This window comes from Cygnus atratus, chromosome 14 (genome assembly GCF_013377495.2).
Source record: "Cygnus atratus isolate AKBS03 ecotype Queensland, Australia chromosome 14, CAtr_DNAZoo_HiC_assembly, whole genome shotgun sequence".
In the NCBI taxonomy this organism is placed as follows: domain Eukaryota; kingdom Metazoa; phylum Chordata; class Aves; order Anseriformes; family Anatidae; genus Cygnus; species Cygnus atratus.
This window is the reverse complement of record NC_066375.1, coordinates 3,735,084-3,877,438: the sequence shown is the minus strand read 5'-3', so window position 1 is coordinate 3,877,438 and position 142,355 is coordinate 3,735,084. Positions and strand designations below refer to the sequence as shown.

General features: G+C 46.0%; 5 protein-coding genes across 7 annotated transcripts in view; 2 read left to right on the top strand and 3 right to left on the bottom strand.

Moving 5' to 3' along the window:
- Nucleotides 1-30,419: 30,419 nt before the first annotated feature.
- Nucleotides 30,420-52,562, bottom strand: TGFBI (transforming growth factor beta induced). The gene is made up of 17 exons (XM_035560823.1): nt 52,271-52,562; nt 48,299-48,397; nt 41,587-41,651; nt 40,723-40,880; nt 39,757-39,921; nt 39,126-39,272; nt 38,308-38,449; nt 37,534-37,746; nt 37,222-37,359; nt 36,827-36,972; nt 36,350-36,486; nt 35,677-35,807; nt 33,698-33,822; nt 32,636-32,738; nt 32,190-32,269; nt 31,594-31,618; nt 30,420-31,446 (listed from the first exon to the last, which is right to left on the bottom strand). The coding sequence occupies exons 1-17, from the start codon at nt 52,390-52,392 to the stop codon at nt 31,391-31,393; spliced, it is 2,052 nt and encodes a 683-aa protein (XP_035416716.1). The 5' UTR covers nt 52,393-52,562; the 3' UTR covers nt 30,420-31,390.
- A 24,998-nt stretch (nt 52,563-77,560) lies between these two features.
- On the top strand, nt 77,561-79,982 carry LOC118254870 (leukocyte cell-derived chemotaxin-2-like). Its single transcript, XM_035560582.2, has 4 exons — nt 77,561-77,633; nt 78,838-78,934; nt 79,140-79,285; nt 79,816-79,982. The coding sequence occupies exons 1-4, from the start codon at nt 77,588-77,590 to the stop codon at nt 79,980-79,982; spliced, it is 456 nt and encodes a 151-aa protein (XP_035416475.1). The 5' UTR covers nt 77,561-77,587.
- Nucleotides 79,983-84,542: 4,560 nt separating this feature from the next.
- Nucleotides 84,543-89,680, top strand: LOC118254925 (myeloid protein 1). The gene is made up of 7 exons (XM_035560708.1): nt 84,543-84,624; nt 85,218-85,350; nt 86,321-86,475; nt 87,036-87,206; nt 87,989-88,112; nt 88,659-88,813; nt 89,350-89,680. Exons 1-7 carry the CDS (start codon nt 84,576-84,578, stop codon nt 89,538-89,540), a joined length of 978 nt encoding a protein of 325 aa, XP_035416601.1. The 5' UTR covers nt 84,543-84,575; the 3' UTR covers nt 89,541-89,680.
- Nucleotides 89,681-90,979: 1,299 nt separating this feature from the next.
- LOC118254979 (F-box/LRR-repeat protein 21-like) lies at nt 90,980-103,762 on the bottom strand. 3 transcript variants are annotated; one of them, XM_035560807.1, is made up of 7 exons: nt 103,605-103,762; nt 100,535-100,630; nt 99,716-99,856; nt 96,935-97,372; nt 95,339-95,461; nt 94,420-94,591; nt 90,980-93,325 (listed from the first exon to the last, which is right to left on the bottom strand). In XM_035560807.1, the coding sequence occupies exons 4-7, from the start codon at nt 97,292-97,294 to the stop codon at nt 92,682-92,684; spliced, it is 1,299 nt and encodes a 432-aa protein (XP_035416700.1). In that variant the 5' UTR covers nt 97,295-97,372; nt 99,716-99,856; nt 100,535-100,630; nt 103,605-103,762; the 3' UTR covers nt 90,980-92,681. The 3 variants fall into 3 exon arrangements, with proteins under 3 accessions (XP_035416700.1, XP_035416699.1, XP_050569577.1); XM_035560806.1 differs by having other exon boundaries at nt 100,535-100,634; nt 103,605-103,740; XM_050713620.1 differs by lacking the exon at nt 100,535-100,630 and having other exon boundaries at nt 103,605-103,716.
- Nucleotides 103,763-128,280: 24,518 nt separating this feature from the next.
- SLC25A48 (solute carrier family 25 member 48) overlaps nt 128,281-142,355 on the bottom strand; it is a 14,262-nt gene continuing 187 nt past the window's right edge. Inside the window, exons 2-8 of the mRNA XM_035560581.1 lie at nt 140,585-140,628; nt 137,444-137,515; nt 136,375-136,627; nt 135,094-135,342; nt 133,516-133,649; nt 130,829-130,958; nt 128,281-130,258 (exon numbers count right to left, since the gene is read on the bottom strand). Coding sequence (XP_035416474.1) covers nt 130,836-130,958; nt 133,516-133,649; nt 135,094-135,342; nt 136,375-136,627; nt 137,444-137,515; nt 140,585-140,628 — 875 coding nt within the window. The 3' untranslated portion in view covers nt 128,281-130,258; nt 130,829-130,835. The remainder of the gene's footprint in view (nt 130,259-130,828; nt 130,959-133,515; nt 133,650-135,093; nt 135,343-136,374; nt 136,628-137,443; nt 137,516-140,584; nt 140,629-142,355) is intronic.

Here is a 142,355-nt window from a genome sequence, read left to right as displayed (position 1 = left end):
GTGCGGCTGCTCGGGCCGGGGCATGGTGGCTTTTCTGGATCAGAGCCTTGTCAACGTCAAAGATCTGTGAGGCTGGGGAGAACCTCCTCTTGGTTATCGAAAGCTATATTTGACATGTTGATGGGATGCCTTTTCCAAAAAGAGGACTTACATTCGCAATTCCCCTTGAAAAAAAAAAAAAAAGTTGCGCATCAGAGCTTTCTTTCTCATACAACACTGCGAGCTCTTCGCCCTTCACGTGAGGGTGTCACAGCTCACATCTCCACTGAAGTTGCATTTAAACCTATAGAAAGCTCCCTCCAGAGAGGAGCAAAGAGGCTTTTAAAGAGGCTTTTCCCCAACATGGAGGAACTCCCTACGGTTTCTGTGCAAAAATGCATCAGCACAGCCTTTCAGGGGAAATACCAGCGAGAGAACGCAGAAGCTGTGCACCAAAACGTGGGTAAGGGAAAAGGCAAAAATTTCCCCTTATTAAAATAATTAAAAAAATCAGATGGCTGTATTTCAGTCTCAGTTTGGGTATTTTCCAGAAATACCCACAGCCTGGGTCTAGTGCTCTGTCCTGTGGCTGTGCTGGGGTCAGCGCAAGGCAGGAGGATCGTTCAGAGCTCTCCTTCCCTCCCGGTGATCCTGCTCGACCCTGCTGAGTTTGTCATAGTTGAGGGCATCCCAGCATGAAGCGGTGTGAACACAGAGCATTAATTGTAACAGGATGTGGTTAGAGGCTTTTTGATATCCGCATGCCCGTAACTGTAACCCGTATTCAGCTGTTTTCAGCCCTCAATGCAAATAGAAGTAACATTTGCATCCAGATTGCCTTTAGTGCATAGATGTGCTGGGTGATAAGTTAAAACTACAGCGTAAGGGGAATGCCTATCTTTTCCATGTCAAATTTATTGTTTTTTTTTTTTTTTTTTCTCACCAGGTGCTGGAGATAAGCGCCCTCTGTCAGATTTCTTTTTAGGCAGTTGCACTCACTGCTGCAGAAGAATAAAGTGAGTTGAACCGAGATCTTAATCCTTTCCCGCTGCTCAATTTTTGAAATTGCTGTGCTTTGACCAGCTTCCTTCCCCTAAGGAAAGATCTCGGCCCGCTCTCTTTTTCCTTTGCACAAGTCTGACATACACTTTTTGTCCAGGCGTATGGAAATATCCCCTCGCCTGCAAAGTGAGATGGGTTCATAATGTTCCCTTTTCTTATTAGTTGGGTTGCATGACACTCTCTGAACCTCATGCGAGCCCTTTCACAGTAGTTAGGCCTCATTCATGGGAGCACTCGCCTTGCTGAGTGTGAAAGAGGCCATTTATGCCTAATAATGATAATAACCAGCAGTTGGAGGCTGGGAAAAGAAAGGAAAATAAAACGCCACAGAAGTTTACAGGAAAGGCCGCTCAGCGCTGCCAGGAGGGTGAGAAGGTCAGACATCTGGTGCTCGGTCCTGCTCTGGATCACAGGCAGGAATGCACGGCCGTGGCGGTGGGGCTGGGCCGCCTGCCCCGGCCAGGAAGCTGGTGGCCGGCAGGGCCTGGGGCGCGCTGCCCTGGGACCTCTTTCCTTTGGGGTCCCGCAGCCAGATCCTCCTGCCCAGCCAGGCTCCCGGCAATGAGAAAATCTGGCACAGAGGAGGAAAAACGCACCCTGAAAAAGTCACGGAGAGTAAGCTGGGGTGAAGACTATAAAGGAAGTGTTTGTGAAATCCCTCAGAAATCATGCTATATTTATCTTCATTAACCATAAAAAAAAAAAAAAAAAGATTACAGTGACCTGTGTGCCCTAACTCAGCAGTCCCAAGCTTTCTGGGCACAGGCTGCTAATGTTCATATAAAAAGCATGTGCTTCTGGGAAGCCAGCTGCAAACCACCTTGCCCTTGTAGGTTCTGCTTTAAGGGGCCACAGACATTACTGCTTTATTCTGCTCCAGCAAAGCCAAAAATTGCAAATATGCAGAAACTGTATGAAAACCATGGCTCATTCTGGATACACGGAGCTCGCCCAGATGTTGGTATCTGGACCTCTGCACGTGTGGCACACAGACCGGGGTGAAGCTGTTTTCAGTTTCATGGTAGAATTTGCAAATGCAAATCACCAAGCAGTGCCCTAGCATCTTCCTGCTGTGAAAGCAACGGGAGAGACCTCTCATGTAGGTGCAAGTCACTGAAACATAGAGAGTAGCAGGACCTACAGTTTCCTAAAACCTAGAATAACACTTGAGTTTAACCTTCAAGGGCTCAGCAATCCACAAGAGGAGGAGTATCTTATTACCAAACCCTGCAAGATCTTGGAATGTTTTTCCTTTGATGCTGCAATTTCAACACCTCCAGCATTTATTGTAAGCTATCTCAAACCTTCACTCTGTTGTTCAGTTTACGTTCATCTCCATCTATTTTTAACGAAAAGTAAACTCAAAAGCACATTGGAGAAGTATGGTATTTCTCCTGAGTATCGTAAGACTGCTTGATCACATCTTTTCCTGGCACTTAGTTCATTGGTTTATGAATTATTTTGTTACACTGAGTGCATAGTTGATAGTTTAATGGTCGAAAGTGATCGTTCTTGAAATACGGATGGAGTTGTCATGGTAATACATTGCCACGAAGATTAAGGCATGCTTAAATTAAGGCATGCATTGAATTCTCAGTTGTTTTAGCTACTCTTTCCTTGCCATGTTTGGAGAACATCATATCTAGTGAAATCCTCCAAGACATCTTACTGGATTACCCATCCAGCAGTGACTAACCAATGCCTTGAGTCACCAATTTGCCATCCTTGGAGCCAGGCCAGTCACATGCAGCGTGCGCCCTGGCCCTCTCGAGCAGGCAGGACAGCCATTGGGCTCCAGCACTGTCTGTTGTGCAATACCAGGAATTCTTTCCACCCCCTTTGAACTAAATCTCGAGCAGATGAATGCTCTGCTGGAGCATTTGGCTCAAAGACATGCAGGAAGATTTTCAAGAGCAGAGAAGAGTTCAGACAACAAGGAGAGATGGGTTTTGAAGGTTTGATTTTATTTTTTTAAGGAGCTTTAAAAACATCACTAGCAGTAGATGGGGTTAAGAAGGCTTTCAGAAACACTTGTTGAAGCATCACCCTCGGAGTTGCCTCCTACACACCTTATGCAGCAATTTGTTGAGGAAGAAGTCACCACAGTGATGATTTCTATCAGAAACTCTGACAAAGAAGATATTAGTCAGGTGTAGAGTATATTTGATATCCTGATAGCATTTCTGACTTGAAAGAGATCAGCTGACACCAGTTAAATGTCTGGTCATGGGTGACCTGTCACTGGGGACTTTTCGTGCAGCGTGTCCTCCCACTGGTTCACTGACAGGGGCTGGGGGGAAGGATGAAGCATCATTTCCCCAAACCTAGCTCTCTGTAACCAGCCTACTCCAGTGTTCGTGGTAGTTCACAAAGATTTAGTCTGTGCCTCCCCATCTACGCAGTGGTGAAAAACATATAGTAAAGTCTTATCTTTGACAAAATTTGTATGGGAAAGGAGCATTATTGCCAGTCCCATGCAGGGTCTCAAATCCATGCTGGTATTTGAAACACAAGTAAAGAGAAACCTCCAGGCATTCAAACTCAAAAGAAGAAAAAAAAGAAAGAAAGAAAAAGGCCTAGTCTATTAATACGTGGAAATACAATTTTCAGAATTGCCTAAGTAAGACAGAAGCCCTATATTTATTTCTAAAGCTCCTATCACTTTGGAGGAAGCAAATCCACAGCAATAAACATTTGCAAAGAAAACTGTTGTAAAATCCACTAATGCACAGTAATAACACGTTGTGACTGCAGTCAACACCTTTCTCATCAATCCAGCAAATAAATATTCACTGCCCTGTACGTGATCTGCAGCTTGCAGCAAAGATGACCCCAAGCACATGGGAAAAGGATCAAAACAAAAATCACGTGATGATTCTTAACAGAAACTACATTATCCATGGAAGAGACAAACACACATGGCCTTCAGATTCTCGTAAAACAATACCAGGGCTGCATCAGGACTGAAACTGGGAAAAGCAGATGCTGCCCGAAGAAGAATACGCTGGAGATGTTTAACATGCACAGCACATATCAGGAAATCATAGAAACCTCCATGTTCAACCACAACTACCTCCAGAATGTCTGTTCACCAGATTTCAACTCCTCCATTCTAAGAACACAAAGGCCACCACAATTTCCTCAACTGTCATCACCGAGTACAAAAAGGTGATGCTTGGAGTCCCAGCTCAGTACAGGCGTGCTGCACCCGTGGCCCTCCAGGCACATCCACCAGGCTCTTCCAGAGACACTGCAGTGCCACGTGAACATCAGGTGAACAATGGCAAAACTCAAGCCAAAAGTGACAACAGAAACAGCTGGGTCCTACGGAAGGGAGGTGACTGCGCCAATGATGTTGCTGTTGGCCACGGGCCCTGCTGCAGGGCAGCTGCAGCGCCTTCTGGGGAGCGCAAAGGCCACAGCTGCCTCGCTTTTAGGCTGCAAACTGTGCCTGTCAATGTGAAGGAAAAGCAGCTTGTGCCCTGAGTCTATTCTCACCCTTCCTTCCTCTTAAAGGAGGAAAAAAAAAAAAAAAAAATCAAAAAAACTCTCCCCACATAAAAAAGAAAAACAGGCGATTAAAATGTTGGGGCTGACACTTTGTCTAAATTTTTGTTGTTGTTGTGTTGTTTTTTTTTTAAAAAAAACACCTGGTATTTTAAAGTAATATGTCAGGGGGTGTTAATTATCCTATAGGCATCAGATGAAGCCCAAACCCCCTCCTCACCAGTAGTGTGAAAACATGCTGACAAGCACCATTCACACAGTTAATGCAGCGCTGGCGTGACGTGCGAGCTGCCCGCCAGAGAAACACGTGAAGCAGCCACTTGAAAAACAAAATTCCCCACTTTCTTGTGCATGTGGAATGAGCATGATTTATCTGGGAAGGAATTTGCCCTCAGTGTTGATCTCCTTAAAAGAGACTGCAACTAAAATAGCTACAAGGCTGTTCAAAAATTAACCAGTTGTCGTGTGCAGGGACTTTCACAGATTTTCCCCGCGCCATGAGCCAGGCTCTTCCCAGCACTGCTGTCAGTGCCTCATGAGCCCTCATCCCACAACAGATGGCAGCAGTGGGTCTGAGTGGGGTAAAGAAATCACCACTTTCAGGTGATTTCTAACACAGGAGGTCCCAGCCAAGAGCAGGATCCCAGCTAGGAGCAGGCCACAAGGGCCCAGGCCTTGGGCAAGGCCTGTGGTGGTTTGGAGGCAGGGCCGGAGCCAGCTGACACAAATCACTCCCCCAGCCAAACAAGGAGGATCGCAAAGCTCAGGAAGCAAGATTAGAATCACAATTCGTTGGCATGGACAGCATTGGCTTCGTAGCATTTGCAAAACCTAAAGTGAATTGCTGGGGGGCACCCAACCAAAAGCCTCCCAAACAAAACAGTCTCTCTTTTGTAGGTTCAGCGTACAAACTCTCCCACACAGCCCGGCCCTGAGCTTTGGGCCAAGCTTGGCTTCCATTTCCAAAGCAAAGCAGCAGCAAGGCAGGGGTCAGGGCCGGGCTGCTCAGTGACCATGGGCAGGGACAGACAGACCATGTTCCACCCCCCCCCTCCCCCCGGGGCCCGTACCATGGTGAGACGGATTTCACATCCTTTTACTCCTGTTACTCACAAAAATCTTCATTTTGGTCTCTTACATAGAAAAAATAGGAGTTCATTGAAGGGTTTTAATGAACCTTTAAAGACATCACTGCAAGGAATGCTGAATTAACCTGCCAAAACAGCATTATTGAGCTCCTGGAAATTCATGACAAGGAAATGCATGTTTAATGTACCTCATTTAAGCCATATTATTCAGGGGAATCAGCAGGTGTATTGCTCTGAAGCACACAAGATGCTAATGGAGACAGCGTGCAGTCATTCACCCTGTGCCTTTCTAGAACTGAAGAAAAACAGGAAAAAAAAAATACTTTCCTCTCTTCCAGAGACAACAGGGGCTTTTAGTCTTTTTTTCTTTTTTTTTTTCCCCCCACACACAGGACAGGTCTGTGTGTGAAGCAAGGGGTAGCAGACTAGGTCAAGTCTCCTGCCATGCCAGGGACAGCCCAGAGCCCATCTACTCCTAGCATTTCAGACCCAAACCACGACCCTGAAAGCCCTGACTTCCCTGCTGCCTCACACCTAGGAATCACTGTGATGCCATTGAGCCCTTAAAACTTCCACGTGCCCCAGATTGCTGCCAACCCCGCAGCCTTGCTTTTCCTCCTGCGTGAAAAAGTGGGAGGTAGAAGATGTGGCTTCCCGAGAGAGTGTCTGCACCACCAAACTATCAGCAATTATTTCTGAATGCATATTTTTTCACGCTGCAAGTAAAGGTGCACAAATTACTGAAGATTCACTGATGCCCAGAGCATGCTGCTGCAGCACGCTGCCAGAATGGAAGGGGAACAATTCTGGTCTTTACTTCCAAAACTGCTCCATCTGATGGCGAGCTGATGTAAAACACAGCCAGAATTTTAGAAGCAAGTGCCCAGGAAGCTGGCCCTTTGCTACTGACATCCACCTCAGGTCCCAGCTCCTTTCCTAGCATTACAGCAGGGAGCAAATGCTTGCACCCAACAACTGTCTTCTTCAACAGCACTGATTCACTGAAATAAATCCCTCTAAATTTAAGTTCCTGACATCTTTATGCCAACACTGCTTCTCTATAGTGAAACCTTTCTAACAGTGTGGACAGCACATTCTCCCTGAAGACATATTTTGCACAGAAACAGCAAAGAAATTGCCCATCTCTCCAAGTGAAAAAGGAGTAGGAATAGCTACAAGTTGCCTGTCAATCCATCTTCGCTGGAATATAGAAAATTGCTCCATTGTTTAGGAGGCTGTGGAAAACCTGCCCGGCTACAAAAATACTGAGATGCTCTTATCAGAGTGGCGTGAGTGCATAGAAAAGGAATTGCATGAAATTGCCCAAATGCAGCCACATCTGGAAACGCCTGCAAATAACGGTGTACTCCCCAGACTTTAGAAAAGAGACATCCTCCACAGAAATGTTTCTGGGCACATGAGGGCCAGAGGGGTGACAGCGCAGTAAGAAGTAGATCTTGACCAGCTTCACAGCTATGGAAGACAGAACTGGGGATTTCTCACCAGTTGGCCTCTGCTCACTGTCCTGCTGGCAGCAAAGACTGGGATTTCAAACAGAGCCTCTCACGTGCGCTGTAATGTAAGATGATGGAGACAGCTGGAAGAGATAAGAAGGGGATTATTCTCTTATTTCCCATAATGTGAATGAAGAGATGAGGACACCTGTAAGTACAGCAGCTGGAAGCAATAACTCCATGTCCCCCATTTCAGACTTCCGTATTCAGTACTGAAGAGGACAATCCTTCCTGATGCCCTGCAACCACACTGCTCAGTATTCATGCCCCCTTTTCCCCCACTTGTCTTCATTTCCATGCAGGTATTGGCAGAGCAGTGCCACCAGCGGGGAGGGGACAGCAGGAGCTGATGGGCACGAGCTCCCCAGCCTCCATGCTGCGGGTTTCTGGAAACAACGTTGGATTGCTCCCACTTACTAAAACAGGCGCAGTTTTTACAGCACCATTTAAACGACTTCCTCAGGAAATTTCACAGGCACACTGGCAGGCATTGATTTCAAGCAGAAAATAACCCAGCAGGAAACTCAAAGAGGAAAGATGTGCTGTAATTATATCTCTTCGGGGCTTGCAAGACAGAGGAAGACAAGACATAAACTAGCACATGCACCGAAGCTACAATGTGAAGCAATGCTGTAATTAATACAATCAAAGCTTTCAGAGTGCTTTTCTTACAATCGGAGTTTCGATGCCTAAGCACACAGTTATCCCTTTGCTTACACACACGAGCTCAGCAGCGTCGTTGTTAATTGGCACGGACTGTCTCATCTCTCCGCAATCCGGTTAAACAGACAAGCAATTAAATACCTGTGACGATTTCTAGCTCACAAAAAGGGCCTGGGATGCAGCTTAGGCTTTCACTCCATTTCTAGAAATAAACGGTTTAACAGAAGAAAACAGCACAATGAATGTAGGTAACGGCTCTGAGATCTGAAACTGCTTCACACCATCACAAGAACAGACGCTCCTTTTATGCAGCTTCTCTCAAATCACCTTTTCTCAGCCAGCTTAGGATCTGCACGCACACTCCCTCTCTTTAGCTAATTGAAAATTAACCTGTGGTGTCTTTTTGCTTCAAAGCACATGATTTACAAAGCACGGATGAGTTGTACGGTGATAATTACTTTCAGCATATCCAAGTGAAACTCTCAATGGAGAAATAGAGGTTGGAGGAGGGACTAAATTCACAACTATTATTTTTTCATCCAGTTTCAATGAAATATATTTCAGGACATGTGCCAGAGACCCCAGATATCTTAGCATAGGTCCCACGGTGAGGCTGCAATGGAGCCCAGCTTTCCCATGGCCCAGGCAGCATCCTACCTGTTGGACTCCACTTTCTTTCTACAGCACTCCTGAGATGCTGATGTCCTCTGGCTGCAGAGGAGACAACAGCTTGCAAGTCTCTCGATATTAGCTTGCTCTCTGTCCCTCCGTTGAAAGGAAAGCCTCCTTACCACAAAGGGCCATCCCAGCCCTCCAGCACCGCAAAGCCACCCCATCACATGGAGCAGTGATGTGGACAGCCAGTCGGGAGTCAAACGGCACAGCTGCTTGTTTAGTGAGGGCCTAACCCTTGCAGCCAAGGTCAGGCACGATGAGGCTGCAACCACAGGTCACATCAAATGTGCCGTGAGCCGGCACCAGCAGCTGCTGAACAATAACTGTTTTCACTTTTAGCCACCCAGGCTGCCCTTCAGCTTGCGCTGCAGAAGACAATAGCCCAACCCCAGCTCAGCCAGGCCCTCCCTGAAGAATCAAAACCAATGCTTTCACCCAAAGGAAGACCATTTTTTTCTCTAGGTTTTGACTATATTATTGAAAAACAAAACAAAAAATTTCTACCCAGTTCTTGCATCTGAGAAAGTGTCAGACAAGTCTCAGATTTTTTTTTCTAAACCTGATTTTGCAGGAGCATTATGTAAGCAGAAGTTTTTCATCTCCCATGACTATAATTTAACACCTATTTTGACTTTGCCACATACACCCAGGTACAAACGCAACGTTTGTTTACGGAAGGGGAAAACACTTATTATTTTACATTTCTCCTCAGTGCAGATTTACCCATTTTGATTTGCAAGAAGAAAAGAAGAAAGAAAACCCTTTCTATTGGTGCAAACCCCAAGCCTGGGCACATTTTTGCACTTTCCCCCGCTGCCGCCCGGTGACTTCTTGCACTTTCCCCACCTCGGTGCGAAACACGAAGCAAAGCTTAAACACGAAGCAAAGCTTTCATCGCAAGGCTCGGGTTTGCGTTGTTACCAGCAGGGCTATTTATATTCCCTGGAACAATAGCTGACCTTGGCCCAGCTCGAGCCCTTGGATACCCCGGGCTCGCATTGTCCCGCGGCATTCCCACCCAGCCGCCTGCGGCCGCCTTCCCTCCCCAAAGCTGCCAAGCCCTTGGGTGCAGGGTGGGGACGTGGCAGGCACCATAAACAAGGCGAGGCTCCACGCTCAAGGCTCGAAGCCCAAAGGCGAGGAGAGGTGCTGCTTTCTCCAGCCTCCTGCAAGCGCGGAGGAAAGGTCACCACTTCCCCAGTGACCTCCGCCACGAGATTTGCTTCGCCACGAGTTTGCTTCGCTAGCAGCGATCGCTTCTCGGAAACAAAAAGCGAACCGTTCTCCCTAGCGGCTGGCTTCCTTTCTTTCTGGAAAGAAAGAAAGGAAGGGGCCCGGCGGAGCCCCCCGGTGCTGTACCCGGGCGTGCTCCAGCCGGCCCGCCGGGTCCGCCCGCCCGCAGCCCGGCGGCGAGGGCGCTGCTCGGGGCTGTGGCTGCGGAGGGGCCGCCAGAGGGACCTCGCGACCAGCGCTGGGGCAGCCGAGCCCAGCAGTGCCCCAGCACCCCCGCAATGCCGCAGGACCCCCGGCACAAGGGGCAGGGCCGGGGGGCGAAGCAGGGTCCCCCCCCTGTCGCCAGCCCGACGCGGAGGCGCAGCGGAGGGGATGCGCTCCTGCGCCTCCATCCCGGGCGTCGCGCTCCTCTTCTGCCCGCTGCGGAGCACGCTTTGAATTCACAGCTTACAGCCAGGCAGGGGGCACCTTTCATCCCCCACAGCAACATTTTTGAGTAGGAATAATTCCCTCTGAATTTGGGATCTCCCCCGAGAATGAAATCAAATCAATATACGCGTATAAAAGCGTTTGAGAAACTGGGATCCCTGTCTCCGGGTAAAGCCATTTCGTTCTGGAAACTCCTGACACACACCTGGGAGGACAGGCAGGTACCTGTCCGTGCCATCAGCCCCTTCCTGGGCAGATCCAGGGCTGCACAGCCCAACTGGACTTTATCAGAGCAGCTATTTAAGGCTGAATAATTTCCTCCTCCCTCTTCTAACAGCATCTTCAGCTGGCATAGGGCCCGGGGGCAGGAGGAACCTGCCAAGGAAGTAGTTCTGAGTTGCAGCAGCTCTGCTGGGAGATTTTAATTTCTCTCTAGCATGACTCTGAGTATAAATAAGGTCCAACAACAATTAGATTAGAGGTTAGATTGCCTCCCAAAGCCCCAAGAGAGCAGCAAGAATAACAGGGAGAGGATACGGAGCTGCCTGGTAGGCAGCTCGTGCCAGCACACACCTGCAGCAGACCCCAGCCAACACCACAAACAAAATCCATCAGGTCACGTAACAGCAGGACACGTCCCAGTAGTGCCCAGAGCAGCCACCACTTCTTTGGGTCCATGGAAAGAGCTGAGGCAGCTCTGTCCGTGCTGCACAACCCTTTTTTTTTTTTTCCTACCTCTGGGAAAGCCTCAGATTCATGCTGTTAGTCCAGGGCAGGAGCACTAGTCTCCAGCATGTCCTATGGCACCTCAGTTGGAAACAACTGGTTAGCCAGCACTCAGGTCTTGTGCAGAGCATTAATTTAGAGTTTAATAGCAAAAACGTAGGCATAAGGATTTTATTGTTACTTTTACTTTTTGTTTTATGACTTATTCTTTCAGATCAAAGATGCTAAAACCTTGGGAATGAAACCACCATGAGGAGCAAGAACTTTCCCTTGGAGTAGGCAGTGGAAGCAGAGAGGCTCCGTTCTTGAGTTGGTTTTGGTGTTGTTGTTTGAACCACAACGCCATGGTGATAGCCGTGAGAAAACCTCCCACAGTTTGGACACAGATCCTACTGACTTAAGCAATTTCAAGAATACCCAGTGCATTTTTGAGGCTTGGAATGACTGTGGCTATGTTGAAAGTTTGTTCCTTTGTTGAAGCAGGTTCATCCCACGTGCCCGCTGGACCGCGGCCACCCCCTGCTCCCACGGCCATGCCCCATGGCCTCTCCTGCTACACCTGCTGGGAGGGTGGGTGGACTCTTTCTGTACATCACTCCCAATTTACCCCTGCACTTCCAGCCTCTTCTTTCCATTCACATTTTAAATTTTAATTTTTATCCCCTTCTGCCGAGTCTGAACATTGTTTTTAGAGATGCCTCCCACCAGTCCTTTCCTCTGCCCCCGTGCTGCTGGGGACCAGGGCTGCCCCCCCCCCCCCCCAGAAGCCCTTCCCAGAAGTTGCATTTTCCTTTTTGTCCTGAAAGTTCAGATGGAGAATCCAACCCAATTCAGTTTTTAAGTCATATCTCCATATATTTTTATTACACTTTTCCTCCATTTATTTTGGTTGGAAAGATATTCCTGAGAGCAAAACCAAACACCTAAGGCCACCACAAATACTTCATCCCAACAATATAACCCTGATAACACACTGACCTACCCCATTCTTGCCTCACATACCCCCTCACACATTTCTGCACACATTATGATGCCTGCTTCTCTGGTAAGCCTCGGGTTTAGGCGGTGTTCTTGTATGCTTGGGAAAACTATTCCCATATTATTTAATAGATTCCATCAGTTGCTTTTTTGCACACCCCTGATCACACCACACTTCAAACGTGCTCTGAAAGAGCCATGAATCAGCTGTTGATATTTATTTTTATGAGCAATTTCATTGTGGACCAGTTTTCAATGGTGCTGTGCTGCCTTCAGCTCAGTTTAACCCCCTGCTCCCACCAAGGAGGAGGCAGCTATGCACATGCACCTCTCCACCTGGTTATTATTAAACATTGTGCTGACAACTGAAATCTTTAGTAATTATATGACAAAATTCCAACCTCAAAATCCTCCTGCAGCTTCCATAAACATCTCCCACTTTTCATGAGACAGCAAGGCCCAAAGCGAGTGGGGAAACAATGCCTGCGAGCTAAATCACCAGCGCTCTGAATTATGTGCAGATTAATTCTCGTATTGATGTTAAGGGGGTTTCCTTTCTTGATATGATCATTTCCTTTAACTGCTGAACTTGGAAGGGAGCCGTCCCCTTTGCCATTGTGCAGGACCGAGCCACACTGGCCTCCCCAGCCATGTGCCTTTGTGCGTGCAGGGGCTGCCGGTGTCCCCAGGGCCTCTCCTGCCCTCCAGGAACCCGCACGCCCCATCCCTGCCAATGCCACAACCCCGTGCCAATTCCCTGCCCTTCTTCTATAGGACACTCAAGTCTTTTGCTGTTAGGTTTTAGTTTCCCTTCTCTCAGGCAAAGGGCAGCTCCGTGGCCTTGCCTGTGACCTCAGAACACCCCGTCCTTTCCTGAGCTGCCCTTGTTGCTTGTTCCAGACTCGTGCTCCTTCTCCCTGGTGCCATCCACAGGCTCTGGGTCCCTCTGTAACAGCAGAGCTTTTACAGCAGCCTCCAGACAGCACCTCACCAACATCTGCTTTACCCCTGTTTTCTCAGGGCCGAGACGTGGCCTCAGCACAAAGCAGAGTTTCATCATTAGCAGGAGCTACAATGCTCTAAAAATTACACAGCTGCCTCATCGCACTGCTGCTGATTAATGCACCGCAGCCATGGTGGAAACAATTTTTGTTTAAAAAAAAAAAAAAGCGCTACAGAGGGAAAAATACTCCCTATGGCCAAGTTGAACTCTCACTGAAATTCCCGTAACTCTCTCCTCTGGCTCCAGGGGGAACTGGACCAGATGCTCTCCAGGAAACAACCTATGAATAGATGAGATTTCTGTACAAGTCATCTATATATACACGCAGTCAATTCTAGCTCCTTTCTCCTCTGAGTCTTTTGTCTCATAAACAGCATTAATGTGAGAAACGCTGTCCTCCTGTCACCTCAGTCCCTTAATGCCATAAGGCCAGATTCCTGCACATGGTGGCAACCACGGACTGCCACGTACGAAGCATCACCTCCTGACTTTGTTGCAGCATGGATTCGCATTTTCCTCTGTGTCAGTGTTTGCTTACAGGCATCAGTTCTGCAGCACTTGGAGACAGCCACTACCTGCCACCTGGGTGAGCAGCAAGGAGAGCAGTAGCTACACCAGCACCTTTGTAGAGCCAGGCATCAGGAAGCCATTAACCATCATTAACCAGTACTTTCTGTAGCTAGAGAGCTTCAGAATGTTTAAAGAGAAGTAAGCAGCCTTATCTGCTAAAAGGGTTTAAGCAAATTGAGGCCAAAAGAGCTCTTCAAGACCAACCAGAAAAGCAAGCAGACATGGGAAGTCTTCCAGATCCACCCTCATCTGCCTGACCAAAATACCCCAAATACCCCGCAAGTCCATTTCAGGGAATTTAGGAGCATCCAATGTGTTTTAAGAGGAGATTGCTGAAGACACTAGCAGAGAGAAGAAATGCAGTAATGACAGAGAAGCTTTAAGAAGCAGTGAAACCTCCCTCACACCACATGTCTGAGACAGAGGAACAAACAAAAGCTGTAATTACTAGAAGAAAACATTCCCAGAGCCAACAGTTATCTAATTAAAATAAAGACGGATATATACAGGATGGACCTGAGGACAAGCAGCCAAGTCCATGTCCCCAGACTGCCCCCCTATAAACAACACTTTCTGCCAGAAACCAGGCTTTCTGGTGTCTCGCAGCCAGAACCTAAACCACACCATACCAAGGCTTTTAGCAGCCACGTCCCTCCCCTCCCCAGGGCCTTGGTAGGGCTGATGACTCCAAAGACTCACAGACCCTATGCAAGACAGGATGCTGCCATGATCACGACTAGTGACACCTCGAGGCAGTGTGATAGAATCACGTTCTGAAGAGGAAAAAGATTTAAAAAACCACCAAAACAACAAAAAAAAAAACCTTCACCTGCTTAGTATACATTTTTCCTTTTGGAGAGAGGAAAGTTGGGTTCAGATGGCCACCTCCCACAGCTGAAACACATGCACCGGCCCTTAGGACCTGTCCAAGCCTCATTGACTGCATCACACTACATTACTTGGTGTGGTTGGCCAACAGTAATCTTAGGAGGTGTTTAATTCTCACATTGTCTACAGCCAGCAGCTTAGCATTAAGGTCAGAGATGGTCATAAAGTGCTGGCTTCACACGACGGAAATGGGGCACGATAGCTTGCTACTGCCTTCCAGGATCATCTTCCCAACGCATCCCAGTGCCCTTGCTCTACATCTCATTTCTTGAGATTAGAAATTAAATTGTCCTCACTCTGAAAGATGAGAGTACAGATTTTATGGTCTCTGTAGTTAGGAGGGAAAACAGACTAAAACAAACACCGATGTAATGTTACCTCTAGAACTGTGATTGAGCTACAGCTGCTTTTTCCCCTAATGTAATTTTCAACTTTTCAAAATTCCATTTAATAAACTTCATTTATTGCAACAAAATTAAAATCTAGATAACTAGGGAAATTTCCTTTCATTTACAATTTTTCTGCTTTTTTAATTGCTTGGCCCAAAAGCAAGCAGATCTTTTCTTATCAGCCTTCCATGCTTATTGTTAATTTTCTTCTATAAACTGAACTCCAGACGTCTTCCCAGTAAAAGCATGCCAGAATTTACAGTGGCACCAGGCTAAAGCAATAACTCCTGCAGAAACTAAGCAGATTTCATTACTGTCAGCATGTTTTTCGCATCAGAGGAAAAGGTTGGACAATTCAAATGTCACATAAAAGGTGGGATCAATTTACTAGGAGGGAAAGCTGGAAGATCTTGGTCCCCATGGTATTTCAACAGCTGTAATTCCTCCTGCAAGGCAGAGGAGGAAACTGCAGAATTCTGGAGACAAAAGACTGAAACAGAAGCTCTCTTAATTTCAGCAGAATTTGGACCAGCACAGGTATGTAGAAATAAGCTTGTTTTGAGTTTCATTCAGCTCCTACTGAAGGTATTGGCTCCTATTTCAGCTGGAGCAGACTATTGCTGCGTAAGAAAGGTCTGGAAGGTAGTTTGCCAAAGCAATGAAGAAGCTAATAGACCTTCGAAAGAGAAATCTGTCCTGTAGGCCAGTGTCTAAACTCCTTGTTAATTCTCTAGTTGCCTTGTGCAGCCCCCAGGAATTCAACCAAGTGCTCTGGGGTATCATATTTCTTTTGAAATCCTACCAACACCCCAGTTATTATTTAAATTAATTCTTAAGCAGGTCTCCTTTTTTTCCATCACTTTTCTCTAAATCTTCGTATTTTACTCCTCTTCCCAGATGAGTTGTTAGCCAAGGTCAAGCCCAGTCATAGCTTCTTCCCCAGTGAGGCCCGGAGGAGAGGCAGGCAGCCTCTAGGAAAGCCTGGAGGACTTTCATATCTTTGAGCTGTTTCCCTGCAAGAACAGCCAGAGAGAAACAGGAGATGGACACAATGCTTGCCGAGATCCTTGCCTTTGTCCCAGAGGAGAGGAGGTTGGCAGCAAGAGGCACCCATCTGAGGCTTTTGGTTACAGCAAGAAACTAGGCCCGAGGAGCAAACCTCCATGGTGTCCTCCCAACCTGAGAGAGGAGAGGTTACCTACAGGACATAGCATTTTATTTTATTTTTTTTTTGTTTGTTTGCCAGAGAAAGAGTATTGTCTGAGTAAAATCAGAGAAATGCTTTCTTCAAGACCTTAGGACCAAGCTTAGGTATTTTTGACTATGACTAGGGGAAGGAAAAAAAGGTGTGGCCTTAAACAGCAATAACAACAGTCAAGAATCCTAATAATTGTACTACATTGCTTTTGGGTTTGACACTGAATAACTGCTCCTCATCTCAACACAGAAGTACTTTTTAATTTTAATTCAAAATTAACTGGAAAAGCATCAAATTAATATGCAAACCATTAGCCACATCTTTGCACTAACACCACATTCAAAAGCTTTTGTCTGACTTCACCCCGATGACCTCACTGCTTTACTATCTGTATGTGTTCAGCATCCAGATACGTCAGAGTCCTGTCCCTCCAGCCCCTAAGGGCCAGCAAGAGATAGACGGGCTTTTGCAAAAGGAGAGCTTAGGACTCTTTCCAGGAGGCTGTGGAGAGTTGCCCCTGCATGAAGATCCACAGGGAGCAAACGCAACAGGAGTGGAAAGATGCTGCTGACGGACCCATACAAGATGCTGTGCTCTGTTCAGGACCCTGTGGAAAGTTAATAGGAAAGGAAGTCTCCAGCCATTGCCTGCCCTTAAAGCCAGCCCTGCGGCCACCAGCTCTGCAAGGCTAGGTGAGACACAGCCCAACCTGGGGCCAGGTTGATCTCTTCCTTCCTGAAGGTGACCTGTTTGGATGCCACCAACACCTCCACAAAGAGCAACTATGGCCTGGAAGGAGAGGTCTTGGGTCAAAGCCCAGTGAAGATCAGCCCTGATTTTGTAGGGCAAAGGAAAGGCACTTCTGCTACTTCGTATGAAGCATTGGTTATTGAGGAAACAAATCATGACACAGTAGCACATTTTAAACCGCTTTGCAGATGGTGAGTAGGCTGCAAATGAAAACCCAGGACACACAATGTTATAGACAAAATGAAAGCTTGAAACAGCAATAAATTTAAGGAAATGATTTTTGAAATCTCTAGACTGTCTGCATACAGTCTGGCCATATTAAAGTGACTGTGCTCTTTCCACAACTAAAATACTTGACATGCCTGAAGAAGCCTTATGCAAACAGGCAAATAAACATGCTTACGTTTGATCTAGCAAGCTGGCATTTCTTGTGGCACTGCACGTTGGCACAACAAGTTTTTAAAATGGAACAGAAAAGCGGAACAGGCAGTGGGAGAGACCCTCCCAGGAAAACCACACAAAACCATGCAAAATACCCTGACAAACAAGGCTCTGCAACACCTACCTTGCCTGCTCTGCTTCTATAGGAGAAGCCTCGATGCCTGGAAAGAACAGCCAGTGAAAAATCTACTGTTACTTGCTCTCAGATTACCTCTCTGGAATAAGCCAGAAATCATTACAATCCATTGGGCTGTGCACTCCTTGCCTCCCTATTCCTTAGCTTTACAACTGCTCAGAGTTCTTCTATACCAAAAAGCAATAGGAAATTCTAGCTTATTTGGTGTTACAATTTGCAGTTTTGCAATGAAGCATCTTCATTATCTAAGTGCTTCAGAGAGGCATTCCTTTCCAATTAACCACATACAATTTGCAGGAGATAGTTTCTTTGGAGAAAGCAGCAGCATGTCAGAAGCACGTCCAAAAGGCTATGGTTTGGACATCGATGTGAGAATGGAATAGCTTTCAGTATTAAAAAGACATTTTCCATTAATATTTGGATGTCAAGTGAGTAATTTCAGCATGTGAAAGCTACTGCTGAGGAGGGATGCCCATGTGTTAATGAACAAAGGTCATCTATCCTGTGTAGCCTCTGGAACAGACAGGCTGCTGGAGACAGGACAAGTGGTGCTTGATTCAAAATAATCATGGCCTCAACCCAGGCTCTGCTAATGAGTCATTTTTATCTGGGAACATCTCTTCAGCAGCTGCTTTCAGATCCTAGTGTTGACATGCATGGTTGAAATTAGTTGAAGTCTTCAGAGACACAGGGAATTCGGGCACGGCTTCCAACACCCCTCAAGAACAGGGAGTTCTCCAAGCATCAGGCTCCATGTACAGAGCCTTTTTGCTCAAGTGCCATGAGTGCATCCACGGATATTTCCCATGTTGAAGCTTAAGGAAAAAGTGAGTGTGGGCAGTGAGTGCCTTAGATGCTCAGCAAAGCTGAGGACTTGGCCTTCTTTCTGTAGTCAGAGGCTCAAACACCAGTAGCTCAGCTGCACTCCAAGCTCCCCACACTAGTACATGGCTGTGTTGGGCAAGCCAGCCTGAAGTAGCTTCAAAGATACTCCCCGTGGCTCCCAACATTTGAATGTTTGGGCTGAAAGTTGCTGGTGGCCACATTGTGCGCTGGTGGCTGCTGACAGCAGCCAAATGGCTTGGGGAAGCCCCAGGATCCCAGAGCAGCCATCCTGGGACAGTAAGTCTGTCCGCAGGATCTCTGGAAAGAGAGGAGTGCCACAAAAACCATTAGCACAGCCAATTGTCTGTACCAGACACACAAGGGAGACTGAGGATCTGCTCCCAAGCAGTAAAAGATCCCTGGGGACCCCGATGACCCATTTTAAAAGAACTTTGGAGCAACAGAACAGTTAGCAGCTGCCCTGTGGCTGACAAAAGTCTGCTGTACTTAGACTTAAGTATTATTATTTTGTTTTACCTTTCTTCCCATGACTTAATGAATGCAGGAGTAAGAGGAAAAAACCCAAGTGCCTCCTACATTCATCCAAACCTTCCATTTGCTTTGACATTCCTCCTTTCCCTTTTCCGTGTGGCCTCACAGGGACAATAACTTTTCCATGCCATGAGCTGGAAACAATTAACAGAGACAACAGAAAAACATCCTTTACAGATTAGTTCACATAAGTAATTGCATTAGAGTTCTCAGCAAAACCGTGTTGAAGCCAAAAAGCTCCTGGCTTTAGAGTGTGCAGGTGGTTCCAATTATAGGCACCTTCTTGCAAGTGAAATCACAGGCTTGCTTCAACTGACAGCAGCTCTGTACCTACAGTAATTGTGTGATACTTGTGATATATTTGACTGCCAGAAACATGGCTATCTAATCTCCAGAAACAGATTACCAGAACCAGAAAAATGTAGATGGAGTCTAGAGTAGACAGAATTATACTACTACCTTACAGTGGTGGTTTATTTTTTTTTTTTACATAAAACTCATAAAATGCAAGGCATCTGTATGTGCAAAATGTAGAGGGATGGAGAAAAAAACCCTCATTAAAATCCAGCAGATGAGGCACAGACAAATTCCAGAGGCTTTGCCAGTATTAAGCAAGCAGTACTTAAAGTCATGGGAGACTAAAACTTTACAGACGTCTGCATCCCATAAGCACATAGTGGCAAAAAGACATGTAATCGTTCACAAATAGACCCTGTGCCATGGTTTGAAAGGCCATGCTAACATGAACGTACACTTATTATCTGAACGGATCTGCTATAGATGTAACATTGGTGTTAAAATACCATATTATGTATTTATTTAGGTACTTATGTTAGGTGTGTTAAAATACATATAAAGTGATGTAGGCAGTTTACTCAAATGGAAAGGCACAGCTGACATTAGCAAAGGCATTTGCGCCTCAGCATCACACCAAGCACAAAGCCAAGGTCTGCAGGAGAGCTCGATGAGGTTGGGATGGGGAGGGAGGGATGAAGCCAGGAGCTGCCACTAGGCAGAGCCACTGCTGTCACTGGAGGGGCCGTGGGCAGGTGTGCTGTTGGCTAGCTCACACTTGCATATCCTCGAGTTCCTGTCCTGGTCAAAAATAACAAGGGAAACAGAAGGTACAGATTTCTCTCCATGAAGGAGTGGGCTGAGAGCAGATAACTCATGTACACGGAGTGTTACATCTATGAATAGGTACCTGGTGGGCAGATCTCTTTTGTAACAGCAGAACTAATAAATACATATTTTGTATTAAATATTTATATTTTTGTTTTGTTATGGCACATACAGATCACCACAAGGCATTAACATCCAGGATGTGTCAGCCCAGCAGTGTACATACACCACAATTCATATAACTGATGATAAGCCCAGAATTACCAGGATGTGGGTGTTCAGGCTGCTAACTTGGGCTGATGGCCACAGTCTCATTCTGCTTTTGTTCCCAAGCCTCCTGTCCTATCCTACAGCCCATGCCGCATGCTGTTGTAGGGATGTGAGTAGGAGCAACTGCAGCAGAGCCTTATTCTTTCTGATGGACCCAGTTCTGAGAGTCTAATTGATTAATCAAGGCTCCTATAAGGTAAAATCTATTTCAAGATGCTATCCCACTTGCAGCAGGACAGACTGACTCAGCTAAAGCCCCCAGCAGAGTAGAAAAAGCCATCCTTTGCAGAGCAGTCCCCAAACCAGGAGCTGGTCATTCCTCTTCTCCATCCCTCTCTAACCAGCTGCCATCCCTCGTGAGCAGCCAGTACTGATACTCCCCAATGTTCTGTTCTTGGAGCTTCCCAAACCCATGCAGAGAGCTGGGACACCTCCTGCATCTCTCATTGGAAGGACAAAATGTATCACTAATCTGCACCTGAGGCGTGGGTGAGCTCCTCGAGCCTAAATCCAGCCTGAAATACCAGCAGCTGTTTCTCAAACTCCAGTGGGAGTTGTGCTGTGATGGTCTCCATCCCTCGTACCACGGGTGGGCTATTAGGTACAATGAGAACGCTTGTCTCATTTTACTTTTCACCAAGCTATGGTTTCAGCGAATCCGCATTTCCCAGCGAAGAAAGGTTTCACTGGAAAATTCCTAAAGCAGATCTAATTCTCTCCTAAATGTCATAAAAATTCCAGGACAGCTCCTCCAGTGCTGTAAGCCCAGCGCCCAAGGCATGGTGGAGCAATGCCACCTCAGCAGGGACCTGGCACACGGGGCTGTGGCCAGCTGCTTTCCTCCTACTCTTATGGACATTTCAGTTTGCCTTTACCTTAAACAACCCAAGCCACAGTGGACAGCTGTAATATTAGATGCGTAGCTCGTTCCTTTTTTCGTGTCTTGCTATCCAGGCTGTCATGGTGATCCCTTACACTGAACCATCTGTAAGCTTGTGTTTGGCAGTGGGCAGTGCAGGGCAATGTATTCATGAGTCAGTATTTGTTGTCTGGAGCACTGGTTTACTGTTGTCTGCAGCTTTGGTTTTGGGGACATGGTTACCTACTTCCATGTGGGTTTACCCCCCCCCCCCCCCCCCCCACACACACACACACAAATGAAGGGGCTCTCAGCCTTGCTGTATCCCTGTCATTCCCTAGTAATCATGGCAAGATTGAGAGAATAAGTATGACAGTATTATTCTGATATTTCCATTAAAATAAATAAAAAGATGGGGAGGGGTCAGGCAATGCCCATTCAAGCTGATGGGCAGAGACTTAAAAGCAGTCTACAGCCCCAGACCAGACAGCATCACAGAGCTTAATGTAGGCAGCCAGATTTTTCCTCATAAATTATGCAGAAAAAGGATTTCATTGATGGCCTTTCAAAACTAGTGAAGGGACCTCCTCCTTGCCACAGCCCTGGTGTCTGACCTCAGCTGAATTGCTTTGTTTTACATGCGTGTGTTGCTGAATCCCTGTGGTCTGGGAAGGAGCTGCCCCAGGAGACATCTGCACACAAACACGGGTGACAGGACAGCGTGCTACAAAGGGACGAGGCTGTTCCGGCAGCACTGATGCATGAAAGCAGGGAAGCAGACATTTGGTCATCTCCTCATCTACGCATGCCCGCGAGATCCATGTCAAGGCTTTGACCTACCACCGGGTAAAACCATCACTAAGGCTTCTGGAGAGCCACAGCTCTGGAGGGAAGGTACATGGGCAGCAGCAGCCAGCTGAGCACCCCAGCCTAATACCAGCAAGTCTCTGTTGAAGGGAACATGAAAGAGCAAAGACAGCAGCAGTGAAATACCTTAACCGCTTTCACAAGCCTCACCTGGTGACACCTGGGGCCCAAACACTAACTAGGAGACAGACACAAAACATTTTTCTCTACTATGCTGTGCCCCTCCTGCCTGCCTACACATCTGCAGAGGCTCAGAGGCACACTTCATTCCCACCAAGTGTCTGCTTTGAGTTAGACTTGTTCCAGATAGCAGAACATGAAGAACCTATGACTCACACTGCCATGCCTGGCCCAGGGAGCTGGGTGTCTCAGTCAGGTGGGGAAAGGAAACCCAGGGATGCTTCGGAGGGGATGGCAGGAGGGTGCCACAACACAGAGCTGCCAGGGGGTCTGTGCATTGGCCATACCCTCAGACAGGACCTGAAAGCAGAAATCAAGCTTCTGTTACAGGTGATGCAAGGTCTCAGGTAGATATTCACTGTATGCAACAGGACAAACACTTCTGGACACTTCTCAAGGGAAAATTCACTCAAGCATGGCAGGCTTTGCAAACCTTAGCAAAGCCCTTAGCAAATCTGCATGCTGAAGGAGATGCAACATTAAAGGGAGCTGCAGGATTATGTGGTGACAAACAGCTACCAAGCTAGCCTGTTTAAAACCCCTGCAACTGAGAACATTTCTGTGGATACTGTCCAACCATCCCCACCTTTGGGCTTGGCTCCTAGGGTATCTTTCCAGCTGATGAAAAAGTTTTGTTTTCCATATAGTATCTGCAGTGACAGCATAAAAGTAAAGAAAAAGCAATTGCACAGGCCTGTTTTCTCTTGTGCACCCAGCATTGCCCACCTGGGTGCTCTAGTTTCCTCCCAGGACTGAACCAGATAGCTTTTCTACTCCAATGCACTCTATGAATAAATTTGCTGCAGAGCTCCGTATTTTATACTGTAATAAAGCCTTCCTGAGATCCCACTGCTGTTCGTTGCTGGAATTTACAGGAATCCTTAAAAGTTCATTTCCTTTTACAATTTTTTGGCCTCTTAACAGGCATGCTGCTCACTGAAAACCACCCAGACAATGAAGTGCAACTCAGCCTGTGCGCTCCTCCAGCCAAGCTCACTGCCCACCATTGACTCATTCAAAAGAAAATTAACTCAAATCATAGAAGTGGATGAGGATTTGCTACCAAGAGAATTTAAAAGTAATAAAGTCTCAGCATCAGAACAATATTTTAGAAAAGTCTTCTCTTTCCATTATTGCACCATAATAAGAGCTCACTGCTGAAGCTCTTAAAAATATCTAAATATGAAGGCTGTAGCAGGGATGGAGGAGGTTATTCCAATAAATACTCCAGTTTATAGCTCTGTACTTCTCCTCTTCATTTTGAGGATGCTTGATTTGAAGAGTATGATTTCAAAATATACAGAAAGGACATTGGAATCATTTCATCTCTACGTCAACACCTTTGACTATGAAGTGACATAAATCACTTTTTAAAAGCTTATAACGCCTTTTGCCTGAAGATGGAATTTTGTGACTTCATAAATGGTAGAAGCTGTTTAAAACAATTCCACAAAGATTTGGTGTTAGATTTTTTTTCCATTTCATAGAGCTCCAAAATATCATCTCAATACCAAATAATGAATGAGCAGAAACAAGAAAATCCTAGAAAATAAAAAGCTTCAGGGGAAAATAAAGCCCCAAACACGAAGAACCAGATATGAGCCCAAAAGGGTTAATTTCCCTCAGGTGTCTGCTGCTCACACTGGCCTTGTCCCTGACTCACTGCTTTCCATTCAAGTTCTTCATTGTTTTCCCTCAAAAGTACATTAAGGGCTTGAAAATGCCAGTCCCCTGAAATGGATAGCTACCATGAGAGCGGGTACAACACATACCATTACTGAAAGCTTTCCAAAAGCCCTTTTCTGGCCACAAACAGCCCTAACTTAAAGATTTTATCATTATCCAGCCTGTCACATCATACAGCACAACTGCTAACACTGAGGTATAACAGCTTTTTTTCCATTTTTTATTATTATTATTTTTTAAATTAAGATAACCTCCTTCCGTATCGCCATGCAGACATACTGCGTACAGACAATGGGCTGTCTGGAAGGGACCAACACTTCAAGAATCATGAACTGTTTTGAGGCTATGGAGCAGTGGAAGCCTGTTGCTATTTAGACTTTTTTTATTATTAAAAAAATAGATCTTAGCTACAGTTTACTTTCCCCACTTAGAAACGTGGAAAAGTTTGTTCAGCTTAAAATTTCCTGTTTGGCATTAGCAGCTGCTGGCTATGGTATTTATAAATATTTCAGCAGACAGTTCTAGGGGAATCTGGTTACAATTAGGCGGGGAGCGACACGGCTCCGCAGCCCTCGGCTCGCGGGCAGCCCCCGTGCCACAGGAGGCAAGAGTCACTGCTGGGCGAGCATCAGCAGCCAGGGCTGAAGCTTTAGGGGGCCTGTTTTCAACCAGGAGGGTGAAGTCACTCGCTTGTGGTGTCCAGATATAGTAGCTTGGGAGGAACATTTGGGCGGCAGGCCCGGGACCACCTACTCCGAGCGTTACTCATCGCATTTCCCTGGCTCCCCGGTGCCCTGCAGCATCCTCAAGTTGTTTGTGCGGGGCAGAAACACGCATCCCCCCCACCCATCAGCCCTGCACATCCCAGCGCTTTGTGCTCTCCCTGGGTACGCCCAGCCTCAGTTTCCCCTGATTCCCATTATTAGGACCTAAGCGTCATATTAAAACAAAGCATCAGAGAACAAAAGGCAGTAGGAAGAGCCCAGATGAAGGCAACCCTTTGATTTCCCAGGCACGTCCTCCCACAGGTTTCTGAAGCCTTCATCCCACTGAACCAAAGGCCTGCTATTTCTCCCCTGGCAGCCACCACCTCACTTCAGGGTTACCCATGGCCAATTTCTTCCTAGCATTTTTTTTAAAGGCTCCAGTATGATGTGGACTGCTCTGCTCAGTAAAAGAGCCCCCAGACATCTCAGCATCACCTTGCTTTCTGCAAGGCTTTATGCAGTGGGCACAGAGCATCCTGACGAGGCACTTCTGACCCTCAGTGCCATCCCTTGGTGACAGGCAGAGGAAGAGGGACACAGCTTCCCAACAAGCCAGCTTACTCAGGGGAGGGTCAGGAAACCCAATAAACAAAGAGGCAATGGCATTGCTTCAGAAACTGCTACGCTGGAAGCGAAGCTGCACTTTGTACCGTAAAGGTACTTAGTGGGGGCAGATTACTCAGAGAAGATGCATGTCAGCACATTGCTTTTCCCCCGGACCACCTGGTTTCTACCTCCCTAAAGACAGGGAGGCTCCCCAAAAGACGGGCACAGCTCCACGGTGGCAGCAGCCACACAGCCAGTGGTGGCCAGCACTCATGGCCTTGTCTGTGAGCCCCATGCAGGCCTTCTGCCAAGCCTGCCCCAGGAGCTCTTTGGGCCTGCACAGCTCCGCCATGGCTCACAGTCAGCACTGACGTGAACAGAACTGATCTGAGCTCCTGGCAGCGTGGCAAAGCTGCAGGGGCCTGCGGGGGACATAGGGACCAGCGAGCCATGGGCCTGCACACTCGCTTTGACACCTTGCCCGAGGTGAGCGGGTCTGAGACAAGGCTGTAGGGGCTTCTTGCTACAAAGAAGGTGAGCAAGAGCATCCTGCAACATCTCCCCAGGGTCACCCCCACACAGGTGGGACGGAGATCCTCATCTAGCCCTGTCTCTTCTGTGAGACTCTCAGTCTCTGTAGACACACTATTTTTTTTTCCTAGAGAAAGAAAGGGTTCGTTCCTGTGTATGTCAATGCAGCAGCCTGCCAGACCCTGCAAGTGAGCACCGTGGTGCAATGCTGCCAGTCCTGGGGGGCCTGGATGCTCTGGCACAGCCCCTTGCTGCAGAGACCCCAAGCTAACCCAGCTCAGAGTCCTCTCTTTTGTAACTCAACTCAGGCCTCGGTAGCTTCACAGGGATGTCAGAAAAGCTTGGAGCACACACCATTTTATCACTGCTTCCCCAGATTTCAGGGTAACAGCAGCACAAGAAGGTAAAAAGAGCCCAGAACAAGAAAACAAACAATTCTGCAGTCGAAATATCTTATGAGAAAAGTAGCTAAGTTCCCCGTTTGCTGGTTTTACATAAAAAGAGAAAAATATGCTGAGTAAATGAAAGGCACAGCAGCGCCTCACCCCCAGCCTGTTTCCGGCCATACCCAGTCACACCATGAGCTTGGTGAGGAGCAGCATTTCCTGACCCTCAAGTGCTCGCAGCTGGTGTTGTCCCAGAGCACTTTCTGCTGATGCTCCTCGGTTCCCTTTGCCTTGCATGACTGCTCTGCAGCTTTGCTTTGTTTATCCCACTTCTTCCTGCTCTTTAGTTACGAGCTAAGGAAAGGAACCAGCCACTTGTGCTCGTTTAGTTACTTACTGGTGCCAGTTCACATGTGTGGGTGATTAATGGGGTGTGTCACTGTCATCCACAGGAACCAAAACTGCAAAATCGGGTCCCTCTGAGTGCGGGGATGGACACACCACTGCCAGGGACCCATCTGTAAGTGTTATAGCCAAGCAGTCTGGGGTCTGCAGGATAAGAAGGCTGAGGTTCCCTGTCCAGTTGTAGGACCAGACTTGGTAGGATGCCCTGGCCAGCCCCAGGGTGCCCAAAGGCACCACGCTGGAAGGCACACCACCGTGTGAGCCTGACCAGTGTCCAAAGCAATGAACACTACTGACAGCACTGCATGCACACCGTGCCAGTTATATGAAGTAGGAAGCCTACTGCTTACAGCAGCTGGATGCATCCTCAGTCTGGTGTTATAAAATGAGCTTGAATTATAAGGTCAGGACTGCTGTGACCGTCATTTCACCTCTCTGCAGAGCCATCCTCAAGCTCCTTATGGAGGCCAGCAGCTCTAGGAGTGCTGTATGTGTGTGAATAGTGCTGCCATACTTGCAGGGTGTACAGTTTTCCACTTAACAGTCACTGAAATAGGTCACTTATCCCCTTTAAACCAAAGGCAGAATGCTAGAAGAGCTACACAGAATCACTGATGCAAGTCCTGAAATCTGAGTTCATCCACCTGCCTCCACAAAACCAAACATTCAACGAGCACCCTCAGAGGGCCTCCAGGTTCTGCACAATTATTTTCCAAACCGGAGATCTTGATTCTCCTCCAAAAGCAATGGTCAAAATATAACCAGCTTTGCATTTGTCACAAACAACAGAGCTTGATGCACAAGTGGCGTATGGAAAAAACAGGTGTGCCTTCAGAAGTCGGGCAAAGTCCCATTGGAAAGAACCGACTGAACAGAGAGAGAGAAGACAGGCTGCAAGCTCGAAGCCTAGGAGGAAGCCAACCTGTGAAAAACCACAGACACGTCAAGGGTAAGCAGGAAAGAGACGTGCCTGGGCCCACTTGTGAACTCTGTAAGAACTTTACCAGTGTCTTGAATGGCCATGTTCCTTCCCAGGAGGAAGGAACAGATCCTTCAGAGGGCTGGGCTGCCTCTGCAGGGATGTCCCCGTGCCATGCAGGCTCACTGGATACCTGCTACCGCTCTGTGTTCACAGCAGGTGACCTTTCTGGGGAACAGCGCTGAACTTCTGCAAAGCACTTACTCAAAAACATTACAAAACATTGAGGCATCAGTAGCTGTTGGAAGGAAAGTACCCTCAGATATTTTTATTCGAGGAATTTTACTGATTTCTGCAAAGTCTCTCAAACGTGTCATCGAAAAGCACTCCAAAGGAAAACCACACGTGTTGCCTGAGCCGCAGCTGGCTGCCTCGGATCCCGATGGCTCCTTCGAGCCCACCCTTCCCCAGCACTAACCTCACCCGGCATTTTCCTTTGCGCTCCCTCTGAGGCAGCAGCCAGCAGGTGCAATGGCTTCCAGCAAGCCACGTGTAGCAAGGAGCACTTCCATACAGCAGCAGAGCAGGGAGCACATCCCTAACAGCGTGTGGGTGGCTTCCCCCTGCCCTCAGGGGTCATCCTGCAGCACATCTGGCTGCGGCGCCTCGGTGGCGCTCAAGCCGCTGCCTCGCTCTGCCTGGCCTTGGACACAAAGCACACACTTAAAAGCTGTACTTTTCCTAACTGGACTTCAGCATACATTTAATTATTTTGTTGAACGGGAGCCACTGAAAGTACACAAATTATTATTATAAAGAAGTAAACAAGGGAGTCTGCACATTCCCAGAAATATTCAATAAAAAAAAAATCATTTATTTTTTTCCCCCCTTTTAGACTTAAATCTCCTTGAGAAGGCTCATACTTACTCTAATTTTTTTATTTTATTTTTCTGGAAAAGAAAGAGCCCTGAAAAGAGCTCCTGTGGAGGACAGCTCTGGTTTGAATGGCCACATGCACCCATCTGCTCTGTGTTTTGGGTGGCAATACTCTAATTGAGAGAAAGCAACTTTGCTGGTGCAGTACGTCCACGTGCCAAATACCCCAAGGGTGTTTGCCATGAAAAGGCCAATCCCAAACACCGCTCGCTGCTTCTCTGCAGCACAGGTAATGATGCCCAGGATGCTGCTAGGAGCATCCCTGCCCTGACACATGCAGAAATAGCCTTAAAAAGGCTTTTTTTTTCCCCCCCCCGCCCCTATATTGTTTCTGCCTGGAGACCCCCTGGAGCCACCAGCAGCCGGGCAGACACATGGGGTAGCAGCACAGCCCAGGGCTGGGACATGCCTCCACCGCCCCCCAGCAGCCTGCAGCACCCAGGCAGGCCGGGGGGAGCTCCGTAGCCTTCCGCCAGCACTTCCCCAGAGCAGCTGTGTTCCTCCACACCCCCAGCAACTTCCTTCTGCCTTTCACTTCCACCTCTCATAACATTGCAAAAAAAAAAAAAAAAAAGAGAGAGAGAGAAACCCTCTTTAGAAGATGGCAGATGAGTGGGACATTCCCATCGCCTCAGCACTCCTCATTTCCTCATCTCCCAGCTGCTCGCCTCTCGCTTCCCCCTCCTGGGAGGGGGAGCAAAAACATCTCCCCCCTGGGGGCAGCTGCCTGCACCGCCCTGCCTCTGGGGGTGGAGGGACCCCTGGGGGAAAACACCTCCGAAAGGAAGCAAGAAATGCTGCTGATCAACTAAAGCAGCTCAACTGTCATCTTCAATCTGGGTTTGCCCCTCCAGAGAACATCGGGGTGAGAAACCAACGTGGAGCTGGGAATTAGGTTGTGTCCAGAGTTTTCACCAGCACAAATCATCAACTGGAGACACCAAAGCACAGAGGACTTCTAAGAACAGAGCTCGTGGGAAGGCTCCCTGGGACAGCTTCCCAGGATGTGGGATCCCAGGGAAATTATAGGGGAGACAGAGCAGGGACATGGGCCCTGCGGTGAGCTCAGATGGAGCAGGAGGTGTGTGGGAGGGAGCACAGCCAGGGGGGTAGAGGGGACATGCCATGGTAGAGGGTGAAAAGGGAACAAACAGGGTTGAAAGGATAATCCTAACAGGGAAGACTGTCCCTGGAGGCCAAGGGCCTGCGGAAGGACTTCTAGCACCTACCAGCTGCTGTGGAAACCTAAAGCCAACAGTAAGGTTTCAGAGCCCTGTATGTGGTAGGAATCTGCACCTCTGCCGACTGCAGGTGTTGTTGGGATTCACAGGTCTGGTGAACTCCTTGAAGCAAGCCAAGCAAAGTCAGACCACGTACCCAACACAAAGACCATCACTGCATCATCGCTAGCCTCAAGGCCTGCCCACAAACCAGGCAGCAGGATGCCAGAGCTCTGCCAGCGGAGGGGACATCTCACAGTCACATCTAAGCAAGGCTTGTCCAGTCCCACCCTCTCTAGGGGCTTCATTTTGGCAAAGAAACACTCCACCAGCCAGGTCAGATACAAGGAAGATATCAGCAAAAGGCACTCACCTAGGTGAGGAGCAGATCTAGCTTCCAGCTTTGCAGACATCAAAGGATTTCATAGTGCTTTTTCTTGAAGCGTCAAGGGAAAACAAAATGAGACAAAAATAAAAAAGAAAAAAGCCCTCTGCAACTGAACATATTACTGAGCAAGCTGCAAAAACCTTTTTTTTCTTGCTCTCTCAGGCTTTTGTATGAGTCAATAATTGATTGTCCTAATTACAAAGGGCTGAGCCTTCCCCAGGAGCCTGTCTCCTGGTGCAGCCCTTCCTCCTGAGGCTGCTGGGAACAGGTGGCTCAAGATGTTCCCCATCACCTCTCAGGGCTTACCTAACACAGGGCTGAGCCACAGCAGAAAAATAAAGAGATGGGAGGTTGGGGAGGGGAAATAAAAGAAGAGGCTGGTTATTTTTCACACATTTGAATTATGCTGATGGCATTTCAATTTGGGCTTTTAAGGGAAGAAAAGGCATGTTTCTCAGCCAGGGTGGCCAAAAGAATCTGGATTTTTATTTTTATTTTTTTTTTAATTCTGCACTTGATACCTTTATTCTCTCTTTTTTTTTTTTTTCTCTTTTTTTTTTTTTTTTTTAACCCAAAATATTATATGAGCCCGGGATGAGAGAAGAGGGATGTTCACTGTTAGGTCTGTAAATACTGATGTGCCTCACGCCACTCCCCCTCCTCAGGTGGTCAAACTGCACCATCAAACAACTACACACAAATGAACAAACAAAACCAAGCATTACCAGCACTTCTCATATTTATATTTTTGATTTTATTTTTAATTTTTTTATTAAAAAAAACAACCCTTATTACAAATGAACCATTTACTGGAAGGCTTCTGCCAGGGAGAACTCGCATTTCAATCTTCCTTTGTGAATAAAAGGCAGCACAGTTAAAACCCATAGACTATAAACAACCCACCAAAAAAAAAAAAGAAATAAAAAAACCAAGAAAAAAAAAAACAAGAAAAAGAATGTTTCAAACCATAGCTTATAATTATGCAGTTTCCTCAATGTCAATAGAGAGGCTTTTGTTAAAAGCCTTCAATTCATAATTGTGTGGAAGACTTTTAAAACACAGGGGAAGAAGGAAAACAATGTTTGTTTCGTATGTATATATGTATTGCTTGGATACCGTTAGTGAATTCAACGAATTTACTTCCTCCAAAGCAACCACCAGACATTCAGTCGGTCCTGAGTGACGCATTTGCCCAGAAAGCTGATCACACACAAGTCATTCTGGCCAAAATTTCCCATTTCTGGCCCTGGTTTGGAGGAGGGTTTTCAGTGAGCTCACACCTGGCTTCCCACTTTGGGAGCCTGGATTCCCAGAGATGGGAACCTGGAAGAGGGGCTTTAATTCATCCTCTTCTGGTGTCCCCGAGTGAGGTGGCCCCAAGGCGAGCTCTGGGCAGCGCTGAATTGAGCCCCTGCCCTTGTACATCGTAGGTATCAAGCCCCAAACTGGGTATGTCAAAAACTGCAAATTAACAACTACTTTGTAAAAACAAAACGAACAAAAACAAACAAAAACCTATCCTCAGTGGGGGAACTTTAAGGTCAAAAACAAATAAAAACGGTCTTAAAATATATACATATATATATGGCTTTTAGTTTTTCCTATCCATTTCACTGGAAACAACAATAAATTTAAGGGTGATATTTGGTTTTTTCCCTGTAGCGTTCAGCAGGGCGGGTTGGATGGAGGCGCTGGCTGCAGCTCAGAACCCGCCCGAGTTCTCCTTCATCTTTGCTAGTAGCCTGGAGTAGACGGGAGCTGCGAAGGAGAAGAATGAGGTGGGTTGGACAGACACACAGACACCATCCCTGCCCGGCTATGCTGCATCTTGCTTGCCGCAAGACAACAGAATAAACTTTTCTTTAAGGGACAGGACATGCAACAGAAATTAGAAACAAGCCTTACCTAGTCGAGGATTCCTTTGAGACACCTACATGGAATGAAAATATAAAGTTTGAATAAATACAATAAATCTCCGGCAGCTATAAGATGACTTTACATGGCAATGTGTTCATCCTTAATCTCCAAAAACTATCCTGGAAGGTGTTGGGCTAGAGTCAAGGAGCAGCGCCGAGCTGCCTCCCCAGTGGCATCTGTCTGACCTGCGGTTACACAGGATGGCTTTAATAGAAGAAAGCCTTCTGTTTCGGACATTCAGGGAGTCATATTCGCTGCTTACTAGTTCTCATCCCGACACTGTCAGAAGTGCTGATGGATGAATGGCCCTTCCATGCCATAGGCATTATGGAGGTTGACACATACAGTAATGAGCCAAGGCTGCATCTACAGTGTGCTGCAAATTGTAGGCTTCATGTTGCAAAAAGCATTATTTCTTATATAATTTAATCGCAAGAGAGGATTGATAGGTCCATGAAACACATCTGCTTACTCTCTTTGGAGGTCAAAACCTGAATGTGATGTTATCTTCAAATCACTATTAGCAAAATGTAATTTCTGTAGTTCTACAGTGACAGGTTTTTTGCTTTGTTTTTGGTTTTTACCTTAGATAATGCAGATGCCTGTTTGAAGATTTCTAACGCGGGATCTGCAGGCTCGTCACCTCTTTCTTGCGGCCTTGAAGCTAAAGGTGGGACATAGACAGCACTGAAATTACTAGGTGCGCAGATATACAGATGGCATTCAAAGCACACAGGATGCTTCCTTCCAGCATTTCAGAGCACGTGCTGAAAACCCCATAACAGATTAATCCTCCTCAATAAACTGAAGGAACTGCCACATGTCACCTCCCCCTCCCCAAGCAAGGACGGAGATGATGCAAGTTGGGACCAAGGTGAGGCCACAGCTCCAAACATGAGCCAGCTGCAGCCCACGGCCCTTCCTGTCCCCTCTGCTCAGTTCCTTGCTGTTGCCCACATTAAACGAGAGGGGTTTGTGCTGCCAGCTCTGCCCTGGTGGTGCAGCTCTGAGCATCCCAACCATGACCTACCCTGAGGCTGCAAGACGGAGTTGACGGCGTGAATCACACCGTTCGTGGCCATGATATCGCTCTCTGCAACAGGCTCCTTGTTGACGTGTATTATGTGGTTTTTCTGTTCAGGAGAAGAAAGAAAAAAAAAAAGAAAAAAAAAAAGAGAAAATGAGAAACTTTTGTCATCGGTGCTTTCCAATTTTGTCTAAAAAAAGAAAACCCTCACACCCTCACTTTGCATTCATTCATTGCTGGCTGGCTGTAGGCATTTTCATCTTTTCATCTCTCTTGCCAGTTGAGAAGGGCATAACACCAAATGATAGCTGGAGCAGTCAGTCCCCGAGCAGCCAGCAGGTTTTGGAGCACAGACTTCCTACGTGGGCTGGGTGGGAGTGCTGTGCTGCCGTGGCAGAGCCCTTCCATCAGCATCCCAGTGCTGCTGCTTGCACAGGCAGGGATTGCTACAGAGATTGTGGCAGGAGTGAGCAGCTCGGGGCTGGACGTGGCAGGAGCCTGGCACAGAAGCTAGCCAGCTCGATGCATTTTGAAGCACCAGCCTTTCCATTTTTGTCCTGCTTTTTCTTCCTTGTGCAAAGAGCAGGCCATGAGTTATTTATTCTCTGAAATATATATTTTTTTCCTCAGCAGGGGATCCTGCATTCTCTTAATGTAGTGCAGAATTTCTGAGATAAAATTGTGCATCTAAATAAATCCTGCTGTGCTAGGGGAGCCCATGCAGAGATCATTTTCATTACACTAAAAAAGACGTGTTAGCTGAACAAGCTATGCGTCTAATTTATTTATGTTTTTTTCCCCATGACTCAGAGATAAATTTATAACAGCTCCTGGAAATCATTTGCAATTGGTCTTCTGGGGAGAAAGCTGAAGAAAACCACATTTCAAGGCTGCCAACTCGCTGAATTGAATACATGGCAAGAGTCTCTCCACTACAACCCTGAAAACACTGCCGATGGGGCCGTACGCGCGTTTAGGAGAGGTTCCCATAGCACCCACATGAGCACTGACATTCTTTGCTCCCCGACACGGACATCTAAACACATAACAGAGGCAGTGACTCACGGCGCTGACTTCCAGTTTGTCTCCCTGCATGGACTTCAGCCTCACGAGCGCGCTGACCGCGCCGCTCACCAGGATCTCATCGGCCATGTGGAACCGGAGGATGTTGCCAAGCTCCTTGGCATTACCTGGGGGGAAAAAAACATGTACGTTTGTGAAACCACATCAGAGCTTGCTTCCCGTATTGCATGTGCTGGAATGACATTACGTGGAAATACCATAATTTCCTAAAAGGGCAAGGAATCAATGTAAAATTAAAAAGACCGATCAGAAGCACCTCAGTTGGAGCTGGTTAGGACATGGGGGCTGTTCCTGCCTGTACAGGTCAGGATCCCAGTGAGTCCAGGAAGGATGTTGTCCCAGTGTCCCACCTTGGCACACATCAACCCTGCCCTACACGTGAAATCTCTATCTCTTGGTTATTCTGCAGTCTATTCTTTTTCTTACTGTGCATTATATTAACTTTCTTCTGTTGCTGCTTTCACTTCCCAAGGAAGTTTGAAGAAAAAAAAAAGAAGAAAAAAAAAGAAACAAAAAACTTATGTGAAATAGAGCACCCTACACTTGCAAACATCGCTATTTTCACCAACACCAATGACACTTTACATGGCATGATTCCTGGGTAGGAAGGGGAAGAGGCAGGAGAGATGTCACTGATGGTTTATAGACTGCCGGCCTGATCCCCGCCTCACTGAGTCTCTCTCTGCTCTTCTAGCTGTGCTTTGAACGAGATCTCAGGAAGACAAGAGGCTTGCCCTTCACCACCTGTTTTCCAGAAGAGGCAGTGATGTGCACAGCACGGGCCAGCAGCCCCGCTCCATGTTCTCCTTTAGAGGCTGTGACTAAAACCCAGAGCAAAACCCAGAGACGGGTGATAGAGAAGAGCTAGTGTAAAAACTGGCCTTCACATAAGAAACCAGAGAAGCTACAAGCAAGGTGGACTTCTTGTTTTGCTGCCCCTATCTGAACACACTGTGAGCTTTTTTTCCATTACCATTTTTCTATCGTGGCCACAGCTCACACTGCGTATCTTCACCAGCATGATTCACTTCTTCATCAGAAGCGTAAACTAAATATTTGCGTGAAAAAACAAGAACATCTGAAGTGCCCACATCTGGGATACTTCATTCCTGCAGCCGTTTATAATAGCTACAGAACAGCCCTGAAATATTTATACATTAATCACTAGGCTGGGTGTGCAGGCTGATATTACCAATTCCTTGTTCATGCACTTAAAAGGATAACCAGCCACCATGGGCAGATGCTCCACAAATTATGACGTCAATGTTTGGTTGGGCTTTAATGACGAGAAGACATTACACTCAAATACCTGGCATTGTTTCCAACCACAGCCATTTTCCAACACGAAGAAAACAAAAAAAAATCCTGCAGCTTATCCCGAAGAGGGTTATTAAACATTCTCATGCTTTTTTTTCCACAACTGGCCTACATGTCTGTGCTTTTCAGGATATTGGTCTCTGTTTATGCTAGACCGGAATATTTGTTGTCTTCTCAGGATCAGGTTGGACTTCCTTCTTTGTCCGTGTACAAATAGATGGAACAAGAGCTCCATCCTTTTACTACTGAAATTCCATACAGTGTAGCTTGAGTCTGAATGCGGGCCATGTTTTCTGTTTGCAAAACTTATTTTAGATACCCTGATCCTATGTTACCGACATCCATTTTCACTTCTCTCATCCCTGACTGGAATTTCATAGCACACACTCCAAACATTTCGTAGCACACACAAGCACAAGGGAAGTATAAACCCATGCCCACAGTTTTTGTGAGAGTTCAGTGCCACTCCTTTCTGTGCATCCTCAGCTTTATGCTGGCTAGGGCTTATCCTAATCCGTTTTGTAGGATGTCCATGCAACCAGAAGACAGACTCAAAGAATACGGCAGACAAACTGAGCCATTCCTCCGGTATCATGCCAATAATACACAGCAGCTGTTCACCTGAATGCTCTAAAAATGCTCACCCATTAGTTTGTTCAGTTCCCCTTGTGGCATGGCTCGGAAAGCTTCATTTGTTGGAGCAAACACCGTGTAGGTACCTGGCCTGTTCAGGTTCTCCGTTAGACCTGCAGACTGGATAGCAGCCACCAACGTACTGCAAGGCAAGCAAACGTACAACGTTAGTGGCTTCACCACAAACTACATTTGTTGGTTTTTGAGCAATAACCTCTTGTGTTCAAGAGAGTTGTGAAGTTACAATTGCAAAATCCTGAAAAATCAATTAACCCGAATGTTGATCAGGTAGGAAACCATCCCGTGAGGTCCAGCCAGAACATGTGAGAAATGGCAGAGCCAGCTGGGGATCCTGAATCCCTGGGGACAAAGTGGCTAGTGAGGAGACACAGAGGCTTGGCCACAGCACTACTGATGGCAGAGATGGCTTCAGAGCTGGCTTTTAAATGTGCTCACAAGGGGACCACACACTCTTGGCTCACACTTCAATAAAAGGTTACTGAAATCTCACTCCCTATAATTTAAGAATGAGACCATGGTTTTGGGTACTCTTTCCATGTAAAAAAAAAAAAATAAATTATATGTAGTCATGACTACAATCCGTAATAAATAGAATAACAAATAGAAAGCAGAACAGCAGCTCTTCTGCTCCTAGCTGGCACCTAGGAAGAGCAGAAAGGTCACCTGAAGCGATGGTCTGCCTTGAGAACATCCATCACAGAGCCAGTTGGTGGGGTCAGCATTTTGTCCACACTGAACAGGGTCCCAAACCTTCCTCTCTTGTCATGGGCAGCAATGCAGGCATTTTCAATACATAGGTTCTGCAAACACAATCACAGAAAAACAACCTGATTAGTATGTACTTTGAAAGAGAGATATTTACACATTTCATAATGCTGTTATACTTTTTTCATGTTAACTGTACCAATACAAGATGTTCAGCCTGCAGAATACTTGTTACTTATGGTAAGGGATAACAAAAAACAGCTTAATCCCCAGGTCCTGCTCACAATGAAGTGGTCATTTAGAGGCAGTGGTTAAACTGACCAATTTTAAGAAATTCAACTGGTTTTAAGAGGCCGAGGCCAGACCCCCCCCCAGACCGGGGCTCCCCACACGCTGGAGATCCCACCCAGAGCACTGCCAGCTGCAGGCACTTACGTTGCGGTACACAAAAACTCTCAGCTCCTTGTCACCCAGCGTCTGCAGTTTCTGCCCATGGTAAAGGTATTTAGAGGAGAGCTGATCTTTAACAATGTGGTTCAGAAGCAAGTTCTTCATGTTGCTGTCAACAGAGACAGGTTTATCTGCAGCAAAAAAAAAGTGTGGAAACAAGCAGTGATTCACTTAAAATGACCGGAGACACTAAAAACATCCAAACGCAGATTATTTCCCACACCAGGTTTTGATTTTGAAGCTACATGCCCCTGTCTGTAGCTGAGGCATTTAAGGGAGAGTTTGCATGTTTGCACACCGAAACTCAGCCAAAGAGAAACTGTCTGAAGCAGGTCTGTGGCCCACACTGATAGGAGAGAGGGATTTACTCCCCAGTTTACCTTTGAATACATCGTTCACTGGAGCAAGGAGGGTCACTCGCTCATTGCCAGTTAGATGAGAACTGAGCCCTGCTTGTCTGAAAAGGTTCATGGACTCAGAAACTTCAGATTCTTGGGCCAACTCAAACAGGGTCTTAGCTGAAAAAAATAAAATAAAATAAAAAAATAAAGTAATGCATAGTAACCTTGCATTAAAGGCAATTCATCCATTCCTACAAAATACATATGTCCTCTAAATCCATTATTTTTTTGTCAAAAAGAATAATAGACAAAAGAAAGGCAACACAAAGAGATGCAAAAAGCCTCCAGTACCTGAGTCAGGGATCAGCAGCTCATTAACAAAATGTACAACGCCATTAGTAGCCAGGATGTCCTTGTTGGCAATGATGGGCTTCCCATTGAGGGTCAGCTCTTCCCCACTGCAGCCCACATCCAAGGTGGTCCCTTCCAGCGTCTCCATCGTGAGGCCAGCGATGATGGCCTCAGCACACATGGCTGACTTCAGGATGTGGTGGTTCAGCAGGTCTGCAAGAGAAGCAAGTGCCTTAGTGAGCTGGAAAAGTCAGACATAGAGTTAATGAAGATTTAGGGGCCCTCTTCAAAGGGGAGGGCCCCCTGGATGGCATTGCTCAGGGCTCTACTCTAAGGGGTGTGCAGTCATTTCAGATTGTGCTGGCTTTAATTCAGCAGCCTGTGAAATGAAGTGTTCCAAAAGAATAATTTTTATACACTTGTCAACTTCGGTTTTGTGTGGTCGTTTGATTCATTTGTTAGGGGAAGCTACGCTGGTAAGTTCTCTTCTGTCTTTAGGTGAATAGAAATCAGCATCACATACAGGAATGCTAAAGAAAAGGGACTGCTCCGGCTCCCTGCTCCAAATCTGGTACCACCCTGTGCCACGTCTACACGCCTTTATCCCAAGAGCTCTGGGCTGTCCAGTTTTAAAAGATAGAAGCCGCCAAGCATGTTTACTGCAGCTGTCGTCAGATCGTGTCAAGGAGCAGCTCAGATCTATTCAAAAAGGAATTCAAAAGAAGTGCAGAGCTCTCTTCAGTCTTTCACTGGCCTTGGCAAAGAGGCGCTTACCCCTCAGGGCTTCAGGGTCCCCCAGAATCCTGTTCAGGGTCTCTCGTGGGATCTTCTCAAAGGCTTCGTTGGTTGGAGCCAGAAGCGTGTACTGCCCTTCGCTTTCCAGCAAGCTGTTGAGGTCAGAAGCAGCCACAGCAGCCTTCAGAGAAATGAGGAGAGAGGGTAAAACACGTCCAGCCAGAATGCAAAGGTCAGCAGCTTTGTCCAGGCAGTCACTGAGAGCCAGATTTATTACAGCTTTTAGAATTTCAGAGCGCTTACAAAAATCCTGAATAGCTTCTTTCAGCACTTTGGTCCCTTTATAAATTTGGCCTGGCCCTGTGGTTCTCTTGTGCTCCAGAAATCTGAGTACAAGAGCCTTTTTTTGGCCAGCCTCGGAGCCAGTTTGAATACCCTGGTATGCCTGGAAAGGGTCATGGTAGTTCCAGTGAATAATTCAGACCAGACCCTACTGCAGAACCCCTCTGCTTTCTACTTTTTTTCCTTAACTTGGCAAATACCAAAGCAAACAAGTTGATACTCATCAAATCGGAAGAGTTAACATCTCCTAAGGCCAAGTTTCTGATACAACAGCGAGGAGCCAGACTCCGTCTACATCTTTTTACTGACAACAGTAGCAGGGTGACAGTTATTCTCACAAAACCCTGCTTGCACTGATACCAAAAACATCTCTTCCTAAAGTAAAACAAGCTATATTGGTACAAGGATTTTATCAGCAGCTTTAGTCACGGCACTTAGGCACTGACAAGCTTCACTGGGAATGGGATGAGTGAATATCTTTAGGGATCCCTGGAGCACACGTGGGTTAGACTCACCCGAAGCGTTTCCAGGCTTTCCTCAGTCTCGACAATGTGCTGAATGCTGTTTGTGGTGGTGGAGATGACTTTGTCAATGACGTGAACCACCCCGTTGGTGGCGTGGTGGTCAGCTTTCAAAAGCCTGGCACAGTTCACAGTCACAATCTGCAAAGGGAAAGATGCAGGGGACATTATGTGCACTGAAACAAGAAGGTAGAGCAGCCACTGCTGCTTGTCTATTTCAAATGCAGTGAGCGCTATAATATTGAAGCAGCAGGAGCCAAAATGTGGTTTAAAAAAAAAAAAAAACATAAAGAATGAGAATGCCCTATCAAAAACCATTTGAGTGGTATCATGTTTAAAGAGCTTTGAAAGTAATCAGTGGTTTTGTCTACCCTAAGAAAATATGCAGCATCAAGCACTTCCCCAGTCACAGTGTTGTACAGCAACACGGGCAACTTCCCTCCAACAGCATCTATGAAACTAGCCTCTTATAAATACTCTTTTCAAGCTCCTTCTGACCATCTATCCTGAATCAGGAGTTTTCAGCCTAACCATGACATAGTCCTGGAGGTCCACGGACAGTGCAGAGGTGCAAGGCAGCAGAAAAGGAAGCCCCTGGTGGGTAGGTTTGATGCAAACATCTTACCCCGTTGGGATAGTGGTGAATCTGGATAGGCAGGTTCTGGTACATGGAGTTAAGCGTTGTCCCATGCTTCAGGTCATCCGTGAGGACCCTTTTGTTCACCATGTGGTAGCGGAGGGCGTTGAGCAACTCGATGTTGACATTACTGACCAAGGAGTCCAGCGTTTCCTGAAAATCAGCAAAATTCATTTTTTGTGCTGAGCCTGTTGGTGGGGAGAGTACAGAGGTTTGGCTGCATCAAAGGTCCCTGTGTGTTAGGTGAGGTGCTCAACCTCATGCCACCAGTGCAGCTCTGACTTCCATAAAGCTGCATCTTTGGCCTTCAAGCAGCAGCGAGCAGCTCTGGCAGCCCTGGCCTTGGCAGACAGATGGGCAAGGGCAGCAAGCTCCAGTGTGGGGTCACTGCATTCACGGGGATGCTCCATTTGGTGCATCAGAGGACAGCGGTGGCAATTTCAGAAGTGGGAATTTCACAAGACACAGAGTGAGAAAGCTGAACCCGATGTTAAGGAGATGTAGATGTAGCAGAGCAGGGGAACTCACTGATGCAAGGAGGCTGCGGGTTTTCAGAGGCTCCAGTTGGGACTGGGTACTTGTACCAGTTAGTAAGAACAACTGGAGTGGTGAAGTAGGGGCCAGCCAGAAAAATAATGAAAGGGATGGAAAATCTCTTGCTGTGGTCTTATTGCAATCCCTGACATTAAGAAACAGGGAAAACTGAATGAGGTGACTTCTACGTCCACCCACTGGGGAGCACCCACACCTCTCTCCAGTGCTGGGCTCGTTCAGAAATCAGGCTCTGGGGCTGATAGACCGGGACAGCGATCCCCATCTCGGAAACTTGCAGCCCTCCCTGCATCAGGACCGTGTCTGTTCTGCCAGCTGGGGCTGGAGTCAGACCCCTGCAGAGCTGGATCTCCACTAGAGAAAGCCAGAGGAAGAGGGGAACGAAGAGGATTTATATCTTACAGCAGACAAGGAAGCCCAGGCCTCATTACTTGGGGCAAAAATCGTAAAACTTCCAGGTCCTTCGATTTCTGGCCGTAGGTTAGACCGGTCGGAGTAGAGCTGCGTGGTGGCAGAGCCAACAACTCCCAGGGTTTCGTAGATGTTTGAAAGTGGCAGCGCTGAAAGAAGAGAAGGTTATGTTCCCGACACACCACTCATCCTGCTCTGCACTGCTGACAGCGCCGACCTCAGTCATAGCGGTGTGATCCAAGATCTAGTCAGCGGGCTTTGCTGGAGTCACACTGCATGTATACAGATGTAAATGGGGGAAAAGCAGACTCTAACTCTGTGTACCTGGCCCGATACACGCCGCTGCTCACTGCAGCCCTGTGGCTGAGTGCCAGCACCCAGCTCAGGGACAGGAAGCGCTGGGACAGCAGGAGCAGGAGCCTTGCTTCAGCAGAGCCACCAAACCCGCTCCCAGCCCGCCAGCAGCTGAGCTGTATTTGCTATTAAATGAAATTTTGCTCAACTCACCCTTGCCAAAACAGAAATGAGCAGAGACTGGCAGAACAGTCTGCTGCTTTATCGCTACCTTGCATTGCGTTTCCAACACAGCTCTATTACTTGTTGGACTCGGTAATTCCCCACAGCCCTCCTGTGCTTGATTGACTTTAATTATATCTGAGGTTTTTACGTTGTCTGGGACTTTCTGCATGCTTTGGAGCTGAGCTGGTGCTCTGCTGAGTCCGTTTTTGACTCGTTCAAAGCAAGCTTGTGCACAAATTGCAAAAATCAAATCCACTTTGAGCAATTTTCTAATATTTCCCTTCAGTGGGCCGAGGTATAATTTTAAGAAGTGTAAAAAATGTCAAATGTCTTTACCAGCTGGGCAGCCTTTCTCTCCAGGAACTTTTTCATATCCAGGACAGCATTCGTAGCTGATTACTCTGGAACAAGAGATGGATACGGCAGATTAACTGATAGCTCCTCACTGCTTTTTCTCTGTTAGCTACAGTCCTGTCTGCGTTCGTCCCTGTGTGGTGAGGTTTCCGAAGCAGCGTCTTCCTTAGAAACATACACTTGAACAAAAGGCAAACCACAGTTTTTATCGCCTCCAGGGCTGCGTGTTGCCAACCTCCCCACAGAACAAAAACAGACAATTTATTTTCAAAACCACACTTGCCCAGCAACTTTGTCAGTCCCTGTACAAACAGTGGCTGGAGACCGATGCCACGGTCCCAGCAGATGACCTGAGCAAGGCAGTGAGCGCAGCACAAGCTTGAATCAGGACCTCTACACAGCACAGAGACAGGCAAGGCAGAGACCAAAATATCCAACATATCTGAATTATTTATTTACTTAGCTTCAGGGGGAGTCCAAGTCATCGAGTTCAGCCTCTTCCTCGGGAGGATTTGGGGTTCTCCCAGTGTTACAACCTATCATGGTTTGGGCAGCGCACTGCAGCTCCAGTACGGCTGCCCTACAAATCCGCCGAGCATCCCCCTGTGTTTCACCCCATTCTTGTCTGCCACCAGAAAATATTTACTTATTTAGAGCAAAGTTGGCACGACAGGCCTGGAGGCAAAGGGGCACCTCTGGTCTTGGATGCCCTGGCCCCAGGACCTGGAATAAGCCCTGCAAGGAGAACTTCGCTGGGATGCCTGTGCCTAGGTGGGCATCCCAGGGGGTGATGCTGCACCCCTGGCTTTGCTACCAGGGGGCAGGGGTCCCCCTCCTGGGGACACAGGGAGCCCCAAGGGTGTCAGATGCTAAAGAAGCACGAGCTGCCTGAATGCTGCACCCATTGTCCGCAGCTCAGTGGGAAATGAAAGTCGTCTGATTCTCAAAGCTGCCCTTTAAAGGGAACATGTTTCCATACAAACAGGGAAAAAAAAAATAAAAATCAACCCAGAAGTTGCCTGCTTAATTTTCACAAGGGTTTCTTTCTCTTATTGCTTTTATGCTTGGTGTGAAAGGAGCGAGGCAATCTGGTAGATGGGCAGGGACAGCGAGGCACTAGGTGTTCCTCCCAGAGACAAGCCTTTCCTCTGTGCTCCTGGCTGGATTCGAGACAAGCCCGGTGCTGTAGTGCTGAGCCTCAGCGTACTCACTCAGAGAGAAAGGAAAATCCTCAAACTTCAGATATTTGTCATCATTTTAACACTGTTAACAAACAGTGGAAATGCCTGGGGTTTAAGAGGGAATTCTTCAGGGTAATTAAGAGCCAGTAAGCGAAACAAATACCTGCTTTTCTGTGACAGAAGCAAATAAATTCTGTGTCACGGTTTCCTAAGAGAATTACAAAGCAAACCCAGACTGATTGTCTAGACATTATATATTCCATGTGGGAAAGAGCTTGCCTAAAGCAATCCCTTCCTTTGACTACTGGAGATCTTAACACCCTGCTGCTCCACTTTCCCCAGCCCCCGGCTCGTGTTCATTAGAAACACACACTTTCTCCCCCCACCACTTCCCTCCCCGACCTCCAATTTTTCTTTTTTTCACCCTAGAAATTAAATCCAGTCTAGACAGTTCCCTCGGTTCAGACCTGTAATCAAAGACGACGAGCTGATTAAAAAGAAATCATTGCAGAGTTCAGCATAAATAATTCCCGAGTGCTGACGTGGGCTTTAAAAGGCGTATTTATAGATCGATCGGAGATTAATGAGCCGTGAGGAGGGGCAGGACGGGGCACACGCGGGCTGTAGCGCGGGCTCAGGGCTGATGCTACTCCAGCAGCAGGGTGAGGGCAGCGGGACGGGATGCAGGGACCACACCGCCGGATTTTTTATTATTTTTTGGGGGTCGGGGAGCATCTCCGGCACCACCCCACCGGGAAGCCAGTGGCAAGAAGCACCAAGGCCAGTTATGGGGTCGGTACAGGCCCCAGTCTCTGAAGCTGACCTACCAGCACCGCCTAGCTCCCTGCACCACGTATGCCATTCCCACCCTCACCTCCCTGTTCCTTCTTCCCATCTTGTCCTGTATGATCTCAACTGTGATTTTTTAATTTTTAATTAAAAGAAAAAAAAAAGGACCAGGTGAACACGGAGGCGCTCAGGCAAATGTTTGCGCCTACAAGGAGCCAGTCTCAGGGATCACGAAACCATCTTCAGCTTCAGCCACTTGCTCTCCTGTGGCTGTGCCTTGATGAAAGCACAAGAACACACAAGATATCCAGCCCCCAAGGAGCAGCATGGCCGTGGCTGAAGGCTGTTCCACCTCATTTTCAGGACTTGGTACCCTACACCTCCATAAGGGAGCACGGCTGCTCCTTTGACGCGTGCTCCTCCGTGAGGCCCAGCAGAGAGGGGCTTTCCCATGCCAGAGGTGGCTAACCTGGCCCTGCTGTCCACGGGCTTTGGCTGCACCAGGAGAGGGGTCAGAGGGCAAAGGATGCCCCACAGCACAGCCCCGTATGGAGACGTCGCCCCACCTGCGCTCCCCTACACCGCCAGGCAGGCAGCACCAGAGGAGCTGCGTGCTTAGGATCAGAGCATCAGCCGGGGGGCTGCTCTTAATGGCACGGGGAAACAGTGAGGGGATAAAGCCCTAAAAGCTCCCTAACCACGCAGCAGATTCAGCACAAAAGCCAAGCCAAGTGCTTAGAAACACTGTACTGCTAAACGTCCCCGTGTCCTGGTGCAGAAGCAAGCTCCCTGCCTTTTATTAGTCATTGTCTCACGACCGCTGCATTCTTAGGGCCTGAAATTAAAATTTAAGTGCATTTTTCAAGGTAATAAAAACTAGCTAAGGCATGTATTAGTGAATAAAGATCCATTTGTAATAATATCCTGTAATAAGTCCCATATGTTTTGTTTTTGCAAAAAGAGTGCCAGGGCTCATATTTTTTCCTGAATAGAGGAAAGTAAATCAGACAAAAAAAATGTTAAGAGGAAAAGAAAAAGAAAGTAGTAAGGGGCAACTTACTGCTACTAGTTGTTGCTCAAAGAAAAAAAAAATAAGAGAAAAAGGAGGAGATTGTTGCCTTGTTCACTACACAAAAAGAGCGCGTGCGGGAGGCAATCAACTGCAAACCCCTCTTCTAGAAGAATGAGTCCAGAGCATAAGGGAGACAGAAAAATATAAAAAGCACAGGCGCAACTATGAGAATATACCCTAAATAAACTATTTCTTTGGCCTTGGAATAACCAACAGTGGAAAATTACCTAATTACCAAAACAATCTTGTTTCAGTGCTCATTAAAATCAAAGCAGTGTCGGACTTCTTGCCAACTGCCTTATCTCACTTCATCAGAAAGTAATGCAATGATAAAATGTACATAAATCCTCTATCTAATTTCTCCCTAACCGCATGAGCCAATACTTTAGCAAAGAGAAGAAAAACAGTGGAAAAAGAAAAGCAGATAAAGAGGTGGGAGTCCCCTTCTGATCCATGAGTTGAATTTTCCATCGCGCACATCCAGTTCCAGCAGCGCACTCCATCCTGATGGACCCAAAGATGCCAGCGTGCAGAGCCTCAGCACCAGGTCTCATGTTTATGGCCATAGCTGACTTCTTTCTGGATTTCTTTCTGGACACAGCTTCTCTGCACCCCAGGAGCCCCGAGAGTGAGCCTGGTGCAGGCACTGAAGGGTCGTGCACATGGGGACAGGACCAAAGGCCAAGCACATCCAAGCCTCTCGTGTCACTGCATGTCTCTGGGCACAGGATGCAATTGTCCTAGGAGCATCCTATGACTTACTGCTGTTGGCTTGCAGCAACTTTTCTGCCCTTCTCTCTCAAAGCTGAGTTTCTTTTCTCCCAGCCAGCTCTGCGGGAGCTCACTTTGCTTCTCTGCAATACCTGTTCTCTCACTGACCTCTCTCCCTGCTACCTGTTTGAAACACAGCTCAGAGCAAGAAAAGAAATCAAAAATCAAAGCAGTCACAGCTGTCTTCCTAGAGGCAGGTATTTGCATCTGCAACTCACTTCCAACCTGTGGCACCACTGGCCCTTTAAGCAAATAAAGAGGATAACTGGTCAAAAGTGAAGTAGGTGAGATGGGAAAAGCATCTCCCAACCCAGGACTGCTCCTCTCAGAGGTGGAAAAAGCCTTTAGGAAGAGGAGAGAAAAGACCATGCTTATCCACAGGTGTTCCAGCTCTGGTGGGAGATGGGCACAGCGTCCCCTGCAGGGCTGCAGGAGTGGATCCAGCCACCAAAGGGAGGACCCAAGGACACAGCTTCGGGAGAGGGCTTCTGCCCCCAGGTATGCTGCCAAACGTGCCAAACCCTGACTCTTTCTGGGATTTAAAGGCATGCGGTGCTCTCAGAGGCTCTCCCAGCACCACGCAGAGGGCCAGTTTTGGGGTTCATGCTGAGCACCATGGACTATGCCCATGCACTCTCCTGGGAGCCCAGGCACCAAGGATGGAGCAGCACCAGGCCCCCGACACCGCTGTAGGAATCTGATTGCTGCAGCATAACGCCTAACATCCCGACCGGCTCCTGATTGCTTCCAGACGCCGGGAGCACCACGTCCAGTGGGAGCCATCACCAGCAAACGCCTGTAATCAGAGCTGTGTCCCGGGGTCCTCCGGAAAATCTGAGTCAAGGCACGTGTCCTTTGTTCTGCACAAGCACTGCGAAAGGGCAAAGTAAGGCACAGGCTCCAAAGTGACTAGGAAAAGAGGAAAAGACAGTAAAACCCATTGTTGAGATGATGCGAAGTGAAGAATGGTGAGCAAGTCCCACGTGCAATGGGAACATTATCTCATAGGTTAACACACAGGTTAACGGTGTGTATGCTTCATTCTCAGCAGTGCGTCACTGGAGAAGACATTTGGGGAAAAGCAGAGCAAGAGAGGTTGGAAGAGATCACCCCAACTCCCCCGACGAAATCCAGAGGTACAGCCAGATGCCAGGCCTTCCGGCTCCTTCTGGAGATAAGCAGCTGAGTTTGCCTCTGCCAAATACAGCTGCAGACATGGGTTGCTTGACGCTTAGTTTCTGATCTGCTTCCGAGCTGAAACAATCCTGGGGTGGAGCAGCAAAGCCACCCCACGTCCACAGCAGAGTCACATTTTGCTGGGAGGCCTACCATGCAGCTCTGCTATCTGAAGGGGCAACAATGATACCACATGGCCATGCCATAATCTGGTCCATTTTATGTTAAAAAAAGCCACTATTCAACCAAGATGAGAGTCTGAACTCTAATCATCCATGTTAAGTCTTACCAGATTTTATGGTTTTATAGAATTAGGGTTTGGAGGAGAGTGTTTGTTTCTTTTCACAATATTGCCTCTCTCTCTTTTTTACAAAGAAAATTGGACTTATGGGAAACCTGCCCAACACATCCTGCAACGCATCCTCCTGAATTACAGAACTGTCTTATTTGAGATGAACACATGGGTAGAACAATGAAAGGCCACGCACAGGGCCAATTTTACCTCCCTCCTCACAACACCAACCCAAAACCCACGAAACTAAATCTGATAGCCAGCAAGCACAGCTAAACCAACAAAGGCAACCAAAATAAAAGCAGCCCAGCTCACCACAGCTAAAGATCTGCTGTTTACTTCACAAACATGGCTTATTTAATCCTCACTAAAGAACAGCATGTTCCTATAGATCCAATTACAATTTACATTGGACCACACCAGACGCACACCGGCTGATTTCTGCTGTGCGTCCTAGATCAGCGGTTTCTTGCAGTCTGTGATTTTGGCCTAGAAGAAATCTCCTGGACTTTCCTTGCAGCTTTTGCTGTCTGAGGAGGGATGGTGCGTGGCCGGGGTGCCACCACCTCCTGCGACTTGTGTGGAGTCCCCAAAGCTATCTGAGAGCCATGGGGCCGGGGCCGGCAGCAGTGGCTAACGCCGTGTGCATGCTCAGGCCAGGGCCAGCAAATGTCCCCGAGAGCCCTGGTTGGCCTACACCAAGGAGAAAGCTTCCCCCGTGCTGCTCTACAGCCTGGCAGGGAGTCAGGCACGTGATTATCTGCTGACTGCATCGCTCAGAGGAATGTCCCGGGGCTGCCCGCACGGCTACGTTACGCGACAGCTACTTGAATATTTTTGTTTGCGATCTTAGATGTGGAATTGGCCTGTAAGTGTAATTAACTTTCCTGGTGGAGTCATCAGAGTGCTGGCTAAAACTGACACTTCTTTCCCCTTATTTCTCTTTCCTCTTCCAAAGAAAACACGTGTAGGTGAATTTTGTGTTTTCTCCAATAACCATCAGCTCTGGGTTGCCTTTTTTTCTTTTTTTCTTTTATTTTTTTTCCAGCGAGGCAGCATTGGGCCTAGCAGTGAGAGAGGCACAGCTAAGTGCTAGAAACCATCTGGAACCCACTTCATCACAGCATCGAGAGCTATACAAGTACATATAGAAATGCAATTAGAATAAATCACCAGGGTTTGAATTTACACGGTATTTTCCATTCTTAACATCGAAGTGTTTCAGAATCATGTTTGTCATTTGGAAAAAAAAAACAAGACACAATTTTTCTTTGGTAGTGAAAGGCTAAAGCAACCCTTAGCACACACAATACATAAGTTCACCCAGTGTCTGTTGCACCGTTCGTTTTCCCCACCCAGCAGCCGCCTCCGCTTGGGTCTTGGGGCGACCCTGGGGGGCTCCCGAGTACTTACGTTGACTTCCCGCAGATCTTCCTCTGGTACCACTGCTTGCAGTTCGTGAAGTATTTCCTGTTCGTGCCGATCAGCTTCTGCACCGCGCAGACGTTGGGGCTGCAGGGAGGGACAGAGCAGAGGAGGGTCTGAGAGCCTGGAAAGCCCCACCGTGGGTGTGACGAAGGGAACTCGGAGCTGCGAGCTGACTTTCCAGGTCTCAGAGTGAAGGAAGCAGTGAAAGAGACCTCTCTACCTCTCTCCACTCTGCAAGGATATATCTTCCTTCACTGAATGCAAAGCTTGGCTTCTCTCCATGTTCCACTCCTCCCCAGAATATAAAGGAATTGAGTTAAAGATAGCAGTTCAGTCGGGATTTCTATGGTGAACACCAACTTCTAATTTGGAGTCCTGAGTGAAACCCAATAAATTTCTGCAATATTTCAAATATTTCCCCCCCAACCCATTATTTTATTGTTTAGGTCCTAAAAAAGGACATATTTATCAACGCCAAAACCAAGATGGACACTTTTGCTGCCTGACAGACTCAGCCTATGCTGGACACAGACGTGAGCTACTGAAGGGGAAGACGAGCAAGCGGCACTGCCCTCCACGGCTTCGATGCACTACGCGTGGTGGCTGTAAGACCTCAGCCTGAGAGGCACCGATCGCTGCTAACCCACCAGGGAAGCCCATGCTCAGCACCACCCGTGTGACTTGTCCCACTGGAACCTGGCAGCAGCCTTCCAGCTGTCGAAGAAGTGGTGTCATGGGGAGCAAAGCTGTGGTCAGACAGGAACTGACTCGCATTTTTGGCCAGCACACCATTCCCAGCTCACCGTCTCCAGTTGCCAGCCTCCATGGTTTGTGTGCCAGCAGCTCTGGCCACGGGTGTGGGCAAGGCAGGGGACTTGAGATGTGATTTTATAGACCTGGGCTTCAAACAGAGGTGCAGCAAATGCCCCAAAACACTGCTCAGCCCAACTGCCCCTGGCTTCCCAGCACCAAAACCATGCCGTCATTGCAGCAGCGGCACAGAAAGTATGAGCAGAGTTGGCTGCCAGAATGATAAGGAGAAAATAAATAATTGAGTAAAATACACAAATCATCACTTTGGAAGCGCTCTGCTCTGCACCTTCCAAGGCACAACTCTGGATGTGGCACGGAGCTGCTGCTGTGGAGGTCTCACTGACCTCCTTCAGGAAGCAGACGGACATTTGTCCCCATTTGGCTGGGACACTGCCACTCACCTGCCCCAGCTGCCAAAAGCAGGCTCTGCAGCCCACCACCAAGTCCTCCTGCAGGCGTGTTTGCTTCGCACCAGCATCCCAAACCCAGCTCTCTCAAACAGGTCACCCTGCCCATCCTTCGTGTGAATTAATATGAGGGTCTCCTCTATGTTGGTTAAATCCAGCATCAGCCTCAGCAGGAGCTTGGCTTGCCTTCAGCAAGCTTTTGCTGATGTGACTGCAGCAGGGCCCTGCGGTGGCAGGATTTGGCCCTGCCAGGCCCTGGCACTGCCACAAGGGACAAAGTGGGGACCCGTGGGACCTCGGGGAATTAGGCTCGCTGCATCCCTTGTTACTGCCTTACCCAGTAAGGGTAGGTTGCTGCTGCATGAAAGCATTTAACTCCCTTTCTATACATAAGGTGAGGGACAAGGAGAAAGAATCTACTGAGAAAAGGTAGAAATCACAAAGCCAAACTTTCAGCTGGTGCAAGCTGGCACCGGCTCAGCAACTTCCACGCCAAATCCCGGCTGAGAGACACGTCTGTGCTCAGTGACTCAGCCCACCTCGGCTCCTCCGGCCCCGGCGCGCCTAAATGTGGTTCCAATTACACTGAAATTCCAAATCTTGCCTCGATTTCAGCGTCTGGCTGACGGCAGTGGACAATCCCTCTAATATTCGTCTTGACAAGCCTGGCTACTGAAGGACTTGTTTGATCACTTCCCCCATATCCCTGGGAGCAGCCTGCCAAGAAAACTCCTGGGCAGCCCCAAACCCCCTGCTTTGCCCCCTCCTCCCTGCCCGGGACCCGGCGCCGCCGGGCTGCTCGCTGACTTATTGGGAAAAACTGCCCCGTTTTAACCCCATGCGGAGCAATCCCCCCGAGGGCCGCGTTATCAATGATTCCCACAGGCAGGCTGTAGTAGCGGCTCCCCGCCGTGCCTGTTCTGGTGCTTTGCCCAGTCTGGCTTAAAATGAATTTGTCAACACTCTCCCCGCTCCTCGTTGGAGTTCATCACCTCTGCCATGCCGTTCCCAGCTGACTCGCGGATAAAACCGCCCATTGTTCGCCTGCATCTGAAGCCTTCCCCTTGGCAGGCAGCAGCTGGGAGCTGCCGGGGCAGGGGCAGCCCTTGGGAAGGGGCACCAAAGAGCAGGACCCCCGTATGACCCCCCAAGTCCCGCAGCAGCTCCCTGCCGTGACTGCACCCACACACCCAGATTTTCATCTTCAGATGTTCATACTCCTCCCCACATGCTTCTCATCTCGCCCGCCCAGCACCTGAGCTGATTCACTTAAAAATAATTAAGCTGTATGAGTTTTGCTGCAGAGCCAAGCCCTGCCACCCAACTCGTTCCCAGCTCAATGGGAGCATTGATGGTGCGGGGGGATGCTCAGAGCAGAAAGGGTGGCACTCCTGGTCGCACATCCCTCCGGAGCTCCTTCCTGCAAGCGAAACAACACGCCTCACATCCCAGAGCTTTTGGGCTGCTTTTCTGTTGCCGTGTCCCTTGGACACATCATTAATCAGCGTTCAGAATTTAGTTTAAAAACTCGCTCGGGATGAATTGCTCTCCCCATCGGAAAGCAACCAGCGAGCCAAGCGCTGCTGTCAGCTCTGCCGGGTTCATCTCGGCAGAACTTCTCATCTGTAACCCTGCCATACCAACACTTCGTGCCTCCTGCAGCTCTCAGGCACCGGCAGGGAGTGAGTTCACATCCCACCCCATGCCTCCCGTGGTGGCACAGGGACCAACAGGCTGCTCCTCAGACACAGCTGCACTGATTTACACCAGGGATATCGGCAGAACGGGATATTTACTTTGTTTCAGATCATGTACAGATGGATAGCAGCACTGTATTTGTGTGTAAATCCCTGCAACCCCTTCGGTACTGAGATTTTACCAAGAGGCGTCTGCTCAGAATTTGCCTGTAAGGTTCTCCGTCCGGTGAGATACCCAAACAGTGCTCCCCTTCTTGAAAAGGGCTGACCTGGAGCCCCACCAGGTAACATATCAAATTGCAATATTTCAGCCTGGTTTTTTACAACGCGATTCGTGACCCTGCCCTCAGCAGCCCATTTAAATGGAAGCTGCAGCTCAATCAATGTCAGCACCGCCGGAGACAAAAGCCAGCTGAAGCGTCTGTCATCGTTCACTCTGCCTATTCCCCATGCGCTATAAAAGCAGGGGGGGCAGCCACTAACAGCTGGCCAGCTCTCCACCTATCAATAAAAAGAGTCAAACCACACAGCCCCTAACATAGAGACATCCAGAGATGTCTACCTGCATTTTTGGGGTGTTCCTTATCTCAGAAGGTGTATGATTAAGTAAGGGATTAGTTTGCTCAGGAAAACTTTCAGGACTTACAGTTAAAGACCAAGCTGGTGCTTACTCCATAAAGACACCCGTCTGCCACTGAACCAAGTTTCTTTCTTTTTCTGTAAACTCTTGAAAAGGGGAACTCCTTCCACGAAACGCTTAAGTGAAAATCTGATGATTTTTTTATCCCCTTCACGGGGATAAACTGATAAAGAGGGGTCGAAAACGACCACTGGAGCATGAAGCATCCTGAAGGAAAGGAAGAAAGGGGAAAGAAGGAAAAGCCCCCGGGGGTGGGAAGCCCCCGGGCAGAGCGCAGCGAAGGAACCCGAGCCGAGACCCCAGGAGAAAAAAAAAAAAAAAGAAGGTTTGGGGGGTGTTTTATTTTTTTTCCCCCTCCCCTCTCCCTTTCTCGCCCCGGGGGCGCGCAGCGGCCGCTTACCCGTGCTGGCGGCCGCGGAGGCGGCTGTGCTGCAGGACCTGCTGGTACGGGGACTTGGCGGCCAGCCCCAGCCCCAGCCCCAGCCCCAGCCCCAGCGCCAGCAGCAGCGGCAGGCGTGCCATGGCCGGGATGGGCCGGGACGGACCGGGATGGGACGGGACGGGACGGGTCGGGATGGCTCGGGACGGGCCGGCGGCGCCCGCGCCTCCCGTTAAATGCGGCGGCGGCGCGGGGCGGGGAGCGGAGCGGCCCCGCGGGGGGAGAGGAGCCGCCGGGCGGCCCGGCCTTGCGGGAGGGGAGGGGAGAAGGGGAGGGGAGGAGGGGAGAGGGAGAGGGAGACGCCCCCGGGGAGGGCGTCCGTCCACCCACCCATCCATTCATCCACCCACACACCCACTCACTCACCCATCCATTCACCCACCCGTCCATCCCCCCGTCCATCCATCCATCCATCCATCCCCCCATCCATCCCCCCATCCATCCCCCCATCCATCCATCCATCCATCCATCCATCCATCCATCCCCCCATCCATCCATCCGTCCATCCATCCCCCCATCCATCCATCCATCCAACCCATCTGTCCATCCCCCATCCATCCATCCATCCATCCACCCATCCATCCATCCCCCCATCCATCCATCCGTCCATCCACCCACCCATCCATCCCCCCATCCACCCACCCACCCACCTACCCATCCACCCACCCATCCCCCCGTCCATCCATCCCCCCATCCATCTATCCCCCAATCCATCCATCCCCCAGAGCAGAAAGGGGCCAGGGGCACCCCTCATCCTCGCTTCCAGCACAGCATTTCACCCACAATCTCTCTTTCTTCTCCTCCTGGGCATTTTTCTCTCCCCGCCTCCCCTAACTCATGTCCCTGATGCGCTCCGGGGGTCCCATCTGATCCCAGCCCCCGGGGAGCTTTCTTGCCCGCCCCACAAGCATCTTTGGCAGCCACCCCATGCCGCCTTGCCTGGCACCTTCTCAAATACCTGCAGGCATTGCAGCCCCCTCCCCTGGGTCCTTCCAGCGCTGTCAGGGCTCACACTTGGTGAGGGGTTTCTGGTTTCCCTTAAACCACAGCAGGAGCAGCAAGGCTGCCATCAACAGGCCCCGCCTTGGGCAGGTTGCTTGTTAAGCCCCAGGGTGAATTCAGCAGCGAGCCACATGGGAACCCCTCGCTCTGAAGGGCCACAGACACTCAGAGGTACCAGCCCACTGTGGCCAGCGTGACAGCGCCCTGGGAGCCAGCCCCAGGCATTGTAACAGCTCGCTTGGGAAACCTCCGGTCTGTCAAGGGCACCTCGCTCCCATCTTTGCCCAGCCTGATGCACCGCAGCATCCCAACCGTGTTTCTAGTGAACTCGCTCCGGCTGGACCGACACCAAACTTTAAGGGCTCTTTTCTCCTGAAATCTTCCTGGAAGGCAGAAGGAGTCCTTTGTGGCCACTTGCTCTCAGGGACTGACTTCTGCGGAGGCTTGTGAGGATTTGCAGGCTGCAGGAAGGGCAGCTGCTCGGCGAGGGACGGGAATTGAAATGTATCCAGGGAGCAGCCGCTGAGCCAAACAGAAGGTCTTTAGCAATAATAAACACTTTCTATTTACAAAGATATTTTCCCCCCTGCAGTAAATAAATCCGACTAGTGTAAACAGCATTAACGCTTCTTGGATAAAATACACAAACCCTTCCCCAGTGTCGGGTTTCCTCTCCCTGGGAAGCGCCTGGCTGCTGCCTCCATTACGGAGATGAATCACAAAGCCTTACCTGCAGAGGCTCATGACTCCAGCCCCAAAGACAAGAAACAGAGATTTCAGGTCTTCCTGAGAAAAAGGGGAGATTTAGAACTCTGCAAGGTATTGCTTAACCCCAGCCTTCCTCATCTGCAGCCCCACAAAATGGAAGGATTTTATGACTGCTCTCTGGGGAAGGGCAACGAGCCCCTCATTCGCACAGCAGCCTTGTAGAGCCAGCTGTGAACCCCGGGATGTGCCCGAGGAGTCAGAACACCAGATCCTGGGAAGAGCATCTCCTTCCCCAGGAGCATGGGGCTAGCGGTCCTACCATGAGCTCCAGGGGTTTTGTGGCACTGCCGAGCTCACCAGGATGTTATAACCCTCCAAAACAAGACCTGATGTCCTCACCTGAGACCTGATATTCCACCCACCCAGAAGGCAAACTCCCCGTTTTCATCTACCTCTGCTGGTTTTCTTCCTCCCCGCCTCTCCCTCCCTGTCCCGCCGCCTCCTCGTTCCTCTCCGGTGCGTCCCCATTCATTATCCCCCTCCAGCAGGACTCTCTGTACTGAGCAAGCCTTCAATTAGTTTCTGTGAATCTTTTTGAGAGTGCTTCAGCTGTTTCAAAGAAATATTTAAATAAATTAGGCTATCAGACTGTGACAAACTTATTTGTGAATGGCCATCACTTTCTCTTGCACTTGTTTTAACCTCTGCCTTCAGACGGATGTTTAGTTTGAAATGAAATCCATTGGCAGTGGGCTCCGTGCACACTCATACAAATACTCGAAAATCAATCACCTAGAAAATCGCACTTACACAAATAGACACTTCTGTACACAGTTCAGAGTAAGCAAGAAGCAGAAATAACAGCTGCTCCACCAAAAGGGAGGAATCGCGAGACATAACCCAAAGCCCAACCAGAAAAATCTACAGCAATAATAAACATCTATTATTTAAAGATTTTACTGTGTAAACAAAGCTGAAAGCTGAAATTACTGAATCATTAAGACCATAAATATTTTTACTTTGTTCTGTAGCTGCATGGGGAGGCCAGAAGGAGAGCTTTTAAACAACCACCGCCTCCCCACCTCCCCAGTAACAGCTTTAGGAGAACTGATCAACCGCATGAAATTTAAAGGGTTTATATATGTAGATATATTTGCCTGCCATTTTAAGTTTCTACTGTCTTCATAACAGCATGAGCAATGATTGCCACGATAAAAAGTTCTAGCTACATTTAGTAAAAGCCACATCCCTGGGAGAGGCTGAATCTCCAATTAATTTCAGTCTCTAGGTAATGAGCTGATGCTCACGTGTTAAAGACATGGCAGATGCTCCTTCATGCCACACTCTTGCTTTCACACCGCCTTGTACAAAGATCCTGATTCAGACCACCTAATCCTTGTTGTTTCCATTTGTAGGCAGCTCCATCTGATGGGTCTGGAGCCTGCGGAAAAGGGAAGAGGGTTAATCCCGCTTTCCCCCGTAGCTCTGACATGCATCGCATGCTGCTGCAGGGAATTCATGGGCTTTATCTCCTGGCTCTTCTCACGGCTCTGTCTGAAAGGCACTGGGTATGGGTACAGATCTCTGCACAGTAACATCTCACTCAGCAACGCGAAGAGCTGTGGGCAACACGAGCTGGCTCTGAAGCCTCAGATAAGCCTACAGCCTGTGAAGCCCTCTAGATATGTGACATACAGTGGAAATTCAAACCAAAATAAAAACCAGGGTTGTGTTTGGAGAGGTGGGAAGAGTATAGAAAAACAGAAAAAAGTCTAGAACAGAGAATAATAGAAAGAAGCAAAAGAAGACATGCTTTGGCTAACAAATTTAGTGCTTTGTTTAAGCCCAAGAGACAGAAACCTTCCTGCTTGCTGCTGTGGTGGTAACAGCAAACTTATCTCCATCAAAAGGCATGAAACTCTGCCAAGTCCTTGGTCTACAGCATCCACACGGGGCTTCCATCGGCTGGTTTGGGTACCCAGCGGTGCGCAGACCCGGCATCTTCCTGGGAAGAGCCACGATGCTCCATCACAAGGCCAGTTCCGACACATCCTCCCAAAAGCTGCTTGGAGGAACTCAGGTGGAGTTATGGTTTGTTTGGCCTCTCCTTTCTTGTTAAGAGCAAAGTTATTGCTGAATGCCTTGTTAGGCCTGGCCAAATTAATCTCCCAGGAGATTAAACGACCTCCCCACAAGCACGTAAGAGGGTAGCTGCCATGCGTTCGCTCGCGAGCCCTGAGAGGCACCCCGCCGTCCTGGCCTCGGGGAGCGCCAGCCAAAAAGGCAATTACACGCAATATTCTGCTTCCTTTTAATTTATCACTGTGTTGGAAGAAGTACGTTTTATCTTCTCTGGTATAAACAAAACAATCCTCTTACCTCATCGTACAAGCTTGTAATTGTCTTCCCACATTAGATACTTTGAGATAAATCTTTTTAAGAAGCTCTTTGCACTGCTTTCTGCTTCTCCCGCACACACCAACAGGCATAAACGTAAAATAAACCCACTGAAACTCCTGAGCAGTGCTACGGGGCCAAGCTGATATCGCCGCATCTGTTTTCTATTTCCCCCTGCCCTGTATTGCAGACATACGATACGGTATGATTCTGGAGCAGGAAGGCACAAGAAGTAGCAATTCAACCTTCAAGGAATGATTCAGTGTCACTTAGTCATATTGTCTGTATATGAAAAAGAAAAAAGAGATAGAAAACAGCTCCCACAAGACGTTTCTAGCTCTCACATGTTCTTATTTTATTCCTTATCCTGCAATTTATCTTCTTGTTTTCAGCAAGCCAGCAACAAAGTAGAAAAACCCTAAGAAATCCTAGTCTGGCGTATCTTTCTAGGGAGTAGTCATTTCCACACATAGCTGCATAAGCCATGGAAAAGTCTGTGCCATCACTGGAGAGCAGACCACTTGAAGAGCAGAGTCTACAGACCTTAAAATGGATAAAAGCAAGTTTCTCCTGGCCTGCTTCTCCTGATTTAAAGGTCTGATAGACGCCCAATGTCAGCGTGGTAATCTGCTGAGGTTGGCTGGGGGCCACTTTGTACTGCAGGAAGAGAGCAAACGTTTGAGCGTCCTGAGCCAAATTACAACAGACTGTTATTTTGGGATGCTGAGCTTTGAAATCTGAATTCATTTAGTTTATTATGATATATTGGAACTTTCTTAAAAAAAAAAAAAAAAAGATACTAGTTAATTTCTGTTCTAAATACAAGAGGCAGATGAAATCATTCCCTGCCAAGAAGATACAGAACCTATCTTGTGTCAACAAACCATCTTGCAACTGGAGATGCGTAGCCAGAAGGTGCTTCTGTTATCCTGTAGACTTTGGATGACGTTCAGCTCACTGAAAACTCTGCCTTCAGGACCAACCTCAGAACAACCCCCCCCCCCCCCCCCCCCCCATAGCTCGGCACAATAATTTCTTCAGCAAGATTTAAGGAGCTGTTTTCTTCTTTTTTTTTTTTTTTTTTTCCTGGTTATTCCATTCTTCAGACAATGGCCACCTCAAGCACCAAGGGGAAGCAGGTACGTAACAAAGCACAGGATGGAAAACCAAATGAAGACCACCTTTAGGAAAACCGGGTCCTAACAAATTCTCCCCTTTTAATGAAGAGAGCGCAAAGTTCAATGACATTAAAGGGACACCTCACAGCACATCAGGTCGTGCCTTGTGCCAGACCAGTGCCAAGGTCCATCAGACCCACAACAGCCCCCCTGGGGACCCCGTCACCCTTCTCCTGGCTCTGCGGATGGCTCCGACCCACCACGGGGCAGCACGCTCACCGGCGTGGTGTCGGGAGGAGCCATAGGGCCGGCAGGGAGCCAGCTGAGCAGCCCCCCCTCTTGGCACCACAAAACCCCACTGGGCAGGGTGGGAAATCGCCTCCCTGGGCTTTCAGAAACAACTGGGACAGCCGCCTGCTGGGAGGGGGGGACTTGTGCCAAGCTCAGCCCCGGGACAGGGAGATGGGCGAGATGACCTGAGCTGTCAGTGTGCATTAGGGCCGCTTACAGACTCCCGGGCCAGCCTCTGTAAAGTTCAGCGTTGCGGCTGACTCGCCCCACAAAGGATGTTTTTTCATCTGCCAGGTGCCAGCAACTCTCCCTGCCTCTGTCACCTTGCACGGTGCTAGAGGGCAGCCAGGCAGCTCCCCAGGTCCCCCAGTAGCAAGGGACAGCTTCCCAGGACTGGCTTCCCGTTGAGTTCATGACCTGAACCAGCTCCTCAGCAATCAGATTGCTGCTGGGCAGCAGGCAGGATGGTGCAGGGAAGTGAGCAGCCCCAGCAGCAGCAGACGACTTTCTCCGGCTGTGAAGCTCTGTGCAATGAAGGTGATGGCATACGTTATCAGCTCCTTCATGCCTGGATTTTACCTTTTCCTTCTGCTTCCTCGTGGCTAGAAAGCTTGTGTGCCAAGAATGAGACATCCCCATTCTCTGCCACCTGCGTTGGGGGCTGTACGCCGAGCAGAGCTTCACCCAAGCCCGTGACTCTGAAGCATTCCTGCCTGCACACATGCACACATACATGGTCAAAACCACATATGCACACACACTTATAACTTAGGTCTTGTGGGCTCATCATCACCCCAAGGAACCAGGGAGGACATACAGCTTTATTTAGTTGCAGTGGTTTTGTAGCTACAGCCGAGCAGATAACAAGACCAGGCTAGTAATCGTTTCTGAGGGAATGATTTAGTAACGCAGCCTAGAGAGCTTGTAAAGGCTCCTTGATAAAGGGCCAGGGAGAGCTGGAACAGTTTGGATCCATTTCCTCCCCACTGCTGAGAACGAGTGTTGCAATGTGTTAGGAGGCTTGAATGGAAAATAATTGCCTTCATTATGCAAGCTCAACGTACAGACATATGTTCCTGGATAAATGACTTCTGCGACCAGCCAGGCCCACGTAGCTTATTTTCCGTGAAATACAAAGAGCAGTGTTTTCTACGGGTTTCAGCCCAGCGCCAGGAGCAGGCGAGCACTGTTTACCCAGCGGGGCACACACACGTTTCTCAAGTTCACGTGCACTCGGGTCTGTTGCTTTTTACAGGAGATACAGGTGTGGGAATAGGTCTGGTAGGGGATGTCTGAACACGCACCCAGACTTTGGCATATCTAAAGCCGAGAGAAAGTGGAGACACATTTTTATAGGAGAGACAGCACATTGTAAAGCAAGATAACTTGGGCCCAATCCAGTTGCTCTTGTTCAGGCAAACTGACCTCTTGATTTCAGTGGTGCTTCTCACTCAGGCAAGGTAAACAGAAACCAAGCTTTTGGCATTTATGGGAAGAGTCAGAAAAGTTATTTCTTTAGTGCAATGCAATAGGACTTTGTATTAGAATTAGCCCCAAGTGCCTGGAAATCTGGAATTCAAATGAAGCAAAACCTCACTACAAATAAAGAGCTGCTTAAAACCAAAGTTGTTTTCACCACTGCTCTGACAAAGCAGGGTTGCCAGCTACTAAGAACATGAATAAGTGATGCTCTAACCTGGTAGGATTCCAGCAGGATTAGTCTGGCAGTTGCAGCACAATCAAGACATACTAATTTCTTCATTATTAGTTTTTAATCCTTCTACGTCTGCTTTTCACAATGGTTTGGCACCGTTTGCACTCAGCACTCTCCGACTCCAGAGCTGGCAGGCGGACACGTTTGCTTTCTTCTTTTATTACCCCGGAGGGATGGGCTAATTTACGCGAGGAGAAGTCCGTGAGCCTGCGGAGCTCCTCGGGAACCCTGGAGCTGCGGGAAGCTATGCTCCCTCGCTCCAGCTGCTGCAGGAGAGACGTTTTGTCCATGAGCAGGAACAAATATTTATCAGACAGGCTTTCCAGTCATATGGTCCTAATCCTTGCAGCAATGCGAAACTCCCAGGATGAGGTCATGGTTGTTTAATCCCAAACGGTACTTTTTTTTTTTCTAGAGGCCAGATCAGGTAGGTAGGAGGTGGCGGAGCGCTGAGAGCAAACCGCAGGGACGTGGCTATGTGCAGATGTGCACCCACCAGCATGCACGAAGTCCTGCTCCAGGGCACAGCGAGGCTGCCAGGCTGCAATGTAAAATTTCCACCATTGGGTTCCTGTTGCTCCGAGTTTTCAGGACTCATCAAAATTCAAATAGTCAAGCTCCCTGAAAGCTCTTTTAAATTAAAAAAAAAAAAAAAAAAGTGAAAAAATATAATAAAACATTTTTTTAAATGTCATCAGAGGATCATCCTGTCTGATTACTGCTGGGAATACTTTTTTAGGTGTTTGTGTCTTTGGTCTGCTCATTAGCCTTCCACTGGACTTTGGTGATTTACACTTTAAAAAATGAACCAGGGAATTCCCCGGCTCCTTTCCTCCAGGGACTTCTTGGATTGGGAACTGCCAAATTAGGAATCGTGTCTGAGCCCTACCGAGGTCTGAGCTAACAGGCTGGCTCCTGAGTCCCAGACAGACCCTTATTATTTTAGCCCAGATGGTACTAAAAAAACACCACCTCAAAAACACGAGGCATCCCACAGCATATTTTAGGACAGCAAGTTAAACACACGGAGCAGCTCTACTCCTTCAGTCCCGTTGTTACATACAGAGAGGTATGGCATGCATGGGATAATACTCCAAATCTTTTGTGATATTAAGTGAAACAGCATAAAATATGCGGCTTGTCAAAGCTCAGTGTATAGCAGCATGCTGCCTGAGAAGCAGGCTACCTCGAGCAGGGCCGAACCAAGGGCCCGAGCACAGCACACCTCAGCGGTGCGTGTTGTGTTTTCAGCTGGAAGGCTTCCCCGGCCCCGGGCAGGATGAAATCTGGGGCTCCGCCAGAACAACCTGGCAGCCAGGTCATCGAGGAGGTTAGAAAGTCGGGTCACGTCCCTTATTTTGAACCATTTTGGCTCTGCAGTTTTATGTAAGGCTGAGCAACCCCTGAGAGCCCCCAGCACGGCACAGCCTGCTGCCCCGCGGCCTGCTGCTTCCCGAGAAGGGCACTCGGCCTCCCACAGCCCTGGCACGCCAGCTTTGGCTTTGAGAAATTTTTCCCTTTCTGTGCACAATTTTTTCCACATGCCTCAGTTTTCTGTCACACCAGAATGAAACCAGCAATGAAAACCTCCAGGTTCCCGTGGCTCTCAGCGGCAGAGGACACCCCCGCGTGTCTCAGGTCAGCGCCCTCCTACACGGGCCGCATTGCTGAGCAGACGCTTGAGGCTGCCAGGCCAAATACAGGGGCCCAAATGTACACACAAAATCTGGATGAGAATTTGCACCTGGTGGTGGTCTGGGCGTTAGTCGAGGCTCTGCTCACCACCTCCCCAGGATGAGCACCACTGAGCCCCAGGCGCTTGTTCCATGAGGGGAAGGGGCCCAAGGGGAGACCTGGAGCCCCAAAACCCTGCAGAATGGGGACCCTGAGGGGCTGAGCACAATCAGCACATTGTGGTCACCTCCAGTAAACAACAGGTGAAAGGAAAAATCAGGAGAAAGCAGTCAATGCTGCAGACCTGGCTTGTTTACTGTCTTTCCTAAGTAGCTCCTTTATTTATTTCACACGTGTCGGGAATCAGCCCCCGAATCTTCAGTTTTCTTTTCTCTTTCTACCTTATTCCCTTTGAATCCATCAGCCAGGGTGATTAGCAGTGTCCCAGGAACCAGACCTTTCTGCTAAATCCCTTCCAGATGTCCAGAGCCACAAACACGTCAATCACTGACAAGAGCCTAATGACGAGTTGCTCCTTGTTCGTTAGCGATGGCTACTGTTTCCTGCCAGAAAAGCTTGGGTTTGCCCCCAGCAGCTTCTGAAAACAGATTTTGCAGGATGGGGTTCTCCTTCCTTCCTTGGACAGACTGCCCGCGAGAGCTGCTCCCAGCACTGCCACCAGGCAGGCAGCACCAGACCATGGTCGTGGAGGCATTTGGGGATCTGCAGAGAAGAAACAGGCACCAGAGCTGGACACAAACAGGTTCTCCACCAGCCTGGTGGCATTAGGCAATGTTTTTTCTAAGTTGGCACTGCCAGCCCCAAGGGCTGGTTATAACCCCCAGGAGGCAGCAGGGTCAGGATGGCTTTGGAAAAGCCAAGCAGGCAGGTCAGAGGGCTTTTAGGGAGCAGTTCAGGATAGCAGAGGGCAACCATCCAGCTCCTTGCGCCTCAGCAAGGCGAGCCATGTGGACAAGGCCAGGAGCTGCACATCAAGGAGCTCTCAAGCCTGGGATGCAATGGGGTTTTGGATCCAAGCCTGGAAGCCAGATCGATCCTTTCCTTTCTGATTTTGCACAGACATCTTGTGATTTTCTCAACCTGTTGCAATACTCACAACATTAAATTTCACACCAGTCTTCCAGAGCATTTTGAGCAGTCCATGACTGCTGTGTTGGATTTGTCCTGTATCCCCAGCTCCTCACAAGCTCAGGAGGTACTTCTTGGGGCTCTGTCAATCTCAGAAAAATCAATACTATTTATTATGGTGATTCCTGATATTTGTCTTTTCCCCTCCTTTCCATTTTAGTTAACAGATACAATTAAAGTGCAGCAGGCCACGAAAGACTGTTTCTTTCACAGAAAGCACCAGTATCGCTGCTGAGATGGGTAGGCAGGATGGACTGATGCAACATCCTTTGCCTTGCTCCCAACCACCCCACCACAAGGAAATGATATTCAGCAGCTCATCCCACCTTGGCACAGAAGCTGCAGTGAGACGCCAAGCCAAAATTTGTGCTGAAGTCTCCGAGAACTGCTCATTTAATGTAGCTGCTTATTAACATGACCCCAGTTGGGGAGATTTCTTCCTTTATCCTTTGAATTACAAAAACCATTTCAAAACTTGATCCCCACAAAGTTTGGGCATCGTACCAGCTTTAAGAAGCTGAAAATAGCGATGGGTTCTTTAGAGTGAGCAAAAAAAAAAAAAAAAACAACAGTCGGAGTCTGTCATTTGGATTTATGAAAGTAAAGTCTGCTCTTTTGACATAATCTTAGTGATTTAAGCTTGTGGTTTCTGCACACAGACTCCATTAACATTAATGTAAGTCATCTGGGCAAATCTCTCCCAGGTTGACAGGACAGGCATTTTAGGTTCAACCCATGGAGCTTTGTCTCTTGCTCCTGGGTTCAAGGCTCACCTGTGCAGGATCCAGCCTGGGCTGCAGCCTCCCATCCATGCTCAGTGGGAGCTTCTGTGATGGGGCACGAGGTGCCTGACCCAGCCACCTGAATCACCACGGAAGGTTTGCAAATGGCTCAGGGACCTGCTAGGTGAAGCACAAAACTCGCCTCTTGTGCTGCAGGTGCTGGGTTGATGTGTTCTGCCCGGGGTGAGGCCAACTCCAGCACCAGCATCGCTCCTGCACCAACATACTGCAAACAGGGGAGGTGGGAAATGGAACAACTCGGCTAAACCCCAGTGTGGGAGGTTTGGTTGCAAAAATAGGAATAGGTGCTCCAAGAACCGAGATATCTCAAAGACATTACAAAGAGATGTCTCAAAGACATTGTCTCACTGTAAGTCAAACAATGTTTTGCAGAGGATGGCTCACATCATACCCACGGGAAAAGCAGCAGGAGGCTGCATCCTGCCCACATTCAGGTCATCCACACAGCCACCAGGGCCAGCCCAGGCAGCATTGCTTGAGGACCAGTTCTCCCAATTCCCCCAGACGAAACCACCAGAAGATGTAGCTTTGTGTGACAGCAAGGCCACAAGTGCTGACACAGCTCATGGCCTCTCACACAGGTCCCAGAGTGGATTTTTTCCCTTTTTCTCCAGTAAAACCACATCCTTGTGTCCGGGAGAGGACTGCTGGCTCTCTCTAAACTGAGAGCTAGCTCTGCTTCCCAGCACGTTACACACAACACTTGCTGGGCACACAGATGTAGGGTGCCTCATATTTCCCTGGAAGTCTGGAGAATCCCATCTCCAGTTCACTCCTCCACCAAGCCCCCAGCCCTGCCCCATGCTCCCCACTCCCTTCCCCAACCCCCATGTTGGGCACCTCTTATGGAAATTGTTCCTTAAAAACAAAAAGATGTAAAAGGAACCCACCAAGCCCCCTCAAACCCACAGGTTGAGGCTCCCGCTGCTGGCTCAGCTGTCGTACCAGCACTGCACCTCTTCTCCTTTCCCTCCAGCCCCGTGCATCCCCATGCCCGCACCCACCCCTGTACACCCCAGGCCTCCTCCTCCTCTTCCTCCCACAGCTCTTCTCAGTGATGGAAAGAAATATGGAGCTGAATGGAGACCCAGTTTTATCCTGAGTTGCAGACAAGTATGGTGGAAAACACAAAAGTAACCTCATCCCCCCCACAAGGGACAAAACCATGCAATTCTTCTCCAGTAAGCGACCCCACTGGTCCAGAAAATGCAGCCCCCTCCAGGAGGAGGCTCCAGTTTCAGGAACAAGATAGGATGGAGGGACAGAAAACCAGGGGGAAAATGAGACAGATGAAACCAGGGAGCAGAGCTCTCTCCAAATGTTTTGGCACTTGTAACAGTGGTTACTCATTTTTCAGTAACTTTATACCGCTCTTAAGCAAAACAGTGCAAAAATGGCATTACAAGTACTCAGACATGTACATGAAGTATACTTTTTAAGAGTGATTAATTAAATGAGGGAATTTTTTAATACATATTTTTAAAAAATATTGGAAGGCTTTAAGTTACCTAAAGGAGGAAAAGGGTAGGGGATGAGAGCAGCAATATTGGTTTTATCAGAAGAATAAGTCCAACACTATTAAAGCACAGGAACAGTGGGAGGAGAGAGTGGGCAAAATATCACAGCTGCTTGATCCCTCTGGGAAATGTAATTGTGTTGCATATCTATGTTGCATCTCCCATTCCAGATCTCGCTGAGATCAGCAGTGTGACATCAAGCATAAGCCTCAGGCTGCCTTTGCTCAGCAGCAGCCTTTACCTGGGGATATGCCCCCGTGCAACATCTGGAATTAACACTTCATGTCCATCTGTTGCCTGCAAGCTCAGGCCAACCCGTGCTCTGCCATGAGCAGGTTCACTGCAAAGCAATTGGGCTTCTTCACAGAGGAATTTTCATTTATTTGGAAGAGAACATTGAGCAGAATTTGACTTTCCCTTTTGGTTTGGTCTGCCCACTGGGAAAAGTCTGGTGCTAACATTAGTCCCTAATGGTATTGCCTCATGTTCTGATTAGACTATAAAAGCAGAAGAGGAAAAAAAAAAAAAAAAAAGAAGAAAAAAGGAAATGTGAAGGGGGAAAAGTTGGGGGGGGGGGGGAGCAGAGTCAACAGTGTAAAAAGCAACGGGGGGAGAGCGTAATGAAGGTGAAACCTAGTCCATAAGACACTCATCAAGAAAATTTCCTGCTAAGTCTTAGCTCAGACTTCTCTTTATCCAGACAAACATTTTCCTTCCTTTCAAGGGCTATCACATTTTTCAGAATAAAAAAACAAATGAAGAGCCTAATGTGAGGAATTTAAGCTACCGTTGTGAGCACTGTAAACTCTTAGAGACATTCAGTGGTATTATGTTAAGGTAAGTGATTCCATGTAGTCCAAAAGTAATCTGTACTCTTAGTTTTGGGGTAACTGTAGGAACAAAGAAATATTGTGCGTAAATCTCTCCATGACCTTTTCATATTAGAAAAATGATGTGCAGTTGGTTTTGAAGATCATTAGAGTTCGTTGTTGTTTTATTATTATTCACGTATGTCATGCAGGAATTTGGACAATAAATGGCTTGTTAAATGTAAGAAATAAATTTGTTGGCATTATAGTAATAAGCAGGATTTCTATTCCATTTAGATCAGTGCTAGCTAATGTATTATTCTTTCATGTATATATATATATACACACACACATACATATATGTTTGCAACATGTTACCATAAATCACATGCAAACGCAGAACAGATGTTTTATAGTAGCTGGGATTATCGTGCCTGGGTTGTGCTTCCATGGAAAACGACCCACAGCGGGCTCGGCAGAACATGCCTCGTGCATGGAGTAATGGGGCTGCTCGAAAAGGATATTTATACGTGGGGCTAACCTAGGGGTTTTTAAGTCTGAGAGGTGACTTGTCTTATTAGTCTGCTCTCAGATGAGTCAGACTGCATACAGATGGTTTCATTAGAAGAATATTTTCCAGTAAGCGCTCGTTTGTAATTGTCTGCACATCCAGAGCCCCGGCTTTCCCAGCCGTCACGATGAACCTCCAGAGCAGGGACACGGGGAGAGCTGGCCCTACAGATCCCCAGCGTGCCCCAGCCAAGGGATTTGTCTGCTTCCCCAAAAGGCAGCCTGAGGGAAGATCGAGGTAATTCTTCTGGATAAACTGCTCGCATTGCACTTAGTTGGCTGCCTGTATTTGTAAGCACGGTGCAGCGCTGGCTGTAGAACTGCACCGCTTTGTGATCAGTGTTTTTCTACAAATAAGGGACACAGGAACAGGCTGCCCCATCCCGGGAGGTGTTCAAGGCCAGATCAGACAAGGCCCTGGGCAACCTGATCTAGTGGCTGCCCATGGCAGTAGGTTGGAACTGGGTGATCTTTGAGGTCCCTTCCAACCCAAGCCATTCTATGAAACAGAAGTTGCAGAGACTAAGGTCAGCACAGAGTATGTAGAAATATATGGCCCTTGGTAAGAAACTGAGGGTTAATGCAGCAACAACCTCGGCCTGTCACCCTTACTGAACAAAATACAGAAACAAATGCACCTTTAAGCAGCGAGCAGAGTACCTGGGGGGCAATAGCTCCCTGTTTATCACACCCTGAAACCTCTTGCTGATGAGTTCCTCTCAAGCACGAGCACTAAAAAAGATCTAGGAGGAAGGGGAGAGCTGGCAGGCAGCTGCCAGTGGGGCCTTGGGGATGATGGCTGAGGTTGCCAGAGAGCTGGCACAGACCTGCCTCGAGAGCAGGTAAATCTGGGCTGCAAAGAGGATGTTTTTGCAAGAAGCATGGCTGGGAGGTGGCAGAGGGACAGGGACCAAGCTGAGGGACCCCTGCCTCAGCAGCCCCCACAGTTTGGGCTCTGCAAGGATCGCCCATCTCAGCAAGGTGACGTGGAACCACAAGCGAAACGTGGGAGACATAGCAACGTCCCCACAAATATTTTCCACATCTCAGAGCGGACTGTCAGCGATGACTGAAAAATTACCAATTTCACATGCATACATGTTTTTGTTTTGTTTTAAAGCAAAAATAACACCGCTTTCTATATCGCGCTTGCCAAGGGGCAGCTCTAATTCATTCCTTTGGCCATCTCTGTTGAATTTTCCTCTCTTCAATTTGCTAAACAAACAGATTTCCATGGATACTGCTGCTCGCTACTGATACGCCTCAGGCATACCACACATTTTTGCTGGGGAGCCACGAACGGGGACACCGCAATGGGGGGGGGTCCTGCAGCCACGGCCAGCTATGGCAGGGACTGACCCCAGCCCAGGGTGATGGCAGAGATGGCACTTGGTCCTTGCTTCTCCAGGAGGTGCCACGCAGTCATCTGACGTGGCTTTAAACATTTGGCACTGCCGTGGGATTGTGCCATGGGAGCCCCTGGCTCCCTGCCCCTTGTACATCCCCCAGAATGGGGCGGCGTGGCCAGATCCCAACCTCCAGATCTTCCTCTGGTTTTGGCACACAAAAAACACTCCCAAACACACACACGTTGCGCCTGCAGTGGGCTCATAGGGTAGAATTGCTAAGTTAAATTCAGATTTTTAATAAAATATATAATTTTTATAATTAATTTCCACTAAGATATGTAATATTTTCCTCCTTTTGATGTCTAATAAGCTAATTTCAATCAAGATGTCGTATAATTTCCTGCTTTTGAAGTCTAATGAGTAAATTGCATGGAAACCTCCATAAAGCACAGAACTCATTAATAAATGTATAGTCCCTTTGTCCAGGACTTCCAACTTTAAATCAAATGCACAACAACCAGATGTTTTTCACATTACTGCATTTCAAGATTTTACTGGAAGTGATCTCATCATACATACTTAATGTAGGTGTCCAACTGTGCATGTTATTCGTATCACGATTGAGACCTTGCAGCTTTAGGACACTGTGTGGCAAACACAAGTATTGTTTAAAGTGGATAAAATTTAAGCTAAGCTTGCCACTGGGATATGAAGGAGACCAAATTGGACGCTATACACTGATTTGATGAGTGTCAGAAGTGAGGAAATTATATCACTCAAACATTTGAACTTATTGTTAGGAAACACTGAGCCACTGTTTCTGGGAAAGATATTGAATTTAGCCAATCTAGTAAATCAAAGACTTCTCTGTTTTTCTTTGAAGTAGGCAATTAACTGCAAATGTAAAAAAATTGAGACCAGAGCAGAGAGAGCTGAAACGAGAAGTATGTTTTTCAAAGAAAATGAAAATGATGGCTTGCTCGCAGGGAGGGGTGGAATAATATTTCAGTAGGAAAACATTGCTTCACCACTTTTAAAGAAAATATATACAGTTAAGTTAGGATTTGAACTTTTTGTTAGGAAGCGTGGCGAGACAGCAGTGCGAGGCTTCCTTCCCCAGGGGGATGGAGAGCGCAGGATGCAGCCCATGCTGCACACCGTGGCTTTTTGATCATTAGGGAAATGCCCACTATGGACTCTGGCCTACAAGTACTAATTAGTCCCCCACTAATTACCAGCAAGGAGCATGCTGAAGGTTACTGTGCCTGTTTTCCATCAGAGCTGAGCAGTGGGCAGCCCCTTGCCAGGGGCAAGCTCACGCCTCCAGTTCACTACAGGAGAGCCCATCTTCCTACCTGCAACTTCCCTCCTCTCCCTCCGTGTCTGAACAAGATTTTCAGTTTGCTCAAGAATGTAAGAAACCTTTGTGCTCTTTTGGGTTCTTTCCCCAATGGAAGTGCCATGGGAGCTCAAATTGTGCAGAGGCATTTAAGTACCACAGGCTCCTCTCCACACCAAGGGGCCATGAGAGGCAAGAAAGAAGGAAGACAAGCGTTTGCTTAGAGAAATTGGTTGGATAATCTCATCTTTCTTTCCACACTAACTCATCCCAGCCTTCTTTGGAGATCATGTTCCTCTGTGCTGCTTTGACACAGCTTTCTGGGGTGTCCTCAATGGCAAAGAGGGCTCACAGCCTTTCCGCAGAGGAACACCCATCAGAAGCGACAGTGCTGCCCCTTCCCGTGGGGCCAGCCTTGACTCACATCACACATAACGGTGAAGCAAGAATTTGGTTTCCTGTCTCAGAAATGTGGGATGCCCACCCTATTTCCCAGCCTGCTCACTGTGCAGGAGGAGAGGAAGCAGGAGTGACTCATTTTTTCTTTCTACCACAAGAGGAGCACCAAGGAGCTGCAGAATGTGTGCCTCGTATGTGCAGACAGGTTGTATGAGCAGGTTCCATAGAAGTTGTCTAAGTCCTGGTGTAAGATCAAGGATCACGTTGGCACATATGAACACAAAATGTCACTTTTAAATGAGTGAGGTTTTTAATTTAATTTTTTTTTAAAGAGAAATAGGCTTTCCCAACACATTAGCAAGCCCTTTAATGCTATCTAGAGATAGCTCAAAATGCATGGACAATCACAGAGACACGAGCAGAAGAGCAAATGGTCCCCGCTCATCCTCAGACCTGAGCCGAGGTCCTTGGCATGGCCCGAAGACATCAGTGGGAGCAGTGGGTCTGAACATGGGAGCTGAATTGCTCCGTGCAGTTTCTGTAGGACTTAGATCACTTTTTGGCCCTTGTCAGGTGAATACACAACAGCAGCTGAGGCAGCAAGGGGTGCTGTGCCCCAGTGCAGACAGCACGCAGCATCACCGAGGGCTTGGCTCTCCTCCTGTGCAAGAGGGATAAATTTGGCACAAGGCTCTCAACCCACTCACCAACACCCCTTCAATAATCTTGGTAAGCAGCATGCAGCAAGGAGAGTTTGCAAATATTTTTCACGGGGAGCACAATTTAATTTAGATCTGTAGCTCATTATGAAGAGAATATAGACTTAAATTAGGAGACTGCATCCAATTAGGCTGTGCTGAGTTACAATGTTCCAGGCCTTGAGAATGGGATTTCATGGTCTTCTTATCTGAGATGTTCTGTTTGCATGCAAGATATTTGCAAAGAGGAGATTTTGCAAGCCGTCGGATGATTTCTGCAGTCCTCATTATTCCCATGCCAATTGCTGTCAATCATAACTGGCACCATAAAATGAATAAATCCCCACTCCGCTGCAAAGGGGTCGGGAACCTGCTGGAGCTCTGGCATTTGCATCTCAAGGCTCGCCAGCGGCGAAACTCAGCCCAAAATGTTCACCGCTACGGGAATAACAAGGCCTTGATCCACTCAACCTTCAGCATCAACCCTGGGTCTGTAATCTGGAGAAAATATCCTCTGCCACTTTTCACAGAGGCAGCAATGTGCTGGGCAAGCATGCCATGAGGCAGCCCGAAACAGACCAGTGGTGCTTCTGCCCAAGAAAGGGCAAAACACCTTGTTTTTTCTTTTTCCTTTTTTTTTTTTTCCCCCTCCACTGGACCAGCATTTGGGCTTGGGGAAAAAAAAAAAAAAAAAAAAAAAAAAAAAAAAAAAAAAGGTCAAAAGTGACTTTGCTGGCCAAAGCAACTGCTTGATCCCTGGCAATTCCCCAGCAGTGTTTGGCTGACCCTGGCAGTAGAGGAATTATTCATGGGTGGTTGGTATGAGGATCATAACCAAGCAACTTCTGAATCCGGTCTGACACAGGAGGGCTTCACACCTGCGGCACCAAGTCTCTCCTGCCCGACCCCACGGGCAGCAAGGGCACGGCCTCAGATCCTGCCCAAGCTACAGACACTGCACAGTGCACCCCAGAAAGCAATGACAGTTTTAAGAACGCCAACACAATTTGATACATAAGGGATTGCTAAAAACATATCAAAATATAAGAGGACGCACAAACCTCCTGTCCTCTCCTGGCCCTGTTGCCTATTTATAGATGTTACACATGGCTGCAAATCAAAGAGTTCTCAGAAGGAACCGTAATACTGTTATGTTTTTCTCTAAAAGTAACTAGATTGTTTTTGATATGGACATTAAAGAATTTTAGTTTTCAGACAGCAAAAGGCCCCTTCAATCCCCCCGCCCCCCTTTTTATTTATTTAAATAAAGGGAGATGAGGGCTGAAGTCATCCTTTCCCTGAAAATCAGCTGGGCAGACACGAAAAGCTACTGCACCCTCTGCTGGAGAGTGCTGAGAGGAGACATTCAGGCAAGCTTCAGACAGGCTTCATGCATGACAGGCCTTGTACAAGAGATTTTATTTCCTAAAAATCATCTTTCCAATGATACAGCACAGATGAAGTCACAACGTGCCTTACAGCATCTCTCATCCCAGCCAGAGACAGCCAGTGGTGCAAATTGTGCCCTGGCCACCAGGAACAATAAATCCTGCATCAGCCACGACTAGGCGTGAATGGGCAGCTAGCTCTGTTTCTGGCAATAACTACAAATAATTATCTTTTATCCTATCTTTGAGAGGGGCTCAGGGGACAGCTGGACAGCAGCATCCAGGAGCAAGGCACTCCTAAAGGTGGGACATGTCCAGGGCTCCTGCTCTGTGCACAGCTGGCTCAGAAGCACCCCAGAGGGCCCAAGGAGCACCCAGCACCCACCCAAGGAGCCCAGGGCTTCCTCCCTCCCCCCACAAAAGTCTGAGGGATCTGAGGTTTTCCACAGCCACAGCACTCCCCCATTTCACATCACCACCACCACGACCACATCTGTGTCCAAGCAGGACCTTGCAAACAAGCAGGAATTTCTTATCAGAGCAGTGGGAGCACACAGACTACCTGCAGACACTCGATTGTTTCCTAAAAGTAAAAAATAAAAAATAAAAAAAATCCCTAGCCTTCATTGCATCAAGGCAACAGAGCCTGGGGAAGTTTTAATTAACCCTCACCAGCCAGCGGAAGGAAATTGCACAGCACGACAGACTTTTCCAAGAGAAGCCATACAGGAAACCTATTAGCAGCCCAAGCGATAAGATACGGGGCAGGGAATGAGCTGTGGAGTTAATGGGACAAGAGGAAGCTGTTTGCAAGCCGTCTCTTAGTGGCACAGTAGTTATCATACCATAACACATAGCTATCATACCTGAGGCACACACTCAGCAGAGGGGGCTGACAGGGCTGGAATATCCAAGGTATCGCAAAGCAGCGGCCTCACCTCAAATGCAGGACCCCGGACGTGCTCAGGATACCTTCAGCCAGAGGCTGGCTGCCCAGAAGAAAGTTGCAGCCAGATATTCATTGGTAGAGCTTAAATTAAATGCAATGTTCTTTCTAGTTTAAGCGAGAATTAATTTGGGTGGCCTCAGCAGTCAGCTCTGGCCATGACATTTGTGTCCCCTCACTCCGAGGAGCCCAGGACCTCATTTTCTGGCTTGTCCAGGTGAGCACATCCCTCCTCTCCCCATTTGTCTCTCTCCTTACCTGTACTCCAGGCCCAGTGCTCCCCCAGCACACATTTCAGCAAAAGGTTAATTTTCCCTAATTGTGACCACAGTGTTCAGGAGGGATCACTTGGTCTAGAGTCAGTACCTTATCCACCACCACTAAAATACCCTCAAACGAGCCACGGAAATACAATAGCTTAAACACTTTGCAGCGCTTTAGGCTAGACAGTGGTTTACGACTATCTGGTTTCCGTTCAGAGACCTGCCGAGGGGCCATCCCCAACCAGGCGAGGTTATTTCTGCCACGGCAGGGCTCTGCCAGCCCCAGGGTAACGCAGACCAAAGCTGCTGCCCCTGCCATCAGCCAGACCGGCCTCGGCTCCTGCACCAGGCTGTCCCTGCAGCCTCCCAAAATCTGGTGATCAGTCCTCTTAAAATGTAAGAGGAAAGCTGCTGGGTACAGGAGAGTAACAGTCACCACAACAGCTGTATCCCTTTTTTTGTTGTTGTTGTTGTTGTTTGTTTGTTTGTTTTTGTTTGTTTTTTTATAGTCGTCATCCTCCTGAGCAGGGGAGATGCCAGGTGTCCCAACAAGGCTCAGGGTTTCGAAGTGAAGGCTTTGTGGTGAGATAAACGGCTGTAAGTGAAAGCAGAGCTGCTGGAGCACAGCCCCATGCTGCAGGGGGCACAGGGACATAGCGATGTGCAGGGAAGGAAAAGCAAAGCAACTTTTCCATTTCTGCCCACGGAGTCACTGCCTGCAAGCTCCTGTTATTAGCAGCAGCCAGCTCAACCCTTCCCATCAGGTAAAGAGCACTTCCCTGGGGGAGGCAGGGGACTCAGGCTGTGCTGCACAGCCCTTCCTCAGCACATAGGTAGGGCATGCAAAGATGCAAAAGAAAAAAAAGGACTGTAGGGGACCTGTTATTCCCAGTCCCAGAGGGCAGGTGGGCATCCCCGTGAACATCAGCACTGGGACCAGGTTTCCCTTCATCGGAGATGGAGAGTTGGAAAATACCAGAGAGCTGAGACAGTGCTTTGTGGGGTTGTTTTGAGCAAAACAAGGAAGAATGCAAAAAAAAAAAGTATACGTATATTATACACACACACACACTCTTCTATCTCTACACACAGGCACAGAAAGATGCAGGGAGATGAGGGAGGGCTGCTCGGCAGGGCTGCATTCTCCTGTTTTCCATCAGAGGGCAGAGGCAGCCCCGGCAGCTGCCCATAGCCCCATGAGCTGCCTTCCCTGATCCTCCTCCGTTTCCTCTCCTAGCCCCGCCAAGGAGATCTCTTGCCCAACATTTTTGGGAGGAAAAATAATAATAAACCCAGGATGCTCCCTGTGTCATCAGTAGGATGAGAGCAGAGGTGATGGAGAAGGGGCAGAGGGCAAGCATCACCCTGGGGACACAGGGAGCCTGGGGACGATGACCTGATGTCTTTCTGGGGGTCAGACAGCTGTGAGGGATCCAGCGCTTTTAAAGCTTTCAGGGGCTAAATAAAGGCCCAGCACAAATCCTCACGAAGTGCAGGCTGCAGAACAGCTGGAGGCAGCTTGCTGGAAGCCCACAGAGCTCCAGAGACTCCAGAAAGGAGCAAGGTTTCATGGTGGCACCCAACCTTCAGTTGCTGGCGTTAACCAACAAAAAACCACCGCGTGTTTCCACAGATTGAAGCAAGGCTTCTTGAGGAACCACAACACCCCTCTCTTCCACAGGCTGAATGTTTCTAAACTGTTTCCCACAAAACTCTGCAATAAAGTCTCTCTAAATTACACTCATTAGTTAACTTGGGTTTCATTACCATCCTTTCCCTCAGTGCCCATTACGCCAGCTGCATGGTGCATTTCAGGAATCCGCTACACATTGGAAACAAAAATGTTTCCTCTGAGAAAAAAAAAGAGGCTTTTTGGTGACAAGATAATTCTTATTTCTTTAAGGGTCCCAGGGCTCTATCAGAGACAGGAGGCAGATGAAATGACTGCTTCTGGACACCAGAGTGCTCTCTGGCATGCCCTGTTATTCCAATGTCTTTGTTTGCTAAACAGAATTAACAGAAGCAGTAAGTTATCATCATGGACAGCTTTCTAACTCAATCCCTCTTTCCTGTCCTCAGGAGCCCCTGGGAAACTCAGGAGACACCCAGCAAGGGGAAGAACAGAGCTGACAGGGGGGCACGCAGCTCAGCACCCCTCGAGCAGCTCACACGCAGCATCCTCCTCCATCAAAAATAAAAGGGAAAAAGCCACTGATAACAAACATCTGCAGTTCCATGCCTTGGTGCTTACTTCTCTCAATTCCACATTAGAAATTCAGCTGCAATATCGCAAAAAAAATGGATGTTTAGGTAAGGCTGACATCTAGGTAACCAAGGTGCCCTCTCGTCTTTACTGCAATCTGCCTCTACCCAGGGATTTAATTGTACTTTGATCTGAAAGTCTTTCAAACATATTTAGGTGTTTCAAGATGTAATAACTGATAACCAGAAGAAAAGGGAAGGCTCCTGTCTGTTAGTTTGATATGCTGAGTAACTCCTGTAAAGCAAAACCCAGTGTGCTTGTGTTAAACCCTCCAAATTGCAGGTTTTAGGGGAGAGGAACTAAGAGCATTTTTAGTATAAGCTAGTTGGGCTGAGAATTCCTATCCTTCAGAGCATCACCGACAAACTCAGTCATGCCTTGGTACTTGGTAAAGCAGAAATAAAATTATTACAGCTATTTGCACCCCTTCCACAAGGGAAAAAACCCTCATCTTGCTAAATGAGGGGCTGAGTCAAACGCTTCCTCCTTAATGAAAAGTTTATTAGATCCCAGCAGGGCTACAGCTTTGGAAATTGCTTTTAGTGCATTTGATGAGTTTTGGGGGCTAAGATTTAATGTTGCTGCCATTTAAATTTGATCTTACTTGAATTACACATAATTTGATTGTGCTCAGTTGCATGTGAGCAGATCACCACTTTGCTACTGATCCTCTCCCCTGCAGGAGAGGCCACCAACCACTACCCAGCCATCCACCTCACCTGCTTCTCAACAGCTCCCAGCACTACAGGAGATGAGGAAAAGCTTCACTCACCTGCCATAGGGACTCCCAAATCCTTCCTCCTTCCCCCAGGGAGCTCCTCAGAGCCCCCCACAAGCACAACCCCCAGCCCTGCTCCTCCTCTCCTTGCTTTAATTCTTTCACACACCTGCAAGCAATGCAAAATTGACTGCCAACTGCTGCCACTTTTCGGCTGATTTTATGTAAAATAATAACAGCAATAATAGTAATAATAATAAACTTTGGCTACAGCTAGCAAGAAGCAAAACATGAAGAAATTGGCAGCTATTATGCAGTGCTTCAGTCTTCGCAGCGTTGCTCACACAGAGCAAGGCTGCAGTTCCCACCAAAGGCAGTGCTGCAAAGTGTGACTTGTACACAAGTCAAGCGAGGCATCAGCTGCTCTTGCACAGCTCACGCCAAACCCAAGTTAGTCATTCTTTACCTCTCTGATCTTTATCTGAGGGAATAACGCAAAATGTCAGCAAATAATTCAGTCTTTGCCATGTTTAATTCACTCGGTTAGCTCTGTTGAAACTTTCTAACTCAGTCAGCAAAACCAAAACAAACCCAAAGCATCTCATGGAGGGGCACGGGGAGCCTGCCTTGCAGACCACAGCAGTCTCCCTGGCCGCCACGTGCTGCAGGCAGCACGGCAGCAGTTTATTAAAAGACCCTGGAGGAACAAATATTCCACCTGGGAATCCAGATTTCCAAAAAGCTGTTTGTGCAAACTGCGTGAAGCAAGGGCAGATGCACATTTTGTGAGCTCTACATGCCCAGGTACCGGTGGCCCCCCTACCAGAGGGTAGGTGCAGGAGCCAGCTGCTGTGGCTGCTGCCTTCTGACTGCAGGGAAATGCCAGCAATGGAGCAGGTCAATGGCCAAGAGGGCTCGGGGTTGTGTTTGGAGAAGCTGGTGGGTTCCCCTGTCATGTCTCACCATGGTACGCTTCCTCTGTTGTACTATACTGAGCATGCAATGTGAAACCAAGTGGGCTGAAAAAGGGTTTGTTATCCCTCAGGATATTTATTAGCAAGAGAATATGGAGGGAAAGCTGGTTTTTAGCTTCTGGAAAAATGCACAACATTACTTCAGTCATTCTTTTCTCCTCTTTGATGTTGATTGGTAAGTTGCTAACAAAATTAGAAATTAACAATCTGAATTTAAGGTAATACAAGTTTATCTGACATGGTTTAGGTATGATCACATCTCAGCATTCGGGCTGAGAGCCAGCCCTGACCCACAGCCACGTCCAGCCTGGGCACGGGGTTATTTCTGCACAGAGAAACCAAAGAGCACGCACCAGGCAGCCAGAGAGCCAAGCAGATAACAACTTCCAGCTCCTGGCTATAAACCAGGCATCCCACTCCCTCCTTTCCCAGAAACAACTCTGGAGATGCCCTTGTTCATGCTCCACTGCTCTCTTCTCCTTCCATTTCCTGTAAATTTGCTCAGCCACGATATCACAGGGTCCTGCGCTTTGTCCGTTCAGGAACAGTGAAGGTTGTAAACATCTCCCACGCCGTTAGCGCTGCAGGTTTGTCATCATGGACAAAGCAATATCTGGGATTCATTAATGAAGGAATGGGGATCGGGGGTCCCATCTCATGGGCTGCCTAACCAGAGTTGGGGCGCACACAGTTTTTCCTGCATAAGGCACGGAGCTGTGCCCACCTGCCTGAATTTCTTTCCAAGCCACGGTGGGACGGCAAAGGTATATATTTTTTTTATATATTTTTTATATTCAAGTTCTTTTCCCCCTTTCCACCCATGGCATCTTGCTAAACATCAGGATTGGGCAACAGGCAGGAATGGAGAGAACTAGTTACAAACTGTCTTTAATGTTTGGTTTTAAAATTCTTCTTTTTTGTTGTAAACAAAAGCAAACAAGAACACACAGCTGGTGTTGCTAAACGGGCTGGAGCCTGCACACACCGATCAGCCAGGCTGGGGGTGCAGCCCATGGGCTGCTGGCAACTCTTGCTGCTGGCCCGAATCTGCAAGCAAAAATGCTGATGTCATGTAAATTTTCTGATTGGCTGGAAAAATTGGGATACAGCCTCTGTTGGGATGTATAAATAGAAAGCAAAGTGGTTTGGACCTTCTGCTGTGAAAGCAGAGCTCTCGAGGTACATCAAGATGCACGGAGTCACAGCACTCATCCTTCTGATCGCCATCTCCAGTGGTAAGTTAGCTCAATTTCTGTAAACGCATTTTCTTCTTCTTCTCTCACACCCTCTCTTTCTTTCTTTTTTTGTTTTTGTTTGTTTCTTTATGAAGTCTAGGAGCTGATTTATTCTGTGCCATTTTTTGCTTTTGAAAATCACTTGACTCACACTGCATTGAAACCTACATCGAAAAAGCCTTTTTAGTTATGGTACAGAGTTGCAGTAATATTTTGTAGGAGAACTAACACTGCTTGAACAGAACAGAGTCAGCTGAGGTGCACCAATCCCTAACAGCATGCATTTTTTCTTAAAAGCCTTTTACTCAAAGATCAGCCTGCTGAGCACAGGGTCTTCCCAGAGGTGTTTGTGCGTTTAATGTCGTCACTTTTGCTTCTATAAAGAATACATGATTTGTTAAAATAAATGAAGAACACCTAGAACAAAGGGCTGCTTAGCTTGAGGAAGGCATCAGATGTTTCCTGCACCTTTTAACACCAGTCCTTCGGCGTATAATTTCCCCATTTGTGTATGCTCCCCGACGCCAGCAGGGCTGGTGCCTGCGAGGTGTTGATGCACACAAACAAACCCCAGCCAGCTGCTTTTTGCTATACCAGCCCTGTTCTCCAGCCCCAAAGAGCATCACTTGGGCACCCTGTGTGCTTTGGTGGGGCAGGCTGGGGCCCTTCGAGGCTTACAGAAGGTAAAGGAGGGCGCCCCTGTCCCCCCTTTTCCCCTACAAAGCTCTTCCTCTCTCAGGTGTGGCTGGGGCTGTCTTATCAGCAGGGGTTTGGCTGTGGGTGACGACAGCGAAAGCTGGATGCGTTCTCCATCACTTGGGTGGTTGGACTTGGTATTGAAGGTTTTTTCCAGCTTAGGTGATTCTGCGACTCTGTAACTCTTTGTTCTGCATCTTTGCCTTGAAGTCACTGCTGCAAGTACCCTCAAGTGTCATTGCACAGAGCATAAAACAAAAAGAAAGATATCTCACAGCATCCCTAAAATTAACTTCCATTAAAAGATAACAAATTATCTGGTTCCACGAACCTGATCCACGCTCACAACAAAGTCCAAAGGGACTTTACTGTTAATTTCAACAGACTTTCAACCAGGCCTTTAGATTTTCAGAGCTCTGTGTGGCACTTAGCAATAGCAGGCATTAAACAACATGGGTGGGGAAACCTCCTTGCTAGCTGCAGCCTTTCACCTTCTCTTCTTTTCTAGTTGCTGCAGGCCAATGGGGGAAAATCTGCGCAGGTCAACCCTCCAACAAAATCCGAGGCTGTGACAGCCATGGCTGCGGCCACTACAACGCCCCCAGGTCCGGGCCACGAAGACAGGACAGCACTTGAAGCTTTCTTAATAAAAATAAGCACAAAATAGGGGTGGGGGGAGCGGGGTGGGGTGGAGGAGCTTTGAGATTGGAGCTCTGGGGCTGTTTCCCTGGAGCTCGGGGCAGAGCAGGGTGATGGGGGGCAGCAGGAGGAGCAACCCTCTGCTTGCTCATGGCGTCTGCTCTTCTGCAGGGGAGGCAAGAAGCACAAAGGGGTGGACGTGGTGTGCACAGACGGCTCGGCGGTGTACGCGCCCTTCGCAGGGAAGATCGACAGACAGGCCAAGCCCTACGGGAACGGCAACGCCATCGACAACGGCATCCAGCTGTCAGGAGCAGGTAGCCAAGCTGAAGGATGTGCGCTTGCAACCCCTGATTGCAGAATGCTCCCGGCTGTTTATTGGATTTTAAGCTGAGCCCCAACTTGTGACCCCTGCCTGAGCTGCAGAGTGTTTGCCTGTTAACGAATCCAAACAAAAAACGCATCTTTGAAAGCCAAGCTCTGTTTATGCAGGAAAATTAATTGGTGCCAGGTTATGGTATTTCACATCTGTGAAAAAGGTAAAAGGATGGGGCTGGCCCCTTTGCACATTTGGGATGATTAAAGGAAGAGCCTTTTACTTGCTGATGCAGTTCTACCCAACTTAATCCTCTTCCCAATCTCCTCCATATTTAATTATCTCTTTTCTTATTCTCTCTCCCTGATGCTCTAGGAACATAACAGCATTTTCTGCAATGTTTCCTGCTGCTGTAACTCAAATCATTTTATTGTCATTTATATTTTGCTACTGAATGTTATGACTTTGCCAGGCTTTTATACCACTGCATAGGAACAACAGTTTCTCACCTTCTCTCTTCCCTCTTGCCAGGATTCTGCATTAAGATGTTTTACATCAAACCCGTCAAGTACAGCGGCACCATCAAAAAGGGAGAGAAAATCGGCGTCCTGCTGCCCATGCAGAGTGTCTACCAAGGGATCACGTCCCACGTCCACATCCAGAACTGCGACTTAACAAACCCCACTCCCAACCTGTAAAGGGAGGCTGCAAATCCACGCAAAGCCTTCAGCTCCTCCCCTGGCTGCTCATTAAATTGCCTGGGCATTGGTGGCTGCTCTAGCAAAGTGGAAGCCACTGAACCTTCTCTCCATGGCTCCATAAGTATTCATAAGCAAAATGCTGGTAGTTATCCTAACACAGATATATAACACATGCTTTAAAGCTATTTCTGTATCCTGCACATCGCGGTCGCAGCGTGCAGCGGGAGGCACAGAGCCTCGGGGACCTCGCCGCGCTGTGCCACCAAACACCAGCGGTCCCTCACTAAGCCAGAAACCTCACTTTGCTTACCTATGGGAAAGTCATATCATTAAAGGGCTGTTCCACTAGAAATTGCTTTGAATCTCTTTGGTGCCGTCACAGATATGGGTTTGGTTCTGCAGATGGGGGAAAAGAAATGGATAAAGCTGAAACTCAAATCTTTCCCGGGGCCCATCACAAAAAAATGTAAAACAAGGTTAATGAAGTAACTCTTTCCATTTGCCCAGACTCCTGCTTTGGGATTGCTTTGCCAAGCTTAGGTTTCTTTTTGTCCAAGTGAGGCATTTCTTTCCATTAACAAATCAGCTGAAGTCTTTCCCAAGAGAACAGAGTCCTGTTAACAGCACAGGGCTTTCCCGGGCAGTGCTACCAACCTGCTCCTGGCACTCAACAGAAGCTGTGGGCACATGGATTTATTAAAGCCACTGCAATCTTAGGTAAGCAAGAAAGCTGCTACAGTGGGAGCTGTGTATGTCCCAGCAGCAGATTTGTTTTTACAAGAAAGTACAGAAAGACGTGCTATATCTGTGAAAAATTCTGAACCTGCTGTGTCCCATTCCCCTTCCCCAGGAGCCACTTTAGCTTTGCCATGGATAAAACATCAGCACATCCAGATAAATGTATAGCCCAAACCTGCAGAGACACTGAGCCACAACGCCCGGTTCATACACCCGAGTCTTCTGTGAAAAAAAAAAAAGAAGAAATCTTTAAACGAGAGTAGAAACATCCCAGCAAAAGTCCTCAGTGTTCTCCAATTTAGACCAAAATCTCCTTTTTTTTTATGGCAGGAAGTTGGTTTCCCAGAGAAAGGAAACGTTCCCAGTTAGGTTTCACTTGGTGAACATCCCAGTTTTTAACCCAGTTACCAGCTTCTCCCATTTGCAAAGGGAAGGCCCCCAGCAAGCACCGACTCACCGTGCTTTGCTTTCTTTCATGCTTTTCTTTCTCCAAGCATCAAGGGACTTTTGGAGGTTTCAGCCAGAACGATATCCTCAAGAGACAGGGCATAGGTAGAAGAAAGGTTTTCTTCTCTGTTCCTCCATTCTCCGTGTCAAAACCTAACTTGGGCTTAGCAAGTATACCAACAAAGGCAAAATAAATCTGAGGGGGAGTCTTCAACCGGAGCTGTGCGCCAGCTCAGGGCTTTGTCTTCAGCTCAAGCTAGCAAAGAAAGGCGATGTACTCAGATCTCCTACAGCATGATACGGATTTTAAATGCCATGGCCAAACGTGCCTTGTGGCTGGCTGATCAACGAGCACAGCCTGCTGATTTTCCAGCAATACTACAATTAAAGCTGTTTAGACAAAGCTTATTTAGTCATTGTGACAAAATCTCTCTTATCTCAGCCTGCTCAAGTGATCAGAAGCCTGATTACACAGTGAAAGCAATTTGTTTCACATTCTGCCAGCTTGATTTTCACCGTGAAAGCCCACACTGCTAATTGCACAAGTAAATTCTTCTATGTCTAAATTTTAAATTATGCTTTGATTGTTAACGATTAGAACAAAGTACTTTATTTATTTCCCAGAGAAACGGTGTTTAAGGTTCCTTAATGACATATTGTACAAAGCTGAGCCAGAAGGTAAATGCCCAGCACCAATTTGTTCCTAGGCTTGCCAAGAAGGGCACTCTTTTGTAAAACAGCTCTAGAAAGAGAAACCTACAGCTGCAATACCCGCACCTCACCAAGAAATAAGACCTGCAGCGCTCCTCGCAGCCCCGCGGGCGGCTTCCCCCCACCTTCGTGCCCGATCCCTGCCGCGGGGAAGGAAGTGGTGCAAGTGCAGCTCCCGGGGCTGTGCAACTCCCTGATTGTTCCATATCCTTCTGTTAGGGTGTGCTAAGTGCCCAGACGGTTACTTTCACAACTGCACCTACCGACTGTCATATTGACATCTCTGTTGCCCAACACGGGAATCCCATCGGCTTTGGCACAGAGCTGCCTCAGGCCCAAGGTGACAGGTCGGCACCTTGCAGCCCACCCAGCAAGGACAGGGAAAGCAGTGAGAAACCTAAACTGCAGCAACACATGCATGACAACTCATTTTTTTTAGAAGGATACTTTACCAGACATCTGATAGATATGTTATTGTAACAAATGGCATTTTGACATGTTTTAGCGAGAGAGAACAAGACACAATGCTGTTAAGATCGCTCACAAAGAAAATTTAATAAACATACAGAGCTACAAGCAATTTGGAGTAAATTCTGTAAAGAAAATGAAATGGAAAAAAAAATGCAAAGAACAGATAGCTGAGAGCAGTTTTATAAAATACCAAAGCAGGACTTGGAGAAAAGCATCTTCAGTGCCTCTGCTCCGATAGCAGCTGCACCTCTGTCCTCCTGCCTAGCAGTTGGGCTGGCTGGCTTTGCACCTGGCCTTCCCTTTGCAAGACTTTGTAGAGCAGATTGAGGTGCTGTAAATTCTTCCTTGCGAAAATTAAGAGTTCACAAAACTTTATAAAAATCCTTAGCTTTTCAAAGCAGGTCTGCCGCAGGTGAACTTTGCCTAATGATGTATCTACAACATGGCGAGTGCAAACTGACACCTGGGAGCCACACCAGGAGTAAGATCTGACACACCACCTTGCTTCCTCATTCATCCTTCTGTCTTCTGAATAGAGCCCGGGGGCCTTCAGGCAGCCTCTGGCACTGCACCGCCTTCTTAGAGGGGTTCTGGGCTCTTTTGGCCTCAAAAAGGTGACTGGGGACTGAAATAGGTGACAGGCAGCAGCTGTGGAAGTGAAGTGGCATGCGCAAGGGTTTTACATGGACAGTCCTAGCAACTTTAAAGCATGCTGGAAGTTCAGAGTAATTTAAGAAATATATGCAATCTAAGATCCAAAAACTTTAGATGACATCTCAAAGTGTGCTGAAGTCGAAGAGGAAGTGAGGGACCTGGGTCATGGAAAAACATAATCTGGCTCCTAAATCTCAGGTCGTTTCTTCCTGGCAGGATGCAGCTCTCCATCTGTGCGGTGTAAATAGCTTGAGAAATGATGGCGAATAAGCCTGGAAAGCTGGAAATAACATATTTATATAAATACTTGTTTGGTGGCTCTGAGTGTGAAAAACAGCAGTTCTTTCTGGCAGGACAGGGGAGAAAGCAGCAGGGATAAAATCACTAAAGCCGCTTGTAATAACTCCAGGGAGGCCTAAAATATTGTTTGGGGGTTAAATATTGGCTGTAAAAGAGCTTGGAACCACAAGGCAGGAATTTGTCTCCAGCTGCTTGTTGCAGGGAGTTTCTGAGAAAACACAATTTGCACTCTTTGCAAACCAGCAGTGCAGCAGAGACATCTGTTTCTCCTCCGAAGAAAATGTGCAGGGCTTCCAGAGGTTACCGTAGCTTGGAGTGTTGGCTAGCTTATATGAAAGCTCTGTACTTATTTTAATTTCATATTAAATAAGATCTGTTCATAAAGAAAATCTAATGCTTTTCTATAAGTAGTGCAGAAAAACTGGCTGGAAGGAACAATAAGATGTTAACTAGCTTGCTTAACAGCTGAAGTCAAGCAAATGCTAAATGAGCCATTATAAAACCTAGATTATTTTTTTAACTCTGCATCAGTTATGCAATGCAACTTTGGTTTGTAACTGTTTGCTTCAGAATTTGAAGATGTTTTAACAAGCACTTCATTGTCAAAAAGCAGGGTTTCCAATAAAAGACTTCATGGATCTATGTCCAGACAAGGAGATAATTTCAGATGAACAGGAAAAACAGGCTGCCGTGCAAAAGCAGCTGCATTTCTTAGCCTAAGTGAATATTTGTGCTACACCAAACATTACACCCTCATGTGTTCAATGTTAGAAAGCTGTAAGGGTCACATAAACCAGGAGAGGAGGTACTGGAGCGAGCAGTGAAGGACACACAGGTTATGCACACAGAAGACAAGACAAAACATAGACTTTCACCCTTCTTTTCCCACCAGCTGAATCCTCTGGATCATATTTTTGGTTCCCACCATTTTTGGCCTAAGTGTGCCCTTACTTGAGGAAGGGGAAGAAAAGGTGTTAAGAAATGGCTCAACCAGAGCTTCCTGAAATGTGGGATTGTTCATTTCCATCTGTTACTGTGTGCTAAGAGACCTGTTATTTTATCTGCCTTTCCCAACCGGCTCTAACTGTTGTATTTTGTGGACATCCTTAGTGCCTAATATGGCAACACCGCCTGCTCCGGGCTGTAATACTTTGCTCAGGGCTGATTGCCCAAGACAACAGATGTATGCCTTCGAAAACACATAAATACTAAAGGCAGCTACCACACGACGTCTTTGATTTGATCGAAGAACACCGGGGAAGCGGCCACATGATGCCAGCTCTCAGCCTGATCGCCCTGGTCAGCGTGCTGTCCGCTGGTGAGTTGAGATCACTCTGCTGCAGCTCGTCTCGAGTTTTTTAGGCAGACACTCATGAATTTTTGAAATTCTCTCCAACATAAATAATGCTAAGCTTTTTCAATCTATTTTTATGAAGAATTATGGTAGTGTGTACTAGTTTAATTATTATAAAAAGTAGAAAAGGGTGTGCATTTAGAGTTAGAGCTGTACTGAAGTGTTCTGGCTTCACGAAAAAAGTGAGTAGTTTGAATTATTTCAGAAACTAATATTTGAAATGTGTATCTAAATCTTTGCTTTATTTTAGTTTCTGTATCTTATTATAATTAAGACACAAGGCTTCCAGGAAAGGGATCAAAACCTTATATATATATATAAAACAGGTTGTACAATGTTCTCATAGATAGAGTTTGTGAAATTACAAATGCTCATGAACCATTCCCCACAGCCCTGTTTACCTGTCGTTAAGAAAGGAACCTCTCTTCTGGGGCAGAAGTCACGCACATCTCCCACTTTAAACACTGTATGTTGCAGCTTAATTCATTCTCTTGCACTGCGCTAACAATATGGTTCTTTTTTTTTTTTTTTTCTATTTTCCTCTTTTACATGTGAAGTTTTCGCCAAGCAGCTGGATGTCCACCCTCCCCAACAACAGCACAGGCACTGGGCGCAGCTGTGCAGCGGGAATCCTTCCAACAGGATCCGAGGCTGTGACAGATACGGCTGTGGCAATTTCGGCGCTAGCAGGTAACCCAGGCGGGCACCAGGATCCTGGGGCCGTGGAGCTTGTCGTTGCCTAAATCAAATTCTCACAAAGAAAATAGGGTCAAGTTCAAACATATTTCAAAAATCAAAGGCTTGCTACTATTTTGCCTTCTTTCACCAAGACCTAAGCAGTACATAAAATCACTGATAGCATCTTTCTTTTTACCATGTATTAATATTTCTGCTTTTTTACCATTTATTAATATTTCTTTTACACTTTGAATGAGAGAAAATGGTTTTCTGTGTGATCTCTTACTCATCCTTGGGACATTACTTGGCAATCTCGCTGAAGTACATTACTATTATTTTAACTAACAGAAACAGGGATGAAGAAGTAAGACTACTACATATACTAGCAATAATAGCAGTAACAGTAATGGAAAATATTTCAAGGGCTAGTGTAATTTATTCATGTTTCTTATAGACCAGATACTTAACTAGCATTCATCAACGGAGTTTATAGGAAGCCACGCAGATTAGATTGCACAAACAAAAATCTGCAGGCATCAATTTCTCTAAGTAGGCACCTCATAACAGAAAAGGCTACGCTGTCCTAAAAAATGTTCAGGCCCTACAAAAACTGCCCATCTTCAGCATGCAATTTATGAATTTCTAAACGAGAAAATGCCAGACATACAATTCTATTTTACACCGACACAGATGTATTTTGGGGCAGAAGCGGGGTACTTTTCTGTAATAGCTTGAAATGTCCCGTGAGTTTGTTAAAATTAAAAACAGGCTTAAAATTTGAAATTTTGTCCCTCTTTACAGTAGGACAGATTAATACAAATATTTTGCAATTAAAAAAAAAAAAAAATTGAAGCCACTAACATTTTCCAATTTCACTGCAGATATAACCATTTAAATGTTTAGACATGCTTCATGTATTGTGCTACCCAACCTACCTATACAGAGCCTGACAGATTGCATAATCCCGTATTTACATTTTCAGACAGGGCGGTAAAGGAGAAAGGCACGTGGGCGTGGATGTCATCTGTGCCGATGGCGCGACGGTGTACGCCCCGTTCAGCGGCCAGCTCTCCGGACCCATCAGATTCTTCCATAACGGAAACGCCATTGACGATGGAGTGCAGATCAGGGGGTCAGGCAAGTAACAGCAGCAAACACATCGTGAGGCAGGCACAGACAATACTATTTGCTTAAGGTACATCTGTGGCTCTTCAAGTCAAGCAGAGTGCTGATTTAGTCCTGTACCCTCTCCAGTTCCTATACTGAAGCACAACCACTCTGCTGCTCAGAAATACCAAGAGCACCAGCAGGATACAGGCCTTTCCCAATGCTTTTTTTGGAGAGGAAGAAAGGAGTTGCAATATAGATAACAGAAAAACAATACCAAAATAATAATAATAATAAAATAATAATAATAATTTTAAAAAGAAAAAAAAAAAGAGAGTACAAATAAAGTATCAGAAGCCCTCAATTTTTCTGAGGGGATGTTTTCCTCTCCCTGTTTTCCAACTCCTTCATTTCCCTTTTTCCATAGCAATCTAAATAATTTTTATTTCAGGATCATTGGTACCTTGACTACATTTCTGCCTCATCCTTGCAGTCTCCAGCAGCAGACCAGCACGGAAGATTTCTTGCACACCACAAGAGCAGAGGCAGCCGATGCTTCCTGACCTCACTTCCTCTCCCATCTTTTCCAGGTTACTGTGTAAAACTCGTCTGTATTCATCCCATCAGATACCACGGCCAAATCCAGAGAGGGCAACAACTTGGAAGAATGCTGCCAATGCAAAAAGTATTTCCTGGTATCGTGTCTCACATTCACGTTGAGAACTGCGACCGCTCCGACCCTACTCCTCTCCTCACACCTGGTAAAAGCAACCAACCAAACAGGATAAGTTGTATAATGGATGGAAGGATGTTTAATTGCAAATAAGGATGATACCAAATAGCACGACTCTCTGCCTAACAGTCTTCCTAAGGGCAGCATCCAAAAGAAAGAAAACTTGTATTATACATATAAACAGGACTGTAGAGCATGTTATAGGAAGAAGAACTATTTTTAGGAGAACTGTTATTTATTAACTATTATTAAGTTTTATTTCTCACTCCTCGTTGCCCCCCATGACACAGCAGCATCAGGTCCCAGCAACAAACTGAGTCAGACATCTTTTTTAACCTTCCAGCTACCAGCAAGGTTTTCAATATGACATGTTATCTAGCTCAGACTTTAGGCTGATTCATTTCAAGTACAAATTTAAAGATTTTGGTGTTGATGTAGAATAGGAATTAAGGACTCCAAACCCATTAGCCTGGGCAAAAAAATAAGAAAGAGAGATGAGTCTTTTCCCAACCCTCAGTTTATACACTAGTTTACAACTGTGATAATCCTTTATTATTTTTTTCCCTTCTCTTTAAAGTATTTTCTTTATATCAGCCAGTCCTGATTAAGAAACATTAAGATGTAGCCTGAGGTGCACGCTGTACCTACATTTCCAAAAGGGTGACAAATTTTGTGGAGGAAACATCAACTGCATGTACAGAATGTACCTCCAGTATGTTCCTACCTAATACGAAAATGTAGTAGTTGCAAATATGAAATACTTAGAAATGAACCTAAAAGTTAACTCTGCTTTCCTGTTTTTGTATCCAGACGTTCCAGATGTTCCACCATTCCCACAGCAAGATACTCACTGGGGAACTGTATGTGCTGGGAATCCTATAAACGAGATAAGGGGCTGTGATAACTACGGCTGTGGATACTATGGGGCTCCAAGGTACCTTTAAACACGTGGGTTGTTGCTGCTGCTCCGTTGAAATAGAGCTGAACTCTGCTCAAGCTCTTTAAGAAATACAGCTCTGAGGGTTTAGGTTGGTCAGGAAGTGTTTTCATTACAGGGGTAATGCAGCACCAAAACAGGCTGCCTTGGTGCTTCAGAAAACCTCCGTGCTTGGAGGTTTTTGTGTCTGAGGCAAAGCCATGCCCGAGCTGGCGTTGGGAATGGCCTTGACTCAAGCTGAAGGTTAGACTAGGTGTCCTCTCCGGCTCCTTCAAACCAGTACTTCTGTGACTGGACTGTTCTGTTTCAAAGCTAGTGAGAAATACGTTTCCCTCCCCCCCCATTTCCAAAGCTACAACTTTAACAGACCATAGATAACAGACCATACATAATCTACCCGATTTTAACAGATCCTTTTGCCACAGTCGACAACATCAATGCTATCTTAGTGCTAATAACCTGCTTTCGGATCTTGCTCAGTGACCTCTCTCTACAAAACGTTAGGCCTGGCAGAGACTTCTCTAATCATGTGGTTGTTTTCAGACGCGGTGGTAAAGGAGGAAAGCACACAGGCGTGGATGTCATCTGTGCTGATGGAGCAACGGTGTACGCTCCCTTTTCTGGCGAGCTCTCCGGACCCATCAAATTCTTTCATAACGGAAACGCCATTGATGATGGAGTCCAAATTAGGGGATCAGGTAAATAGCTATTTTTCATTTAGTGTTTCATTTTGTCTTGAGTTCACGTAAGATATGATCCCTGACAGGTAATCAAATCTTTAAGCAAAGTGCATGTCTTCAGCCATCTTCCATCCATTTACATTCAGAAATTTCTGCTCCTTTGTTCAAATGCAATATAGGACACCCAGTCTCAAGTACAGTGAGGCAAGATCTCAATTCGATGACCCATTATTTAGTTTTCTCTCTACAAGTACTGAAGTCGGGGTCCAAACTGCAGGGGAAAAAAATAATAATTAAAAATAGGGAGCCTGAGTTCCACAGAATGTCTTTCAAGCTCTTCTCTCTACTAAAGGAAGATTTCCCAACTTCTCTCTGCCCCTTCATCTTCCCTTCTCTAACAAGCCAGCAGCTCTGACCACTATCTTGTTTTAAGACCATAGTATAGTATCTTTGCTATTTTTGTGTTTCCACTATTGCTGCCTTAGTGAAAAGGATAAGTTTTTTTCAAACAGAACAAATTCATGTCGTCTTTTTCTTCCTCTCATTTTCACCAGGGTTCTGCGTAAAACTACTCTGCATCCACCCCATCAGATACCATGGCAGAATTACCAAGGGACAGGTCCTTGGCAGGATGTTGCCAATGCAGAGAGTATTTCCTGGGATCACATCCCACATTCACATTGAGAACTGTGATCGCTCCGATCCTACTGGCAATCTGGAAGGGGGGAAAGGGAGAAGAAAGTGAAATGGATATGTAGGAAATTCTGAATAAATACATCTCAGCATTCAGAAGGTGTTTTTGTTCTCACATGGACAGTCTGTCTGAAAAGTAAGGAAAAAGGCACTTTCCATACAGAATAAAAGTTACATAGTGTGCACAACAGCAGCTTACATTCCTGAGTCAATGCTTTGGGCCTCACCCAATACTGCAAGGCCCTAACATTACCATCTGTGCCAGCTATTAGCTTGGTACTGTTTATTAAGTACCAATAGATGTGGGAATATTTTATTTAGGCTAATTTACAACCTTTACTACACCTTGGCAAACAAAGTTACCGAAAGCAAAATTACTTCAGCTTTTAAAGGTGCCTGAACTGAGGGAAGCTTCCTGAAACACTCCCAACAGGCCTAAAAGATGCTGCTTGGAGGTGTCATGCCACAACTGATTCCTCTATTTGATGGCAAAGGCACACCACAAAAGCAAAGAAAGCAAGTTTTTCTCGGAATTTGCATTTGCGAGACAGTCAGGAAGGTAGCAGTCAGTAGTGATAAGCTTTCTCCAGGAGTAAGCCAAATCCACAAGCCTGGAGACCAGCTCACCCCCTCACGTGGCAGAAAGGTGCATTACTGCAGGCTTCTCACTGAAAGCTGGACTTTCTGGAACGACCCCACAAATCTTTGCCCTTCAGGTGCAGATTCTGTACTTTTCTTTGGGGGTTTAGCTATTCTAACATCAAACTGTATGCTTGCATTACACACTGAAAAAATAGGGGTGTAGAAAGCAGAATGAATGCTACTTCACACAGGCCAGTAGTTTGGTTTGGTACTCTCATACCACATGGACACTAAAACCTAACACAAACTAAAATTCAACATTAACATAACATCAGAAATTAGCTTCCCAATTAGTTAGCTTCCTATGCTTGCAGTGAAGAATCAGTATTTCAAATAGAGTAATGAATCGTTGTTGATATTTAATTATAAATTCAAATCAGTTGGGTCTTGTTCAGATCATTCACAGCAGAATAAACACACAATCCCATCAAAACTCCCAGCACTATTAAATGCAGGCCCATTTTTTCAAGAAGCTTGGAGCTGGGGTAAGCTAAGATCTATAGCTTCACAGAAAAGCTGCTCCAGCAACAGAGGAACAGAGAAAGGAACAATATTCAAACAAGCATTTTAAAGTTCCCCCCAGATTTCATTTCTGTATGTAGCCACTGGTGGCCGATTCAATAATTCTGCTAGGTTGGCTACAGACAAAGGACTCTAGAACTTGTCAACGCTCTAGAAGATTTATCCACGTTCCATTTCACAGTTTGAGGCATGAACAAGAAAGGATAACTTATTCCCTATAACTCACAACAGTTCCGCTGCCTCTCTCTATGTTTGTCAAGTTCCTACAGGACAGAACCCTACCTAAAGGGCAGACGAACAGTGACACAGACAGACAGGAGTCTAATATCAGTGCATGTATTAGATCTGTTTATTATGTTTACAGTTACAGCAAATCACACATCTTAAACCAAGTACCATCTGGCAATACCTGTCTTTTGTTCGATCCCCATGATTACAAAGCAGGTGCTTGGCTAATAGGTGTTAGTAACCAGAGCCAGATGCTTCTTTCTTTAATTGTGCAACAAGCGGTAATACATTATTGGTTCAGACATGCATTATATATCACCTGAATTCCTTTAGCTTATAACTGTGAACAAACCATAAAACCATTCTGATCCATACAATGGAGGCCTTTAGCCTTTTTTTTTTTTTTACAGTAAAAAAAGTATAGCTGTGGAAGAAACTATTTGACTCTATCTGATGTGACAAAAAACAGTAAATTAAATTACATTAATGTAGACTTTCATTACAAACAGGAATATAGAACTGCAGCATGAAAACAAGTAGAGAAAAATACGTATACAATGCATTTCAGTTCACAAACTGTGCAAAATGTCATCACAAAAATACATACTCTAGTTCACATCAACTCATCATTCCTTTCCATGGTGAAAAAAGTAAAGAAAGTCTTCTTCCTCAAAAGAAAATAAGTATTAAACAGTCTTATAATCCCTCCTGAACCGAAAATTTAAGTATTACCTCCAGCAATACACATTCTAGAAATCAGGGCTGACAGCACAGCAGGAAAGGTAAGACTACTACAGGCCATTCTGGCCTCTAACTGGCAAATAAATTTTTGAAATGCTCTAAACCCTTAATTCCAGAAAGTGATTGAAAACAACTGTATTCCACTCAACCCTTCCTTCTCACTAGCCACATTTATGGGATCCTTCTTATTTCTGAATAATGAGAGTCCGGAACAGCCTTCAGACATCAACCTTTGTAATCAAAGATACGAACTCTCAAACCCAGAAGCCATTCCATATACTCTGGCTGATTCCAACGTGCTTTGCTGTTCTTCCAAGCAATGTACAACTGAACTTTTAAATTCACTAACTTTAACATGATGTCTTTTCCATCCACTTAATATAAAAGATAGAAAAACAAAACACTGTACAATGCTGTCTCTCCAGTTTAAGTCGCTCTACCAGTTTAGCTAAAGTGCAATTTCAAATTTTCCAGACTTCTTTTTGGTAGCGTAAGCTTATTTACCACAACATTTTAATACACTGGCAGGACTTTATGCTAGACTTGAGTAACCTGGACTAGTGTAAGTATTTTCATGTACAAGCTTTTTTATGTATAACAAGAATATTTTGAAAAATAGCTGCATAAAACATCATGGCAAATAAAAAATCTTCCTGAACTCCAAGTTGTATCCAGCTTCCCACAAAATCTGAGTTGCTCAAGGAGAACCATTTGCTCTAGGCCTCTTCTGACTGCTAAAGAAAGACTAACAAAACACATGGAAAAAAAATCTTAATGTGAATAGAACATTGAAACTGGAGCTCAGAGAAGCCTAAGTTCACTGGAGGATGAAGCACCTGTAAACAACAGGCATACTTTCAGGAGTGTTAAGTACACTTAATCTAGTTTCTATTTCAATATACCATTAACATTCTTAAAAATTTTGCCATAACACTACTAGAGGTTCACAAGGTAAAAAACTCAAATCTGAAAATACATTTTCCTATTTCCTTTTTAAGTTCTTTATTTGCATAGAAAGTAATGCCATGTTTCTACTTGTTTATCCAAAGATGAAGAGAGTTCACCACGTTGGCATCATATCAGGAAACCACATTCTTCCAAGGTGTTTGGAGACTTCCAAGTGAAGTCGATCTAAGCTGTAATCATTATCCGGAATCAGTACCTCCTCCATTATAGAGAGCTGGTTAAGCCTGCCTCCACACACCTTTACAAATTCAATAAAACCTCTGCAAGTTACTTCACATTCACCAAGTCCCATCGCTGTTAAGTTCTTACAGCGCTCAGCAATCTGAATAAGTTCATCGTCCAAAGGCTGAAGTCCATTAGCACACACAACCAGCTCAATTAACCTTGGGCAATTCATGCCAATTCGACCCAACATTGCTTTGCTTACTGCACGACCAAAGTAAAGGTGGGTAACAGGAGTTTCCTCTCTGAAGAAAGCATCAAATTCTTCTTCATATAAGAAGAAATACATCACAATGTTGACTTTGGGGGAGTGTTTAACAAAAGCATCCCAGCTTTGCTTTTTAATGGTGTGAAATTCAACTTGTCCAGGATTTTCACTCACAATGTCTATGCGAAGGTGTTCAAGGTCAACATGTTTTTCACTTGAAAGAGCCAGCAACAGTTCATCACTTAATATGTAGTAGTTCAAAGCCAGCTCCTTAAGTCCATGACAGTGGTCAGCAACACAAAGAACTCCTGAGAAACAAACAAAGAATTATATTCACTATTCATTTTACAGAAAACAGTTATTTGCTGCAAAGCTCGAGCAACTACTAAGTCTATTGGCTTGAGTATTCATGTCCATATCCAAAAAAAACAAAACGTAATTGAAGTTCTAGATATCTACATCCTTTTGTGAGATTTTGGACAGAAATACTTAACAGTAATAAAAGCAAACCTAATTAGTTGCGTTCATCTTGGATATGCTTTTTTTTTTTGGTTCCTCTTTGCCTTTCCTTGTCCAGAACTTCCTCAGCAAGAGGAAATTGAGATCAGGTAAGATCCAGCTGAACTTGCCACTGTTCCCTTCCCTTCCCCAACGCTAATTTTTTCAGCATTTATCTGAGTACTCTATTTAAATGACCACCAGCAGCTAAGTTTAACAGCTAAGCTAAAACAAAACTTTCTATTGATTACAACTTAAATAACACACTGCTCTTTATCTGTTGGAACAGAGTACACAGATTAAATCACCTTTTGTGGACTCCGGATAAGGATACAGGACAGATACTAGACCAGCACTCCCCTCCCCTAGCTCCAGGGAGTTTCAGGTAAGAATAAGTGAGAAGGGTCTCAAAGGTCCTCTGAGCTTTACAGCAAGCCTGTATTTTCTACTGCCCTTAGGTGGAGTGAGCCATTCACCAACCAATACTTAAACGAACAAGTCCATGCTACCAGAGCTGGACACAGGAGGGCACTACAGAAACTGAAAGACTCTTGCTCTTACACTACTAGTTGTTAAAATTCATAAACCCCTTAAGGTGTATTTTTTTTTTTAAATACAACTTTGAAGTATAACACTTTTGCTCATTAAGTTAAACTAACAAAATTTTGCAAAAACCTTTATGGAGAACTGCTTTCACATCCTTCATCCCACCAACTAGTAACTGATTCATAGGTCTGGGATTTTACATGTGTATTTCCGCAAAATACCAGTTAAGTTTACAAAGCTGCACATATAAACTGTCTGTATATAGTAGATCAATAATTGCTTCAGAAGTAGGTCGAAACTATTGTTTTATACTGCTATTCTACTATGTTTTTCATATATATATATATTTACTACTCACCAGCAGGTGATAAATGAGGACAGCTGCTCATTTTTAGCAATTTTAGAGTATCACTATTGTTTGCAACAAGAACCTTCAAGGACGGATCATCAAGTGGTGTGTCATCTATCTTGATTGATGATAACGACTTGGAGTTTACAAAAACTACAGTAAGTGCTGAAGCAAAATGAGCCTGTTTGGATAAATTGGAGGGAAAAAAAGTCGCATGAAAGATAGGCAGAACCTCATCTAAACCGCAGGTTTTGCGTATGCAGAAAGTACAGTTATCACTTCTCAAGCAACTCCTTTCTTGTGTAAAGCACAAATGCTTATCTTAGTGTTTTTTTAAATGCCGCTATGTCACAATAATTAAGTTTACACTCAGTAGTCAACCCATACACTCAATCTTTCCATTGTAATATAACAGTGGAAAATGGACACAGTGACTAGCCTAACATATCTAGAATTTCTCTACAGAAAAAAAGGAAGTTGCATTTACGTAGCTTTCCAGAAGCACTGCTGTGAACCTACAGAGTCAAAGAAAATCTCCCAAACATCTTACCGATACATTGCAGCATGTGTTCATTATATACTTTAATCTAGAAATGCGAAGACTCAGGCCTTTTAAACAATTGCCCATTTCTATACTTCTAATTATCAGCACTCCCAGTTTTAATGAATGGAATCAACACTCAATTCCTTTCCCAATACTAACGGATTCCACAAAGTAAAGACAATATAACAATAGACAATTTCACAAAAAACAAGTGAATAACAATTTTCGCAAGTCTGTAAAAGCAGTATTAAATATTTTCCTATGAACAACAGCACAAGAAAAATCCAGAAACACAACAGAAAGGTTAAAGTAATTAAGAGTGCATTACTTTTTCTTGAAAAACATTTAATTCACTCTTGCAAAAAGCAGTCTGTAGAACACTACCTTAGAGACATTCATGAAGCTTGGTTTTGCTGTAGAAATCAAACCCAATGTCTTGATAGAACAGTTAACCAACTGAGAAAGGATGTCACAGGCTGCTTCTGCTGACTCAGTGCTACTATCAACCTATAAAAGCAAATTAAAAACATTAAGTCATTCTTTATTATATTTTAGAAAACAGTGGTACTGATACTCAAGACTTCGCGGTCCACTACCACTTCAAGCAGTACTGCACCAAGTTTCATTTACCACAAAGACAAAAAAAAGTAACATTAATTAGAAATTTCAAGAGTTCAGGCAGGTTACTATTATAAAATATTCTCAAGCATGGTTATTTCCAATATGGACAGACAGCTCAGATCTAGGCCTTCTCTTCAAATAGCCTCATGCCTTCCTAAGTAACTTAGTGCTGGTACAACAGACAGTGGTATGTATGTACTTTAAATGCCAATTCCAGAATTTTAGAGCAGAAAAAAATAAAAAGACTCGAGAAGGCCTAGACATACTCCAATGTTGTAATCCATTTTACCTGCAGGGACAACAGCTTTGCATCTTGAATACTGAACTTATTCCCAATTCATCTGTAAGATCATCTATAAGACTGATGGCTAACTTTGGACAAATCACTATTTCATCTCTCCTTCCTCCTCGCTGACAGCTGAAATGATAGACAGCTTTTCATCAATACTTGAAGATCTATCTTAAGAGCCTAAAAAAGCACACAAGCTGCATAAATAGACATATTGCCAATTTATTACCATCAGTTATATTACATGTAGAAGTTACACGTACTTAATAACTGATTAACCACATGCTGCTACACAACCAAATCACAGTACCTCCAAATGTAAAATTGCTAACTCTGCTGACAAAGGGAAGCTTCAGATTTTAACCCTAGCTTTAGTATCAGTTCTTTCTCTTTTCCTTCACAGCTTAGAACTATGACCTCTGCTAAGGAGAAGTGACTGTAAAACATTAACAAAGCACCTGCAATTGAAACTAACTTCTCTGATAAACTATTAGTGAACCACACTAAGTATTCAAATGAAAGAAGCCCAAATTTATGCAGTCCTGAGACTACAAACATAGCCTTCATTTAAATCAAGTTTATTGTTACTTCATTACTTGCTTAAGTGTACATGTGCCTGCCTGTACAGCATCTCTCCCCTATTCACGAGTTCTAAAATGTCAAGACATTCTCCACTCACTCTATAATTTTGCAAAATAGGGCTGTGCATGTAAGATTTAAATTCACTTCCTCGAATTCTTCCAGGTATAAGAAGTGTTTGTCCACACAATAACCTGCTGAGTACTCAGATTGCCACCAACATTGGTTCACAAAAACTCTGCAGGATATTCTTAAAACATACCATCCAATCTTCAGTGCTATACCACATAATGTTAACTCTTTCTTTATTTTTTGGGGAATAAAGTGTAGAATCAGAAAGAAACAGTGTGCATGTGTTGTAAGTTGTTGCATAGCTGCGTTTTTAAACATAAAACTTTCCAGGCACAAGACTTGAGCCAACCAACAGAAAAGCTGCATACATTAGGCACAGCAACACAACAAAACAAGGCTCCTCTCATCCAAGACTTTACCTTGAAGCTGACATACTGCAGATGATCAGCGTGCTTCTTGATAATCTGCTGAATCAGATCAGGATGAGTAGACTTTAAGTAAGAAGTAGCTGGCTGGGTAAGTTCAAATTCAAATCTCCTCCAGAGATCTGGGATGTGAAAAACTTCATTCCACCTTCGGCAAACAGAAGATGCCCTGGCTCGATCTACTAAAGGTAGAAACTGGAAAATGCACAGAATAACATGGTGTGGAAGGCTTCCCCAGTCCACTGAGGCAAAGGGGTCAGATTTACTGAAGCAAGTTTTCTGTTTTTTGTTTTTCTGTGATGTTTGAGGAATTTGATTTTCAACCACAACCTTCTGCCTAGCTCTCTTCATCATGAAAGTTTCAGGCACTGGAATAATCCAATGTATTCAAGCTGCACAAATTTCTTGAATGTGTTCACATACAGTAGGTCTCTAGAAAATAATACAAAAAGAGTCAGCAAGTGGAAACAGTAAGAGGTAATGGATTAGTAACATGCTATATTTAAATTTTGCCATGAAAAAAGTTACGTCCGTATGTCTTTATCTACTGCAGAGGCATTATTAGCAAGGACCTTGCTTTGCAATACCATTTATTTTGTACAACTTGGTTTGAATGTGGAGAACCCAGCTTTTTATCTTACCAAGTGCAGTTTCATCTGTTAATACTTCATGATATATCAAGCACTTTGTAGAAAAAAAGTATTTTAACAGCAAGACAGCAAATTCTGTACATTTGAGTTTAAACTCGAACTACAAGAATTCTATCAAATACGGAAGCCAATTCATAACAACTCCCTTTAAGCAACAATGAACTTTGAACTCACATGTCCAGAAGAATCCAATTCAGAAGTCCTGCCCACCCCCCACTCCATAAACTTTTTTTAAAGGGTGAAAAAAAAAATCCACACAGGCCAAGCACAGGAAAAGGTATTTGTACAACTAACAGTGAAAACAAACTTTAGGGGCCACTTAGGAAAACAGGGCAAAGTGAGGTTCACATGCTGTTTTTCAGCACGAAACACAGTGACCCAAGAACTTAGCAAACTCCACGACTCTATTGCAATGAGCAACCTTTGCCACATGAGTCAGCAGGGAAAGGAGCAGAAAAGCTCTGCATTCTTCAAGAATCACCAGAACACATTGTATATTTTTAATTGAACCGTCTTTCCATGACGACCCTCATGGCACACTTTCTCTGGGATTCCATTTCCTTTAATATTATTTTCTCCCTCTGTAAACATTAGATTAGATAAAGAAACATTAAGAAATAAAAGATCTGACATCTAGAATTAAAGTTTTCCATAGCTTCTCATTATGGTGGGGGTGAGAACACCTGCCAGTACACAGACTACACTATCAAAAACTAATCTAACAGTTATCTTTCCCTGATACATCCTGATTTGTAGGCTATTGAGGTTTCTGAGTGAAACAATCCATTTTTATGAAAGAAAAGCCTGTACATCCTTAAAGTGGAAAAGAATCTAGAAAATTAAGTGCTGAACAGCTTCACTTCTGTTTATCCTCCTAACGAATCGTCTCAACCGCCAAAGAATTTATTCCAGCAGTCTTCAGGTATCTTCACCTTAGTCTCTTAAAGCTTCCATTTGTAATAGAGACAAGTCATAGACGCTGAGGGATAACCTAGTAACACCCTTCAAGTTATATTTTATAACTGAATCTGTTCTTTCCTGAACAGACACATGCCTTACACGCAAGTGGGAAAAGGCTGCAAGTCAGAGAACGAAGAGTGTTATGCATGTTTCAACATATTCCACTTCAAAACAAAGCGGTATTTCTAAATAGTACATTAGTGTTACTTAGGTAGTGAAGATGTTTATTCATGCTGAGCTTGCATTTTGCTCCTAGATCATTTTATCAAATTAACACCTACATGACCACGTTTTACGACTTTCAGTGCTTTAATTCACACAATGAACGAGCGTTCCAAAGCATTATGTGTGGATGTAGTAATCAACAATTACATAACTCTCTCTTCTAGTTAATGGTAGCCATGCTAAATTTAGTTTGAGTCAAACACCTGCTAATTTTTTAATCTTCCTCCCTCCTGAGGATGGATTAAAATTTTAGCTGTTACCTAAAAGTGAAGTCCTGACCAAAAAAGTGTAACTAAACAAATGCTGTTGTCTAAGATGCTTCTCTACACTTTTGCTACTGTCATGCCATCTCTGAAAAAAACAAAGTTTTCACTTTCTTATTTGAAACTTATTTGAGCTTTACAGGTGCTATCCTGGCTCCCACAAAGAGGTTTTGGCATCCGAGAAGCACCAGAAAGGGCCTCCCCTAACCCACAGGCCAGGCTGTAGGTGAGATTAGATGAGATGCAGCACATCCACTCCAGAATAAAGGGATGTAACAAGGTATATATGGCATACATAATACATACAATCTCCCGGATAAGAAGTGGCCATAATTTGTTCTTGGTGCTACGTCCCTTTAAAACAGACAACCCTAGCAATTCTATTTTTAGTATTCTATTCTGCAGTACTTTTAAAACAGGCAGAATTACATTGTATTACTCACTGTGGGATACGAAGTCAGAAAGAAGTTCCAGAAGTTATATCCCACAAAGTTTTGCCAAACAAAGACCTAATATTCACTGTGAAGGAGTGAATGCTTATTTCATTTTGAATACTTAAACTAGGAAGAGTATGTAGGATTATGTTTGTATCTATTTTAGAACTTAATTAAGTAAATTATACTTCCCTGTGATATAAACAGGGTAGCATTCAATGAGAAGTTTACATGCACACATACCTCCAAAGAATGTGGAAGTTCCTGTCAAGTTACCAGCACCTTTCTGGTATCTGAATATCCATCCCACTGTTGAGTCATCCTGTATGTGTGCTTGGATTCCTTAACCAGAAGGCAGTGACGGGTCCCAAAAGATGAACTGACCTGCAAAACCATTGACAAAAAAAATAAATAAATATGGGAGATCCACAGGAAGAACTAAGTGCAGTTTTGGAAACAAGACAGAGATGAACAGTACACTCAATGCTAAGTCAGATACAGAAATAAAACAGTAATTGTGAAAAGGAAATTGGTTCTGCCCAATGTTGTCATCTGAAAGCTATCATTTAACTAATGGAAAGTTGCAAGTGTTGGCACAAATCTAGTTTTGGCATTACCAACAATTTTAGCCACAGTGCTCTTATGCAATGCAGATACACCTTTGAATTCTTCTATGTTATTTAAGAAGTTATGTACCCACATCAGAAATATTTTTTTTCAGCTGACTGTATACCCATACATTACTAAAAACATAGTAGTTAAAAATATGATTTTTTGGTGGCCTATTACACATACAGTTGACAGGTACTACACATTCTGCAGTAAAGTGAGCAAAACGTCCTTTGCTAGCTCTGCATGGCACATTAAGAAATCTAAAATTCATTCACAAAACTGCTGTCAGTGTCTAACACACAAACGGTAGGTTTATAATGACATGTGTCACCAGAGCACATAAATAACACAACTAAGAGTAAAAACAAGATGCAATTTCAAGATTTAACACAGAAGTACAGTAAGTGTATACTTATAACCCACACGGAGTACTCTGAAGAGCTTTCTTACCCAAAGACTGCTTCCAAGTTACAATAGGCAATAAATGAATGAACTGAGGCAGCTGAGGCCATGGGGTACTAAGAAGCATCTGTCTGCTTTCCCCTCCTGTCTGGGAAAAATGCCACAAAAATCTTTATTAGTTAAAAAAGACTAATAATATTTGCTACACAAAAGTAATAGGAAAACACGGATAGTGATTTATACATTCTCTTCCTTACATGAACATGCTTGAAGGCATCATAACACAAGGTAGTTTACCCCACATTGCAAATACCGTGTTACTGATAGAATTGCGCGGTCAGGTTAAGTATAAAATAGATGGGAAACAAGTGTTGTAACTGCATTTACCTTGTACTGCTCAGCAGCACAATGTAAACAGTACGTTATTCACTATTTGCATTATCGTTAATGTTAATAGTGAAGTTTGGTAAACAACACTGCCTATAACTACTAACTTACTATAAAAGTAATGGAAAACGGAATAAGAAGAAAGAAAAATGCACATTTTTTTTCCTGCCTTTTTCTGTTCCTTTGCAAGGCTGTCTATCAGCCCACAGATCTATGTGGCAGATGACCTAACACAGACACTCTTTCCTCTGGCACATGGCACAGCTTCCTACCACCAGTCGTGCCAGCAGCCTTAAGTCACCACCCTAAACACAGTCCCACGTGCAAGGAGCAGGACAGGAGCTGCAGTCCATCAGTAAGCCAGCCTGCAGCCTCCTCCCTGTTCAAAAAGCTCCCAGAAAGCAAGTGCCAGCCTGTCCAACCTGGCAGCTCTATCACCAACTACCACACCTGGGGTGCTTCGGTTAAAAGCCCCCTACCTCCGTTTGTGCTGTTTTCTTTTAATACTGCAGGACAGACAAGTTTGTTTATGATGAAATACACTGGAACACAATCGTTCAAAGTTTTATGCCCCAGTGTCAATTCCGAAGGGAACTGACATTTTTACTTCACAGGTAAAAGCAGAAAAAAATGTAGATACCACATTAAAAAAAATCATGAAAAGTCTTGTTAACAAACAAACAAAAAGCAGATGCACAGTCTAATGATGTTTCTTCCTTCAAATGTCCAAGGTTGCAAGTACCATTCAAAGCAGCATAAACCATGTTGGCTAATCTAAGCAGGAATGACAGCAATAAAGAATAAGTAATCAAAGATGCACATGCAAGTTTTTATGTAAATAACAGTGATGTGTTGGCCTAAGGTAGAGCTGCCCAAATTATTATCAAACGTAAACAGCAGCAGTGCAGTTGCTGAACTTTGATAAACTCTGACAAACTGATGAGGTCTATTCATATCCTAATTCATGTAAAGCTGAGTATCAAATATAGGTGCACTAGCGTATACAGCTGTTTTCCTCTACAAACTCTTTAACATACTGTGATCAAGTATGTTGCACAGCTGCATGTTAATCCTACTAAAACAAATCCATATCCACACATTCAACAGGGATCCAGAAAAGTTCAAGTTAAATCACTGTTTCTTCAGCTTATCCTGGTAACAGGACCACAAACTTCTGCTAAAATTAAGACTTTCAAATCTCTCCCATGACATGGGGTCTCAGCAGGGGATTCCCAGAAGCAGTCAGCAGTGGCTCAGTTACGCTAACAGCTGTTCGCTATTTCCTATGCTAAAACAGCAGTCACAAAAGAAAAAAAGCCCAACATATCAAAGATTCAGGCCACAATGAAGTAACAGCTTTCATGTATTTCTGGATTCTACCTGCAGTTCTCAACACCAGGGGGCTCAACAGCAATTAAGAAAATCAAATACTATTTAAAAAGTTTTTTTTTTTTTAATAGAGACTGTAAAAAAACGGAAATTTATGGCTCTGCCCTTAACAGTTGAAATATGTGTCAAACTAATCATAACATCTTCAGGAAGCCCCATTTCAGTGCCAGTAACAAGGCCATCCTCTCAGGAGGGTGCAGAAGTCGGCATCTGTCTGGGCAAGGAGAGGCAGACACCGCGCCCAAGGTGGGCAGCACTGGGAGGCTGCTGGCACAGCCTCACACCCACCTGCAGAGCATCAGCATTTCAAAACAGAGATCAAAAACTTGTTTTAAGCCTAACTTTCAGAAAGTCTAGTCATTCGGTGCAATGAAGTTCCAGACTAAGCTTTTTTCTTCATTTAGGACACAGCAATCTTTTTATGGGTGTGCGTGGGAAGCAGCTGTGCTTCTGAGCAAGATTTTTATTTAATTGATCCTCATCTTTCTCAAACTGAGCTTTCTCAAACTCAAGGCATTTAGCACTTTTGAATTATGTTTATAACAAAACCTCAGAGACCTACAAGTAACAGCGTTCAGCTGAACATCTTTATTTACTGTTTGCATTAGCTTCAACTGAAGAAGCACAATCATATTGTCATTTTTAGTGCTATTTAGGTGAAAAAAGTTAGCTATTCAAGATCTCCTAATGGATTTTTTAAAATAAAGCCACCCACATTTGAGCAGCTTTTTCCCCAGCGATGGCATTACAAACAGACCCCAAGCTTTCCCTTGCTTTACGGAACAACATGCCTGAAGCTCCCAGCTCTTTAAATAACGAGCTCTCCGTGTCATTATACAGCAGCAACGAATGTTCTTCCCCCAGTTTTGCTGCAGGTGTTTCGTGCTGACTTTAACACCCCTTTAGGTGGGACCAAGCCCCTCCGGGCGCCCAGCCCCAAGACCCCCGCGGTGCCCCCAACCCCGCCCCAGCTCCTAAGGCAGGGCTCCCCCTCGGGCAGCCGCCAACCCAGCAGACACCTCCCCCTTTATTTTCCCTATGCAATATTCAGATAAATTATGAGCAGATCCTAAAAAAACCGCACCACCACCACGCTAACCCTTTGCTGCAGCGGTGCCCAGGGACGCACACAGAGGCTCGGAGCCCCTGCTTCACCCGGACCCACAGCGTGAGGCGACCCGGATGGGGCTCCACAGCTGAACCCCGTTGTCCCGGGCCACCCTTCCCGGAGGTGCCCCCGCAGCCCCCCGCCGCCAGCCCTCACTGCTCGGGGGCCATCAGAGCCCCCAGAGGCGGCGTGCTGCTGCCCGGCCCCCGCCGCCCCCCTCGCCCCGCAGCTCACCGCCGCCTCCCTCGCACGGGCAGGGCCGGGCCGAGGCAAGGCGCAGCGCAGCAGAGCCCCGAAGCCTCCCGGCCGGCCGAGCGCCCCGGGCACGCCGCCGCCCGAGCAGGGGAGGGGCAGGCGGCGGCCCTGCCCCGGTCCATGTCCCGTCCCCGTTCCAAGGCGCATGCGCGGGGGGCAGGCACATGGCGGCGGCCGCCATTTCGTGCCCAGGAGGGCCTCGTCCCGCGGCTAAAATGGGGTGGGGGTGGTGTTTGGGGTGTTTACCCCTCGATTTTTGCGTTCTTTCCCGGCTTGAAGTACATGTATCGTCGTGTCTTTGTTCAGCCAGAACGGTCCTGGCCCTCAGTACCCCACAGGCCTTTTCAGGTGGCTGTTGGATCCAGGCACAGCCTTCCCCTACTCCATTGACAGCAAGCCTCAGGGAAGTGGCGCTGTGGTGCCATAGTGAGGGACTTGTCTGTGGGCACGGAGGCCCAAAACTGGCCCAGGAGTGACAGCCATTGCATGGCCTTCCATTTCTGCCAACCACAGAAATGCTTTGGCTCATAGGTACAAAGTTAAATAACTACACCTCAACAGGAGGTTGAGTGCAGACACATTGCACAGGCTAATTTTCTGATAACCAGTAGACAAAAAGGGTCAGTCTATGAACAGCATGGCTTTTCACTGCTTGCTACACGAATCCCCACATCCTGCCTCTTCAAGCCACCCTGGCAGGGCCCAGAGATTTGGTGGGTCATGTCTGAACTGGAGATACCAAAAACAGACCTTTTGTTCTAGACCTAAAATCATAACAAACAGCAGATTTTATCTGTACAAACATACAGCTTTGTACTAATCAATGTTCCTTTGTGATCGTAATTATATCAACCATGCAAAATTTATCACAAACCACTACAAAACTCTGCAAGAACAGATTTCCTGGCTCCTGCATAGAGCAATAATTAACCAATAACAAACCTTTCTAGCATTTTATGAAGAGATAATGCTAAACATACATGAAACATTTCAGTGGTAGATTTTATGTGCTTATGTAACAGCAGAGCTGTCAAAGTGCAACTATTTGTGATATCAAAACATGATTTCTTCCAGCCAATCTGAAAAAGTACAAAAAGAACATGTTAAAGGGCTAGTGAAAAAAAATTCATCATGCAGTGATTGTGATATCTTCAAAGTACAGAATAAATTCACTGAATAGAATGCCAAAACCCACCACACATTTAAGAATCAGATGAATATAGAAAAACTACCAGAACCCCCCCACACACATATATGGTTCTTGACTGTTATATTCAGACCCTAGGGGAATTCAGATTGAGTTCCGGATAAAGTCTTTCTTCTTAGTATATTTTTATAAATTGATTTTTCATTGAAACCTGCTACCAAAAAGCATATAGTTCCCAAGGTACTACCCGTAGACAGTAAAAGAGGATAGACTGTAAACAGATTAATGGGGATTTGTAGCTAGTATCTAAACCCAACAGTCATGGGTTTCTTGGTGCATTGCCAATAGTCTTTGGGCTGCTGTACAGGAACAGGTTCAAATGTACTTAAGATTGATATAGACTAATCTTTGAGACTTTCTTTGTAGACGAGTTTCCTCTTCTGATCTGAGATAATCTGACTTTAAAAAAAAAGTATAGAATAGTTTAGAAACCTGTGCACTTTGTTACACATGATTGTAGTAAAATTTTTGCAGTTACATATGGAAAAAAAATCTGGTCTGGATCTGTCAGTGTTGGACAAACATGAGCAAACACCAGCAGCATCAACATCCTACTTGTCTTCCAGATACCAAGAAGGGCCTAGTGCAGAGCTGCTGCTTAGATCTCCAGACCCTTCATCTCATACATAAAATGCAAAGAGCTGGAGGCAAACTGCATCTTTGGATATATGCCCTCCTTCTCTGAACACAACTATGGGATGCCCACATCATCCAACCACTCAAAGTCAAGCTTAGCCTTTCTTCTGTGGTTGTGTCTCCTGGAGGAGGATTCACAGAAAGTTATTCTGCTCTCATCTCAAGCTTATGATGGTTACAGGAATACTTTTCATAGTATTTCACACAGATTTCATAATGTATTCTTTCTGTACTTTGATCATCAGTGATATTCCAGCTGGCAACCAGTCACCAGGGGTCAGTGTTGGGGCCCATCCTCTTTATCTTTATTGATGATTTGGATGAGGGAATTTAGCTAGTAATATATATGGACTTCAACATAACAAAATTTCATAGCAGAACGTCCTTGTTTTAATACCAGTACTACTTCATTTTCATTATGACCGTGATTCAGACAAATCCACATAAACAAAGAATACTCCTGGTTGCACACTCACTGCCTTGAATTCTTGAAAGACCACATTCGAGGGAGAATGCTAGTGGTGCCAGGCTCTCAATGAAGTTTTGCCAAACCAGCACAATTGCTATACTGACAGATACTCAGAGTCAGTCAAGCTTTTCTCTGAAAGTAGTTGCCTTTCTATCAGTGTGCTAAGCCAAATACTATGTTGTAGCTCCCACTTTGAAAACCTTAACTTTAAGAGCCATGTATTGAAAACAGTCACTTTAACATCATTCTTAATTTAAAAGCCAAATACTCAAACTTTGTACAATCAAACAACGCAGTTCTGATGATTTAAAACCCAATTGAGCAAACTGAAGTAGCAACTGACAATCATACTCAAAAAGTAGGTTAGTATGTCATGTTTGTTGGAGGCTTGTGACCAACTACAGGACACCAGCTGTTCACAGACAGGCAACAAAAGACAACCTGCTACAAGAACAGAAATCACCCAAATTCTTCTATAGGAGTATCCACAATGAATCTGAAATAAAAGTAAAAATGATTGCTTATTTACAAATGCATTCCTCTGTAAGAAAGGGGTAAAACGTGGTTTTATATTGACAAATCTTTATGAGAATACTAAACTTTTAGAAATACATTAACAGTCTCTTGTCTTCCAAGAAATAAGTACAAATCACTATTAGAAGAAATCCCAACTGTGTTGTAATTCTATCGTTTTATATTTTGAATATATTGGCAATTATATGCTGTCTTTGTACATGTACTACCCAAACATAAATCCTTCAATGCTGATAATAGGCACAATTAAAATTGTCCATTGAACTGCAAACCAGGCACCAGAAAAATATCAACACAGATACTCCCACTACTTTTTCCTGCAGAGAGCCATCCCAAAGGCATATTATATTATTAGTTTTTAGCTTGTCTGCAAATAAATTAAGTAGAGCAGAGATGCTCAATTCCTTTGGTATACCACTGGTCCAAAGGCAGTTTAATCTCTTAAAAAAAAAATCCTATCTAGCAAAGACCAGGTTTTCTATTGTTAACTTTTGAATGTGTTTTCAGTCACACCATTGCAAGGGCTCACTGGGAAGATGTCACAAGCCATTGGGCAGGGACCTTACCTGCAGCACAGGAAGATAGCAGCTACATTCAACCATGAACCCACACCATCAGATACCCGGTGGTGAGACAGATCCAATATATCCAACATCAAGAACAAGACAGATCCAATACCAAGCCACAAAGCCAGGCCATGCATCAGGACTCAAGGCCAGGCAGAAGCATGGCAGTACCATGGCTGCAGACTACTGCTGCTCCTCCTACAAGACTGAAAAATCTCCCTCACCAAGGGGCTGAGCTTAAATAGGGTCTGGGATAAGGGTGGGGTGAGCCCCAGGTGAGGCTGCTTAGAACAATTTATACCTATTACTTATATATTAGGGTCCTGGCACTTTTGATAGGAAAATACTCCCTAATCCATAAAACACAGGTTATTTGAGTCTCAATTTGAATATTATCCAAGAAGCTTTAAAAATGTAAAGTCAGCTAATGTAATGCCCGCTAATTGAATTTCTTCTTTCTGGTGTTGATATAGAGCTGTAATTTTAAAAAGAATAATGAGATTTTGTCATTATGAGATTCAGATCTCTTATGTCATTAGCTATTGGGTAAATACTGCAGTATGGCTGACATAAATGGCTTTACCCACTTACGTTCTGTTAAATACATTTGAGGTGAATGCACAATAAATTGTTTTTAAGATGCGTCATCTGTAATTGCTACAGTTCTGATCAGCCTCTCTAACAAACAGGTGCCCTCCACACTGGGGGAAAGACAAACCTTGGAGAGCTAAGGCTGTCCAAAGTAGGCAGCTGAAGGTTTGGTTTGATCAAAAAAAAAAAAAAAAAAAAAAAACCAAAGTAACTGACAATAAGTTAGCAGCTGAAGGAACAGCAAACCTTTTGAATTTCAATATTAGGAAAATCTTTGTAATTTTATAACTAGCAAAAGCTGAGGCAAGCTATGTACACCAGCTGCAAAATCCCCTTTGGAAGCTTTCAGAGCAGGCAAGCAAAAGTTTGGTCAAGGATGGTTGAGATATAAAAAAACTGCTTCCTAGCAGAGGACCTCCCAAGTATCCCTTCAATCCCGTGTTTCCATCATTCATGTTCTCTTTATGCCCATATCTCCTTTTTCTGCTACTGGCAAGTGTTCATTTTTTTCACAGATCTGAGAAAATCTGATCACCCAGTTGATAGGAGAAGGGAGTGGGTATGTTGCAGTTCTTCTGCCAGGAAGGAAAACTATAATAAAAATAAAACTTACAACGGTTTTCACCAGTTTCCTTCACCTTCTTCAGTTTTTGTTTCTCGGGGCTAGGATTCATGCATGGATGAAGTAAACTTTTGCCATTAGCAACCTTATGTTTTTGGTAATTCTTTTTTTCTGTACTATACGCAAGTGGTGTAAACATCTGAAAAATGTTAAGATCAATGGCCAGTGTACAAAAAAAAAAAAAAAAGGCTTACTCGTCGTTCTGTTCATTTGTTCTTTTTTTTTTTTTTTTTTTTTTAATTTTCAAGAGTTGCTGTAGCATCACTTGGTCACAAGAGGGAACTAGCGTATAAGTCTGTATAGTTCATTTTTCATATTAATTCTGAGGATTCTGCAGCCTAATAAAAATAATGTGTTAGGATATGCACACGTGTGAGACACATAAGTGTGCGTATATTAATCTATATTTAAATACACACACCTTTTGGTTACCAAAGAAGGGAAATCATTCACAGAAATAAGGAGCAATAACCCGAGCTCATAGGACAGCAGAAATTAGCTTTAGAAAGGCCCAGAAATAACTTTCTTATGCTCCTGAGTTTCCACGTCTGTGGCTTGTCTCTGTAACTCTCCAAGCTACTATTAACGGGTGGTGTCAGGACACGCACCGAGCCGCTCGTGCTCCTTGCCAGCAGTGCCTGACCAGCAGGGACTCCTCTAACCAAGTTTTGAGCAGCCCTTAGTTTTAACTTTCTGTTTTGAGTGCAGGATCATCTTTCACCTTTGCTGGGAGTCCTTTGCTAGCCAAAGCTTGACTCTACTCAGAATCGACCCTAGAATTCATGGTACTGAATGTACATGCATTCACTTTGATCAGTAACTGTGTGCATTTAAGGTGAAGACTCAAATATGAATTATTTTCCAGCTTCTGCTAGATGTCAGCAACATGGCTTGTACCCAGTCTGCCGAAGGCTCCCTCTTCTAAAGCAAATAACCCTATGAATTCAGAGCTTTCTAAAACAAGAATTACCGTTGTCCTCCAAACTTTGTGTCATACCTCATGCCCAGTCTTCCCACACTGATGTTCCTACTGGTCAAGCAAGTGGCCAGCAGTCCTGTTCATGTATTTGCAGGCTCCTTCAAGAACACACAAAATAAATGAATTGACCACAGTATGGAAACTTTTCTTGGAAATTTGGCTTCTGTTCCTGGCCCTGCTGCTAGCAAAGACAGCCTGTTGCAAGATAAGCTGGATTCGGATCTGGATGTGTTGACACCTGGATTGTAGCTTTCAGGGTGTTTGGTTTCCTAGGAATTCACAGCAACCTTTCTGTGAATGTGAACTACCTTGTCTGACCCCTAGGGTATGCCAGGTCCTTCACACAGGTTCCTTAAGCTCTGCTGTCTCCAGCACATGTTCTGGTGGCCCTTCAGCCTGTCCCACGGCCGTGCACCAGTACGAACCCACTGTGCCATGCCAGCAGGGGTATGTACCGCAGGAATTAATAGTTGTATCGTGCAGTCCTGGTTGGTTTGGCTTTTGGATTTATTGTGTCTCTTTTGCACATTTTCCTTTTTTTTCCTCTGACCTTGTGACTTCCTTAGCTCCCTTCAGTTTTTCTTTCTGTACAACTGCTACCCTTCACACACTGCATCGTGAAGAACATCCCCGCCGTACCTGTGGCTGGTGGCACCACTATAGATGCAGTCGATACTGGGCCACACATCAGTGATGTATTGCAATGAGTTTGGGGCCCGTGAGAAAAGAGGAGGCATCCTGCACCATAGGGCTGGTTCCTAGAACTGTCACGGATTGTGTTTGGAATTGTTGATTCTGTTAAACTGATTCTTGGACTATCCAATAAAGCCATTGTAGACAGGAGAAGGCAGCTTTCCTAAGCCGAGTTTTCTTAATGAACCATGAATCACATGGGTATCTGTCAGCTCTAATAGATGGTAAGGCTGCTGGTCTTGAAACTTGTAAGAGAAGGCTACATGTAACTAATCATTATCTGTAATCTGCACATCTGACTTATTAAACAATCTACTTATTAATTTAATCGCACCACACCTGCATATCGTTGTTCTGTTTGCTCAACTTAGTGGGATAAGAAAGTTTGCACAATCTGCTTTTGAAGATCTTAAAAGTCTGGGATTAATCCAAGAAAACCACAAATAATGAGGCTCGGCCTCAGGCCAGGTGTACAGTCATGAGCATGTCTCACACTGTTAGGTCGTAGCACATGGTGCAGCAGCCTGGGTGTAAGCACAAACACCGTCAGAAAGGCACCGAGGTGAAGACCCTCCCAAGGCACTATCTTTTCAGTATTGCAGTATTTTTGTGTGCTGTTGCTGGTTCTGGACTTGATTTGAGACTTGGTGTACTCGTAGATGGCCTTTACTAGTGTCTGCGTGGGTTTTTTAATTAATTTAGCCAAATTACAGGACTGGATGGTCCTTCTTGGGGAGTTACTCTCTGAGTCGGGTCTGGCCACGCTAATCTACATGGATTAATCTGCAATAACTGGTCTTCCCAGCATTCTCAATAAAGCTTGATCAGGAGTTTTGGTAGGGATGACTGCAGATGTGCAGCTACCAAAGTCTGAGATTATACCAACACATGGCAAAAACTGCACTTCATTTCATAACGCAGCTAGAAGAGTGCCAACTGTAGAACCACGTGGCAGTGTTTTGTTGTTTCCAAGAAACTTCGAGGAAGAATTTATGTGAACAAAAAACATGTAGTCTTCATCGTTAATTCTCCTAAAGTTTTCTCAGAACCACTCTTTCAAATAGTTTTTCCTTAGTTTTCTGTTGCTGAAAATGAAAAGCATTTCCATAAATATTCCAGTGAAAATATGAATAGAAAGATACTCCTTGAAAATATTTCTACTTTGAAGACACAACCACTTATATCACACATTTAATGAGAAAAATACTCAATTCTAAGAACTCATTACAGATCCAACTATTATATTTTTCATGTCAGACGACTTCTAAAGACTCACAGTTACGCCAGGTTTTCTTTCATTATTGATAAATCTTAAGAGGATAAAACATGTTGCCACAAGTGCCTACCGGGGTGCTGATTGAAAAGGTACCTTCAATGAAGTCACTTAAAATTGCCCTTTGTGAACAGAAAATCTGACAACTTGACAAAATGCAATTTCATGGTATGCCTCGATGTACTTAACTGAGGGCACCCAGTGCTGGTACAGTCATGTTCTTCTTGCCCCTCGCTCAGCTGTATGAAGCGTCAGATGGAAAACAAAGGTTTATTTTTTTTGGTTGGACGTCTTTCTATCCTGCACAGTCATGTGATTGCTGGAGGTATTTGTACTTAAGAGAATAATCTCTGGTAGGACATGTCATTGTGATAAAACATTTCTAGTATCAAAAATGTCAGACCAGGCTTCAGTATACTTCTGCTGAATACTTTCTGATGCATTTCTCATGTATACATTCAGATGGAGGTTTTCTTCTTTCACTATTTCATAGTTCCTTGTATCAAATTAGTATAAATTTGGTGCATGATAACATTTTCTCATTTCATAACTGGTGCTTGTTGACTTGCTCTCTGCAGTGCTGGGGCCAGCAGCAGAGCATTCCTGCAATGCGTACGCACCTCATGCCCCTGCTTCACCCACACTGCCCCACTTCACTGGTAGTTTCCTCTCTTGCACGGGGATTTTTCAATTTGCTACCTGGGAATCGCTGGTTCCAAGCAGTTCCCCATAACCAGATTGTTCCAATGCCCAAGTTTTCTCCAGCTCCTGGACTCCTCCCAGAGGCAATGAGCAGTGAAAGCAATGTTCAGCAGTCATCAGGATCTTCTGGTCTTCTGGGCTGTCCCCAGGCTTGACCCAAGGCTCAGCTGGTGGCAAGAACAGCTACAAACAACACCAAGCATCAGCTCCCATCTAAGCCAAGAAGTCTGCCAGATTCTTGACTTTCTTTTAACATATTTGTGCCCCGTGTAAAAGGAGATATTATATTGAAATATGAAGTCTGTGTGCTATTTATATATCTTTTCTTAATTGCCCATACATGAGTAAGTGGATCATTGGAATGGTGAAAGCTGCATAAAATTACCCTTCATCTGCACATTTTGTCTTCCATGGCCAGTCAGTATCAGAGACTATGCAAGGAGCAGGGAAGCCATGCTTTAAAACACCAAAATTTCCCTTCCCTGTTCCCCCAAACTGTTCTGCAGTGTTTGCTGCTTCAGTCAGCTTCTGATGAAGGGAATCATTTGGTCCTAAATACCCGTTTTCTTAAATCATCATGAGATTTACTAAAGCAACAGGTCTTAGGGATGTTGGCCTCTAAGTATCTGATAATGATCAAATGCATTTTGCACTTTTCCTTCCTTGCAAACACCACAGTCTTTATTTCTAATTGCACTTCGGTTCAACATGCGTGGTGAAATACCTCATAGTAAACAGGAATCTTTTAATTCTTCGTGTTTTCCTTTCTATTGCATTTTACATAATAATATGTCAAATGTATGGGAGTGCAGCAAGATGAGAGTGAGAAACTTTTTCTGCCACCATGGAACATTCTTATATCTCAATGGCTGATTTATATCCTGCCTGAAGTCAATGTCAGACAGAAAATCTTTCTCTCCCACAGGCTGCTTGCAAAGTCAGAAGTAGGCTGATCATTATCTGCATGTCTTAGGTCATGATTTCCCTCTTAAATTGTTCTTTTACAATTCCAATTTTGTGGGGAGTCAGGGGAAACCCCTCACTCCTGGACTTTTCATTGACCTATTACCTCTGGAAAATATTTATTTAGTCTGAATGTTATCAAATGAAAAACTAATAATGTGAACGCAATAAACAAATCTAAGTCATCTGTTTTCTTGTGAAGCCTCTTGATGATGCTACTTCTGACATGACTAAAAAGAAATCTCACACATTTTACACAGAATATCTTTTTTATCTTTTTTTTTTGATAGTTTCTTACTTACTGTCACTTTTTCTAGATTATAGCCTGTTTTAAGCAAGAGGTTGTTTCATGTATTACTACACTACTAGATTTAAGATAACAGAAATAATTCACATACATAGGTCCTTTGTCAGCATCTTTGATTTTTAAGGCCACTATTTGAATCAGGAAAAAAAGACCATTGGGGCAATCCAGGTGTTGTGTTAGTGAAGCATTTTGTCTTCTCTTTCCAGCCCTTTCACTCCTTTGGGTGCTGAGCCATGCAGATGATGAGCTGCAGTCCGTTCTGTGTCCCAGCAGGATGAAGACATCATTTGTCTAGTATCTCAGAGCAGTAGTATAACAAATCAGGAATATCTACAGAAGTTCACCTAAGATGACAAAAGTGTTTTTTTTCAAACTGGCTTGTGATGTGCAACTTATACCACAGAGTGTGTGCCCAGGAAGATGCTGTGCTTCGTAGATCACGATTGTGGTTGCCTCCATGAGAGATGCACATTAAAGCCCTGGAAATTTTCAGTTCTAACTTTTGGAGATTTTTTTATTTGGTTGTATCAAAAGTGGAAAACCAGATGGGAAGGGAGCTGCGAGCAGGTGTAGGCTTATCTGGGGTGGAATGGAGAGGAGATGGTAGTTACTTGACTTCTGCCTTCTCAGTAGCACCACCTGATATTATATGCGCTGTCATTTGTGTCCTTGCTTAAACCCTGGTGTGTGATAAGATCAGCAAGCAAACACTGTCAGTCTTCAGATGATTGTAAAATGCAGTGCTGGGGAGAAAAGAATTCTCTGTTCCACCAGACTCTTGTTTCCATACTTTTCTGTAAAACTAGAAGAGTGAGGCTTGTCCACATGCCTCAGGAGGGTGTTGTGAGGATCAGTCAGATAAGATCAGCTTTCTTACACAAATATGTAAAAGTGCTTTCTAAATGCTCTATGATTTATGGCAGGAAATCACTTGAATGGCAGCCCAGTGCCTCTCCTTCCCATAGTACAGCATATGCCAGGCTTGTTCCTACAGGGGTGCAAGAGGCTCAGGGGAAAAAAAAAAAAAAAAAAAAAAAAAGAATGGACCAGGTGCACCAGGTCAGTCATTGTCCCTCCAAAAATATCTTATAAACCAGTGATCTCCTATATGTCATTGGAGAATGCTTCTTGCTTATTAGATCTTTGACTTTGACTCTGCATTGGGCTTGGGCTTGTCCAGAAGCGGGTCATGGAGTTCTGCAGAGAGTTAGGTTTCTGAAGACAACACTAGAGGTTTTGAAATAACCATGCTACTAAGTGGATGCCTGAAAAGACAGAAATTACATCCGTGAGACTGCAGATCTCGTGAGTGGTTTCTGGCTGACCACTGTCAGCAACAAAGCCTTTCAAAGAAAGAGTTGTGCACCGGCTGGTGTCACAGGACTTGGGGAGTTCCTCCTTGAGGGGGACTAAAGTAGCTTTTCAAGTGCCTTCAGGTGACACGTGGCACACAGTTTAGCAATACTTAATGCTAACAGGCAAAAAATCACATAGTTGTGGCACTGTGTAGTATGGAATTGGTCTGTACATTCCCAACACAACTCTGGTAAGGCAGACATTGCGGAAGAAAAATATACTATGTACAGAGATGGGGGGTTCTTTCCACTTTGCTGAAAGCAGCCACACCTGGCCCTGAATCCCCAGATACGTAGGGTTTCTGTCCCAGAGACCATAAAGCAAAGTGTTCAGAACCTCCTTTTCCTGAGGTGAGCCATAGAAGGAAGGCAAGTGCTGGACTGTACAGGTTTGAAAACAAGTGTGCACCTTGCCATGGACACCTGGACAGATTTGAATAGTTGGTTGAAGGGCTATTTACTTGTGCAGACAAGTCATCTTCTATGCCAAACACCTGGCCTGCCTCATCTCTTCTGCCCCCCCTGCCCTGTGCCACTTCCTCTCCATCGGAGAGCATAGTATGACATGGCCTGCTGCTGATAATTAAGACAACAGAAAAAGCTATTTGTTACAGTAATTAAATATCTCAATGGATTCGTTTTCTTTTGTTTTCATCTGGCAGTTTCACAAGCCTATCGGGAGCCAAAAAGGAAAGAGAGTGAGAAGAGGCCTGCAGGCATCCGCCAGCTCCCACATCTGCTCGGGGCCTGGCCTGGGCACGGAGCGGACCTGCAGGGAGCTGGGCCTTGCTGTTCCCATAGGGCTGCCCTGGGGCTTGCAAAACCTCACAGAGCATTTGAATCCCACAGAGAAGATCTAAATATGCCTGTGGGGAGGCAGAGGGCAAAACAGTTGGAGGACAAGGCCTGGCACAGTTCCTGGAACCCAGATCATGGCAGGCTGGGGGAGGTCACCGGTACAAGTGAACAGTTAGCACCAGCTCGAGCAGCCCTTTCCTAAATTTACAGCAGTCTTTAAGGAACTGCTGGAGCAGTTGCTGTTACCCAGGAGTGCTGCAGCAGTAATTCTTTGCTGGTGATCCCCACGACTCCCTTTGTGGTCTTTCCCCTGGCACTTCAGTGGGTACAGTGCCACAGAGTCTCCACAGCCCAGATCAGCATGGAGGCCTCAAAGGAAAGAGAGACACCACATAAAACAGCAGTCCGGCCTTTGAACAAACTGATATTTGCACTGCAGAGGGGTTTCTATACTTTTCTCAACCCAGTATGAAGATACAGCACTGGATAGCTTCATGGGCAGAAGTACTGCATGCCAAGTGTCAGGGAGTTCTGAGTACGACCCAGGCTTACGGCTGGATTTTAAATCCTCCTCTCATAAAGTCCAGGCTCACAGATGCACGGGCTATGTGCACGCCTGAAGGCAGTGGAGGCACTTTGTTCGGGTTGCAATTCTGCACTGAATGCTTTAAGCACATGATGAGCATCTCTTTCGGGCAGATTGCAAACCGAGACATCAGATGAGTAGATATTTTGCAGATGCATCGTCTGATATTTAGTAAGTTTACTTGGTTTTAAAAATTATGTGCAAGAGTTTCCTCTTACTGTGTTGCAGAAGTGATTTGACTGGAAGCTGACTACATATGACTGTTGCCAGCTTGTGAAGGAATGTGATGGGTAGAAGAAAATGTATTAAATGACTTCTGTCTGTAACATGATTTCACAATTACTTGTTCTATTTGTTAAATGTAATGAAGTTGTTTTGCAAGTCAACGTATGAAACAAAGAATTTTCTTTTTCCTTGCAATTGCTGAAAACACAGGTTAGAACAGTTATCTGTAGCCCCAGGGCCTGGGAAATCTTTTTATTGTCTATAAAAATGAATCATATTTTTCAGATTTTGTGTTTGCTACAGATTATGACTAGACACAATGTTAGCGAACTACATACAAAAAGGTACAAAAATCAAAAGCATCAGAAACTGAAAGAACTTGGACTTGGAAAATATTAACAAGAGTGAATGCCGTTATTTGCTCAAGCAAATCTTCTAAGACACTATACCAAGCACTAGGTTCAAGAACTATTGAATGCATAAGCATTCTGCTGATTAGTCAGTTGAGTCTTCATCAGAAAAGTGCATGATTTTTTACAGACGAGAATTCAAAAAAAAAAAAAAAAAAAGTTATTTAGGGGAAAGCTGTCTGCTCTGAACTTGGAGTAGAAAATGTAGATATGAAAATGTGAGAAAGATTAAATAATTGTTTTATTTCTCAGTTTCATCTGTGTAGGGGTTACCACAGTAACAATCTTTTTGCATTTTAGTATTTATTACCTTTATATATAAACCAGGTGGCAGAAAACATATCAGGAAACACATTTGGTCTGCATATTACATGAGTTTAACCTCTTCATATAGATGCTTCAAATGCATTTTCTATAATCTAGTTCTCATTTGCTCATTTTTAATTTGGAAGTAACTTTGGGGCTGTACCTGCTTTCACAGAAGAGTCGCACAGGATGATCTCCAGAAGTCCCTTCCAAAGGTTCAGTCATTACTGGACTGCTCTGTTTTAACCCCAAGCCCATAGTAGTGGAAACCATAATAATAATAATGTGGTTGATGACCGTTCCCATGCAGCTTTTGTTCCTAGAAACATGTTGATCCTATCAAAACTCGACTTTACACTGAAAGGAGAAAGGGAATTACATGCTTATGTCTATTCCTTGAATTTTGAAAAATCCAATGTATTTCAGTCGAGGTGGTGAAGAAATGACATCTTTGAAAGTCTTTTATGATCTTCTCCAGCCCTGGTATAATGCTTTGTCTTTTTTGTTCCTCTCTGAGGCACAAGCGAGGTGAAATCTGACCTTCTTGCACTTGGTTGGGATTTCCCCTTGTGTGAAGAGATCTAAGAAACTATTAGTAAGGCTGGAATAGGCATCTGAGACAAGCATCTCTCCTTATCTGCTTTATTTCCAGCAAAGTTCTCTTTCTGCCTCTTTTGTTTCTGGTGAGCTGAATGGCAGAGCATATCTGAGCTCATGGCACTAAAGGATGTTCTCCTTCATGCCAGCATTAAGTATGTCCTGAGAAAGAAACAGTGAGCCACAAGTTCCCAATACATAAGCTCATTAAGTACTTGTAATTAACCGTGGATAATGATCTTACTATGTATGTCAAGATGTTCATGAGCACTCCACTACTAAAAATTAAAAAAAAAAAAAAAAAAGTGGGCAGGAAAATCTGCAACCTTGCAAGAAAGAAGCTAAGCAGCTTACTCATGGTGCACAGATAATATCAAAAAGTAAAACTGATGCAGAAAGAAAACACAGAATTTCTGTTACAATTGGAAGCCCTCAAATATTTCTGATGCTATACAGTGGTCACGGTGAAATAAAAAGAGGTCAAGAAAATGTTAACATATGCAAATGGAAGCCTTGGAGTTCACCAATAATGTACTTGAGACAGGGAGGGGAATGGGCAGCAAGTTCTTCAGAAGCACAAGTGCATTTTGCAGTAGGATCTCATCAGTGAAATTGTTGGACTGGACCCTTGCAGAAGTGTTGTAGTACCCACTGGTACAAACACAGAGTGTTCAAACCTCTCACCAAGTATAAAACATATCAAATGAAGACTCTTGAATACTGTTGTTGCTCATGTAAATTACCATTTTATTGGTTTTAACACTCATTATTTCCACCTTTTTATATTTCAGATGGACAATAAATACAATAAATAACTTTTCCCCTTTCCCCTACTTATTGCAGTTTCATTTTTTAATCTTCTTTAAAAAAAAAAAAAATTAAACGCTTTGTTTCTTGATTGCTTGATAGGTTTTCAGGATTTCATTCAAAAATGTCCTCACGTTTCCCTTGGTCTTGTACTGGCATTTTTGTCCACGTGCCAGGCTCTGTGATGGAAGGAAGAATAAAGATTAGGTTATGAAAAGTTTTACAAAAAACAGAAGTCTTAGATGAAACAGTTAAGATACACAATCTTTGGAGCAGATGAAGGATTTCAAAAACAATTCTGAAAGAACTTGTTCTTTGAGCAGGGCATGTGAGAATGGCTTTTCATGTTGACAAGGAAGTCATGTGTACGCTGCTGCAGCCGGACCATAATGCAGTGAAAGCTAGAGTAATTTCAGCTGAGCTCTTTTGACCCAGCGAAGAGGACAGCTCCAGCAGTGTACAAACCTGGGGGCCAGCGGGGCACTGAGCCCGCTCGCTGGTGCAGCACCGTTCTAGCAATATCCACCCTTGTGAGTTTAAAGCGAGCTTAAAGTAGTTCGAAACTGCAGCCTCAGCATCTTCCCTGTCTGATTGAATTACACAAAGCTTTTGCTCAGTATGTAAATAAGGGGTGCTTCACTGCCTCAGAAAGGGCATCTGGGGATCCGGGAGTCTTTCTGAGCATCATCACAAGTTCAAAGATGCTGCAGGTCACAACAGTACTTCATGCCCAAGCATCCTGCAGCTTAGGTAGAAGTAATGCTCCAGGGAAGGACATCTCTGCCTGCCTGTCCCCAGCCACGCTGCTCTGTGCTTCTGCACCATTATTAGTTAGTGCAGGAACACCTTCTGAGAAAGGGAAACAGAAAAGCAATTTGAAGAAAGCTCCTCTCCCAGAGTTCTGTGGTTAATGGTCCTGATGCTAACGGGATTCGGAGGAGGGAAAGGACACAGTGCTCTAGGACCCATCTCCTTGTTTCCCTTGTCAATTTTAACAACTTTCTATCACGTCGTCTATGTTCTCACTACCATATCTACCTCCTGCATAAAGCAAGTATTGGATTATGTGTTTTATAAAACACATTTGAATTTAATCAAACAGTTGCAAAAATAAAAAATAAAAAATTATAAAAATCCTTTTTTTTTTTGTAGAATATAGACAAAGATGTACAGAAAAATAGGAATGTCTTACTTCACAGAGGTTTCTATCCAGCTGAGTCTGAAAGGATCGATTAATCATTCTAAGTACTCTGTTTGAAGCCAGGTTTTTTTCCAGCATGTATCCAGTTCCGTCCACAAAGCATGCCAGTTCATGGCCAGGCTGTTAAATGACAAAGGTATTAGAAAAAGTGAAGTGACTAGAATGCATTTTGTGCTTACCTACAGAAAGAAATGCGCATTCCGTTATGTGGCAGCACATCGCAGCGAAAGGTAACATATTCTGCATTATTGAAAATGATACAAGAACTTTGGGTGGTTTTTAAATGTCTGCAGTAAGAAACATCTGCCACGTCTCATAAAACCTCAGACTGCTACAGTAAACTCTTTGAAGCAGAGTTTCAGCTAATGCTGGCTTTCACCGTGTTTCAGGAGACTTGCAGGAGTGAAATGTTGTGTGGAGACACCTAGAGCTGACACCTGTGGCCTGGCATCTCTGGTCCAAGTTTGCAAAGAACTTGGCCACCTAATCACAAAACAAGGTCCTGGGGAGATTTTCAAAGCAGGCACCTATCTTTTGGTTGTAAGCCCACAGAGAACTTTTGCATGACGCTTGGTTCTGGTTGCAGCGACACTGAAAGGACTTGTGCTAGCCTCCCCACCGCTGTGCGGCAAGCACTGTTTTCAGTTGCAACTAACATACTGAAAATCTTCCTCGTTAATGAAAGTAAACGTTATATAAGAGCAAAGTGGACGACTTCATAAACTGAGTAGTAATATGAGTTAATACTGAACTTTTTAACTGCTACAGTAGCTTAGAAATAGACTTACCTCAGGGATGGGAAGACACGAACAGGGCTGAAAATGAAAAGATTGAGCGTTAAAATTCTGCATTCAGAACACAAGTAAATTTTTGTTTAGTTTCATGATATTCTCAAATCCAATGGACTTACACTGGCGGCCGTCTCACTGCATGGGCAACTTAGAGGACTTTCCTTCTGAAAGAATAGCAAGTGAGAAGTCAGTATTTAATATCACATACTATACAAGCATGCATTTTTACAGAATTAAGGAGCTAAACAGCCACTTACAAGCAGATGATTTGTATAGCGGATAATTTCACTGACTTGGCATTTCTGTGCTTGCACAGAGAGCAGCACACAAGAGAGGAGAATGTATGACAGCATGCTGGCATTCATGTGCAACTCAGTCTGATGGGTGACAGAAGAATAGGAGGACACTCCTTTTAATTGAGTCTTCACAAAATTCCCATTCTCATATGGAAAAACCCAATTATAAAACTGATACCAGGTGCCCACTATTTTTTCCCACTAGCTTGGACAGCATTTTAGAAAACTCAAACGTGGAATTGAGTCACCTACTGTTAGTGACTCTTCTTCAGTACTGTGGAAATTCACAAATGCTCCTCAGAAGTGATTAATTTGAACATTATGATATCACACCCCAACAGGAAACAATGGTTAAAAATCTACGAAAGCATTTTTTTTTCAGATGTGGGTTTTGCCTCTTATGTTTATGTAAATTACAGTTCCATGAAAGCGAAGAGACAATAATGTTCAGCATTGCCGAAGTTCCTGAGAAGACGGATGGGCAGTCTGCAAGCTGGCTCTCCCCTGGATTCAAAGCAGGACCGTTTCTAAAGGAAGCTGCTAATGCTGCAGGAGTCCGATGACCAGACAAACAAACCACCGGGGTTGTGCGATGGTGCTGGCAGAAGCTGTCATGCTGAATTACAGCTGCTGCATCCGATAGTCCTTGACCGGGGTCCCACCTCGGTGGGTGCGAGCGCACCAATGTGCCGATAAGGATCGGGCCCTCGGAGCACAGAGCCTCACTGCGCTGACTCCTTCCCTTTCCCTTTTAAGCAGAAAGGAGTGAATACAAAAACATCCCTGGGTGACAGATGATAGTAACTTGGAAAGCCTTTCAGACGTAGTCTCCAAATCAGGTTGAATGCCTGCAACAGCTTTCTGTCAGAAAGAAGTCTTCTTTGTCCAAGAACGTGTGGTAGCCTCTTGGATTTCTCCTAGACCTCTGGGTCTGACTGTGAAACCTCCCTCCTGTTACACCTCCAGGATCTTCTCCAAAAGCCTCAGCCTTGCGCTGGCCGGTCAGGCTGAAAGATGAGCACCACTCTGCCTGGAAAACATCCTAGAAAGATCAAAAAGAAAAGCAAAACAAAACAAAACAAGCCATCGGGTTCCAGTTTGCTGCCTTTTCTCTGGCATTTGCCCACCAGCGAGGGATTTGCCGGCGGAGCGCGGCTCTGCTCAGCGTGCCAGCAGCCAGCGCCGCCTCTGCCCTGCCCCGCTGCCAGCCCGGGTTGGGGCGGCTGCTCCCTGCCTTCGCTTTGAAGTTCGTCCTTAGGTGATGGAGGGTGGGAAGGGTTCATCCCATTAGGCAGCTCCGGCTTTCAAACAGGCCCTGCGGAATGCGTAGTGAATGGTGGGGGCCCTGCCTTGGTGACTTACAGCTGGCAGAGGCCTATGTTAGGCGCTAAAGTGCATAGCGGGGACAGAGGGCTTGGGAGGGGGGTCTGTCAAGGCAATGGGGTGCTTGAGCAGGGCTGAAATCATTAATTAGTGACCTAGAGCACGTCAGTCCCTGAAAAGCAGCAAAAAGCCTTCCCTGACGGGTAGGCCTCACTTGAGGCCTGGGCTCAAGTGAAGCAATGGCCATGCGGCTCTCTGATTCTTTGGCCTGTAAAACCCCACAGCAAAAGCTAGGACAATTGGTTCAAAGCATAAATCCCTGCACAATATAATTGCTGCATAACATTTCTGGGACGCTTGGTTTCTCAGATGGCTGGTAACGCTATTTCACGTGGGTTTAAAGGACAGAATTCACAAGCATCTTTGATTCAGCCAAAGTTGTTCAAGGGATATGGGGATAGGGTGGGAAGGTCTCTGTAAAAGCCAGGCATTTCTACTGCTTCTTTTTTGTACAGAAAATATGTCCATTAGCAAAATATTTTCCAGAGCTGTCATGCCCTGTCTTTGCAAGGATTTTATAAAAAATTATATACTTAGCAGGGTCCCCTGCTGGGGCTTTTTACCTAGGGAACGATATCGCAATACAGCTGCCATGCTCTGTGATTACAAATAATTGGTGGCATACATGATATGCAAGATACATAATTAGTGCTTTTCCTTCCAAGAGATGTAATTATGTTCACTAGACAGCCAATAGGTCGGACAGGTTCTTCCCAGGCAATACAGCCCAGAAGGCCAAGACGTGTGTTTATGGCTCATTCAAAACCAGAACTTCCAGGGGAGGAAAGGAAATGGTTGGGATTCGTCTCCTTAATCTAGGAGAAGATAAAGGAGAAAATGTAGGCATTTCTCTATCCACACTTCACTAAACCTAATGAATTCTCTATGTTTGAAACTTCCACACAGTGGGGAAGGTCCCAGCTATGTTCTGTTTGAATTTGCTGCCAGGTCAAACCTCGTCTATAAAAAAAGCCGCACTTTGGTCATGCTGAGCAGTGTGGCCACGTGGAAGAACTGGTAACAGAGGTAATTTTGAACAGAGAGGAAAACTCCAATTCCCTCTATCTGTTTGTATTATGTGAAATGCACTCTGGAGCTGCTAACCAAGCCTAGTGATCTCTCCTTGCGGTCTGCCTCTACCAGTGGTGCCAGCGCTATCTCTCCATCTCTGCATTTCGGTTTGAGCACTTAGTGAGAGCCGACCAGCCGCTGGTGCTCCAGGGCAAATAGGTCACCAGTGCAGGTGTGAATCTGCAGTGAATCAGAAATCACCAGGAGTCAAACTGGCACAGAAAGGACTTCGATGCACTGACCACAGTGGTAGAGGGTTGGGCACATGAGTGGGTGGCACCAGTTATGGCTTCTCTTTGGAGAGTTCAGGCTCTGTTCCAGTGTTTACGGGCTGATCCAAAGGCCCTGGCGCTGTGGTTGAACCCTGCAGGCAGCTCAGCACCACACAGACTCTTGCTCACTCTCCCCAGGTGAAACAGGGGACAGAATCGTTAAGGTAGAAGCACAAGAGCTCATGGGTTGAATTAAAGACAATTTACTAGGTTTTATGGAAAACAAAAGCTGTGCAAGCAAAGCAAACCAAGGAATTCACTCGCTGCTTCCCATCGGCAGGCAGGTGTTCAGCCACATCCAGGAGAGCAGGGCTCATCACACACAATGATTTCTTGGGAAGACAAATGCCATCACTCCAAATGTCCCCCCTTTCTCCTTCTTTACCCCAGCTGTTATTGCTGAGCGTGATGCCACATGGCATGGGACACCCCTTTGGTCCATTTGGTGGTGTCTCCTCCCAGCTCCTGGTGCACCCCCAGCCTGCTTGCTGCAGGGCAGCAGGAGAAGCAGAAAAGGCCTTGGCTCTGTGTATGCACGGCTCTGCAACAACTAAAACATCGGTGTGTTATCAGCATTTTTATCAAAAATCCAAAACACAGCATCATATGAGCCTGCAGGAAAAAAAATAATCTAGCCAGAATCATGACACGTAGAAATTAATATTTGCTGCCATCCCAGCAAAAAGACAAGGTTTGCAATACAGAATCTTTAAACATTATGTCCTCATATTTTAAAAATCTTCAGATGTTTCAAAAGTCTTCAGCCACAGCAACATATTTTCATATATATGTTGCTATTTCTGCATTAAATACAATCATTAGATTAGTTTTTGTCCTCAACTCTGGATATCTGATCTCCCTCCATTCCTCTCCCCTAATCTTTCTTTAAGCAAAACAGGCCAAAATGTAGAGAGGAAAAAGAGGGATTTTTTTTTGACCATAGCTCAAAAAAATGAAACGAATTAGTAATCAATTCAGTAGCCAAAGCGCTAACCTCAAATTGCTGTAGGTAGGAAGGTGACTGCAGAGCCCACTTCCCTCTGAGGTCACAAAACCACAGACTCTATGCCTCAAAAGACCTGTTGTCAAAATGGGAGCCACCAATGTTAAGTATGGTCTTTCCGAAACTTTTCTTTTTTTTTTTTTTTTCTCATTGAAACTTTCTGGCTGAAAAACTTGGAAACAAAATGAAGAACTGAAACCCAGGAGCTTTAATCAAGGTCACTGAGGTCAAAAGTAGCGGGTGCATTAACCCATAAAAATATCTCCTACATCGCCACTGGGAAACCAGAGTGGGGAACTCGCTGTGGTCAGGCTGGGGCAGGGAACATGCATTAACAGATCAGATATCCACATTTCGTGTAAGTTCCCTATACACTAAGGGGTGCAGTGACTGAGCAGAGCAATGAGGGAGGGGGCAGAGAGCTTCCTAACCCGTGTGCTGCCAGCGCCAATGCAGCACATCGGCTGGGTGAGCCTGGCCCGAGGTCACACCAAGTGACAGAATTATAAGCTTTCAGGCCAGAAGAGACATTTAGAAAACGTGAACACACAAAATTCTCTGCTATATTTCTGTGCTCCCTTATAGACTGCTCCCCTTGGCTCCTTTGGAAATCCTCTTCCGATGTCCCCTAAACTCCTTGTTTATGCGCAGATACCTCGGGATATATTCTCTTTGTAATTCTCTGCACAGGTTTTGATGGTGGGTTGACTGACTGAAAATACCACACAAGTCTCCAATTTCACATCAGTATTTTAGCCTGGTCAGCATAAACGTCCAGATCTTCTGAGTTCTCATAAAAGAATTTGCAGCCCACTCTAGTGTTTCCAAGAAGCTCTGTGCAGGTGTTTTTTGGTGGCTGTTGTTTTTTTTCTTTCTTTTTTTTTTTTTTTGGTTAGTTAGTTTGGTTTTTAAATGTGGAAAAGATTCTCTGTAAATGACAAGCACCGCGATAAAATAACAGGTTATTTTACATTTGCTGTGCACACTGATCAAGATGAAAGATCTTGAAAAAACCACCCATTAAAAGATGCTATGGATAGTTTCATTTTCCAGACATAAGGTGACTTAGAGTATCTGACTTGGAGTTTTTTTTTTACTTTCTTTTTGATAAAGATGACATATGCTGCTTTAGGGAAAAAAAAAAAAAAAAAAAGGAAATAGAACTCTTTCTAATTCCTCTATGCAAGTATAAACCATAGCGTAGTAACACCAAGAATGTCTATGGCAGAAAGATGTAAATGCCAGATAAACTCAGGGAGCACTTCAAGTGTCAGCTTGAGGAAGGCAGTGGCACCTCCTGAGAGCCTCATGCTCTGCTGTGACCCAGGAGATGGACCGTGGGATGGCCTCAGGACCCTCGTTAGCTTCTGGGGGTAATGGAGCCCCTATTACTTTTGAAAGAGTTTTAATTGATTTAAAACTGTTTAAACTAACTACCCAGAACAACTGAGGGTGCTCAGGAGCTGTGAGGGCAGGAAGCAAACACAGCGGGGCACACCTGAGAGGGACCTTCAGAGCTGTAAGTCATCCCTGTTTCGTGCAGTAGTACAGACACCAAAGCTTTCCAGGGTTTTCTAGCAAGCAGAGCCAAGCTTTCCATGCTGCAATAATGTTTACCAAGAGCTGAGGCATCTGAAAGCAGAAAGCCCTGACAGCAGCATGTGAGCTGTGCTGGGCGTTGCACTTACTGCAACTGCATCTCACAACCCACAGCCTCCAGAAGTAAGCAGAAGAAGGCAGGAATTGTCGACAAAGGTCACCAATTCTTTTGTATTGTAAAGTTTTCCAGATGCAATTACCCTTCTTTCAGCATCCCCTTTTGAGGGCCCGACTGCTTTCATACCAGGACAAAGAAACATTGCAGAGCTCTCATATCATGAGTCCACTCACCCTTCCTTGCTTGGCCCGCTGCTGGGTTTTGCCTGGAGCGCAGCATGCAGAGGAAGGTCAAACATGCAGGACACCCGGACAGCACGGGGCTTTCACTCCGTTAGAGCCCTCCACCAGCTCTACCCACATTGCAGCTTGCTTGCCACACTGGCAGCACTGAAAAAACACCTGCAGAGTTCTTGATGGAAAGGCGGCAATCACAACTTGATAAAGTAATCAGCTTGGATGTTGTTTCACACCTACTTGCATGAGTAAGAATAGGCTGGCCCTCTTCCATAAGAGTTGGCAGGATTTTCTGTACTACGTGCAAAGTAGGATATATTCGTGCTAAAATGTTTTGAAATGTGGGGGAATAGATGCTGAGGCAGCCCAGTTATCCACTGCTTTCACCATAACTCAAGAGGAGCTTCATATTCTTTTGAGAGACTTGGTGATTTACCATCCTCTAGCCTTAGCATTTCAGCTATACTAAGAAAGGATTTCTTGATTTATTTTACATCAGTTTCACATCTTTTGTGAAGAAACCTCATATAGGACCTCTGGGACTTCCTTAAAAAGATATTCTCATTCTGTAGCATGTGTATGGCTCTGAGCGGGTTGGTTGTTCTCCTAATGCCTGACTCTGGAGATAGACAAAGCTGGAGGGGGAGAATAAGCTGTTACCTTTCTTCTGTTGCATTGGGTACTGTAGGAACTGGGAAAAACAGCTAAACAGCCCGCACCTCATTAAGTAATATTGGATGTTATAAGAGCTGGAACACCACCAGCAACAAGAAAATTGGGCAATTACAGACTCATTTAAGGCATGACAGGCCTGAGTATGCTTTTGCATTCCAGGGAGGAAAAGCATAGATGTAGGTATCCCTGTTCCTTCTGGTCTTACTTCTCTTTTTTTTTTTTTTACCAAGATCAGGATTTACTGCATTTATAATAGAAATGTGGGGCTCTGGGAGGGTTTGCAAACAAGCTGTCATGCAGGTGGACTTCCCCCTGCAGCCTGCACCGGGCTGGGGAAGGTGCCACCAATGCTGGCAGAGCAGCAGGTCCATATGCAGGGTTGTGCTGACATGGGCGATTTTTTGCTTGTGTGATTCAGGAACAAACCCACCAATGTACTTTATATATTCAGACTGTCTGTACGGCTGCTTGTCTGCCAGGCAAGGTATTGTTTTAGAATGTAATCAGCAGGTTCCCGAAAGGATTCCTTAGAAATCCTGATGTCTATCAATGAATAATGTCAATACAATCTCTAAAATAATAACGCGTTTGAGATACCACAAAGAAAAGCAATTGCAAGACCTGTCAAGTCTCCGTGCACATAAATTGCAATTGCCACCCTTCTCCTTTGCGACGTGGGGCTGAACCCTCTGGTGTCACCCTACCTGTCACTGGACGCCCTTCCTCAGTGGCAGCTGGGTGCTCACTACCCCAAAAGCAAGACTAAATTATTTATGGGCGCCGTGCTCAGAGGTGTGCAAGGACCTGCCATGCCCCAGTGCAGCACTAGGTACAACCGCTTGTCCCCACCTTGCTGCACCCGACCCAGCATCGGGATGACCTCTGTGCGGTGATGGGGTCTGCCATCACCCCAAAACCCTCCCGACCCGTCCCGCTGCTGCTTTGCTTCGCTGTGGCTTTGGGTGAACGCTAAAGGGATGACACGCTTCTCAAATCGTGTGTCCAGCAGGCATCGGGTGGGCAGGGACCCCCGGAATCAGCCCTGCGTGTGCCGGCCTGGCGGCAAGCCCGGGGTCGGGACTAAGTTGGGCACGACAGACAGACAGACAGACAGGCAGACGGACAGCCCGTGTCCGCCGGTCGTGCCCCACGCAGCGGACGAGGATGCCATCGTGTGGCCGACTCGTGTCGCTCACTTCCCACATGCTTTCCCGACGGCTGCACGGAAAGCTTTCTGTCCCTCTTTCAACACCAGCTCTCCCTGACAGCTCCGGAGAGTTTTGCCTGGGTTAATCCTGGGCATCCATCTCGATATTTGTTTCTCTGGATGATGAATAACAGGAAAAATCATCATGCGGCTCCAACACGGGGCTCGTACCCCAAGGGCACCAAACACCGAACCTGGGCACCTCGAGGACAACGTTATTCAGATTCACAGCCCGTTGCAAACCTCATCAGTTTAATTCATTCACGGTCCATTTGACATAATGCAGGCAGATAACCAACAGTTTATTTGCATTGAAAAGCCAGTTTCCCCAAGTATTATCCCTGGGGACACAAGACATTACGCATCTAGAGAACATGTTTTACGCATACATATTAAAATAGGTAACATGGAAAGGATGACTCCATAAATGTAGCCAGCAACAAATACTTGAGTGAAGGCTCATCAATTTTATACATATTGTTTGTCAAAAACAGTTCCTTGTGTTCTTGCCAAGCTCAAAGGCTATGAGCCTCCTTGCCTACAAGTCCTGAGATGAAGCAACACCAGCTGTTTCTCCCACTTTTTAGGACCATTTTGGGGGGAAGCCATCCTTCTGATTTTAATTCAGGCCCCAGCAAAGGGTAGCCCACACTGTTTTGGGAGGTCTGGGAGCCCATTTCTGAGCACTGCTCCAGGCCCAAGTTTTTAGGCAATTTCTGCTGAGCTCTCCAAGTCTTGCAGCCAATTCTCCCGTTCATCAAGGAATAAGGATGTACAAGTTTCTACTTCTTTCTTCTCCTTTTATGGAGGAAAGCTGGATGGCTGCTCCAGGCTGTCTTCAGAAACATCTGCTAAAACCGCCATTGCTGAGCTTTATCCCCAGGGGTCTCCTTCTCCAGAAGAGGATGGAGGGAACCAAACATTTCCCAGAGGACGGTGTGGTCCCAGACCAATTCCTCCTCACTGCACATCCCTTGATGTGCAAGGCTGTTACCCCTCAGCCTCTCCTGCCAGTGCCACCAGAGTCCTCTTGTCACTGCAGTGCTGGTTCTTCTTGTTTTTTGGCATCAGAAGCTCCACACTTAGAAAATAAAGCATGGAGATATTTAACAGAATAAACAGAAATAATCATGATGTAAAAAGTCTTGAGATTAATTGAAAAACTGAGGTAGACCAAAGAGAGACCTGGGTGCCCCAGTCATCTCTGTACGATTGCAGCAGAGCTGGAGGTCTGAAGGCAGCTGGTGTATTTTAGAGGATACAGTTTGGGACAGACTCTGCATGCCTTAGGGACTTCTTTTGATGGCATCTCTTCAAGGCTGCAAAGCAATGTCTGCAGGATTTGGCAGTTGGCAGGCTGGATTGTCACAGCAGAGATATCAGATGGGCTAGCAGACACTGGCATGTACCGCTACCAGGTCACTGGAGAGCTACACAGGGCAAGTCAGCTAAATCAACAAGCAGCCATCTATATGAATTGTGGGCTTGTTTTATTGTCTTCTGAAGTAAAAGAGCGGCTCAGAATCTGAATATATATCATCCTTATGTTTCCCAGTTTAATTTAGACCTTGGATAACAAACTGAAGTTGTTGAAGACCTTCACATCTGTTCATGATAATATATTAAACTGTGGCAAAGTGGGGAATTCTATAATGCAAAACAAAAGTATTCATTCATATAGATGGAATCATCCAGTTCTTCAATCCTGAAAGCAAGTTAGGATTTGGTAAGAATCCAGACATTCCTACACAAAAAGCACCCGCACACCCACAATGCTTTCCCCTTCTCTTTCCAGAGCAGGAGATCCTTGTTCACAAAAATGAGCCTTGTACATGGTATTGTACAAAAAACCACTCACTCGGATGATGTTATGTGGGCTGGCTTTGGGTGTATCTCACTCGTGTAGGAAAGGGAAGTTGTTCCATTGGTTCAATGAGCAAAATGCCATTAGTGAAAAAGTGCAATGCCACAATGAAAATTAGTAAGGTGCTCTTAGACAACAGAGTGAAAGCTTTGAAAAGAAAATAGTCTTTGGACTTGAATGGGCTGGTGCAGGTTTGGAGCCCTCCAGGGACTATGTCCATGGCAGAAGAGAAAGCAGATGCCCTAGCTGTGGGCTTCTGCAGTGCCGGGAGTCTTCGATCAGACCAGTGAGCCCTCACCACCACCATACTGCTCAGGAAAGTAGGAGACTGATCAGGTCTTCTTGGCAATGCTTTTGAAATAAGAAAGAAGGAGGTTTATAAAGTACCACACAAAACAGCAGACTGCCATGAATGATTTTGGGTATTTAGCTGTTAAAAGTTTCCATAATCAGATATTTTTAATGATGCTCCTTTATTCAACCCTAAATTTATGAAGAAAAGAGTAAAACTGTGAATTGATAGTCAACACACTTTGTCAGGGCTTAATTTCAGGTCTTTGTGGTAGATCAAGAGAGGAAAGGATACCGTGCAGAGACTTCAGTCAGAATATTTCAAAACTTATGTTAGAAAATACTCTCCTTTCAAATTTTCTTTTCTGAATCACATTAATCAAGACAATCACAACAATCAAACTGGATTGCAATGAAATTCCAGGAGGTCTGGAATGAAACGAAAATCCATTGGTATGTCTCTTTTGTGCTCCAAATCCCAGACCCATATTTGAAAAGTGTTTTCCCGTCCAGATGTAGGTACCCATGTAAGTTACCTGATTTTCAGAGAACCTCTACGATTGTAACTCCATTTGATTCAAAGGTTAATTCTCTAATTTTAATAAAGCTAGAGGGTCTTTATGCGCTGACCTGGAAGTTAAGGATTGGTCTCAGTTTGGTCTCTTTTCATTGCTTTGAGAGAAAGTTCATAGCCAAGAAACATGGCTGAACTCATTGGGAATCCTCGCACTGCATTGACCGTGATGCCCCTAAAAAAGACCTGTTGGGGATGGAGAAAGGTTAGAGCACAGGAATATACTGTCTGTTTCAAGAAGAAGAAGAAAACGTTGAACTAAGTCATGGTGGGGTTCTGGAGAACCCAACCTTGGTTTGCTCAGGAGATAGGCTCCCAGTGATGGTCTTTGCTGAAGTGTGCGATGGAGAATGTAAGTGTAATGGCTAAAGTGGCTGGTTTGGCATCAGTCTGCTCTGTGTTCCCTACAGACCTTTTTATGTATCTGCCAGAAAGAACCAGAAGCAGTAGAGGGCCTCATGCTACTGGTGGACATCAGAAACCAAGAAATCTAAACCTTCTTCCAGTGCTGTCCTACCTGGCTAGGGTTTTTCCTTCCCTTTGCGCACATGAGCGTTTGAGCATCATGAAAATGCCAAGGTACAACAACAAAGCTGTTGCTTTCACACAGCTAATGTTTCAATTTCCGGGCTAGCTCTATGGTGGCAAACGACAGTTGGGAACGAGAGAGGGAACATTTTTTATGTGTTTCATTTCTGAGTATAGCAACCATTTCTCAATCAGTAGAAATCTGGACTTAATCTGTACCTTGCTGAGCACTAGCTCTCACATGCTGGCTTTGGAAAAGATATTCGATATCAGCTGATAGTTTCACATTTAGGTTCCTAAGGTTAAACTTCAGTGCCCACCCACTTAAGTGCTTTCTGGATTGTGGAGAAGGGGCCCTGGTCGCTCCCCACGCCAGGCCTAGGCCTGTCTCCCTGCGCAGCGCCCTCACCTACAAGCACCACTGCCAGGCCTGCGCTAGGCCGAGCACAAACCACTGGGGGGCCAGGAGAGCCAACTTACAGAATGAGGATTGCTGGCCTGAAAAATCACCCCATTAACCTCCCTGGCTAACCACTGTGGTCACTAATCTAACCACCAGAATTTCAGAGTAGAAAAGAGAAGTAACATCAGCAAGGCAGGGCCTGTCCAGGCCTTAGGCAAAACTCCCATAGCTACTGTAAGACCGAATTGGAGATCTTGGCAACAAGACTGGAAGCCCATGGATTTAAATGTCTAACCAGTGTTCTTCCCCTGAAATCCTGAGCTCAGCTAAACAAGCCTTCTCTTGTATCCAATAAATCCAGTTCTGCATGGAGTTGACTCGTATGAGAAGAATCAAAACATGTCCACATTGTTTAGGACGGCGTTTGCAATGTGAAACTGTGGTATTGGGCTATTTGGGGTATTACTTGATTTACCTGGGGTATTTTATTCTGTCTGAAACGACGGAGTTTTCTGGGAGTAAATTCAAGTTTTTCTAGTATCCATAAGGTAACATGATAGATCCAAGTTAAATAATAATGAAGATTTATAAAGAAAAGCCCAGAGGCATATTTCTTTTCTCACCAGAGTGAGCACACCTGACTATGGAGAAAGAGGGATACATATATATATATATATTACATATATATGTATATATATTGGTTTTTTTTATATGCCACTGAAAATGCTGTTCCATTGTCCCAGCATGAAAACATCCAGACCTGGGCTTGCCTTCTATCAGTTCTGTGTCTCCAAACATACAAAACAATTTTTCTTATGACAGAAAGGTCTGGTCTTATCGCTCAGCTATTACTCAACTCTACCGCAGGCTCTGTCCAGGCGCCAGGAATGACAACAAACAAACCACAAGCAGCTCAGACCCCAGGCAACAAAACTGAGTGCCTGAATTAATATTCAGGCAGGCCAAGGAGGGTACTGGGTGAGGGCGACCAAGAACTCTCCTTAGTATTTCTCTGGGTGCTTCTGGGTGCTTCATAGCAATAGTGATTTTCTTCACTCAACAGCCAAAACCCAGCCAAACTGCAAGCTCCTATGACAGCTGGCATAATATAGTGGCATGTTGTCAAATATTTAAATCCCACTGACTTGTGATTTTGCAAGTTATTTTTCTTGTTACTTCAACTTGCTACTTTTCCCTCAGAATGTGAAAATTAACACTTTTGAGCTAGGAGCCCACATGATGTTTTGATGACAACTGAAATACAGATTTAATTCAATATCAGAAGACATCACTTCCCATAAGCATATATTTGTGGTGCAATAAACCTGCAAACCCTGGTTTTCTGCCATTCACATTTAACTGAGAGAAGGTTTGCAGACAGAAAAAAAAACAACTTTTATTACACTAATAAATAAAGTCAGAAAAAGGAGGGTGTTTTCTGGCACACAGTCCTTCTTCACAATGAAAACTGATGCAATTCTGATTTAAAAGAGCAATTTCCATCACTAATTTATGATATGTCAAATTATATCCACAGTTAAGCACACTGACACAAAGTGTTATTTTAAGTTAATAACACAAGCAGACTATGACCCTCAGTCACTCATTTTTTCATTTCTGCAAGGCACATTATTACTCTCACAATTATGAACTAGAATCTGTACTATAATTACCTACTGTAATTATTACAATTTATAGCTAACTGGCTTTAGTTGTCTCTCAACTCTGCAGATGGGTTTGTAACAGCCATTGTATTTCCCAATTAAAAAATCAGATGCCTGACACGCAGATTTTACTTCAAATACCACTTACTTTTAGGCCCTCATTCTGGTAGCTCTGCAGGATACAGTCAAGGATCCCCTTGTACTTGTTTAAGTAAACTCCATCTGCCTGAAGTCGACTTTTCACAACATCCATTGGAGTAGCAGTCCCCCAGGAAATTACTCCTAAAAAATAATGCAGAAGAGAATCCCTTCCTTATCCCAACACACACCTGGGCTTTGACCATGACGAGGTATTTGAACAACTTCTCTGTGTTTTCTTGGCTGCAGGCCAGTGAACTGGGAACATCCTGTCTCACCCACCACATCATACTCACTGGATATTCATCTCAGGGCATTCACCCTGCTCAGGCACAGAAACGGTATTTCTGGGAGCAAAGTTCCCTGTTTCAGGAAGAAGCACTGAGATTTTGGGGGTTACGCCAGTAAACAAATGCAGGCAGTCCAGGAGGTGCTCACACAGGTAAAAACACTGCTTCTGCGGTGCTTCTGGTAGACATGGACATGCTCTGGTGGACATGGACATGCCCGAACTGCCAGAAGCTGCCACGTTTCAGAAAAACTGGAGTCATCCGATAGTATTACTGAAAAGCAAATTTTGAGCTGAGAATGCGAAGAAGAGGCTGTTCTCCTGCAACCAAATTTAGGCTCCCCACAGCTGAGATGCATTGTCATTCCTACACAGAAACTCTCCATTTACACCAGTTAGCCTGCAGCTGGATGGAACATTTTGTCTCTGAAAAGGTCAGTGTTGCTTCCAACACAACCAAGAGCACCTATGTATCAGTCTTGTGAACGTGTAGCAAATACCATCTTCAGCCGTCCCCACTTTCCCAGACACATCGTGTTGGTTCCATACAGAGAGATTTACTGGGTTATGAAATTTCCCTGCACGTGGCCGCAATACATGGCACACACAGCTGGACTGACAAGAGCATGTCTGGACCTACGTGAGTGTTGGGGCATACTAGAGAAGCTGTTCAGATAAACCACAGCTCTGTTTATTTGCAGGAAAAACAGAGAAAGTGCTGTTTAATCATTACCTGACCTAAAAATTGTTCTGTATTTAGGGATCTGCAATTTAAAAATGGCCAATAAATGGGTAGGGAGCAAACGGGTGGACTTGCACACGTAAGCATGGGGGTGCACATGCCAGCCTTCCTGGCAGGTGTACACAGGAAAAATAAAAGGTGGGGGAGGGAGGAGAAAGGGAAAGAAAATCAGTAAGTCAGCTCTGCTGATCTGTGGTTTCTGCAGCATGCGGGGAGGGTGCACACCCTCCTGGTGGGCAGCCAACAGGTTGAAGTCCTCTTCTGGAGGCATTTTGGCTGCTGTGCGACATCCGGGGAGAAGGCAGCACCGCCTGGTTTCCTTCTCACTGCCACTGAGCCTGGTGAAGAGCTGACAATGCAGCTTCCATACGCTCTGTCAAGTCATGAAGTGCAGCCTTGGGGCCAGGGGGCCTGGCCGTGGGGGAAATGCTTGCTCAGCCCCACGTCCGCTGCTGGTGAGCAGGAGAATGGGGCAGCCCCTGAGCCAGCCCCAGACATCTGCCCTGGGACCCTTCCTGTCCTTGTTTTGCCAGTATTGTGGGGAGAAAGGTGCTTACCTGCTACACCCCCTGCAAGCCACACGGAAGAGGGATTCGGGGAAATGCATCCGTCAGGGGTAATCCATCCACAGAAAAATGTGTAAGGGATGAAATACAGGCAGTACCCGGGAACATCCCTCAGAAGCATTGCTCCCACACCTCGGTATATTCCTGCTATCCCTTCTTTCTGTAGGACTGTCCTAAAGCAGTGAATCGGGCCGCGGTACATAGGAAATCCAGGAACTGTGGGCTTTAGTTTATTGTTGGCTTAAAAAAAAAAAAAGAAAAGAAAAAGATACAAGTGTTATGATAGCTATACAGCTGCAGTTCCTTGCAAAAGCCCACCACCATCCATCCAAGAGACAGAAATCGCTGCCATGCTTTTTCTTTTGCTGGGATCAATACATAGTGAGGGAAAAACGTTTTTCAAAAGAGGACTTAGGTCTACTTTTAAAGGACGTTTGGACACTTCAGGGCATGTTTTCTTAGTTGCAATGCATACCTTCCAATAGGTATGTGTTCAGTGGGTTCTCCAAATAAGTTCAAGGCTATGTGCCCAACTTTCACAGATTTGACCACATCTGGTGGCAAGCTATATCTCTGAAAGCCTCAACGTCTTCAGAGTCTCGCCCTTCTGAGGCAGAGGACTGGGGTTTGCTCTGCGCTGGCAACCTGTGATGAAGTCCAGCCACTGCCTGGGCAGAGCAGCTCTTTCGGACGGCAGTTTCTGCAGAGGTGGCGGTTCTGCAGAGCCAACGGTTTGCAAATGTATTTTAGAAATTTTTGCTTTGAACAGAGAAGGGTGAAGTATGTAAATCTGTGTGAGACTGAGAGTTTGCGATGGCAGCTGTGGCGCTGCGGGTGGGATCTCCAGGAGACCCAGAGCTCAGTGTGTTAGGAGCAGCCACAGAGGCAACAAGGGTAAAATGGGAGAAATACAGATGGAAGAGAATGTCCGCTGAAATACTGACAGGAGATCTCTGCCAGCCTGGGAACCCAGCCTGGGAACCAGAAGCATCCTTGAAAAGTGCAGCTGGCATCCTTGAAGTGCAGCTGGGTGCCTGAGAACCAGAGACATCCTGAGATACCTTCAATAGGCGTAAAGCCAAGAAACCGCAACAACAAACTTATCGCCTGCAAAGGTGAAAAATAGTCTAAAAAGACGGAAAACATCCTGAGCAGTAGCAATTGGCAATAGGTACTGGTTCCCACCATCGTGATCCTCACACAGCCGTGTGCCAGGTAGCTCTGTACGCCAGGACCAGCAGAGCAAGCAAGAAGAAACTTTTGCTTTCCTACCTGTGATGTATGGCTGTGTTTGCATCTGCAGCCTTATCTTCACCAGGTCAACAGGAGTGCCGATCCCGACGGAGACGAACCCCGCCACCATGCTGGCGAGCGCCACGTCGGCCAGCGCCGGCGCATGGGAGGCATCTCCGTGCCGGAGCTGGCTGAGGAGCCGCTGCGTGTTGCTGAAGACACCGAACACCACCGAGCTGTAGACAGCAATGCTGGCCAGCGGGAAGGACATGCCTTTGAAGAAGCCAGCCACCTACATTGGAAAGGAGCAGGAGTTACTGGAGCAGCTTGGCACAGCTGCTCTTATCTGTCTGGCTCGCAAACCACGGCAAATTCCTCCTCCCTGTTCTGCTTGTTCTGTGCATCTGCCTTCCTACTCTGTCCCCAAGGAATGATGAATTGGCTTTCATGTGATGCAAGACAATGATCACTGGGTCTTCCTCTTGTCTCTGTTTTCAGGGTTTGGTTGCTCCCATCCCTCAGGCAGGGACGGCAGCACCGGGAACGCTGCCTGCAGGGAGAGGGGAGTGGGGCTGAGCCACGCAACGACCCGCTGCTCTATCAGCCAGAGCTGCAAATCCGAGTAGCAGATGCCTCTTGGAAGCAACCGCATGCACATGCTGAGCACATGAAAATTAATTCATAGTGCTAAGGAGAAGATCGTGCAGGATGCGGGAGTATTCTGAAAGCACAGGAGATCACGGAAAAGTCTCTCCTATGGTCAGCTTCTTTCCTGGCATCACCAAAGACAGCAAAATACCTCCGGTAAAGAGTTTTGCTGGCAGGTACAGGCAAAACAGCCAATGTGGGTGTAACAGCCTGACCCATGGGGGCACATGGGCAGTGTCATTTATCATGTCTTTTCCCTACTGGGGTTACCAAGGGAGCTGGCAAGAGTTAGCAAGAGGAGGCTGCGAGGATTCGCAGTCTTTAGTTCTTCTTTAGGCATTGAATGGAATTGCACCAACTTTGGTGTCAACACTGATTTCATATAATTGCTTCATGCATTTATTTATTTATCTTCCTGCGTTTTCTACCAGCATATTTTTAAGTATGATAAAGTACTTACAGACTCATTTCTGTACACAGTAAGAACACAGTTGAGTGTATTTCCATATCCTTGTCCAGCTTGCAAACGAGTCTGCAAAACACATTCATGAAACGTGATTAAAACCCCACACTTCCAGGCGGGTGAAAGCTCATGCTATGTAAACAACGCGTACTTTGCTTTGAGAGTGAATCCTTGCTTAGCTGTAAAGAAAACAGAGCAATAAAGTAAGATATATATGCATCCACTCCCCTTGAACTTTGCCAGAAGCAGGGCTAAGCAGGACCTCAGGGCTCTGAAGCTGTTCTGCAACATCTGGAATCGATGACTGTCAAATCGCTCTCGAGAGCAGACCAGCTACTCTGTCCCGGCCCAGCAGTCGCAGCAGATCGCTGGTGTGCAATACCATCACTTGCAAGTTCATGATTTATGTAGAAACTGGAGGGTGATGCGGTCTGCTCCGTTCGGAGGCTCTCAGTGGAGGCTGGGATGCATTGCTGGAGGATGGGGAAAGAGCTCCCCTGGGAGGCTTCCAGGACCCTTCTGCCTCAAGGTGGATTGTAAAGACATACAAATACTAAACAGGGCGAAAATAATTCAGCTCTAACTCAGAAATTCTCCATGCTTCCCTCAAAGATACAGTTTTACATCATTTCCAACAAAGGCATTTTGTTTCTGGAAAGCAGTGGCTATTCACGTTCCAAAAAGTGCCTACAACAGCTGTAAGAAATGGCCGGTAAATCATGACAAGGTCTGCATTATTCAACGTACTTCCCCTCTCACATATATATACACACACACATCCACTTCGATCATCTTTCACTCGAGCTGTTCACAAGTTTGCAGTAAAATAATCCTTACAAGTAGGTGATGCGTTTTGGGGCTTAGAGGTGGGCGAGGAAATGGAAGCCCCGTTTTGTACACAGGATCTCTTTTTTAAAAAGCGATTTTTTTCTGTGGGAAGACACTTGCACACGCTCTGTCGGGGATGTTTTTAAGGAAGCTGGACAGCATTTCTAGCCGTATCCACCAGCATTGCTGCCGGCAGGACGCTGGCGTGGTGAAAAGAAGGCTGCAGGGACTGCGCCACCCTGCAATGCTTTCCTTGGTGGCACGGCCCAGGCTTGCAGCAGGGTGAGGCAGGAACCCAATTTAGGTATTTAAAACCCAAAAGAGTGAGTGCCCTCTGGAGTTCGTGCCTGGGGAGAACAGGTTGAATGACCCAACCGTTTGGTCCTGCGCCCTGCCAAGGGTGGAGTCCCGCCCTGGCCAGCGGTGCCTTTTGCCACCAAGCATCTCCAGCCCAGCACATGGTTCCTCATCTCCCGGGCTGGGAACGCTGCTTTCCTCACCTTGGGCTCCTTCCCCCAGTGCCATTTGGGGCTGTTTTGGCCTCCTTCCATGAAGATGGCCTGCTCTGAACCCCCGGGCGCTGCAACCACAGAGAAGCAGAAAGTGGAAGGTTTACCGAGCGCTTCCAAAAAGCTCGGACGTGGCACTGCAGCTCCGGCTCCTGCAGAGCATGTTGTTCAAGGTGCCCAGCACCATCCTGCTCTGGGCGCACAGCCCCCTGCTCCCTAGGACCAGCACCGACGTTGACAGGACCCGGCTGGGTGGCTGCAGCACACAGCTCTGCATTCCCTCCTGGCTTGATTTGCACGCATAGCCCGCAGGTTCCCATTTGAACTCCATGGGCTTGTTGTTTTTTCTTTTACACAGTAACCAGGTATTTAGAGGTTCACGTTAATACATTTTTTGAATAACTGAGAGCAATCGAGTACCCTCACAAGCTGCTCGGTGCAGACCTGCCTCTTAGGTAAGCTGAAATCCTTCAGCCCTGTCCCCTCCAGCTGGGGAGCCCCCGGCCCCAGGGGCTGCCAATGCCGCCCAGCTGCCCCTCACAGGTCTGCTGCTGCATAAAACCTCTCCTTTCCACTTCCTGACCCCTGAATTTGGGCAGACAACAAGTCTGCCTGCTTGATATTCCCCAGCACCGTCCAGCCCCCAACACAGCAGCTTCAGGCTGACGCTTGCCTTTATAAGCATGAAGGATGGGCTCTCCTGGCACCCAGAAGCTTGGCACAGCCCAGCAGGATCCTCCGGCAGCTATTGCCAAACTCTCCAAACCCAGCAGTGGCATCCCCGAGCTCCATCCTGAGACAGGGATGCCAGCACGGGTCCTCGGCAAGCTGGGACGGAGCCTGCGCTGCCCGAGCCCTGCCCGAGCCTTGCTGCTCCTGCTGGGGGCCTGCACCCTTCCCACGCTGTGATGCTCCCGGGGCTGATAGCAGCAGCTTAGCCACAGACAACGGGGCTGGAGAGCTGGCTGTGTGCGGGGGGATGGCTGTGGTGGCCGGGGAAGGGTGTGATGTGGGCCCTGCTGGTCCCTGCAACCTCCCCGTGACCCTCCATGGGTCCTTCAGGTGCAATAGGACCTTTTGGTCTTCGGGTCTGCCACACCTGGCAGCCCCGCCTGGTGCCAGCAGCTTGTGCTAGGTCAGGGCACGTGGGCAGAGCAGCTGAACCAGGAAAGGTGGCCCAAGATGTCAGGCTGTGCGAAAGGAGAAGGGAAGACAAGGTCTTCCTCCATAGCTCTGCACCAGCGGGGCTGGTCAGCCCGGCGGGGCTGCGTTAACGTCTGCAGAGGTTGGGGAACCTGCTAGTGAACACCTCCTTATATCTCTCAGTCCTTCCTTCTGAGGAGTATTTTTCGTACAGGAATAGTAAATATTGCCTGTCATAGCCCTGGGATAACAATTTCAACACTCTGCCCTTACAGGACTGCCGACACTAGGAAAACACACAAAAATGCGCCTGGAGCAAAACAAATACAGTTCTCCCACTGCCCTTTGAATACTTTTTTGTGGCAAAGTTCAATAAAACACCGGCAGAACTGTTCAGTAAGCCCAGCATTACGTAAGGCCAGTTTTAATTTTCAGTATTAACCCTCACCAGAGGAGCTCACACGTATCCGCCAGGTATTTTGGTTTCCCATTCAAAATGAACGCTGGAGAGGGAGAAAGACTAAAGCCTATGAAAACATTTCTAAATTCCCCCTTGGGATGAAAGGAAGGTTTTCTGCAGAGTCATCTCAAGAGAGGCCGTCCCCCTGCCCGCGGGTTTTTGGGTGGTGCCGTGAGAGCGCGGATCAAGGGGTTTTACCTTGATGGTGTCCAGCGGGTGGCCCACAACCACACTCGCGGCTCCTGGGGAGGAAAACAAAATATTACAAAAAATGCTGAAGAAGCTTTTCGGACAGGACAGGAAGCAATGCGTTCGCAGGGGAAGAGGAGGGATTTCCGGGAAAACAGCCATCCTGGGCCAAGCCAGGGCGACACCGCACGGTGCCCCTTCTCTGGCAAGAGGCAGGAGCCAGGCAGACACACCTGAGCTTCTTCCCTGCGTGTCCTCTTGAACTCCGACACCCTTAAAGGTGGCTGAGCGGTAGGAGGGGTGTTAGATGTTAATGTCCTGCCCATTAATGACCCGTTTCCCTTGCACTCCGGTAAACGCATGCAACTTTTAGCCTTGACATGGCGAGATTCAGCTTAGACGTGAGGAAATACCTTCTGGCTCAGCAAGTGAGCCACTAGAGCCAACTGCAGATGGGGACTGCAAACCCCCACCCTCTGCTGGTTTACAAGCAGCTTGCAGGGATACCCACCAGGGGTGATTCGGATAAAGAGGGTCCTGCTCAGTACCAGTCTCTGGAGTCCCATCCAACCACGTTACCTGCACTTTCCCTAGGAGAAACCGTCCCATCCGTCCCACTGCCTGACACCATCCTGTCCACCTACCCACACCACTTTGCTGCCGGGAGCCCCCCCAGCAGGACCGTGTGCTTTCCCCCTGCTCCTGGAGGACCAAGTGACCCGCGCACCACGGCCAGGACACGAGTTTGTGTGCTTGTTGCAAACAACACCCGCGGTTTTCAAGGTGTTTGTGGAGACGGCGGATAGTTTGTGCTGCCTCCACATCTGCAAGTCTCAGTGTCCCCTTTGCTGGGTTTACACAAGTACTTTTGAGACTATATGAAATGTCACACTCCTAGTAGGTTCAGGCTGCAAAGAGCATCATGTCCTTGGTCAGCACCTTATGACTTTACTCAAAACGCATTATTAAAGTGTCCCTGCTTCTCCTGGACGTTAACCTGCAACCACCTGCGGTCCAGCACTATAAATGAAACCTGGCTGCTGCCACCCAGGCCTGAGGCTGTGTGCTGGTGGCTGGTCACCCCGGTTCCTGCCCCACTCCTGGGGGTGTGTGGGGGATATCCTGGGGGATAGCACGGGGCCAGCGCGGCAGACGGAGCGCCTGAGTGCCGCACAGCCTCCGCGGGCTGCATCGATCCGCAAGTCAGTTGCTCGCGTAAGCTTTTGGCGGAGTTTCTGGATTTTGTCAGTTCAGCTAACCTATTAACCTCATCTGGCCAGTCAGGATCCCTGAGCACCCCACACCTCCTTCCTCCGCCTGGCATCAGCGTGAGCCTGGGCAGAGCTCTGGCATGTGGGCACCACGCTCGCCCCGTGCGCTGCGTGTCCCATGGCTGTGCCCCTTCTCACCTGGTCCACCCAGCGGGAACTTTCCCCTCTGTAAGACACCACACCGCTGCTGCCCCTGCACACCTTCACCTTGCCTTTCCTGAGGTTTTTTCCCAACGGTTTCCAGCAGCATTTCCAGCAGACCAGCCCGAGCCCCTTCCCTCCCGGCGGCACCCTTTGCTTTAGTGGGGCCGGGGGGGAACAGGAGGGCTGGGGGGGTCCCGGCGCTCCCCTCCCAGCCCCACTACGGAGCAGGGAACCCGGACAAGGGTGCTCGGGGGGCAGCGTGGCACTGACACCCGTGGGTGTCCCACCTGCGTGTGCGCAGAGCCCACCGCTGTGCCGACGAGATGCCGCTGCCGTTGCTTAGACCGAAACGATCTCACCTACAG

Bases quoted from the DNA above. Each gene is read 5' to 3' on its own strand.
- TGFBI (XM_035560823.1), bottom strand. From the start codon at position 52,392: ATGGCACGCCTGCCGCTGCTGCTGGCGCTGGGGCTGGGGCTGGGGCTG. The intron at 38,450-39,125 runs GTGAGTCTAACC...ATTTCTCTGAAG, and splicing joins AAAGCCTGGAAACGCTTCGG to GCTGCTGTGGCTGCTTCTGA. The intron at 36,487-36,826 runs GTAAGTGCCTGC...TTGTGTTTGCAG, and splicing joins GAGTTTTTGTGTACCGCAAC to AACCTATGTATTGAAAATGC.
- LOC118254870 (XM_035560582.2), top strand. From the start codon at position 77,588: ATGCACGGAGTCACAGCACTCATCCTTCTGATCGCCATCTCCAGTG. The intron at 77,634-78,837 runs GTAAGTTAGCTC...CTTCTTTTCTAG, and splicing joins TCTGATCGCCATCTCCAGTG to TTGCTGCAGGCCAATGGGGG. The intron at 78,935-79,139 runs GTCCGGGCCACG...GCTCTTCTGCAG, and splicing joins GGCCACTACAACGCCCCCAG to GGGAGGCAAGAAGCACAAAG.
- LOC118254925 (XM_035560708.1), top strand. From the start codon at position 84,576: ATGATGCCAGCTCTCAGCCTGATCGCCCTGGTCAGCGTGCTGTCCGCT. The intron at 84,625-85,217 runs GTGAGTTGAGAT...TTACATGTGAAG, and splicing joins GGTCAGCGTGCTGTCCGCTG to TTTTCGCCAAGCAGCTGGAT. The intron at 88,113-88,658 runs GTACCTTTAAAC...GGTTGTTTTCAG, and splicing joins GGATACTATGGGGCTCCAAG to ACGCGGTGGTAAAGGAGGAA.
- LOC118254979 (XM_035560807.1), bottom strand. From the start codon at position 97,294: ATGATGAAGAGAGCTAGGCAGAAGGTTGTGGTTGAAAATCAAATTCCT. The intron at 94,592-95,338 runs GTAGTGTTCTAC...TTATCCAAACAG, and splicing joins GCTTCATGAATGTCTCTAAG to GCTCATTTTGCTTCAGCACT. The intron at 93,326-94,419 runs GTGAGTAGTAAA...TTTGTTTCTCAG, and splicing joins TCCTCATTTATCACCTGCTG to GAGTTCTTTGTGTTGCTGAC.